Here is a 144,179-nt window from a genome sequence, read left to right as displayed (position 1 = left end):
TTCCTGATGGAGCCTTCATGAGCAATGCTCACTATTGTTTTCCTGATGGAGCCTTTGTGAGCAATGCTCACTATTGTTTTCCTGGTGGAGACTTCATGAGCAATGCTCACTATTGTTTTCCTGATGGAGCCTCCATGAGCAAGGCTCACTATTGTTTTCCTTATGCAGCCTTCATTAGCAATGTTCACTATTGTTTTCCCGCTGCAGCCTTCATGAGCAATGCTCACAATTGTTTTCCTGATGCATCCTTCGTCAGCAATGTTCACTATTGTTTTCCTGATGGAGCATTCATAAGCAATGTTCACCATTGTTTTCCTGATGCAGCCTTCATGAGCAATGCTCACTATTGTTTTCCTGATGCAGCCTTCATGAGCAATGCTCACTATTGTTTTCCTGATGCATCCTTCGTGAGCAATGTTCACTATTGTTTTCTTGATGGAGCCTTCATAAGCAATGTTCACCATTGTTTTTCTGATGTAGCCTTCATAAGCAATGTTCACCATTGTTTTCCTGATGTAGCCTTCATGAGCAATTCTCACTATTGTTTTCCTGATGAGGCCTTCATGAGCAATGCTCACTATTGTTTTCCTGATGGAGCCTTCATGAGCAATTCTCACTATTGTTTTCCTGATGAAGCCTTCATGAGCAATGCTCACTATTATTTTCCTGATGGCGAAGTCATGAACAATGCTCACTATTGTTTTCCTGATGGCGCCGTTGTGAGCAATGCTCACTATTGTTTTCCTGATGGAGGCTTCATGAGCAATGCTCACTATTGTTTTCCTGATGCAGCCTTCGTGAGTAATGTTCACTTTTGTTTTCCTGATGCAGCCTTCATGAGCAATGCTCACTATTGTTTTCCTGATAGGGCCGTCATGAGGAATGCTCACTATTGTTTTCCGAATGGGGCCTTCATGAGCAATGCTCACCATTGTTTTCGTGATGGGGCCTCCATGAACAATGTTCACTATTGTTTTCCTATGCAACCTTTGTGAGTAATGCTCACTATTGTTTTCCTGATGGAGCCATCATGAGCAATGCTCACTATTGTTTTCCTAATGGGGCCTTCATGAGCAATGCTCACCATTGTTTTTGTGATGGGGCCTCCATGAACAATGCTCACTATTGTTTTCCTGATGCAGCCTTCATGAGCAATGCTCACTATTGTTTTCCTGATGGAGCCTTCATGAGCAATGCTCACTATTGGTTTCCTGATGTAGCCTTCATGAGCAATGCTCATTATTGTTTTCCTGATGGGGCCTTCATGAAAAATGCTCACTATTGTTTTCCTGATGCAGCCTTCGTGAGTAATGCTCACTATTGTTTTCCTGATGCAGCCATCATGAGCAATGCTCACTATTGTTTTCCTGATGCGGCCTTCGTGAGTAATGCTCATTATTGATTTCCTGATGCAGCCTTCATGCGCAATTCTCACTATTGTTTTCCTGGTGAGGCCTTCATGAGCAATGCTCACTATTGTTTTCCTGATGGAGCCTTCATGAGCAATGCTCACTATTGTTTTCCTGATGGGGCCTTCATGAGCAGTGCTCACTATTGTTTTCCTGATGCAGCCTTCATGAGCAATGCTCATTATTGTTTTCCTGATGGGGCCTTCATGAGCAATGCTCACTATTGTTTTCCTGATGGGGCCTTCATGAAAAATGCTCACTATTGTTTTCCTGATGCAGCCTTTGTGAGTAATGCTCACTATTGTTTTCCTGATGGAGCCGTCATGAGCAATGTTCACTATTGTTTTCCTGATGCGGCCTTTGTGAGTAATGCTCATTATTGTTTTCCTGATGCATCCTTCATGCACAATTCTCACTACTGTTTTCCTGATGAGGCCTTCATGAGCAATGCTCACTATTGTTTTCCTGATGGAGCCTTCATGAGCAATGCTCACTATTGTTTTCCTGATGGGGCCTTCATAATCAATGCTCACTATTGTTTTCCTGATGGGGCCTTCATGAGCAATGCTTACTATTGTTTTCCTGATGTGGCCTTCATGAGCAATGCACACTATTGTTTTCCTGATGGAGCCGTCATGAGCAATGCTCACTATTGTTTTCCTGATGGGGCCTTCATGAGCAATGCTCACTATTGTTTTCCTGATGGGGCCTTCATGAGCAATGCTTACTATTGTTTTCCTGATGTGGCCTTCATGAGCAATGCACACTATTGTTCTCCTGATGGAGCCGTCATGAGCAATGCTCACTATTGTTTTCCTGATGCAGCCTTCATGAGCAAATGCTCACTATTGTTTTCCTGATGAGGCCTTCATGAGCAAAGCTCACTATTGTTTTCCTTATGGAGCCTTCATGAGCAATGCTCACTATTGTTTTCCTGATGGGGCCTTCATGAACAAAGCTCACTAGTGTTTTCCTGATGCAGCCTTCTTTAGTAATGCTCACTATTGTTTTCCTGATGGCGCTGTCATGAGCAATGCTCACTATTGTTTTCCTGATGTGGCCTTCGTGAACAATGCTCACTATTGTTTTCCTGATGCAGCCTTCGTGATTAATGCTCACTATTGTTTTCTGGATGGTGCCGTCATGAGCAATGCTCACTATTGTTTTCCTGATGGGGCCTTCATGAGCAATGCTCACTATTGTTTTCCTGATAGAGCCTTCATGCACAATGCTCACTATTGTTTTCCTGATGGAGCCTTCATGAGCAATGCTCACTATTGTTTTCCTGATGGGGCCTTCATGAGAAATGCTCACTATTGTTTTCCTGATGCAGCCTTCATGAGCAATGCTCACTATTGTTTTCCTGATGTGGCCTTCATGAGCAATGCTCACTATTGTTTTCCTGATGCGGCCTTCATGAGCAATGCTCAGTATTTTTTCCTGATGGGGCCTTAATGAGCAATACTCACTATTGTTTTCCTGATGAGGCCTTCATGAGCAATGCTCACTATTGTTATCCTGATGGGGCCTTCATGAGCAATGCTCACTATTGTTTTCCTGATGCGCCTTCATGAGAAATGCTCAGTATTTTTTTCCTGATGGGGCCTTAATGAGCAATACTCACTATTGTTTTCCTGATGAGGCCGTCATGAGCAATGCTCACTATTGTTTTCCTGATGAAGCCTCCATGAGCAATGCTCACTATTGTTTTCCTGATGGATGCTTCATGAGCAATTCTCAGTATTGTTTTCTTGATGCAGCCTTCGTGAGTAATGTTCACTTTTGTTTTCCTGATGCGGCCTTCATAAGCAATGATCACTATATTTCATGATGGGTCCGTCATGAGCAATGCTTACTATTGTTTTCCTGCTGGGGCCTTCATGAGCAATGCTCACTATTGGTTTCCTGATGGAGCCTTCATGAGCAATGCTCACTATTGTTTTCCTGATTGGGCCTTTATAAAAAATGTTCACTATTGTTTTCCTGATGCAGCCTTCGTGAGTAATGCTCACTATTGTTTTCCTGATGGAGCCGTCATGAGAAATTCTCACTATTGTTTTCCTGATGCGGCCTTCATGAGTAATGCTCACTATTGTTTTCCTGATGGAGCCGTCATGAGCAATGATCACTATTGTTTTCCTGATGGGGCCTTCATGAGCAATGCTCACTATTTTTTTCCTGATGTAGCCTTCATGAGCAATGCGCACTATTGTTTTCCTGATGGAGCCATCATGAGCAATGCTCACTATTGTTTTCCTGATGGAGCCTTCATGAACAATGCTCACTTTTGTTTTCCTGATGCAGCCTTCGTGATTAATGCTCACTATTGTTTTCTGGATGGAGCCTTCATGAGCAATGCTCACTATTGTTTTCCTGATGGGGCCTTCATGAGAAATGCTCACTATTGTTTTCCTGATGCAGCCTTCATGAGCAATGCTCACTATTGTTTTCCTGATGTGGCCTTCATGAGCAATGCTCACTATTGTTTTCCTGATGAGGCCTTCATGAGCAATGCTCACTATTGTTATCCTGATGGGGCCTTCATGAGCAATGCTCACTATCGTTTTCCTGATGCGCCTTCATGAGCAATGCTCACAATTTTGTTCCTGATGGATCCTTGATGAGCAACTCTCACTATTGTTTTCCTGATGAAGCCTCCATGAGCAATGCTCAATATTGTTTTCCTGATGGATGCTTCATGAGCAATGCTCACTATTCTTTTCCTGATGCAGCCTTCGTGAGCAATGTTCACTTTTGTTTTCCTGATGCGGCCTTCATAAGCAATGATCACTATTTTTCATGATTTTTCCTGATGCAGCTTTCGTGAGTAATGCTCACTATTGTTTTCCTAATGCAGCCTTCATGAGCAATTCTCACTATTGTTTTCCTGATGAGGCCTTCATGAGCAAAGCTCACTATTGTTTTCCTGACGGAGCCTTCATGAGCAATGCTCACAATTGTTTTCCTGATGGGACCTTCATTAAAAATGCTCACTATTGTTTTCTTGATGCAGCCTTTGTGAGTAATGCTCACTATTGTTTTCCTGATGGAGCCATCATGAGCAATTCTCACTATTGTTTTCCTGATGCGGCCTTCATGAGTAATGCTCACTATTGTTTTCCTGATGGAGCCGTCATGAGCAATTCTCACTATTGTTTTCCTGATGGGGCCTTCATGAGAAATGCTCACTATTGTTTTCGTGATGCAGCCTTCGTTAGCAATGCTCACTATTGTTTTCCTGATGTGGCCTTCATGAGCAATGCTCACTATTGTTTTCCTGATGCGGCCTTCATGAGCAATGCTCAGTATTGTTTTCCTGATGGGGCCTTCATGAGCAATGCTCACTATTGTTTTCCTGATGAGGCCTTCATGAGCAATGCTCACTATTGTTATCCTGATGCGGCCTTCATGAGCAATGCTCAGTATTGTTTTCCTGATGGAGCTTTTATGAGCAATGCTCACTATTGTTTTCCTGATGGGGCCTTCATGAGAAATGCTCACTATTGTTTTCATGATGCAGCCTTCGTTAGCAATACTCACTATTGTTTTCCTGATGTGGCCTTCATGAGCAATGCTCACTATTGTTTTCCTGATGCGGCCTTCATGAGCAATGCTCAGTATTGTTTTCCTGATGGGGCCTTCATGAGCAATGCTCACTATTGTTTTCCTGATGAGGCCTTCATGAGCAATGCTCACTATTGTTATCCTGATGCGGCCTTCATGAGCAATGCTCAGTATTGTTTTCCTGATGGAGCCTTCATGAACAATGCTCACTTTTGTTTTCCTGATGCAGCCTTCGTGATTAATGCTCACTATTGTTTTCTGGGTGGAGCCTTCATGAGCAATGCTCACTATTGTTTTCCTGATGGGGCCTTCATGAGAAATGCTCACTATTGTTTTCCTGATGCAGCCTTCATAAGCAATGCTCACTATTGTTTTCCTGATGTGGCCTTCTTTAGTAATGCTCACTATTGTTTTCCTGATGGCGCTGTCATGAGCAATGCTCACTATTGTTTTCCTGATGTGGCCTTCGTGAACAATGCTCACTATTGTTTTCCTGATGCAGCCTTCGTGATTAATGCTCACTATTGTTTTCTGGATGGTGCCGTCATGAGCAATGCTCACTATTGTTTTCCTGATGGGGCCTTCATGAGCAATGCTCACTATTGTTTTCCTGATAGAGCCTTCATGCACAATGCTCACTATTGTTTTCCTGATGGAGCCTTCATGAGCAATGCTCACTATTGTTTTCCTGATGGGGCCTTCATGAGAAATGCTCACTATTGTTTTCCTGATGCAGCCTTCATGAGCAATGCTCACTATTGTTTTCCTGATGTGGCCTTCATGAGCAATGCTCACTATTGTTTTCCTGATGCGGCCTTCATGAGCAATGCTCAGTATTTTTTTCCTGATGGGGCCTTAATGAGCAATACTCACTATTGTTTTCCTGATGAGGCCTTCATGAGCAATGCTCACTATTGTTATCCTGATGGGGCCTTCATGAGCAATGCTCACTATTGTTTTCCTGATGCGCCTTCATGAGAAATGCCCAGTATTTTTTTCCTGATGGGGCCTTAATGAGCAATACTCACTATTGTTTTCCTGATGAGGCCGTCATGAGCAATGCTCACTATTGTTTTCCTGATGAAGCCTCCATGAGCAATGCTCACTATTGTTTTCCTGATGGATGCTTCATGAGCAATTCTCACTATTGTTTTCTTGATGCAGCCTTCGTGAGTAATGTTCACTTTTGTTTTCCTGATGCGGCCTTCATAAGCAATGATCACTATATTTCATGATGGGTCCGTCATGAGCAATGCTTACTATTGTTTTCCTGCTGGGGCCTTCATGAGCAATGCTCACTATTGGTTTCCTGATGGAGCCTTCATGAGCAATGCTCACTATTGTTTTCCTGATTGGGCCTTTATAAAAAATGTTCACTATTGTTTTCCTGATGCAGCCTTCGTGAGTAATGCTCACTATTGTTTTCCTGATGGAGCCGTCATGAGAAATTCTCACTATTGTTTTCCTGATGCGGCCTTCATGAGTAATGCTCACTATTGTTTTCCTGATGGAGCCGTCATGAGCAATGATCACTATTGTTTTCCTGATGGGGCCTTCATGAGCAATGCTCACTATTTTTTTCCTGATGTAGCCTTCATGAGCAATGCGCACTATTGTTTTCCTGATGGAGCCATCATGAGCAATGCTCACTATTGTTTTCCTGATGGAGCCTTCATGAACAATGCTCACTTTTGTTTTCCTGATGCAGCCTTCGTGATTAATGCTCACTATTGTTTTCTGGATGGAGCCTTCATGAGCAATGCTCACTATTGTTTTCCTGATGGGGCCTTCATGAGAAATGCTCACTATTGTTTTCCTGATGCAGCCTTCATGAGCAATGCTCACTATTGTTTTCCTGATGTGGCCTTCATGAGCAATGCTCACTATTGTTTTCCTGATGAGGCCTTCATGAGCAATGCTCACTATTGTTATCCTGATGGGGCCTTCATGAGCAATGCTCACTATCGTTTTCCTGATGCGCCTTCATGAGCAATGCTCACAATTTTGTTCCTGATGGATCCTTGATGAGCAACTCTCACTATTGTTTTCCTGATGAAGCCTCCATGAGCAATGCTCAATATTGTTTTCCTGATGGATGCTTCATGAGCAATGCTCACTATTCTTTTCCTGATGCAGCCTTCGTGAGCAATGTTCACTTTTGTTTTCCTGATGCGGCCTTCATAAGCAATGATCACTATTTTTCATGATTTTTCCTGATGCAGCTTTCGTGAGTAATGCTCACTATTGTTTTCCTAATGCAGCCTTCATGAGCAATTCTCACTATTGTTTTCCTGATGAGGCCTTCATGAGCAAAGCTCACTATTGTTTTCCTGACGGAGCCTTCATGAGCAATGCTCACAATTGTTTTCCTGATGGGACCTTCATTAAAAATGCTCACTATTGTTTTCTTGATGCAGCCTTTGTGAGTAATGCTCACTATTGTTTTCCTGATGGAGCCATCATGAGCAATTCTCACTATTGTTTTCCTGATGCGGCCTTCATGAGTAATGCTCACTATTGTTTTCCTGATGGAGCCGTCATGAGCAATTCTCACTATTGTTTTCCTGATGGGGCCTTCATGAGAAATGCTCACTATTGTTTTCGTGATGCAGCCTTCGTTAGCAATGCTCACTATTGTTTTCCTGATGTGGCCTTCATGAGCAATGCTCACTATTGTTTTCCTGATGCGGCCTTCATGAGCAATGCTCAGTATTGTTTTCCTGATGGGGCCTTCATGAGCAATGCTCACTATTGTTTTCCTGATGAGGCCTTCATGAGCAATGCTCACTATTGTTATCCTGATGCGGCCTTCATGAGCAATGCTCAGTTTTGTTTTCCTGATGGAGCTTTTATGAGCAATGCTCACTATTGTTTTCCTGATGGGGCCTTCATGAGAAATGCTCACTATTGTTTTCGTGATGCAGCCTTCGTTAGCAATACTCACTATTGTTTTCCTGATGTGGCCTTCATGAGCAATGCTCACTATTGTTTTCCTGATGCGGCCTTCATGAGCAATGCTCAGTATTGTTTTCCTGATGGGGCCTTCATGAGCAATGCTCACTATTGTTTTCCTGATGAGGCCTTCATGAGCAATGCTCACTATTGTTATCCTGATGCGGCCTTCATGAGCAATGCTCAGTATTGTTTTCCTGATGGAGCCTTCATGAACAATGCTCACTTTTGTTTTCCTGATGCAGCCTTCGTGATTAATGCTCACTATTGTTTTCTGGGTGGAGCCTTCATGAGCAATGCTCACTATTGTTTTCCTGATGGGGCCTTCATGAGAAATGCTCACTATTGTTTTCCTGATGCAGCCTTCATGAGCAATGCTCACTATTGTTTTCCTGATGTGGCCTTCATGAGGAATGCTCACTATTTTTTTCCTGATGCGGCCTTCATGAGCAATGCTCAGTATTGTTTTCCTGATGGGGCCTTAATGAGCAATACTCACTATTGTTTTCCTGATGAGGCCTTCATGAGCAATGCTCACTATTGTTTTCCTGATGGGGCCTTCATGAGCAATGCTCACTATTGTTTTCCTGATGCGCCTTCATGAGCAATGCTCACAATTATTTTCCTGATGGATCCTTCATGAGCAACTCTCACTATTGTTTTCCTGATGAAGCCTCCATGAGCAATGCTCACTATTGTTTTCCTGATGGATGCTTCATGAGCAATGCTCACTATTCTTTTCCTGATGCAGCCTTCGTGAGCAATGTTCACTTTTGTTTTCCTGATGCGGCCTTCATAAGCAATGATCACTATTTTTCATGATGGGTCCGTCATGAGCAATGCTCACTATTGTTTTCCTGCTGGGGCCTTCATGAGCAATGCTCACTATTGGTTTCCTGATGGAGCCTTCATGAGCAATGCTCACTATTGTTTTCCTGATGGGACCTTCATTAAAAATGCTCACTATTGTTTTCCTGATGCAGCCTTTGTGAGTAATGCTCACTATTGTTTTCCTGATGGAGCCGTCATGAGCAATTCTCACTATTGTTTTCCTGATGCGGCCTTCATGAGTAATGCTCACTATTGTTTTCCTGATGGAGCCGTCATGAGCAATTCTCACTATTGTTTTCCTGATGGGGCCTTCATGAGCAATGCTCACTATTGTTTTCCTGATGGAGCCATCATGAGCAATACTCACTATTGTTTTCCTGATGGAGCCTTCATGAACAATGCTCACTTTTGTTTTCCTGATGCAGCCTTCATGATTAATGCTCACAATTGTTTTCCTGGTGGAGCCGTCATGAGCAATGCTCACTATTGTTTTCCTGATGCGGCCTTCATGAGCAATGCTCAGTATTGTTTTCCTGATGGAGCCTTCATGAACAATGCTCACTTTTGTTTTCCTGATGCAGCCTTCGTGATTAATGCTCACTATTGTTTTCTGGATGGAGCCTTCATGAGCAATGCTCACTATTGTTTTCCTGATGGGGCCTTCATGAGAAATGCTCACTATTGTTTTCCTGATGCAGCCTTCATGAGCAATGCTCACTATTGTTTTCCTGATGTGGCCTTCATGAGGAATGCTCACTATTTTTTTCCTGATGCGGCCTTCATGAGCAATGCTCAGTATTGTTTTCCTGATGAGGCCTTCATGAGCAATGCTCACTATTGTTATCCTGATGGGGCCTTCATGAGCAATGCTCACTATTGTTTTCCTGATGCGCCTTCATGAGCAATGCTCACAATTTTTTTCCTGATGGATCCTTCATGAGCAACTCTCACTTTTGTTTTCCTGATGAAGCCTCCATGAGCAATGCTCACTATTGTTTTCCTGATGGATGCTTCATGAGCAATGCTCACTATTCTTTTCCTCATGCAGCCTTCATGAGCAATGTTCACTTTTGTTTTCCTGATGGAGCCGTCATGAGCAATTCTCACTATTGTTTTCCTGATGCGGCCTTTGTGAGTAATGCTCATTATTGTTTTCCTGATGCAGCCTTCATATGCAATTCTCACTATTGTTTTCCTGGTGAGGCCTTCATGAGCAATGCACACTATTGCTTTCCTGATGGAGCCTTCATGAGCAATGCTCACTATTGTTTTCCTGATGGGGCCTTCATGAGCAATGCTCACTATTGTATTCCTGATGGAGCCTTCATGAACAATGCTCACTTTTGTTTTCCTGATGCAGCCTTTATGAGTAATGCTCACTATTGTTTTCCTGATGGAGCCATCATGAGCAATGCTCACTATTGTTTTCCTGATGCAGCTTTCGTGAGTAATGCTCACTATTGTTTTCCTAATGCAGCCTTCATGAGCAATTCTCACTATTGTTTTCCTGATGAGGCCTTCATGAGCAAAGCTCACTATTGTTTTCCTGACGGAGCCTTCATGAGCAATGCTCACTATTGTTTTCCTGATGGGACCTTCATTAAAAATGCTCACTATTGTTTTCCTGATGCAGCTTTCGTGAGTAATGCTCACTATTGTTTTCCTAATGCAGCCTTCATGAGCAATTCTCACTATTGTTTTCCTGATGAGGCCGTCATGAGCAATTCTCACTATTGTTTTCCTGATGGAGCCGTCATGAGCAATGCTCACTATTGTTTTCCTGATGGGGCCTTCATGAGCAATGCTCACTATTGTTTTCCTGATGGAGCCATCATGAGCAATGCTCACTATTGTTTTCCTGATGGAGCCTTCATGAACAATGCTCACTTTTGTTTTCCTGATGCAGCCTTCATGATTAATGCTCACAATTGTTTTCCTGGTGGAGCCGTCATGAGCAATGCTCACTATTGTTTTCCTGATGCAGCTTTTGTGAGTAACGCTCACTATTGTTTTCCTAATGAAGCCTTCATGAGCAATTCTCACTATTGTTTTCCTGATGAGGCCTTCATGAGCAAAGCTCACTATTGTTTTCCTGATGGAGCCTTCATGAGCAATGCTCACTATTGTTTTCCTGCTGGGGCCTTCATGAACAAAGCTCACTATTGTTTTCCTGATGCAGCCTTCGTCAGTAATGCTCACTATTGTTTTCCTGATGGCGCTGTCATGAGCAATGCTCACTATTGTTTTCCTGATGCGGCCTTCGTGAGCAATTCTCACTATTGTTTTCCTGATGAGGCCTTCATGAGCAATGCTCACTATTGTTTTCCTGATGCAGCCTTCGTGATTAATGCTCACTATTGTTTTCCGGATGGCGCCGTCATGAGCAATGGTCACTATTGTTTTCCTGATGAGGCCTTCATGAGCAATGCTCACTATTGTTTTCCTGATGGAGCCTTTATGAGCAATGCTCACTATTGTTTTCCTGATGGGGCCTTCATGAGAAATGCTCACTATTGTTTTCGTGATGCAGCCTTCGTTAGCAATGCTCACTATTGTTATCCTGATGGGGCCTTCATGAGCAATGCTCACTATTGTTTTCCTGATGCGCCTTCATGAGCAATGCTCACTATTGTTTGCCTGATGGAGCCATCATGAGCAATGCTCACTATTGTTTTCCTGATGGATCCTTCATGAGCAATTCTCACTATTGTTTTCCTGATGAAGCCTACATGAGCAATGCTCACTATTGTTTTCCTGATGGATGCTTCATGAGCAATGCTCACTTTTGTTTTCCTGATGCAGCCTTCATGATTAATGCTCACAATAGTTTTACTGATGGATCCGTCATGAGCACTGCTCACTATTGTTTTCCTGATGCAGCTTTTGTGAGTAATGCTCACTATTGTTTTCCTAATGCAGCCTTCATGAGCAATTCTCACTATTGTTTTCCTGATGAGGCCTTCATGAGCAAAGCTCACTATTGTTTTCCTGATGGAGCCTTCATGAGCAAAGCTCATTATTGTTTTCCTGATGGGGCCTTCATGAACAAAGCTCACTATTGTTTTCCTGATGCAGCCTTCGTTAGTAATGCACACTATTGTTTTCCTGATGGCACCGTCATGAGCAATGCTCACTATTGTTTTCCTGATGCGACCTTCGTGAGCAATTCTCACTATTGTTTTCCCGAGGAGGCCTTCATGAGCAATGCTCACTATTGTTTTCCGGATGCAGCCTTCTTGATTAATGCTCACTATTGTTTTCCGGATGGCGCCGTCATGAGAAATGCTCACTATTGTTTTCCTGATGAGGCCTTCATGAGCAATGCTCACTTTTGTTTTCCTGATGGAGCCTTCATGCGCAATGCTCACTATTATTTTCCTGATGGGGCCTTCATGTTTGTTTTGTTTGTCTGTTTTTATTACTTGTATTGTGCACCAGACCCAGGGGTAACCGGGCGCATTTTATAAGACAACTTACAGCTTAGTTATAGGAAAAACACATGGCAGAAAGAAACAAGAAATATACAAAGAATATAAATACACAATATACACAATATACACAACAGGCAGGAGTGCTGGTGCACGTATTTACAGTTCTACTTAAGCAGGCAGGAACTGCTAGGTAGTAGGAGTGTGCAAAATGCAGAAGTGGAGAGAGACGCAGGATAAGTCCAGGCAAGATGGTAGTCTGTTATTTATCTGCGTCTTTAATCCACCTTGTAAGGTTCTGTCGGAAGGTGAAGTAAGGTTGGTTTGTCTGCAGGGTGGGTGGCAGGGAGTTCCAAAGTTGAGCTGCTTTAACCTGGAAGCTACAGCCACCGACTCTGGACAATTTAAATTGGGTGTTGATATGTTGTTAGAGTTAACGGATCTGGTGAATCTTGTTGGTTTAGTTCTCGTGAATCTCGCAGAGAGGTAGCATGGTGCGGCATTGTTTAGGCATTTGTAAACAAGCGAGGCCACTTTTAGCTGGATTTTCTCCAGAGTAGAAAGCCAGTTGTTGGCCCTTCTGAGTTCGGTGATGTGGGTTCTCCTGGGAATGCCTAATGCTGCTCTAAGCACGTTATTCTGTAAGATTTGAATTCTTTTGATAACTTCCTTGTTGGCACCAATATAGAGCGAGTTGTAATATTCCAACTTTGATAACACGAGCGCTCTCGCCAGTGTGATGCAGCTATTGTTGGACAGGAAGGGTTTGCCTGCTCTTATCAATTTGCAGGTGTAGGCGGTGGCGGAAGCGGCCTTCATGAGCAATGCTCACTATTGTTTTCCTGATGGGGTCTTCATGAGAAATGCACACTATTGTTTTCCTGATGCAGCCTTCATTAGCAATGCTCACTATTGTTTTCCTGATGTGGCCTTCATGAACAGTGCTCACTATTTTTTTCCTGATGCGGCCTTCATGAGCAATGCTCAGTATTGTTTTTCTGATGGGGCCTTCCTGAGCAATGCTCACTATTGTTTTCCTGATGAGGCCTTCATGAGCAATGCTCACTATTGTTTTCCTGATGCGCCTTCATGAGTAATGTTCACTTTTGTTTTCCTGATGCGGCCTTCATAAGCAATGCTCACTATTGTTTTCATGATGGGGCCGTCATGAGCAATGCTCACTATTGTTTTCCTGATGGGGCCTTCATGAGCAATGCTCACTATTGGTTTCCTGATGGAGCCTTCATGAACAATGCTCACTTTTGTTTTCCTTATGCAGCCTTCATGAGTAATGCTCACAATTGTTTTCCTGATGGAGCCCTCATGAGCAATGCTCACTATTGTTTTCCTGATGCAGCTTTCATGAGTAATGCTCATTATTGTTTTCCTAATGCAGCCTTCATGAGCAATTCTCACTATTGTTTTCCTGATGAGGCCTTCATGAACAAAGCTCACTATTGTTTTCCTGATGGAGCCTTCATGAGCAATGCTCACTATTGTTTTCCTGATTGGGCCTTCATTAAAAATTCCCACTATTGTTTTCCTGATGCAGCCTTTGTGAGTAATGCTCACTATTGTTTTCCTGATGGAGCTGTCATGAGCAATTCTCACTATTGTTTTCCTGATGCGGCCTTTGTGAGTAATGCTCACTATTGTTTTTCTGACTGATGGAGCCGTCATGAGCAATGTTCACTATTTTCCTGATGGGGCCTTCATGAGCAATGCTCACTATTGTTTTCCTGATGTGGCCTTCATGAGCAATGCGCACTATTGTTTTCCTGATGGAGCCGTCATGAGCAATGCTCACTATTGTTTTCCTGATGGAGCCTTCCATGAACAATGCTCACTTTTGTTTTCCTGATGCAGCCTTCATGATTAATGCTCACAATTGTTTTCCTGATTGGGCCGTCATGAGCAATGCTCACTATTGTTTTCCTGATGCAGCTTTCGTGAGTAACGCTCACTATTGTTTTCCTAATGCAGCCTTCATGAGCAATTCTCACTATTGTTTTCCTGATGAGGCTTTCATGAGCAAAGCTCACTATTGTTTTCCTGATGGGGCCTTCATGAACAAAGCTCACTATTGTTTTCCTGATGCAGCCTTCGTGAGTAATGCTCACTATTGTTTTCCTGATGGCGCTGTTATGAGCAATGCTCACTATTGTTTTCCTGATGCAGCCTTCGTGAGCAATTCTCACTATTGTTTTCCTGATGAGGCCTTCATGAGCAATGCTCACTATTGTTTTCCTGATGCAACCTTTGTGATTAATGCTCACTATTGTTTTCTGGATGGCACTGTCATGAGCAATGCTCACTATCGTTTTCCTGATGAGGCCTTCATGGGCAATGCTCACTATTGGTTTCCTGATGGAGCCTTCATGCGCAATGCTCACTATTGTTTTCCTGATGGAGCCTTCATGAGCAATGCTCACTATTGTTTTCCTGATGGGGCCTTCATGAGAAATGCTCACTATTGTTTTCCTAATGTGGCCTTCATGAGCAATGCTCACTATTGTTTTCCTGATGCGGCCTTCATGAGCAATTCTCACTATTGTTTTCCTGATGAGGCCTTCATGAGCAAAGCTCACTATTGTTTTCCTGATGGAGCCTTCATGAGCAATGCTCACTATTGTTTTCCTGATTGGGCCTTCATTAAAAATTCTCACTATTGTTTTCCTGATGCAGCCTTCGTGATTAATGCTCACTATTGTTTTACGGATGGCGCCGTCATGAGCAATGCTCACTATTGTTTGCCTGATGAGGCCTTCATGAGCAATGCTCACTATTGTTTTCCTGATGGAGCCTTTATGAGCAATGCTCACTATTGTTTTCCTGATGGGGCCTTCATGAGAAATGCTCACTATTGTTTTCGTGATGCAGCCTTCGTTAGCAATGCTCACTATTGTTTTCCTGATGTGGCCTTCATGAGCAATGCTCACTATTGTTTTCCTGATGCGGCCTTCATGAGCAATGCTCAGTATTGTTTTCCTGATGGGGCCTTCATGAGCAATGCTCACTATTGTTTTCCTGATGAGGCCTTCATGAGCAATGCTCACTATTGTTATCCTGATGGGGCCTTCATGAGCAATGCTCACTATTGTTTTCCTGATGCGCCTTCATGAGCAATGCTCACTATTGTTTTCCTGATGGAGCCATCATGAGCAATGCTCACTATTGTTTTCCTGATGGATCCTTCATGAGCAATTCTCGCTATTGTTTTCCTGATGAAGCCTCCATAAGCAATGCTCACTATTGTTTTCCTGATGGATGCTTCATGAGCAATGCTCACTTTTGTTTTCCTGATGTAGCCTTCATGATTAATGCTCACAATTGTTTTACTGATGGAGCCGCCATGAGCAATGCTCACTATTGTTTTCCTGATGCAGCTTTCGTGAGTAATGCTCACTATTGTTTTCCTAATGCAGCCTTCATGAGCAATTCTCACTATTGTTTTCCTGATGAAGCCTTTATGAGCAAAGCTCACTATTGTTTTCCTGATGGAGCCTTCATGAGCAAAGCTCATTATTGTTTTCCTGATGCGGCCTTCATGAACAAAGCTCACTATTGTTTTCCTGATGCAGCCTTCGTTAGTAATGCTCACTATTGTTTTCCTGATGGCACCGTCATGAGCAATGCTCACTATTGTTTTCCTGATGCGACCTTCGTGAGCAATTCTCACTATTGTTTTCCTGAGGAGGCCTTCATGAGCAATGCTCACTATTGTTTTCCAGATGCAGCCTTCGTGATTAATGCTCATTATTGTTTTCCGGATGGCGCCGTCATGAGCAATGCTCACTATTGTTTTCCTGATGAGGCCTTCATGAGCAATGCTCACTATTGTTTTCCTGATGGAGCCTTCATGCGCAATGCTCACTATTGTTTTCCTGATGGAGCCTTCATGTTTGTTTTGTTTGTTTGTTTGTTTTTATTACTTGTATTGCGCACCAGACCCAGGGGTCACCGGGCGCATTTTATAAGACAACTTACAGCTTAGTTACAGGAAAAACACATGGCAGAAAGAAACAAGAAATATACAAGGAATATAAATACACAATATACACAATATACACAACAGGTAGGAGTGCTGGTGCACGTATTTACAGTTCCACTTAAGCAGGCAGTAACTCTAGGTAGTAGGTGTGTGCAAAATGCAGAAGTGGAGAGAGACGCAGGATAAGTCCAGGCAAGATGGTAGTCTGTTATTTATCTGCGTCTTTAAACCACCTTGTAAGGTTGTGTCGGAAGGTGAAGTAAGGTTGGTTTGTCCGCAGGGTGGGTGGCAGGGAGTTCCAAAGTTGAGCTGCTTTAACCTGGAAGCTACAGCCACCGACTCTGGACAATTTGAATCTGGGTGTTGATATGTTGTTAGAGTTAACGGATCTGGTGAGTCTTGTTGGTTTAGTTCTCATGAATCTCGCAGAGAGGTAGCATGGTGCGGCATTGTTTAGGCATTTGTAAACAGGCGAGGCCACTTTTAGCTGGATTTTCTCCTGAGTAGAAAGCCAGTTGTTGGCCCTTCTGAGTTTGGTGATGTGGGTTCTCCTGGGAATGCCTAATGCTGCTCTAAGCGCGTTATTCTGTAAGATTTGAATTCTTTTGATAACTTCCTTGTTGGCACCAATATAGAGCGAGTTGCAATAGTCCAACTTTGATAACACGAGCGCTCTCGCCAGTGTGATGCAGCTATTGTTGGACAGGAAGGGTTTGCCTGCTCTTATCAATTTGCAGGTGTAGGCGGTGGCAGAAGCGGCCTTCATGAGCAATGCTCACTATTGTTTTCCTGATGGGGTCTTCATGAGAAATGCTCACTATTGTTTTCCTGATGCAGCCTTCATTACCAATGCTCACTATTGTTTTCCTGATGTGGCCTTCATGAGCAGTGCTCACTATTGTTTTCCTGATGCGGCCTTCATGAGCAATGCTCAGTATTGTTTTCCTGATGGGGCCTTCCTGAGCAATGCTCACTATTGTTTTCCTGATGAGGCCTTCATGAGCAATGCTCACTATTGTTTTCCTGATTGGGCCTTCATTAAAAATTCTCACTATTGTTTTCCTGATGCAGGCTTCGTGATTAATGCTCACTATTGTTTTACGGATGGCGCCGTCATGAGCAATGCTCACTATTGTTTGCCTGATGAGGCCTTCATGAGCAATGCTCACTATTGTTTTCCTGATGGAGCCTTTATGAGCAATGCTCACTATTGTTTTCCTGATGGGGCCTTCATGAGAAATGCTCACTATTGTTTTCCTGATGCGGCCTTCATGAGCAATGCTCAGTATTGTTTTCCTGATGGGGCCTTCATGAGCAATGCTCACTATTGTTTTCCTGATGAGGCCTTCATGAGCAATGCTCACTATTGTTATCCTGATGGGGCCTTCATGAGCAATGCTCACTATTGTTTTCCTGATGCGCCTTCATGAGCAATGCTCACTATTGTTTTCCTGATGGAGCCATCATGAGCAATGCTCACTATTGTTTTCCTGATGGATCCTTCATGAGCAATTCTCACTATTGTTTTCCTGATGAAGCCTCCATAAGCAATGCTCACTATTGTTTTCCTGATGGATGCTTCATGAGCAATGCTCACTTTTGTTTTCCTGATGCAGCCTTCATGATTAATGCTCACAATTGTTTTACTGATGGAGCCGCCATGAGCAATGCTCACTATTGTTTTCCTGATGCAGCTTTCGTGAGTAATGCTCACTATTGTTTTCCTAATGCAGCCTTCATGAGCAATTCTCACTATTGTTTTCCTGATGAAGCCTTTATGAGCAAAGCTCACTATTGTTTTCCTGATGGAGCCTTCATGAGCAAAGCTCATTATTGTTTTCCTGATGCGGCCTTCATGAACAAAGCTCACTATTGTTTTCCTGATGCAGCCTTCGTTAGTAATGCTCACTATTGTTTTCCTGATGGCACCGTCATGAGCAATGCTCACTATTGTTTTCCTGATGCGACCTTCGTGAGCAATTCTCACTATTGTTTTCCTGAGGAGGCCTTCATGAGCAATGCTCACTATTGTTTTCCAGATGCAGCCTTCGTGATTAATGCTCATTATTGTTTTCCGGATGGCGCCGTCATGAGCAATGCTCACTATTGTTTTCCTGATGAGGCCTTCATGAGCAATGCTCACTATTGTTTTCCTGATGGAGCCTTCATGCGCAATGCTCACTATTGTTTTCCTGATGGAGCCTTCATGTTTGTTTTGTTTGTTTGTTTGTTTTTATTACTTGTATTGCGCACCAGACCCAGGGGTCACCGGGCGCATTTTATAAGACAACTTACAGATTAGTTACAGGAAAAACACATGGCAGAAAGAAACAAGAAATATACAAGGAATATAAATACACAATATACACAATATACACAACAGGTAGGAGTGCTGGTGCACGTATTTACAGTTCCACTTAAGCAGGCAGTAACTCTAGGTAGTAGGTGTGTGCAAAATGCAGAAGTGGAGAGAGACGCAGGATAAGTCCAGGCAAGATGGTAGTCTGTTATTTATCTGCGTCTTTAATCCACCTTGTAAGGTTGTGTCGGAAGGTGAAGTAAGGTTGGTTTGTCCGCAGGGTGGGTGGCAGGGAGTTCCAAAGTTGAGCTGCTTTAACCTGGAAGCTACAGCCACGACTCTGGACAATTTGAATCTGGGTGTTGATATGTTGTTAGAGTTAACGGATCTGGTGAGTCTTGTTGGTTTAGTTCTCATGAATCTCGCAGAGAGGTAGCATGGTGCGGCATTGTTTAGGCATTTGTAAACAGGCGAGGCCACTTTTAGCTGGATTTTCTCCTGAGTAGAAAGCCAGTTGTTGGCCCTTCTGAGTTTGGTGATGTGGGTTCTCCTGGGAATGCCTAATGCTGCTCTAAGCGCGTTATTCTGTAAGATTTGAATTCTTTTGATAACTTCCTTGTTGGCACCAATATAGAGCGAGTTGCAATAGTCCAACTTTTATAACACGAGCGCTCTCGCCAGTGTGATGCAGCTATTGTTGGACAGGAAGGGTTTGCCTGCTCTTATCAATTTGCAGGTGTAGGCGGTGGCAGAAGCGGCCTTCATGAGCAATGCTCACTATTGTTTTCCTGATGGGGTCTTCATGAGAAATGCTCACTATTGTTTTCCTGATGCAGCCTTCATTACCAATGCTCACTATTGTTTTCCTGATGTGGCCTTCATGAGCAGTGCTCACTATTGTTTTCCTGATGCGGCCTTCATGAGCAATGCTCAGTATTGTTTTCCTGATGGGGCCTTCCTGAGCAATGCTCACTATTGTTTTCCTGATGAGGCCTTCATGAGCAATGCTCACTATTGTTTTCCTGATGCGCCTTCATGAGTAATGTTCACTTTTGTTTTCCTGATGCGGCCTTCATAAGCAATGCTCACTATTGTTTTTATGATGGGGCCATCATGAGCAATGCTCACTATTGTTTTCCTGATGGGGCCTTCATGAGCAATGCTCACTATTGATTTCCTGATGGAGCCTTCATGAACAATGCTCACTTTTGTTTTCCTGATGCAGCCTTCATGAGTAATGCTCTCAATTGTTTTCCTGATGGAGCCATCATGAGCAATGCTCACTATTGTTTTCCTGATGTGGCCTTCATGAGCAATGCGCACTATTGTTTTCCTGATGGAGCCATCATGAGCAATGTTCACTATTATTTTCCTGATGGGGCCTTCATGAGCAATGCTCACTATTGTTTTCTGGATGGCGCCGTCATGAGCAATGCTCACTATTGTTTTCCTGATGAGGCCTTCATGAGCAATGCTCACTATTGGTTTCCTGATGGAGCCTTCATGCGCAATGCTCACTATTGTTTTCCTGATGGAGCCTTCATGAGCAATGCTCACTATTGTTTTCCTGATGGGGCCTTCATGAGAAATGCTCACTATTGTTTTCCTGATGCAGCCTTCGTTAGCAATGCTCACTATTGTTTTCCTAATGTGGCCTTTATGAGCAATGCTCACTATTGTTTTCCTGATGCGGCCTTCATGAGCAATTCTCACTATTGTTTTCCTGATGAGGCCTTCATGAGCAAAGCTCACTATTGTTTTCCTGATGGAGCCTTCATGAGCAATGCTCACTATTGTTTTCCCGATTGGGCCTTCATTAAAAATTCTCACTATTGTTTTCCTGATGCAGCCTTCGTGATTAATGCTCACTATTGTTTTCCGGATGGCGCCGTCATGAGCAATGCTCACTATTGTTTTCCTGATGAGGCCTTCATGAGCAATGCTCACTATTGTTTTCCTGATGGAGCCTTTATGAGCAATGCTCACTATTGTTTTCCTGATGGGGCCTTGATGAGAAATGCTCACTATTGTTTTCGTGATGCAGTCTTCGTTAGCAATGCTCACTATTGTTTTCCTGATGTGGCCTTCATGAGCAATGCTCACTATTGTTTTCCTGATGCGGCCTAAATGAGCAATGCTCAGTATTGTTTTCCTGATGGGGCCTTCATGAGCAATGCTCACTATTGTTTTCCTGATGAGGCCTTCATGAGCAATGCTCACTATTGTTATCCTGATGGGGCCTTCATGAGCAATGCTCACTATTGTTTTCCTGATGCGCCTTCATGAGCAATGCTCACTATTGTTTTCCTGATGGAGCCATCATGAGCAATGCTCACTATTGTTTTCCTGATGGATCCTTCATGAGCAATTCTCACTATTGTTTTCCTGATTAAGCCTCCATGAGCAATGCTCACTATTGTTTTCCTGATGGATGCTTCATGAGCAATGCTCACTTTTGTTTTCCTGATGCAGCCTTCATGATTAATGCTCACAATTGTTTTACTGATGGAGCCGTCATGAGCAATGCTCACTATTGTTTTCCTGATGCAGCTTTCGTGAGTAATGCTCACTATTGTTTTCCTAATGCAGCCTTCATGAGCAATTCTCACTATTGTTTTCCTGATGAGGCCTTCATGAGCAAAGCTCACTATTGTTTTCCTGATGGAGCCTTCATGAGCAAAGCTCATTATTGTTTTCCTGATGGGGCCTTCATGAACAAAGCTCACTATTGTTTTCCTGATGCAGCCTTCGTTAGTAATGCTCACTATTGTTTTCCTGATGGCACCGTCATGAGCAATGCTCACTATTGTTTTCCTGATGTGACCTTCGTGAGCAATTCTCACTATTGTTTTCCTGAGGAGGCCTTCATGAGCAATGCTCACTATTGTTTTCCGGATGCAGCCTTCGTGATTAATGCTCACTATTGTTTTCCGGATGGCGCCGTCATGAGCAATGCTCACTATTGTTTTCCTGATGAGGCCTTCATGAGCAATGCTCACTATTGTTTTCCTGATGGAGCCTTCATGCGCAATGCTCACTATTGTTTTCCTGATGGAGCCTTCATGTTTGTTATGTTTGTTTGTTTGTTTTTATTACTTGTATTGCGCACCAGACCCAGGGGTCACCGGGCGCATTTTATAAGACAACTTACAGCTTAGTTACAGGAAAAACACATGGCAGAAGGAAACAAGAAATATACAAAGAATATAAATACACAATATACACAATATACACAACAGGCAGGAGTGCTGGTGCACGTATTTACAGTTCTACTTAAGCAGGCAGTAACTGCTAGGTAGTAGGTGTGTGCAAAATGCAGAAGTGGAGAGAGACGCAGGATAAGTCCAGGCAAGATGGTAGTCTGTTATTTATCTGCGTCTTTAATCCACCTTTTAAGGTTGTGTCGGAAGGTGAAGTAAGGTTGGTTTGTCTGCAGGGTGGGTGTTAGGGAGTTCCAAAGTTGAGCTGCTTTAACCTGGAAGCTACAGCCACCGACTCTGGACAATTTACATCTGGGTGCTGATATGTTGTTAGAGTTAACGCATCTAGTGAGTCTTGTTGGTTTAGTTCTCGTGAATCTCGCAGAGAGGTAGCATGGTGCGGCATTGTTTAGGCATTTGTAAACAAGCGAGGCCACTTTTAGCTGGATTTTCTCCTGAGTAGAAAGCCAGTTGTTGGCCCTTCTGAGTTCGGTGATGTGGGTTCTCCTGGGAATGCCTAATGCTGCTCTAAGCGCGTTATTCTGTAAGATTTGAATTCTTTTGATAACTTCCTTGTTGGCACCAATACAGAGCGAGTTGCAATAGTCCAACTTTGATAACACGAGCGCTCTCGCCAGTGTGATGCAGCTATTGTTGGACAGGAAGGGTTTGCCTGCTCTTATCAATTTGCAGGTGTAGGCGGTGGCAGAAGCGGCCTTCATGAGCAATGCTCACTATTGTTTTCCTGATGGGGCCGTCATGAGCAATGCTCACTATTGTTTTCCTGATGCAGCTTTCGTGAGTAACGCTCACTATTGTTTTCCTAATGCAGCCTTCATGAGCAATGCTCACTATTGTTATCCTGATGGGGCCTTCATGAGCAATGCTCACTATTGTTTTCCTGATGCGCCTTCATGAGCAATGCTCACTATTGTTTTCCTGATGGAGCCATCATGAGCAATGCTCACTATTGTTTTCCTGATGGATCCTTCATGAGCAATTCTCACTATTGTTTTCCTGATGAAGCCTCCATGAGCAATGCTCACTATTGTTTTCCTGATGGATGCTTCATGAGCAATGCTCACTTTTGTTTTCCTGATGCAGCCTTCATGATTAATGCTCACAATTGTTTTACTGATGGAGCCGTCATGAGCAATTCTCACTATTGTTTTCCTGATGAAGCCTCCATGAGCAATGCTCACTATTGTTTTCCTGATGCAGCTTTCGTGAGTAATGCTCAGTGTTGTTTTCCTAATGCAGCCTTCATGAGCAATTCTCACTATTGTTTTCCTGATGAGGCCTTCATGAGCAAAGCTCACTATTGTTTTCCTGATGGAGCCTTCATGAGCAAAGCTCATTATTGTTTTCCTGATGGGGCCTTCATGAACAAAGCTCACTATTGTTTTCCTGATGCAGCCTTCGTTAGTAATGCTCACTATTGTTTTCCTGATGGCGCCTTCATGAGCAATGCTCACTATTGTTTTCCTGATGGAGCCTTCATGCGCAATGCTCACTGTTGTTTTCCTGATGGAGCCTTCATGTTTGTTTTGTTTGTTTGTTTGTTTTTATTACTTGTATTGCGCACCAGACCCAGGGGTCACCGGGCGCATTTTATAAGACAACTTACAGCTTAGTTACAGGAAAAACACATGGCAGAAAGAAACAAGAAATATACAAAGAATAGAAATACACAATATACACAATATACACAACGGGCAGGAGTGCTGGTGCACGTATTTACAGTTCTACTTAAGCAGGCAGTAACTGCTAGGTAGTAGGTGTGTGCAAAATGCAGAAGTGGAGAGAGACGCAGGATAAGTCCGGGCAAGATGGTAGTCTGCTATTTATCTGCGTCTTTGATCCACCTTTTAAGGTTGTGTCGGAAGGTGAAGTAAGGTTGGTTTGTCTGCAGGGTGGGTGGCAGGGAGTTCCAAAGTTGAGCTGCTTTAACCTGGAAGCTACAGCCACCGACTCTGGACAATTTAAATCTGGGTGTTGATATGTTGTTAGAGTTAACGGATCTGGTGAGTCTTGTTGGTTTAGTTCTCGTGAATCTCGCAGAGAGGTAGCATGGTGTGGCATTGTTTAGGCATTTGTAAACAAGCGAGGCCACGTTTAGCTGGATTTTCTCCTGAGTAGAAAGCCAGTTGTTGGCCCTTCTGAGTTCGGTGATGTGGGTTCTCCTGGGAATGCCTAATGCTGCTCTAAGCGCGTTATTCTGTGAGATTTGAATTCTTTTGATAACTTCCTTGTTGGAACCAATATAGAGCGAGTTGCAATAGTCCAACTTTGATAACACGAGCGCTCTCGCCAGTGTGATGCAGCTATTGTTGGACAGGAAGGGTTTGCCTGCTCTTATCAATTTGCAGCTGTAGGCAGTGTCAGAAGCGGCCTTCATGAGCAATGCTCACTATTGTTTTCCTGATGGGGACTTCATGAGAAATGCTCACTATTGTTTTCCTGATGCAGCCTTCATTAGCAATGCTCACTATTGTTTTCCTGATGTGGCCTTCATGAGCACTGCTCACTATTGTTTTCCTGATGCGGCCTTCATGAGCAATGCTCACTATTGTTTTCCTGATGCGCCTTCATGAGTAATGTTCACTTTTGTTTTCCTGATGCGGCCTTCATAAGCAATGCTCACTATTGTTTTCATTATGGGGCCGTCATGAGCAATGCTCACTATTGGTTTCCTGATGGAGCCTTCATGAACAATGCTCACTTTTGTTTTCCTGATGCAGCCTTCATGAGTAATGCTCACAATTGTTTTCCTTATGGAGCCCTCATGAGCAATGCTCACTATTGTTTTCCTGATGCAGCTTTCGTGAGTAATGCTCACTATTGTTTTCCTGATGAGGCCTTCATGAGCAAAGCTCACTATTGTTTTCCTGATGGAGCCTTCATGAGCAATGGTCACTATTGTTTTCCTGATTGGGCCTTCATTAAAAATTCTCACTATTGTTTTCCTGATGCAGCCTTTGTGAGTAATGCTCACTATTGTTTTCGTGATGGAGCCGTCATGAGCAATTCTCACTATTGTTTTACTGATGCGGCCTTCATGAGTAATGCTCACTATTGTTTTCCTGTTGGAGCCGTCATGAGCAATGCTCACTATTGTTTTCCTGATGTGGCCTTCATGAGCAATGCGCACTATAGTTTTCCTGATGGAGCCATCATGAGCAATGCTCACTATTGTTTTCCTGATGGAGCCTTCATGAACAATGCTCACTTTTGTTTTCCTGATGCAGCCTTCATGATTAATGCTCACAATTGTTTTCCTGATGGGGCCGTCATGAGCAATGCTCACTATTGTTTTCCTGATGCAGCTTTCGTGAGTAACGCGCACTATTGTTTTCCTAATGCAGCCTTCATGAGCAATGCTCACTATTGTTTTCCTGATGGAGCCTTCATGAACAATGCTCACTTTTGTTTTCCTGATGCAGCCTTCATGATTAATGCTCACAATTGTTTTCCTGATGGGGCCGTCATGAGCAATGCTCACTATTGTTTTCCTGATGCAGCTTTCGTGAGTAACGCGCACTATTGTTTTCCTAATGCAGCCTTCATGAGCAATGCTCACTATTGTTTTCCTGATGCAGCCTTCATGAGCAATGCTCACTTTTGTTTTCCTGATGCAGCCTTCATGATTAATGCTCACAATTGTTTTACTGATGGAGCCGTCATGAGCAATGCTCACTATCGTTTTCCTGATGCAGCTTTCGTGAGTAATGCTCACTATTGTTTTCCTAATGCAGCCTTCATGAGCAATTCTCACTATTGTTTTCCTGATGAGGCCTTCATGAGCAAAGCTCACTATTGTTTTCCTGATGGAGCCTTCATGAGCAAAGCTCATTATTGTTTTCCTGATGGGGCCTTCATGAACAAAGCTCACTATTGTTTTCCTGATGCAGCCTTCGTTAGTAATGCTCACTATTGTTTTCCTGATGGCACCGTCATGAGCAATGCTCACTATTGTTTTCCTGATGTGACCTTCGTGAGCAATTCTCACTATTGTTTTCCTGAGGAGGCCTTCATGAGCAATGCTCACTATTGTTTTCCGGATGCAGCCTTCGTGATTAATGCTCACTATTGTTTTCCGGATGGCGCCGTCATGAGCAATGCTCACTATTGTTTTCCTGATGAGGCCTTCATGAGCAATGCTCACTATTGTTTTCCTGATGGAGCCTTCATGCGCAATGCTCACTATTGTTTTCCTGATGGAGCCTTCATGTTTGTTATGTTTGTTTGTTTGTTTTTATTACTTGTATTGCGCACCAGACCCAGGGGTCACCGGGCGCATTTTATAAGACAACTTACAGCTTAGTTACAGGAAAAACACATGGCAGAAGGAAACAAGAAATATACAAAGAATATAAATACACAATATCCACAATATACACAACAGGCAGGAGTGCTGGTGCACGTATTTACAGTTCTACTTAAGCAGGCAGTAACTGCTAGGTAGTAGGTGTGTGCAAAATGCAGAAGTGGAGAGAGACGCAGGATAAGTCCAGGCAAGATGGTAGTCTGTTATTTATCTGCGTCTTTAATCCACCTTTTAAGGTTGTGTCGGAAGGTGAAGTAAGGTTGGTTTGTCTGCAGGGTGGGTGTTAGGGAGTTCCAAAGTTGAGCTGCTTTAACCTGGAAGCTACAGCCACCGACTCTGGACAATTTAAATCTGGGTGCTGATATGTTGTTAGAGTTAACGCATCTAGTGAGTCTTGTTGGTTTAGTTCTCGTGAATCTCGCAGAGAGGTAGCATGGTGCGGCATTGTTTAGGCATTTGTAAACAAGCGAGGCCACTTTTAGCTGGATTTTCTCCTGAGTAGAAAGCCAGTTGTTGGCCCTTCTGAGTTCGGTGATGTGGGTTCTCCTGGGAATGCCTAATGCTGCTCTAAGCGCGTTATTCTGTAAGATTTGAATTCTTTTGATAACTTCCTTGTTGGCACCAATACAGAGCGAGTTGCAATAGTCCAACTTTGATAACACGAGCGCTCTCGCCAGTGTGATGCAGCTATTGTTGGACAGGAAGGGTTTGCCTGCTCTTATCAATTTGCAGGTGTAGGCGGTGGCAGAAGCGGCCTTCATGAGCAATGCTCACTATTGTTTTCCTGATGGGGCCGTCATGAGCAATGCTCACTATTGTTTTCCTGATGCAGCTTTCGTGAGTAACGCTCACTATTGTTTTCCTAATGCAGCCTTCATGAGCAATGCTCACTATTGTTATCCTGATGGGGCCTTCATGAGCAATGCTCACTATTGTTTTCCTGATACGCCTTCATGAGCAATGCTCACTATTGTTTTCCTGATGGAGCCATCATGAGCAATGCTCACTATTGTTTTCCTGATGGATCCTTCATGAGCAATTCTCACTATTGTTTTCCTGATGAAGCCTCCATGAGCAATGCTCACTATTGTTTTCCTGATGGATGCTTCATGAGCAATGCTCACTTTTGTTTTCCTGATGCAGCCTTCATGATTAATGCTCACAATTGTTTTACTGATGGAGCCGTCATGAGCAATTCTCACTATTGTTTTCCTGATGAAGCCTCCATGAGCAATGCTCACTATTGTTTTCCTGATGCAGCTTTCGTGAGTAATGCTCAGTGTTGTTTTCCTAATGCAGCCTTCATGAGCAATTCTCACTATTGTTTTCCTGATGAGGCCTTCATGAGCAAAGCTCACTATTGTTTTCCTGATGGAGCCTTCATGAGCAAAGCTCATTATTGTTTTCCTGATGGGGCCTTCATGAACAAAGCTCACTATTGTTTTCCTGATGCAGCCTTCGTTAGTAATGCTCACTATTGTTTTCCTGATGGCGCCTTCATGAGCAATGCTCACTATTGTTTTCCTGATGGAGCCTTCATGCGCAATGCTCACTGTTGTTTTCCTGATGGAGCCTTCATGTTTGTTTTGTTTGTTTGTTTGTTTTTATTACTTGTATTGCGCACCAGACCCAGGGGTCACCGGGCGCATTTTATAAGACAAATTACAGCTTAGTTACAGGAAAAACACATGGCAGAAAGAAACAAGAAATATACAAAGAATAGAAATACACAATATACACAATATACACAACGGGCAGGAGTGCTGGTGCACGTATTTACAGTTCTACTTAAGCAGGCAGTAACTGCTAGGTAGTAGGTGTGTGCAAAATGCAGAAGTGGAGAGAGACGCAGGATAAGTCCGGGCAAGATGGTAGTCTGCTATTTATCTGCGTCTTTGATCCACCTTTTAAGGTTGTGTCGGAAGGTGAAGTAAGGTTGGTTTGTCTGCAGGGTGGGTGGCAGGGAGTTCCAAAGTTGAGCTGCTTTAACCTGGAAGCTACAGCCACCGACTCTGGACAATTTAAATCTGGGTGTTGATATGTTGTTAGAGTTAACGGATCTGGTGAGTCTTGTTGGTTTAGTTCTCGTGAATCTCGCAGAGAGGTAGCATGGTGTGGCATTGTTTAGGCATTTGTAAACAAGCGAGGCCACGTTTAGCTGGATTTTCTCCTGAGTAGAAAGCCAGTTGTTGGCCCTTCTGAGTTCGGTGATGTGGGTTCTCCTGGGAATGCCTAATGCTGCTCTAAGCGCGTTATTCTGTAAGATTTGAATTCTTTTGATAACTTCCTTGTTGGCACCAATATAGAGCGAGTTGCAATAGTCCAACTTTGATAACACGAGCGCTCTCGCCAGTGTGATGCAGCTATTGTTGGACAGGAAGGGTTTGCCTGCTCTTATCAATTTGCAGCTGTAGGCGGTGTCAGAAGCGGCCTTCATGAGCAATGCTCACTATTGTTTTCCTGATGGGGACTTCATGAGAAATGCTCACTATTGTTTTCCTGATGCAGCCTTCATTAGCAATGCTCACTATTGTTTTCCTGATGTGGCCTTCATGAGCACTGCTCACTATTGTTTTCCTGATGCGGCCTTCATGAGCAATGCTCACTATTGTTTTCCTGATGCGCCTTCATGAGTAATGTTCACTTTTGTTTTCCTGATGCGGCCTTCATAAGCAATGCTCACTATTGTTTTCATTATGGGGCCGTCATGAGCAATGCTCACTATTGGTTTCCTGATGGAGCCTTCATGAACAATGCTCACTTTTGTTTTCCTGATGCAGCCTTCATGAGTAATGCTCACAATTGTTTTCCTTATGGAGCCCTCATGAGCAATGCTCACTATTGTTTTCCTGATGCAGCTTTCGTGAGTAATGCTCACTATTGTTTTCCTGATGAGGCCTTCATGAGCAAAGCTCACTATTGTTTTCCTGATGGAGCCTTCATGAGCAATGGTCACTATTGTTTTCCTGATTGGGCCTTCATTAAAAATTCTCACTATTGTTTTCCTGATGCAGCCTTTGTGAGTAATGCTCACTATTGTTTTCGTGATGGAGCCGTCATGAGCAATTCTCACTATTGTTTTACTGATGCGGCCTTCATGAGTAATGCTCACTATTGTTTTCCTGATGGAGCCGTCATGAGCAATGCTCACTATTGTTTTCCTGATGTGGCCATCATGAGCAATGCGCACTATAGTTTTCCTGATGGAGCCATCATGAGCAATGCTCACTATTGTTTTCCTGATGGAGCCTTCATGAACAATGCTCACTTTTGTTTTCCTGATGCAGCCTTCATGATTAATGCTCACAATTGTTTTCCTGATGGGGCCGTCATGAGCAATGCTCACTATTGTTTTCCTGATGCAGCTTTCGTGAGTAACGCGCACTATTGTTTTCCTAATGCAGCCTTCATGAGCAATGCTCACTATTGTTTTCCTGATGGAGCCTTCATGAACAATGCTCACTTTTGTTTTCCTGATGCAGCCTTCATGATTAATGCTCACAATTGTTTTCCTGATGGGGCCGTCATGAGCAATGCTCACTATTGTTTTCCTGATGCAGCTTTCGTGAGTAACGCGCACTATTGTTTTCCTAATGCAGCCTTCATGAGCAATGCTCACTATTGTTTTCCTGATGCAGCCTTCATGAGCAATGCTCACTTTTGTTTTCCTGATGCAGCCTTCATGATTAATGCTCACAATTGTTTTACTGATGGAGCCGTCATGAGCAATGCTCACTATTGTTTTCCTGATGCAGCTTTCGTGAGTAATGCTCACTATTGTTTTCCTAATGCAGCCTTCATGAGCAATTCTCACTATTGTTTTCCTGATGAGGCCTTCATGAGCAAAGCTCACTATTGTTTTCCTGATGGAGCCTTCATGAGCAAAGCTCATTATTGTTTTCCTGATGGGGCCTTCATGAACAAAGCTCACTATTGTTTTCCTGATGCAGCCTTCGTTAGTAATGCTCACTATTGTTTTCCTGATGGCACCGTCATGAGCAATGCTCACTATTGTTTTCCTGATGTGACCTTCGTGAGCAATTCTCACTATTGTTTTCCTGAGGAGGCCTTCATGAGCAATGCTCACTATTGTTTTCCGGATGCAGCCTTCGTGATTAATGCTCACTATTGTTTTCTGGATGGCGCCGTCATGAGCAATGCTCACTATTGTTTTCCTGATGAGGCCTTCATGAGCAATGCTCACTATTGTTTTCCTGATGGAGCCTTCATGCGCAATGCTCACTATTGTTTTCCTGATGCGCCTTCATGAGTAATGTTCACTTTTGTTTTCCTGATGCGGCCTTCATAAGCAATGCTCACTATTGTTTTCATTATGGGGCCGTCATGAGCAATGCTCACTATTGGTTTCCTGATGGAGCCTTCATGAACAATGCTCACTTTTGTTTTCCTGATGCAGCCTTCATGAGTAATGCTCACAATTGTTTTCCTTATGGAGCCCTCATGAGCAATGCTCACTATTGTTTTCCTGATGCAGCTTTCGTGAGTAATGCTCACTATTGTTTTCCTGATGAGGCCTTCATGAGCAAAGCTCACTATTGTTTTCCTGATGGAGCCTTCATGAGCAATGGTCACTATTGTTTTCCTGATTGGGCCTTCATTAAAAATTCTCACTATTGTTTTCCTGATGCAGCCTTTGTGAGTAATGCTCACTATTGTTTTCGTGATGGAGCCGTCATGAGCAATTCTCACTATTGTTTTACTGATGCGGCCTTCATGAGTAATGCTCACTATTGTTTTCCTGATGGAGCCGTCATGAGCAATGCTCACTATTGTTTTCCTGATGTGGCCATCATGAGCAATGCGCACTATAGTTTTCCTGATGGAGCCATCATGAGCAATGCTCACTATTGTTTTCCTGATGGAGCCTTCATGAACAATGCTCACTTTTGTTTTCCTGATGCAGCCTTCATGATTAATGCTCACAATTGTTTTCCTGATGGGGCCGTCATGAGCAATGCTCACTATTGTTTTCCTGATGCAGCTTTCGTGAGTAACGCGCACTATTGTTTTCCTAATGCAGCCTTCATGAGCAATGCTCACTATTGTTTTCCTGATGGAGCCTTCATGAACAATGCTCACTTTTGTTTTCCTGATGCAGCCTTCATGATTAATGCTCACAATTGTTTTCCTGATGGGGCCGTCATGAGCAATGCTCACTATTGTTTTCCTGATGCAGCTTTCGTGAGTAACGCGCACTATTGTTTTCCTAATGCAGCCTTCATGAGCAATGCTCACTATTGTTTTCCTGATGCAGCCTTCATGAGCAATGCTCACTTTTGTTTTCCTGATGCAGCCTTCATGATTAATGCTCACAATTGTTTTACTGATGGAGCCGTCATGAGCAATGCTCACTATTGTTTTCCTGATGCAGCTTTCGTGAGTAATGCTCACTATTGTTTTCCTAATGCAGCCTTCATGAGCAATTCTCACTATTGTTTTCCTGATGAGGCCTTCATGAGCAAAGCTCACTATTGTTTTCCTGATGGAGCCTTCATGAGCAAAGCTCATTATTGTTTTCCTGATGGGGCCTTCATGAACAAAGCTCACTATTGTTTTCCTGATGCAGCCTTCGTTAGTAATGCTCACTATTGTTTTCCTGATGGCACCGTCATGAGCAATGCTCACTATTGTTTTCCTGATGTGACCTTCGTGAGCAATTCTCACTATTGTTTTCCTGAGGAGGCCATCATGAGCAATGCTCACTATTGTTTTCCGGATGCAGCCTTCGTGATTAATGCTCACTATTGTTTTCCGGATGGCGCCGTCATGAGCAATGCTCACTATTGTTTTCCTGATGAGGCCTTCATGAGCAATGCTCACTATTGTTTTCCTGATGGAGCCTTCATGCGCAATGCTCACTATTGTTTTCCTGATGGAGCCTTCATGTTTGTTATGTTTGTTTGTTTGTTTTTATTACTTGTATTGCGCACCAGACCCAGGGGTCACCGGGCGCATTTTATAAGACAACTTACAGCTTAGTTACAGGAAAAACACATGGCAGAAGGAAACAAGAAATATACAAAGAATATAAATACACAATATACACAATATACACAACAGGCAGGAGTGCTGGTGCACGTATTTACAGTTCTACTTAAGCAGGCAGTAACTGCTAGGTAGTAGGTGTGTGCAAAATGCAGAAGTGGAGAGAGACGCAGGATAAGTCCAGGCAAGATGGTAGTCTGTTATTTATCTGCGTCTTTAATCCACCTTTTAAGGTTGTGTCGGAAGGTGAAGTAAGGTTGGTTTGTCTGCAGGGTGGGTGTTAGGGAGTTCCAAAGTTGAGCTGCTTTAACCTGGAAGCTACAGCCACCGACTCTGGACAATTTAAATCTGGGTGCTGATATGTTGTTAGAGTTAACGCATCTAGTGAGTCTTGTTGGTTTAGTTCTCGTGAATCTCGCAGAGAGGTAGCATGGTGCGGCATTGTTTAGGCATTTGTAAACAAGCGAGGCCACTTTTAGCTGGATTTTCTCCTGAGTAGAAAGCCAGTTGTTGGCCCTTCTGAGTTCGGTGATGTGGGTTCTCCTGGGAATGCCTAATGCTGCTCTAAGCGCGTTATTCTGTAAGATTTGAATTCTTTTGATAACTTCCTTGTTGGCACCAATACAGAGCGAGTTGCAATAGTCCAACTTTGATAACACGAGCGCTCTCGCCAGTGTGATGCAGCTATTGTTGGACAGGAAGGGTTTGCCTGCTCTTATCAATTTGCAGGTGTAGGCGGTGGCAGAAGCGGCCTTCATGAGCAATGCTCACTATTGTTTTCCTGATGGGGCCGTCATGAGCAATGCTCACTATTGTTTTCCTGATGCAGCTTTCGTGAGTAACGCTCACTATTGTTTTCCTAATGCAGCCTTCATGAGCAATGCTCACTATTGTTATCCTGATGGGGCCTTCATGAGCAATGCTCACTATTGTTTTCCTGATGCGCCTTCATGAGCAATGCTCACTATTGTTTTCCTGATGGAGCCATCATGAGCAATGCTCACTATTGTTTTCCTGATGGATCCTTCATGAGCAATTCTCACTATTGTTTTCCTGATGAAGCCTCCATGAGCAATGCTCACTATTGTTTTCCTGATGGATGCTTCATGAGCAATGCTCACTTTTGTTTTCCTGATGCAGCCTTCATGATTAATGCTCACAATTGTTTTACTGATGGAGCCGTCATGAGCAATTCTCACTATTGTTTTCCTGATGAAGCCTCCATGAGCAATGCTCACTATTGTTTTCCTGATGCAGCTTTCGTGAGTAATGCTCAGTGTTGTTTTCCTAATGCAGCCTTCATGAGCAATTCTCACTATTGTTTTCCTGATGAGGCCTTCATGAGCAAAGCTCACTATTGTTTTCCTGATGGAGCCTTCATGAGCAAAGCTCATTATTGTTTTCCTGATGGGGCCTTCATGAACAAAGCTCACTATTGTTTTCCTGATGCAGCCTTCGTTAGTAATGCTCACTATTGTTTTCCTGATGGCGCCTTCATGAGCAATGCTCACTATTGTTTTCCTGATGGAGCCTTCATGCGCAATGCTCACTGTTGTTTTCCTGATGGAGCCTTCATGTTTGTTTTGTTTGTTTGTTTGTTTTTATTACTTGTATTGCGCACCAGACCCAGGGGTCACCGGGCGCATTTTATAAGACAAATTACAGCTTAGTTACAGGAAAAACACATGGCAGAAAGAAACAAGAAATATACAAAGAATAGAAATACACAATATACACAATATACACAACGGGCAGGAGTGCTGGTGCACGTATTTACAGTTCTACTTAAGCAGGCAGTAACTGCTAGGTAGTAGGTGTGTGCAAAATGCAGAAGTGGAGAGAGACGCAGGATAAGTCCGGGCAAGATGGTAGTCTGCTATTTATCTGCGTCTTTGATCCACCTTTTAAGGTTGTGTCGGAAGGTGAAGTAAGGTTGGTTTGTCTGCAGGGTGGGTGGCAGGGAGTTCCAAAGTTGAGCTGCTTTAACCTGGAAGCTACAGCCACCGACTCTGGACAATTTAAATCTGGGTGTTGATATGTTGTTAGAGTTAACGGATCTGGTGAGTCTTGTTGGTTTAGTTCTCGTGAATCTCGCAGAGAGGTAGCATGGTGTGGCATTGTTTAGGCATTTGTAAACAAGCGAGCCCACGTTTAGCTGGATTTTCTCCTGAGTAGAAAGCCAGTTGTTGGCCCTTCTGAGTTCGGTGATGTGGGTTCTCCTGGGAATGCCTAATGCTGCTCTAAGCGCGTTATTCTGTAAGATTTGAATTCTTTTGATAACTTCCTTGTTGGCACCAATATAGAGCGAGTTGCAATAGTCCAACTTTGATAACACGAGCGCTCTCGCCAGTGTGATGCAGCTATTGTTGGACAGGAAGGGTTTGCCTGCTCTTATCAATTTGCAGCTGTAGGCGGTGTCAGAAGCGGCCTTCATGAGCAATGCTCACTATTGTTTTCCTGATGGGGACTTCATGAGAAATGCTCACTATTGTTTTCCTGATGCAGCCTTCATTAGCAATGCTCACTATTGTTTTCCTGATGTGGCCTTCATGAGCACTGCTCACTATTGTTTTCCTGATGCGGCCTTCATGAGCAATGCTCACTATTGTTTTCCTGATGCGCCTTCATGAGTAATGTTCACTTTTGTTTTCCTGATGCGGCCTTCATAAGCAATGCTCACTATTGTTTTCATTATGGGGCCGTCATGAGCAATGCTCACTATTGGTTTCCTGATGGAGCCTTCATGAACAATGCTCACTTTTGTTTTCCTGATGCAGCCTTCATGAGTAATGCTCACAATTGTTTTCCTGATGGAGCCCTCATGAGCAATGCTCACTATTGTTTTCCTGATGCAGCTTTCGTGAGTAATGCTCACTATTGTTTTCCTGATGAGGCCTTCATGAGCAAAGCTCACTATTGTTTTCCTGATGGAGCCTTCATGAGCAATGGTCACTATTGTTTTCCTTATTGGGCCTTCATTAAAAATTCTCACTATTGTTTTCCTGATGCAGCCTTTGTGAGTAATGCTCACTATTGTTTTCGTGATGGAGCCGTCATGAGCAATTCTCACTATTGTTTTACTGATGCGGCCTTCATGAGTAATGCTCACTATTGTTTTCCTGATGGAGCCGTCATGAGCAATGCTCACTATTGTTTTCCTGATGTGGCCTTCATGAGCAATGCGCACTATAGTTTTCCTGATGGAGCCATCATGAGCAATGCTCACTATTGTTTTCCTGATGGAGCCTTCATGAACAATGCTCACTTTTGTTTTCCTGATGCAGCCTTCATGATTAATGCTCACAATTGTTTTCCTGATGGGGCCGTCATGAGCAATGCTCACTATTATTTTCCTGATGCAGCTTTCGTGAGTAACGCGCACTATTGTTTTCCTAATGCAGCCTTCATGAGCAATGCTCACTATTGTTTTCCTGATGGAGCCTTCATGAACAATGCTCACTTTTGTTTTCCTGATGCAGCCTTCATGATTAATGCTCACAATTGTTTTCCTGATGGGGCCGTCATGAGCAATGCTCACTATTGTTTTCCTGATGCAGCTTTCGTGAGTAACGCGCACTATTGTTTTCCTAATGCAGCCTTCATGAGCAATGCTCACTATTGTTTTCCTGATGCAGCCTTCATGAGTAATGCTCACTATTGTTTTCCTGATGGCACTGTCATGAGCAATGCTCACTATTGTTTTCCTGATGAGGCTTTCGTGAGCAATTCTCACTATTGTTTTCCTGATGAGGACTTCATAAGCAATGCTCACTATTGTTTTCCTGATGCAGCCTTCGTGATTAATGCTCACTATTGTTTTCTGGATGGCGCCATCATGAGCAATGCTCACTATTGTTTTCCTGATGAGGCCTTCATGAGCAATGCTCACTATTGGTTTCCTGATGGAGCCTTCATGCGCAATGCTCACTATTGTTTTCCTGATGGAGCCTTCATGAGCAATGCTCACTATTGTTTTCCTGATGGGGCCTTCATGAGAAATGCTCACTATTGTTTTCCTTATGCAGCCTTCGTGAGTAATGCTCATTATTTTTTTCCTGATGGAGCCATTATGAGCAATTCTCACTATTGTTTTCCTGATGCGGCTTTCGTGAGTAATGCTCATTATTGTTTTCCTGATGCAGCCTTCATGTGCAATTCTCACTATTGTTTTCCTGATGAGGCCTTCATGAGCAATGCTCACTATTGTTTTCCTGATGCGGCCTTCATGAGCAATGCTCAGTATTGTTTTTCTGATGGGGCCTTCATGAGCAATGCTCACTATTGTTTTCCTGATGAGGCCTTCATGAGCAATGCTTACTATTGTTATCCTGATGGGGCCTTCATGAGCAATGCTCACTATTGTTTTCCTGATGTGCCTTCGTGAGCAATGCTCACTATTGTTTTCCTGATGGAGCCTTCATGAGAAATGCTCACTATTGTTTTTGTGATGCAGCCTTTGTTAGCAATGCTCACTATTGTTTTCCTGATGTGGCCTTCATGAGCAATGCTCAGTATTGTTTTCCTGATGGGGCCTTCATAAGCAATGCTCACTATTGTTTTCCTGATGCAGCCTTCGTGAGTAATGCTCACTATTGTTTTCCTGATGGAGCCGTCATGAGCAATTCTCACTATTGTTTTCCTGATGCGGCCTTCGTGAGTAATGCTCATTATTGTTTTCCTGATACAGCCTTCAAGTGCAATTCTCACTATTGTTTTCCTGATGAGGCCTTCATGAGCAATGCTCACTATTGTTTTCCTGATGGAGCCTTCATGAGCAATGCTCACTATTGTTTTCCTGATGGATCCTTCATGAGCAATTCTCACTATTGTTTTCCTGATGCAGCCTTCGTGAGTAATGCTCACTATTGTTTTCCTGATGGAGCCGTCATGAGCAATTCTCACTATTGTTTTCCTGATGGGGCCTTCGTGAGTAATGCTCATTATTGTTTTCCTGATACAGCCTTCAAGTGCAATTCTCACTATTGTTTTCCTGATGAGGCCTTCATGAGCAATGCTCACTATTGTTTTCCTGATGGAGCCTTCATGAGCAATGCTCACTATTGATTTCCTGATGCAGCCTTCGTGAGTAATGCTCACTATTGTTTTCCTGATGGAGCCATTATGAGCAATTCTCACTATTGTTTTCCTGATGCGGCCTTTGTGAGTAATGCTCATTGTTGTTTTCCTGATGGAGCCATTATGAGCAATTCTCACTATTGTTTTCCTGATGCGGCTTTCGTGAGTAATGCGCATTATTGTTTTCCTGATGGATCCTTCATGAGCAATTCTCACTATTGTTTTCCTGATGCAGCCTTCGTGAGTAATGCTCACTATTGTTTTCCTGATGGAGCCGTCATGAGCAATTCTCACTATTGTTTTCCTGATGCGGCCTTCATGAGTAATGCTCATTATTGTTTTCCTGATACAGCCTTCAAGTGCAATTCTCACTATTGTTTTCCTGATGAGGCCTTCATGAGCAATGCTCACTATTGTTTTCCTGATGGAGCCTTCATGAGCAATGCTCACTATTGATTTCCTGATGCAGCCTTCGTGAGTAATGCTCACTATTGTTTTCCTGATGGAGCCATTATGAGCAATTCTCACTATTGTTTTCCTGATGCGGCCTTCGTGAGTAATGCTCATTATTGTTTTCCTGATGGAGCCATTATGGCCAATTCTCACTATTGTTTTCCTGATGCGGCTTTCGTGAGTAATGTTCATTATTGTTTTCCTGATGCAGCCTTCATGTGCAATTCTCACTATTGTTTTCCTGATGAGGCCTTCATGAGCAATGCTCACTATTGTTTTCCTGATGCGGCCTTCATGAGCAATGCTCAGTATTGTTTTTCTGATGGGGCCTTCATGAGCAATGCTCACTATTGTTTTCCTGATGAGGCCTTCATGAGCAATGCTTACTATTGTTATCCTGATGGGGCCTTCATAAGCAATGCTCACTATTGTTTTCCTGATGTGCCTTCATGAGCAATGCTCACTATTGTTTTCCTGATGGAGCCTTCATGAGAAATGCTCACTATTATTTTCGTGATGCAGCCTTTGTTAGCAATGCTCACTATTGTTTTCCTGATGTGGCCTTCATGAGCAATGCTCAGTATTGTTTTCCTGATGGGGCCTTCATAAGCAATGCTCACTATTGTTTTCCTGATGCAGCCTTCGTGATTAATGCTCACTATTGTTTTCTGGATGGCGCCGTCATGAGCAATGCTCACTATTGTTTTCCTGATGAGGCCTTCATGAGCAATGCTCACTATTGGTTTCCTGATGGAGCCTTCATGCGCAATGCTCACTATTGTTTTCCTGATGGAGCCTTCATGAGCAATGCTCACTATTGTTTTCCTGATGGGGCCTTCATGAGAAATGCTCACTATTGTTTTCCTGATGCAGCCTTCGTTAGCAATGCTCACTATTGTTTTGCTAATGTGTCCTTCATGATCAATGCTCACTATTGTTTTCCTGATGGAGCCATCATGAGCAATGCTCACTATTGTTTTCCTGATGGATCCTTCATGAGCAATTCTCACTATTGTTTTCCTGATGCAGCCTTCGTGAGTAATGCTCACTATTGTTTTCCTGATGGAGCCGTCATGAGCAATTCTCACTATTGTTTTCCTGATGCGGCCTTTGTGAGTAATGCTCATTATTGTTTTCCTGATACAGCCTTCAAGTGCAATTCTCACTATTGTTTTCCTGATGAGGCCTTCATGAGCAATGCTCACTATTGTTTTCCTGATGGAGCCTTCATGAGCAATGCTCACTATTGTTTTCCTGATGCAGCCTTTGTGAGTAATGCTCACTATTGTTTTCCTGATGGAGCCATTATGAGCAATTCTCACTATTGTTTTCCTGATGAGGCCTTCGTGAGTAATGCTCATTATTGTTTTCCTGATGGAGCCATTATGAGCAATTCTCACTATTGTTTTCCTGATGCGGCCTTCGTGAGTAATGCTCATTATTGTTTTCCTGATGCAGCCTTCATGTGCAATTCTCACTATTGTTTTCCTGATGAGGCCTTCATGAGCAATGCTCACTATTGTTTTCCTGATGCGGCCTTCATGAGCAATGCTCAGTATTGTTTTTCTGATGGGGCCTTCATGAGCAATGCTCACTATTGTTTTCCTGATGGAGCCTTCATGAGCAATGCTCACTATTGTTTTCCTGATGCAGCCTTCGTGAGTAATGCTCACTATTGTTTTCCTGATGGAGCCATTATGAGCAATTCTCACTATTGTTTTCCTGATGAGGCCTTCGTGAGTAATGCTCATTATTGTTTTCCTGATGGAGCCATTATGAGCAATTCTCACTATTGTTTTCCTGATGAGGCCTTCGTGAGTAATGCTCATTATTGTTTTCCTGATGGAGCCATTATGAGCAATTCTCACTATTGTTTTCCTGATGCGGCCTTCGTGAGTAATGCTCATTATTGTTTTCCTGATGCAGCCTTCATGTGCAATTCTCACTATTGTTTTCCTGATGAGGCCTTCATGAGCAATTCTCACTATTGTTTTCCTGATGAGGCCTTCATGAGCAATGCTCACTATTGTTTTCCTGATGGAGCCTTCATGAGCAATGCTCACTATTGTTTTCCTGATGGATCCTTCATGAGCAATTCTCACTATTGTTTTCCTGATGCAGCCTTCGTGAGTAATGCTCACTATTGTTTTCCTGATGGAGCCGTCATGAGCAATTCTCACTATTGTTTTCCTGATGGGGCCTTCGTGAGTAATGCTCATTATTGTTTTCCTGATACAGCCTTCAAGTGCAATTCTCACTATTGTTTTCCTGATGAGGCCTTCATGAGCAATGCTCACTATTGTTTTCCTGATGGAGCCTTCATGAGCAATGCTCACTATTGATTTCCTGATGCAGCCTTCGTGAGTAATGCTCACTATTGTTTTCCTGATGGAGCCATTATGAGCAATTCTCACTATTGTTTTCCTGATGCGGCCTTTGTGAGTAATGCTCATTGTTGTTTTCCTGATGGAGCCATTATGAGCAATTCTCACTATTGTTTTCCTGATGCGGCTTTCGTGAGTAATGCGCATTATTGTTTTCCTGATGGATCCTTCATGAGCAATTCTCACTATTGTTTTCCTGATGCAGTCTTCGTGAGTAATGCTCACTATTGTTTTCCTGATGGAGCCGTCATGAGCAATTCTCACTATTGTTTTCCTGATGCGGCCTTCATGAGTAATGCTCATTATTGTTTTCCTGATACAGCCTTCAAGTGCAATTCTCACTATTGTTTTCCTGATGAGGCCTTCATGAGCAATGCTCACTATTGTTTTCCTGATGGAGCCTTCATGAGCAATGCTCACTATTGATTTCCTGATGCAGCCTTCGTGAGTAATGCTCACTATTGTTTTCCTGATGGAGCCATTATGAGCAATTCTCACTATTGTTTTCCTGATGCGGCCTTCGTGAGTAATGCTCATTATTGTTTTCCTGATGGAGCCATTATGGCCAATTCTCACTATTGTTTTCCTGATGCGGCTTTCGTGAGTAATGTTCATTATTGTTTTCCTGATGCAGCCTTCATGTGCAATTCTCACTATTGTTTTCCTGATGAGGCCTTGATGAGCAATGCTCACTATTGTTTTCCTGATGCGGCCTTCATGAGCAATGCTCAGTATTGTTTTTCTGATGGGGCCTTCATGAGCAATGCTCACTATTGTTTTCCTGATGAGGCCTTCATGAGCAATGCTTACTATTGTTATCCTGATGGGGCCTTCATAAGCAATGCTCACTATTGTTTTCCTGATGTGCCTTCATGAGCAATGCTCACTATTGTTTTCCTGATGGAGCCTTCATGAGAAATGCTCACTATTGTTTTCGTGATGCAGCCTTTGTTAGCAATGCTCACTATTGTTTTCCTGATGTGGCCTTCATGAGCAATGCTCAGTATTGTTTTCCTGATGGGGCCTTCATAAGCAATGCTCACTATTGTTTTCCTGATGCAGCCTTCGTGATTAATGCTCACTATTGTTTTCTGGATGGCGCCGTCATGAGCAATGCTCACTATTGTTTTCCTGATGAGGCCTTCATGAGCAATGCTCACTATTGGTTTCCTGATGGAGCCTTCATGCGCAATGCTCACTATTGTTTTCCTGATGGAGCCTTCATGAGCAATGCTCACTATTGTTTTCCTGATGGGGCCTTCATGAGAAATGCTCACTATTGTTTTCCTGATGCAGCCTTTGTTAGCAATGCTCACTATTGTTTTGCTAATGTGTCCTTCATGAGCAATGCTCACTATTGTTTTCCTGATGGAGCCATCATGAGCAATGCTCACTATTGTTTTCCTGATGGATCCTTCATGAGCAATTCTCACTATTGTTTTCCTGATGCAGCCTTCGTGAGTAATGCTCACTATTGTTTTCCTGATGGAGCCGTCATGAGCAATTCTCACTATTGTTTTCCTGATGCGGCCTTTGTGAGTAATGCTCATTATTGTTTTCCTGATACAGCCTTCAAGTGCAATTCTCACTATTGTTTTCCTGATGAGGCCTTCATGAGCAATGCTCACTATTGTTTTCCTGATGGAGCCTTCATGAGCAATGCTCACTATTGTTTTCCTGATGCAGCCTTCGTGAGTAATGCTCACTATTGTTTTCCTGATGGAGCCATTATGAGCAATTCTCACTATTGTTTTCCTGATGAGGCCTTCGTGAGTAATGCTCATTATTGTTTTCCTGATGGAGCCATTATGAGCAATTCTCACTATTGTTTTCCTGATGCGGCCTTCGTGTGTAATGCTCATTATTGTTTTCCTGATGCAGCCTTCATGTGCAATTCTCACTATTGTTTTCCTGATGAGGCCTTCATGAGCAATGCTCACTATTGTTTTCCTGATGCGGCCTTCATGAGCAATGCTCAGTATTGTTTTTCTGATGGGGCCTTCATGAGCAATGCTCACTATTGTTTACCTGATGAGGCCTTCATGAGCAATGCTCACTATTGTTATCCTGATGGGGCCTTCATGAGCAATGCTCACTATTGTTTTCCTGATGTGCCTTCATGAGCAATGCTCACTATTGTTTTCCTGATGGAGCCTTCATGAGAAATGCTCACTATTGTTTTCGTGATGCAGCCTTTGTTAGCAATGCTCACTATTGTTTTCCTGATGTGGCCTTCATGAGCAATGCTCAGTATTGTTTTCCTGATGGGGCCTTCATGAGCAATGCTCATTTTTTTTTCCTGATGAGGCCTTCATGAGCAATGCTCACTATTGTTATCCTTATGGGGCCTTCATGAGCAATGCTCACAATTGTTTTACTGATGGAGCCGCCATGAGCAATGCTCACTATTGTTTTCCTGATGCAGCTTTCGTGAGTAATGCTCACTATTGTTTTCCTAATGCAGCCTTCATGAGCAATTCTCACTATTGTTTTCCTGATGAAGCCTTTATGAGCAAAGCTCACTATTGTTTTCCTGATGGAGCCTTCATGAGCAAAGCTCATTATTGTTTTCCTGATGCGGCCTTCATGAACAAAGCTCACTATTGTTTTCCTGATGCAGCCTTCGTTAGTAATGCTCACTATTGTTTTCCTGATGGATGCTTCATGAGCAATGCTCACTTTTGTTTTCCTGATGCAGCCTTCATGATTAATGCTCACAATTGTTTTACTGATGGAGCCGCCATGAGCAATGCTCACTATTGTTTTCCTGATGCAGCTTTCGTGAGTAATGCTCACTATTGTTTTCCTAATGCAGCCTTCATGAGCAATTCTCACTATTGTTTTCCTGATGAAGCCTTTATGAGCAAAGCTCACTATTGTTTTCCTGATGGAGCCTTCATGAGCAAAGCTCATTATTGTTTTCCTGATGCGGCCTTCATGAACAAAGCTCACTATTGTTTTCCTGATGCAGCCTTCGTTAGTAATGCTCACTATTGTTTTCCTGATGGCACCGTCATGAGCAATGCTCACTATTGTTTTCCTGATGCGACCTTCGTGAGCAATTCTCACTATTGTTTTCCTGAGGAGGCCTTCATGAGCAATGCTCACTATTGTTTTCCAGATGCAGCCTTCGTGATTAATGCTCATTATTGTTTTCCGGATGGCGCCGTCATGAGCAATGCTCACTATTGTTTTCCTGATGAGGCCTTCATGAGCAATGCTCACTATTGTTTTCCTGATGGAGCCTTCATGCGCAATGCTCACTATTGTTTTCCTGATGGAGCCTTCATGTTTGTTTTGTTTGTTTGTTTGTTTTTATTACTTGTATTGCGCACCAGACCCAGGGGTCACCGGGCGCATTTTATAAGACAACTTACAGCTTAGTTACAGGAAAAACACATGGCAGAAAGAAACAAGAAATATACAAGGAATATAAATACACAATATACACAATATACACAACAGGTAGGAGTGCTGGTGCACGTATTTACAGTTCCACTTAAGCAGGCAGTAACTCTAGGTAGTAGGTGTGTGCAAAATGCAGAAGTGGAGAGAGACGCAGGATAAGTCCAGGCAAGATGGTAGTCTGTTATTTATCTGCGTCTTTAAACCACCTTGTAAGGTTGTGTCGGAAGGTGAAGTAAGGTTGGTTTGTCCGCAGGGTGGGTGGCAGGGAGTTCCAAAGTTGAGCTGCTTTAACCTGGAAGCTACAGCCACCGACTCTGGACAATTTGAATCTGGGTGTTGATATGTTGTTAGAGTTAACGGATCTGGTGAGTCTTGTTGGTTTAGTTCTCATGAATCTCGCAGAGAGGTAGCATGGTGCGGCATTGTTTAGGCATTTGTAAACAGGCGAGGCCACTTTTAGCTGGATTTTCTCCTGAGTAGAAAGCCAGTTGTTGGCCCTTCTGAGTTTGGTGATGTGGGTTCTCCTGGGAATGCCTAATGCTGCTCTAAGCGCGTTATTCTGTAAGATTTGAATTCTTTTGATAACTTCCTTGTTGGCACCAATATAGAGCGAGTTGCAATAGTCCAACTTTGATAACACGAGCGCTCTCGCCAGTGTGATGCAGCTATTGTTGGACAGGAAGGGTTTGCCTGCTCTTATCAATTTGCAGGTGTAGGCGGTGGCAGAAGCGGCCTTCATGAGCAATGCTCACTATTGTTTTCCTGATGGGGTCTTCATGAGAAATGCTCACTATTGTTTTCCTGATGCAGCCTTCATTACCAATGCTCACTATTGTTTTCCTGATGTGGCCTTCATGAGCAGTGCTCACTATTGTTTTCCTGATGTGGCCTTCATGAGCAATGCTCAGTATTGTTTTCCTGATGGGGCCTTCCTGAGCAATGCTCACTATTGTTTTCCTGATGAGGCCTTCATGAGCAATGCTCACTATTGTTTTCCTGATTGGGCCTTCATTAAAAATTCTCACTATTGTTTTCCTGATGCAGGCTTTGTGATTAATGCTCACTATTGTTTTACGGATGGCGCCGTCATGAGCAATGCTCACTATTGTTTGCCTGATGAGGCCTTCATGAGCAATGCTCACTATTGTTTTCCTGATGGAGCCTTTATGAGCAATGCTCACTATTGTTTTCCTGATGGGGCCTTCATGAGAAATGCTCACTATTGTTTTCGTGATGCAGCCTTCGTTAGCAATGCTCACTATTGTTTTCCTGATGTGGCCTTCATGAGCAATGCTCACTATTGTTTTCCTGATGCGGCCTTCATGAGCAATGCTCAGTATTGTTTTCCTGATGGGGCCTTCATGAGCAATGCTCACTATTGTTTTCCTGATGAGGCCTTCATGAGCAATGCTCACTATTGTTATCCTGATGGGGCCTTCATGAGCAATGCTCACTATTGTTTTCCTGATGCGCCTTCATGAGCAATGCTCACTATTGTTTTCCTGATGGAGCCATCATGAGCAATGCTCACTATTGTTTTCCTGATGGATCCTTCATGAGCAATTCTCACTATTGTTTTCCTGATGAAGCCTCCATAAGCAATGCTCACTATTGTTTTCCTGATGGATGCTTCATGAGCAATGCTCACAATTGTTTTACTGATGGAGCCGCCATGAGCAATGCTCACTATTGTTTTCCTGATGCAGCTTTCGTGAGTAATGCTCACTATTGTTTTCCTAATGCAGCCTTCATGAGCAATTCTCACTATTGTTTTCCTGATGAAGCCTTTATGAGCAAAGCTCACTATTGTTTTCCTGATGGAGCCTTCATGAGCAAAGCTCATTATTGTTTTCCTGATGCGGCCTTCATGAACAAAGCTCACTATTGTTTTCCTGATGCAGCCTTCGTTAGTAATGCTCACTATTGTTTTCCTGATGGCACCGTCATGAGCAATGCTCACTATTGTTTTCCTGATGCGACCTTCGTGAGCAATTCTCACTATTGTTTTCCTGAGGAGGCCTTCATGAGCAATGCTCACTATTGTTTTCCAGATGCAGCCTTCGTGATTAATGCTCATTATTGTTTTCCGGATGGCGCCGTCATGAGCAATGCTCACTATTGTTTTCCTGATGAGGCCTTCATGAGCAATGCTCACTATTGTTTTCCTGATGGAGCCTTCATGCGCAATGCTCACTATTGTTTTCCTGATGGAGCCTTCATGTTTGTTTTGTTTGTTTGTTTGTTTTTATTACTTGTATTGCGCACCAGACCCAGGGGTCACCGGGCGCATTTTATAAGACAACTTACAGATTAGTTACAGGAAAAACACATGGCAGAAAGAAACAAGAAATATACAAGGAATATAAATACACAATATACACAATATACACAACAGGTAGGAGTGCTGGTGCACGTATTTACAGTTCCACTTAAGCAGGCAGTAACTCTAGGTAGTAGGTGTGTGCAAAATGCAGAAGTGGAGAGAGACGCAGGATAAGTCCAGGCAAGATGGTAGTCTGTTATTTATCTGAGTCTTTAATCCACCTTGTAAGGTTGTGTCGGAAGGTGAAGTAAGGTTGGTTTGTCCGCAGGGTGGGTGGCAGGGAGTTCCAAAGTTGAGCTGCTTTAACCTGGAAGCTACAGCCACGACTCTGGACAATTTGAATCTGGGTGTTGATATGTTGTTAGAGTTAACGGATCTGGTGAGTCTTGTTGGTTTAGTTCTCATGAATCTCGCAGAGAGGTAGCATGGTGCGGCATTGTTTAGGCATTTGTAAACAGGCGAGGCCACTTTTAGCTGGATTTTCTCCTGAGTAGAAAGCCAGTTGTTGGCCCTTCTGAGTTTGGTGATGTGGGTTCTCCTGGGAATGCCTAATGCTGCTCTAAGCGCGTTATTCTGTAAGATTTGAATTCTTTTGATAACTTCCTTGTTGGCACCAATATAGAGCGAGTTGCAATAGTCCAACTTTTATAACACGAGCGCTCTCGCCAGTGTGATGCAGCTATTGTTGGACAGGAAGGGTTTGCCTGCTCTTATCAATTTGCAGGTGTAGGCGGTGGCAGAAGCGGCCTTCATGAGCAATGCTCACTATTGTTTTCCTGATGGGGTCTTCATGAGAAATGCTCACTATTGTTTTCCTGATGCAGCCTTCATTACCAATGCTCACTATTGTTTTCCTGATGTGGCCTTCATGAGCAGTGCTCACTATTGTTTTCCTGATGCGGCCTTCATGAGCAATGCTCAGTATTGTTTTCCTGATGGGGCCTTCCTGAGCAATGCTCACTATTGTTTTCCTGATGAGGCCTTCATGAGCAATGCTCACTATTGTTTTCCTGATGCGCCTTCATGAGTAATGTTCACTTTTGTTTTCCTGATGCGGCCTTCATAAGCAATGCTCACTATTGTTTTTATGATGGGGCCATCATGAGCAATGCTCACTATTGTTTTCCTGATGGGGCCTTCATGAGCAATGCTCACTATTGATTTCCTGATGGAGCCTTCATGAACAATGCTCACTTTTGTTTTCCTGATGCAGCCTTCATGAGTAATGCTCTCAATTGTTTTCCTGATGGAGCCATCATGAGCAATGCTCACTATTGTTTTCCTGATGTGGCCTTCATGAGCAATGCGCACTATTGTTTTCCTGATGGAGCCATCATGAGCAATGTTCACTATTATTTTCCTGATGGGGCCTTCATGAGCAATGCTCACTATTGTTTTCTGGATGGCGCCGTCATGAGCAATGCTCACTATTGTTTTCCTGATGAGGCCTTCATGAGCAATGCTCACTATTGGTTTCCTGATGGAGCCTTCATGCGCAATGCTCACTATTGTTTTCCTGATGGAGCCTTCATGAGCAATGCTCACTATTGTTTTCCTGATGGGGCCTTCATGAGAAATGCTCACTATTGTTTTCCTGATGCAGCCTTCGTTAGCAATGCTCACTATTGTTTTCCTAATGTGGCCTTTATGAGCAATGCTCACTATTGTTTTCCTGATGCGGCCTTCATGAGCAATTCTCACTATTGTTTTCCTGATGAGGCCTTCATGAGCAAAGCTCACTATTGTTTTCCTGATGGAGCCTTCATGAGCAATGCTCACTATTGTTTTCCCGATTGGGCCTTCATTAAAAATTCTCACTATTGTTTTCCTGATGCAGCCTTCGTGATTAATGCTCACTATTGTTTTCCGGATGGCGCCGTCATGAGCAATGCTCACTATTGTTTTCCTGATGAGGCCTTCATGAGCAATGCTCACTATTGTTTTCCTGATGGAGCCTTTATGAGCAATGCTCACTATTGTTTTCCTGATGGGGCCTTGATGAGAAATGCTCACTATTGTTTTCGTGATGCAGTCTTCGTTAGCAATGCTCACTATTGTTTTCCTGATGTGGCCTTCATGAGCAATGCTCACTATTGTTTTCCTGATGCGGCCTAAATGAGCAATGCTCAGTATTGTTTTCCTGATGGGGCCTTCATGAGCAATGCTCACTATTGTTTTCCTGATGAGGCCTTCATGAGCAATGCTCACTATTGTTATCCTGATGGGGCCTTCATGAGCAATGCTCACTATTGTTTTCCTGATGTGCCTTCATGAGCAATGCTCACTATTGTTTTCCTGATGGAGCCATCATGAGCAATGCTCACTATTGTTTTCCTGATGGATCCTTCATGAGCAATTCTCACTATTGTTTTCCTGATTAAGCCTCCATGAGCAATGCTCACTATTGTTTTCCTGATGGATGCTTCATGAGCAATGCTCACTTTTGTTTTCCTGATGCAGCCTTCATGATTAATGCTCACAATTGTTTTACTGATGGAGCCGTCATGAGCAATGCTCACTATTGTTTTCCTGATGCAGCTTTCGTGAGTAATGCTCACTATTGTTTTCCTAATGCAGCCTTCATGAGCAATTCTCACTATTGTTTTCCTGATGAGGCCTTCATGAGCAAAGCTCACTATTGTTTTCCTGATGGAGCCTTCATGAGCAAAGCTCATTATTGTTTTCCTGATGGGGCCTTCATGAACAAAGCTCACTATTGTTTTCCTGATGCAGCCTTCGTTAGTAATGCTCACTATTGTTTTCCTGATGGCACCGTCATGAGCAATGCTCACTATTGTTTTCCTGATGTGACCTTCGTGAGCAATTCTCACTATTGTTTTCCTGAGGAGGCCTTCATGAGCAATGCTCACTATTGTTTTCCGGATGCAGCCTTCGTGATTAATGCTCACTATTGTTTTCCGGATGGCGCCGTCATGAGCAATGCTCACTATTGTTTTCCTGATGAGGCCTTCATGAGCAATGCTCACTATTGTTTTCCTGATGGAGCCTTCATGCGCAATGCTCACTATTGTTTTCCTGATGGAGCCTTCATGTTTGTTATGTTTGTTTGTTTGTTTTTATTACTTGTATTGCGCACCAGACCCAGGGGTCACCGGGCGCATTTTATAAGACAACTTACAGCTTAGTTACAGGAAAAACACATGGCAGAAGGAAACAAGAAATATACAAAGAATATAAATACACAATATACACAATATACACAACAGGCAGGAGTGCTGGTGCACGTATTTACAGTTCTACTTAAGCAGGCAGTAACTGCTAGGTAGTAGGTGTGTGCAAAATGCAGAAGTGGAGAGAGACGCAGGATAAGTCCAGGCAAGATGGTAGTCTGTTATTTATCTGCGTCTTTAATCCACCTTTTAAGGTTGTGTCGGAAGGTGAAGTAAGGTTGGTTTGTCTGCAGGGTGGGTGTTAGGGAGTTCCAAAGTTGAGCTGCTTTAACCTGGAAGCTACAGCCACCGACTCTGGACAATTTAAATCTGGGTGCTGATATGTTGTTAGAGTTAACGCATCTAGTGAGTCTTGTTGGTTTAGTTCTCGTGAATCTCGCAGAGAGGTAGCATGGTGCGGCATTGTTTAGGCATTTGTAAACAAGCGAGGCCACTTTTAGCTGGATTTTCTCCTGAGTAGAAAGCCAGTTGTTGGCCCTTCTGAGTTCGGTGATGTGGGTTCTCCTGGGAATGCCTAATGCTGCTCTAAGCGCGTTATTCTGTAAGATTTGAATTCTTTTGATAACTTCCTTGTTGGCACCAATACAGAGCGAGTTGCAATAGTCCAACTTTGATAACACGAGCGCTCTCGCCAGTGTGATGCAGCTATTGTTGGACAGGAAGGGTTTGCCTGCTCTTATCAATTTGCAGGTGTAGGCGGTGGCAGAAGCGGCCTTCATGAGCAATGCTCACTATTGTTTTCCTGATGGGGCCGTCATGAGCAATGCTCACTATTGTTTTCCTGATGCAGCTTTCGTGAGTAACGCTCACTATTGTTTTCCTAATGCAGCCTTCATGAGCAATGCTCACTATTGTTATCCTGATGGGGCCTTCATGAGCAATGCTCACTATTGTTTTCCTGATGCGCCTTCATGAGCAATGCTCACTATTGTTTTCCTGATGGAGCCATCATGAGCAATGCTCACTATTGTTTTCCTGATGGATCCTTCATGAGCAATTCTCACTATTGTTTTCCTGATGAAGCCTCCATGAGCAATGCTCACTATTGTTTTCCTGATGGATGCTTCATGAGCAATGCTCACTTTTGTTTTCCTGATGCAGCCTTCATGATTAATGCTCACAATTGTTTTACTGATGGAGCCGTCATGAGCAATTCTCACTATTGTTTTCCTGATGAAGCCTCCATGAGCAATGCTCACTATTGTTTTCCTGATGCAGCTTTCGTGAGTAATGCTCAGTGTTGTTTTCCTAATGCAGCCTTCATGAGCAATTCTCACTATTGTTTTCCTGATGAGGCCTTCATGAGCAAAGCTCACTATTGTTTTCCTGATGGAGCCTTCATGAGCAAAGCTCATTATTGTTTTCCTGATGGGGCCTTCATGAACAAAGCTCACTATTGTTTTCCTGATGCAGCCTTCGTTAGTAATGCTCACTATTGTTTTCCTGATGGCGCCTTCATGAGCAATGCTCACTATTGTTTTCCTGATGGAGCCTTCATGCGCAATGCTCACTGTTGTTTTCCTGATGGAGCCTTCATGTTTGTTTTGTTTGTTTGTTTGTTTTTATTACTTGTATTGCGCACCAGACCCAGGGGTCACCGGGCGCATTTTATAAGACAACTTACAGCTTAGTTACAGGAAAAACACATGGCAGAAAGAAACAAGAAATATACAAAGAATAGAAATACACAATATACACAATATACACAACGGGCAGGAGTGCTGGTGCACGTATTTACAGTTCTACTTAAGCAGGCAGTAACTGCTAGGTAGTAGGTGTGTGCAAAATGCAGAAGTGGAGAGAGACGCAGGATAAGTCCGGGCAAGATGGTAGTCTGCTATTTATCTGTGTCTTTGATCCACCTTTTAAGGTTGTGTCGGAAGGTGAAGTAAGGTTGGTTTGTCTGCAGGGTGGGTGGCAGGGAGTTCCAAAGTTGAGCTGCTTTAACCTGGAAGCTACAGCCACCGACTCTGGACAATTTAAATCTGGGTGTTGATATGTTGTTAGAGTTAACGGATCTGGTGAGTCTTGTTGGTTTAGTTCTCGTGAATCTCGCAGAGAGGTAGCATGGTGTGGCATTGTTTAGGCATTTGTAAACAAGCGAGGCCACGTTTAGCTGGATTTTCTCCTGAGTAGAAAGCCAGTTGTTGGCCCTTCTGAGTTCGGTGATGTGGGTTCTCCTGGGAATGCCTAATGCTGCTCTAAGCGCGTTATTCTGTAAGATTTGAATTCTTTTGATAACTTCCTTGTTGGCACCAATATAGAGCGAGTTGCAATAGTCCAACTTTGATAACACGAGCGCTCTCGCCAGTGTGATGCAGCTATTGTTGGACAGGAAGGGTTTGCCTGCTCTTATCAATTTGCAGCTGTAGGCGGTGTCAGAAGCGGCCTTCATGAGCAATGCTCACTATTGTTTTCCTGATGGGGACTTCATGAGAAATGCTCACTATTGTTTTCCTGATGCAGCCTTCATTAGCAATGCTCACTATTGTTTTCCTGATGTGGCCTTCATGAGCACTGCTCACTATTGTTTTCCTGATGCGGCCTTCATGAGCAATGCTCACTATTGTTTTCCTGATGCGCCTTCATGAGTAATGTTCACTTTTGTTTTCCTGATGCGGCCTTCATAAGCAATGCTCACTATTGTTTTCATTATGGGGCCGTCATGAGCAATGCTCACTATTGGTTTCCTGATGGAGCCTTCATGAACAATGCTCACTTTTGTTTTCCTGATGCAGCCTTCATGAGTAATGCTCACAATTGTTTCCTTATGGAGCCCTCATGAGCAATGCTCACTATTGTTTTCCTGATGCAGCTTTCGTGAGTAATGCTCACTATTGTTTTCCTGATGAGGCCTTCATGAGCAAAGCTCACTATTGTTTTCCTGATGGAGCCTTCATGAGCAATGGTCACTATTGTTTTCCTGATTGGGCCTTCATTAAAAATTCTCACTATTGTTTTCCTGATGCAGCCTTTGTGAGTAATGCTCACTATTGTTTTCGTGATGGAGCCGTCATGAGCAATTCTCACTATTGTTTTACTGATGCGGCCTTCATGAGTAATGCTCACTATTGTTTTCCTGATGGAGCCGTCATGAGCAATGCTCACTATTGTTTTCCTGATGTGGCCTTCATGAGCAATGCGCACTATAGTTTTCCTGATGGAGCCATCATGAGCAATGCTCACTATTGTTTTCCTGATGGAGCCTTCATGAACAATGCTCACTTTTGTTTTCCTGATGCAGCCTTCATGATTAATGCTCACAATTGTTTTCCTGATGGGGCCGTCATGAGCAATGCTCACTATTGTTTTCCTGATGCAGCTTTCGTGAGTAACGCGCACTATTGTTTTCCTAATGCAGCCTTCATGAGCAATGCTCACTATTGTTTTCCTGATGGAGCCTTCATGAACAATGCTCACTTTTGTTTTCCTGATGCAGCCTTCATGATTAATGCTCACAATTGTTTTCCTGATGGGGCCGTCATGAGCAATGCTCACTATTGTTTTCCTGATGCAGCTTTCGTGAGTAACGCGCACTATTGTTTTCCTAATGCAGCCTTCATGAGCAATGCTCACTATTGTTTTCCTGATGCAGCCTTCATGAGCAATGCTCACTTTTGTTTTCCTGATGCAGCCTTCATGATTAATGCTCACAATTGTTTTACTGATGGAGCCGTCATGAGCAATGCTCACTATTGTTTTCCTGATGCAGCTTTCGTGAGTAATGCTCACTATTGTTTTCCTAATGCAGCCTTCATGAGCAATTCTCACTATTGTTTTCCTGATGAGGCCTTCATGAGCAAAGCTCACTATTGTTTTCCTGATGGAGCCTTCATGAGCAAAGCTCATTATTGTTTTCCTGATGGGGCCTTCATGAACAAAGCTCACTATTGTTTTCCTGATGCAGCCTTCGTTAGTAATGCTCACTATTGTTTTCCTGATGGCACCGTCATGAGCAATGCTCACTATTGTTTTCCTGATGTGACCTTCGTGAGCAATTCTCACTATTGTTTTCCTGAGGAGGCCTTCATGAGCAATGCTCACTATTGTTTTCCGGATGCAGCCTTCGTGATTAATGCTCACTATTGTTTTCCGGATGGCGCCGTCATGAGCAATGCTCACTATTGTTTTCCTGATGAGGCCTTCATGAGCAATGCTCACTATTGTTTTCCTGATGGAGCCTTCATGCGCAATGCTCACTATTGTTTTCCTGATGGAGCCTTCATGTTTGTTATGTTTGTTTGTTTGTTTTTATTACTTGTATTGCGCACCAGACCCAGGGGTCACCGGGCGCATTTTATAAGACAACTTACAGCTTAGTTACAGGAAAAACACATGGCAGAAGGAAACAAGAAATATACAAAGAATATAAATACACAATATACACAATATACACAACAGGCAGGAGTGCTGGTGCACGTATTTACAGTTCTACTTAAGCAGGCAGTAACTGCTAGGTAGTAGGTGTGTGCAAAATGCAGAAGTGGAGAGAGACGCAGGATAAGTCCAGGCAAGATGGTAGTCTGTTATTTATCTGCGTCTTTAATCCACCTTTTAAGGTTGTGTCGGAAGGTGAAGTAAGGTTGGTTTGTCTGCAGGGTGGGTGTTAGGGAGTTCCAAAGTTGAGCTGCTTTAACCTGGAAGCTACAGCCACCGACTCTGGACAATTTAAATCTGGGTGCTGATATGTTGTTAGAGTTAACGCATCTAGTGAGTCTTGTTGGTTTAGTTCTCGTGAATCTCGCAGAGAGGTAGCATGGTGCGGCATTGTTTAGGCATTTGTAAACAAGCGAGGCCACTTTTAGCTGGATTTTCTCCTGAGTAGAAAGCCAGTTGTTGGCCCTTCTGAGTTCGGTGATGTGGGTTCTCCTGGGAATGCCTAATGCTGCTCTAAGCGCGTTATTCTGTAAGATTTGAATTCTTTTGATAACTTCCTTGTTGGCACCAATACAGAGCGAGTTGCAATAGTCCAACTTTGATAACACGAGCGCTCTCGCCAGTGTGATGCAGCTATTGTTGGACAGGAAGGGTTTGCCTGCTCTTATCAATTTGCAGGTGTAGGCGGTGGCAGAAGCGGCCTTCATGAGCAATGCTCACTATTGTTTTCCTGATGGGGCCGTCATGAGCAATGCTCACTATTGTTTTCCTGATGCAGCTTTCGTGAGTAACGCTCACTATTGTTTTCCTAATGCAGCCTTCATGAGCAATGCTCACTATTGTTATCCTGATGGGGCCTTCATGAGCAATGCTCACTATTGTTTTCCTGATGCGCCTTCATGAGCAATGCTCACTATTGTTTTCCTGATGGAGCCATCATGAGCAATGCTCACTATTGTTTTCCTGATGGATCCTTCATGAGCAATTCTCACTATTGTTTTCCTGATGAAGCCTCCATGAGCAATGCTCACTATTGTTTTCCTGATGGATGCTTCATGAGCAATGCTCACTTTTGTTTTCCTGATGCAGCCTTCATGATTAATGCTCACAATTGTTTTACTGATGGAGCCGTCATGAGCAATTCTCACTATTGTTTTCCTGATGAAGCCTCCATGAGCAATGCTCACTATTGTTTTCCTGATGCAGCTTTCGTGAGTAATGCTCAGTGTTGTTTTCCTAATGCAGCCTTCATGAGCAATTCTCACTATTGTTTTCCTGATGAGGCCTTCATGAGCAAAGCTCACTATTGTTTTCCTGATGGAGCCTTCATGAGCAAAGCTCATTATTGTTTTCCTGATGGGGCCTTCATGAACAAAGCTCACTATTGTTTTCCTGATGCAGCCTTCGTTAGTAATGCTCACTATTGTTTTCCTGATGGCGCCTTCATGAGCAATGCTCACTATTGTTTTCCTGATGGAGCCTTCATGCGCAATGCTCACTGTTGTTTTCCTGATGGAGCCTTCATGTTTGTTTTGTTTGTTTGTTTGTTTTTATTACTTGTATTGCGCACCAGACCCAGGGGTCACCGGGCGCATTTTATAAGACAACTTACAGCTTAGTTACAGGAAAAACACATGGCAGAAAGAAACAAGAAATATACAAAGAATAGAAATACACAATATACACAATATACACAACGGGCAGGAGTGCTGGTGCACGTATTTACAGTTCTACTTAAGCAGGCAGTAACTGCTAGGTAGTAGGTGTGTGCAAAATGCAGAAGTGGAGAGAGACGCAGGATAAGTCCGGGCAAGATGGTAGTCTGATATTTATCTTCGTCTTTGATCCACCTTTTAAGGTTGTGTCGGAAGGTGAAGTAAGGTTGGTTTGTCTGCAGGGTGGGTGGCAGGGAGTTCCAAAGTTGAGCTGCTTTAACCTGGAAGCTACAGCCACCGACTCTGGACAATTTAAATCTGGGTGTTGATATGTTGTTAGAGTTAACGGATCTGGTGAGTCTTGTTGGTTTAGTTCTCGTGAATCTCGCAGAGAGGTAGCATGGTGTGGCATTGTTTAGGCATTTGTAAACAAGCGAGGCCACGTTTAGCTGGATTTTCTCCTGAGTAGAAAGCCAGTTGTTGGCCCTTCTGAGTTCGGTGATGTGGGTTCTCCTGGGAATGCCTAATGCTGCTCTAAGCGCGTTATTCTGTAAGATTTGAATTCTTTTGATAACTTCCTTGTTGGCACCAATATAGAGTGAGTTGCAATAGTCCAACTTTGATAACACGAGCGCTCTCGCCAGTGTGATGCAGCTATTGTTGGACAGGAAGGGTTTGCCTGCTCTTATCAATTTGCAGCTGTAGGCGGTGTCAGAAGCGGCCTTCATGAGCAATGCTCACTATTGTTTTCCTGATGGGGACTTCATGAGAAATGCTCACTATTGTTTTCCTGATGCAGCCTTCATTAGCAATGCTCACTATTGTTTTCCTGATGTGGCCTTCATGAGCACTGCTCACTATTGTTTTCCTGATGCGGCCTTCATGAGCAATGCTCACTATTGTTTTCCTGATGCGCCTTCATGAGTAATGTTCACTTTTGTTTTCCTGATGCGGCCTTCATAAGCAATGCTCACTATTGTTTTCATTATGGGGCCGTCATGAGCAATGCTCACTATTGGTTTCCTGATGGAGCCTTCATGAACAATGCTCACTTTTGTTTTCCTGATGCAGCCTTCATGAGTAATGCTCACAATTGTTTTCCTTATGGAGCCCTCATGAGCAATGCTCACTATTGTTTTCCTGATGCAGCTTTCGTGAGTAATGCTCACTATTGTTTTCCTGATGAGGCCTTCATGAGCAAAGCTCACTATTGTTTTCCTGATGGAGCCTTCATGAGCAATGGTCACTATTGTTTTCCTGATTGGGCCTTCATTAAAAATTCTCACTATTGTTTTCCTGATGCAGCCTTTGTGAGTAATGCTCACTATTGTTTTCGTGATGGAGCCGTCATGAGCAATTCTCACTATTGTTTTACTGATGCGGCCTTCATGAGTAATGCTCACTATTGTTTTCCTGATGGAGCCGTCATGAGCAATGCTCACTATTGTTTTCCTGATGGAGCCTTCATGAACAATGCTCACTTTTGTTTTCCTGATGCAGCCTTCATGATTAATGCTCACAATTGTTTTCCTGATGGGGCCGTCATGAGCAATGCTCACTATTGTTTTCCTGATGCAGCTTTCGTGAGTAACGCGCACTATTGTTTTCCTAATGCAGCCTTCATGAGCAATGCTCACTATTGTTTTCCTGATGGAGCCTTCATGAACAATGCTCACTTTTGTTTTCCTGATGCAGCCTTCATGATTAATGCTCACAATTGTTTTCCTGATGGGGCCGTCATGAGCAATGCTCACTATTGTTTTCCTGATGCAGCTTTCGTGAGTAACGCGCACTATTGTTTTCCTAATGCAGCCTTCATGAGCAATGCTCACTATTGTTTTCCTGATGCAGCCTTCATGAGCAATGCTCACTTTTGTTTTCCTGATGCAGCCTTCATGATTAATGCTCACAATTGTTTTACTGATGGAGCCGTCATGAGCAATGCTCACTATAGTTTTCCTGATGGAGCCATCATGAGCAATGCTCACTATTGTTTTCCTGATGGAGCCTTCATGAACAATGCTCACTTTTGTTTTCCTGATGCAGCCTTCATGATTAATGCTCACAATTGTTTTCCTGATGGGGCCGTCATGAGCAATGCTCACTATTGTTTTCCTGATGCAGCTTTCGTGAGTAACGCGCACTATTGTTTTCCTAATGCAGCCTTCATGAGCAATGCTCACTATTGTTTTCCTGATGGAGCCTTCATGAACAATGCTCACTTTTGTTTTCCTGATGCAGCCTTCATGATTAATGCTCACAATTGTTTTCCTGATGGGGCCGTCATGAGCAATGCTCACTATTGTTTTCCTGATGCAGCTTTCGTGAGTAACGCGCACTATTGTTTTCCTAATGCAGCCTTCATGAGCAATGCTCACTATTGTTTTCCTGATGCAGCCTTCATGAGCAATGCTCACTTTTGTTTTCCTGATGCAGCCTTCATGATTAATGCTCACAATTGTTTTACTGATGGAGCCGTCATGAGCAATGCTCACTATTGTTTTCCTGATGCAGCTTTCGTGAGTAATGCTCACTATTGTTTTCCTAATGCAGCCTTCATGAGCAATTCTCACTATTGTTTTCCTGATGAGGCCTTCATGAGCAAAGCTCACTATTGTTTTCCTGATGGAGCCTTCATGAGCAAAGCTCATTATTGTTTTCCTGATGGGGCCTTCATGAACAAAGCTCACTATTGTTTTCCTGATGCAGCCTTCGTTAGTAATGCTCACTATTGTTTTCCTGATGGCACCGTCATGAGCAATGCTCACTATTGTTTTCCTGATGTGACCTTCGTGAGCAATTCTCACTATTGTTTTCCTGAGGAGGCCTTCATGAGCAATGCTCACTATTGTTTTCCGGATGCAGCCTTCGTGATTAATGCTCACTATTGTTTTCCGGATGGCGCCGTCATGAGCAATGCTCACTATTGTTTTCCTGATGAGGCCTTCATGAGCAATGCTCACTATTGTTTTCCTGATGGAGCCTTCATGCGCAATGCTCACTATTGTTTTCCTGATGGAGCCTTCATGTTTGTTATGTTTGTTTGTTTGTTTTTATTACTTGTATTGCGCACCAGACCCAGGGGTCACCGGGCGCATTTTATAAGACAACTTACAGCTTAGTTACAGGAAAAACACATGGCAGAAGGAAACAAGAAATATACAAAGAATATAAATACACAATATACACAATATACACAACAGGCAGGAGTGCTGGTGCACGTATTTACAGTTCTACTTAAGCAGGCAGTAACTGCTAGGTAGTAGGTGTGTGCAAAATGCAGAAGTGGAGAGAGACGCAGGATAAGTCCAGGCAAGATGGTAGTCTGTTATTTATCTGCGTCTTTAATCCACCTTTTAAGGTTGTGTCGGAAGGTGAAGTAAGGTTGGTTTGTCTGCAGGGTGGGTGTTAGGGAGTTCCAAAGTTGAGCTGCTTTAACCTGGAAGCTACAGCCACCGACTCTGGACAATTTAAATCTGGGTGCTGATATGTTGTTAGAGTTAACGCATCTAGTGAGTCTTGTTGGTTTAGTTCTCGTGAATCTCGCAGAGAGGTAGCATGGTGCGGCATTGTTTAGGCATTTGTAAACAAGCGAGGCCACTTTTAGCTGGATTTTCTCCTGAGTAGAAAGCCAGTTGTTGGCCCTTCTGAGTTCGGTGATGTGGGTTCTCCTGGGAATGCCTAATGCTGCTCTAAGCGCGTTATTCTGTAAGATTTGAATTCTTTTGATAACTTCCTTGTTGGCACCAATACAGAGCGAGTTGCAATAGTCCAACTTTGATAACACGAGCGCTCTCGCCAGTGTGATGCAGCTATTGTTGGACAGGAAGGGTTTGCCTGCTCTTATCAATTTGCAGGTGTAGGCGGTGGCAGAAGCGGCCTTCATGAGCAATGCTCACTATTGTTTTCCTGATGGGGCCGTCATGAGCAATGCTCACTATTGTTTTCCTGATGCAGCTTTCGTGAGTAACGCTCACTATTGTTTTCCTAATGCAGCCTTCATGAGCAATGCTCACTATTGTTATCCTGATGGGGCCTTCATGAGCAATGCTCACTATTGTTTTCCTGATGCGCCTTCATGAGCAATGCTCACTATTGTTTTCCTGATGGAGCCATCATGAGCAATGCTCACTATTGTTTTCCTGATGGATCCTTCATGAGCAATTCTCACTATTGTTTTCCTGATGAAGCCTCCATGAGCAATGCTCACTATTGTTTTCCTGATGGATGCTTCATGAGCAATGCTCACTTTTGTTTTCCTGATGCAGCCTTCATGATTAATGCTCACAATTGTTTTACTGATGGAGCCGTCATGAGCAATTCTCACTATTGTTTTCCTGATGAAGCCTCCATGAGCAATGCTCACTATTTATTTTCCTGATGCAGCTTTCGTGAGTAATGCTCAGTGTTGTTTTCCTAATGCAGCCTTCATGAGCAATTCTCACTATTGTTTTCCTGATGAGGCCTTCATGAGCAAAGCTCACTATTGTTTTCCTGATGGAGCCTTCATGAGCAAAGCTCATTATTGTTTTCCTGATGGGGCCTTCATGAACAAAGCTCACTATTGTTTTCCTGATGCAGCCTTCGTTAGTAATGCTCACTATTGTTTTCCTGATGGCGCCTTCATGAGCAATGCTCACTATTGTTTTCCTGATGGAGCCTTCATGCGCAATGCTCACTGTTGTTTTCCTGATGGAGCCTTCATGTTTGTTTTGTTTGTTTGTTTGTTTTTATTACTTGTATTGCGCACCAGACCCAGGGGTCACCGGGCGCATTTTATAAGACAAATTACAGCTTAGTTACAGGAAAAACACATGGCAGAAAGAAACAAGAAATATACAAAGAATAGAAATACACAATATACACAATATACACAACGGGCAGGAGTGCTGGTGCACGTATTTACAGTTCTACTTAAGCAGGCAGTAACTGCTAGGTAGTAGGTGTGTGCAAAATGCAGAAGTGGAGAGAGACGCAGGATAAGTCCGGGCAAGATGGTAGTCTGCTATTTATCTGCGTCTTTGATCCACCTTTTAAGGTTGTGTCGGAAGGTGAAGTAAGGTTGGTTTGTCTGCAGGGTGGGTGGCAGGGAGTTCCAAAGTTGAGCTGCTTTAACCTGGAAGCTACAGCCACCGACTCTGGACAATTTAAATCTGGGTGTTGATATGTTGTTAGAGTTAACGGATCTGGTGAGTCTTGTTGGTTTAGTTCTCGTGAATCTCGCAGAGAGGTAGCATGGTGTGGCATTGTTTAGGCATTTGTAAACAAGCGAGGCCACGTTTAGCTGGATTTTTTCCTGAGTAGAAAGCCAGTTGTTGGCCCTTCTGAGTTCGGTGATGTGGGTTCTCCTGGGAATGCCTAATGCTGCTCTAAGCGCGTTATTCTGTAAGATTTGAATTCTTTTGATAACTTCCTTGTTGCACCAATATAGAGCGAGTTGCAATAGTCCAACTTTGATAACACGAGCGCTCTCGCCAGTGTGATGCAGCTATTGTTGGACAGGAAGGGTTTGCCTGCTCTTATCAATTTGCAGCTGTAGGCGGTGTCAGAAGCGGCCTTCATGAGCAATGCTCACTATTGTTTTCCTGATGGGGACTTCATGAGAAATGCTCACTATTGTTTTCCTGATGCAGCCTTCATTAGCAATGCTCACTATTGTTTTCCTGATGTGGCCTTCATGAGCACTGCTCACTATTGTTTTCCTGATGCGGCCTTCATGAGCAATGCTCACTATTGTTTTCCTGATGCGCCTTCATGAGTAATGTTCACTTTTGTTTTCCTGATGCGGCCTTCATAAGCAATGCTCACTATTGTTTTCATTATGGGGCCGTCATGAGCAATGCTCACTATTGGTTTCCTGATGGAGCCTTCATGAACAATGCTCACTTTTGTTTTCCTGATGCAGCCTTCATGAGTAATGCTCACAATTGTTTTCCTTATGGAGCCCTCATGAGCAATGCTCACTATTGTTTTCCTGATGCAGCTTTCGTGAGTAATGCTCACTATTGTTTTCCTGATGAGGCCTTCATGAGCAAAGCTCACTATTGTTTTCCTGATGGAGCCTTCATGAGCAATGGTCACTATTGTTTTCCTGATTGGGCCTTCATTAAAAATTCTCACTATTGTTTTCCTGATGCAGCCTTTGTGAGTAATGCTCACTATTGTTTTCGTGATGGAGCCGTCATGAGCAATTCTCACTATTGTTTTACTGATGCGGCCTTCATGAGTAATGCTCACTATTGTTTTCCTGATGGAGCCGTCATGAGCAATGCTCACTATTGTTTTCCTGATGTGGCCTTCATGAGCAATGCGCACTATAGTTTTCCTGATGGAGCCATCATGAGCAATGCTCACTATTGTTTTCCTGATGGAGCCTTCATGAACAATGCTCACTTTTGTTTTCCTGATGCAGCCTTCATGATTAATGCTCACAATTGTTTTCCTTATGGGGCCGTCATGAGCAATGCTCACTATTGTTTTCCTGATGCAGCTTTCGTGAGTAACGCGCACTATTGTTTTCCTAATGCAGCCTTCATGAGCAATGCTCACTATTGTTTTCCTGATGGAGCCTTCATGAACAATGCTCACTTTTGTTTTCCTGATGCAGCCTTCATGATTAATGCTCACAATTGTTTTCCTGATGGGGCCGTCATGAGCAATGCTCACTATTGTTTTCCTGATGCAGCTTTCGTGAGTAACGCGCACTATTGTTTTCCTAATGCAGCCTTCATGAGCAATGCTCACTATTGTTTTCCTGATGCAGCCTTCATGAGCAATGCTCACTTTTGTTTTCCTGATGCAGCCTTCATGATTAATGCTCACAATTGTTTTACTGATGGAGCCGTCATGAGCAATGCTCACTATTGTTTTCCTGATGCAGCTTTCGTGAGTAATGCTCACTATTGTTTTCCTAATGCAGCCTTCATGAGCAATTCTCACTATTGTTTTCCTGATGAGGCCTTCATGAGCAAAGCTCACTATTGTTTTCCTGATGGAGCCTTCATGAGCAAAGCTCATTATTGTTTTCCTGATGGGGCCTTCATGAACAAAGCTCACTATTGTTTTCCTGATGCAGCCTTCGTTAGTAATGCTCACTATTGTTTTCCTGATGGCACCGTCATGAGCAATGCTCACTATTGTTTTCCTGATGTGACCTTCGTGAGCAATTCTCACTATTGTTTTCCTGAGGAGGCCTTCATGAGCAATGCTCACTATTGTTTTCCGGATGCAGCCTTCGTGATTAATGCTCACTATTGTTTTCCTGATGAGGCCTTCATGAGCAATGCTCACTATTGTTTTCCTGATGGAGCCTTCATGCGCAATGCTCACTATTGTTTTCCTGATGGAGCCTTCATGTTTGTTATGTTTGTTTGTTTGTTTTTATTACTTGTATTGCGCACCAGACCCAGGGGTCACCGGGCGCATTTTATAAGACAACTTACAGCTTAGTTACAGGAAAAACACATGGCAGAAGGAAACAAGAAATATACAAAGAATATAAATACACAATATACACAATATACACAACAGGCAGGAGTGCTGGTGCACGTATTTACAGTTCTACTTAAGCAGGCAGTAACTGCTAGGTAGTAGGTGTGTGCAAAATGCAGAAGTGGAGAGAGACGCAGGATAAGTCCAGGCAAGATGGTAGTCTGTTATTTATCTGCGTCTTTAATCCACCTTTTAAGGTTGTGTCGGAAGGTGAAGTAAGGTTGGTTTGTCTGCAGGGTGGGTGTTAGGGAGTTCCAAAGTTGAGCTGCTTTAACCTGGAAGCTACAGCCACCGACTCTGGACAATTTAAATCTGGGTGCTGATATGTTGTTAGAGTTAACGCATCTAGTGAGTCTTGTTGGTTTAGTTCTCGTGAATCTCGCAGAGAGGTAGCATGGTGCGGCATTGTTTAGGCATTTGTAAACAAGCGAGGCCACTTTTAGCTGGATTTTCTCCTGAGTAGAAAGCCAGTTGTTGGCCCTTCTGAGTTCGGTGATGTGGGTTCTCCTGGGAATGCCTAATGCTGCTCTAAGCGCGTTATTCTGTAAGATTTGAATTCTTTTGATAACTTCCTTGTTGGCACCAATACAGAGCGAGTTGCAATAGTCCAACTTTGATAACACGAGCGCTCTCGCCAGTGTGATGCAGCTATTGTTGGACAGGAAGGGTTTGCCTGCTCTTATCAATTTGCAGGTGTAGGCGGTGGCAGAAGCGGCCTTCATGAGCAATGCTCACTATTGTTTTCCTGATGGGGCCGTCATGAGCAATGCTCACTATTGTTTTCCTGATGCAGCTTTCGTGAGTAACGCTCACTATTGTTTTCCTAATGCAGCCTTCATGAGCAATGCTCACTATTGTTATCCTGATGGGGCCTTCATGAGCAATGCTCACTATTGTTTTCCTGATGCGCCTTCATGAGCAATGCTCACTATTGTTTTCCTGATGGAGCCATCATGAGCAATGCTCACTATTGTTTTCCTGATGGATCCTTCATGAGCAATTCTCACTATTGTTTTCCTGATGAAGCCTCCATGAGCAATGCTCACTATTGTTTTCCTGATGGATGCTTCATGAGCAATGCTCACTTTTGTTTTCCTGATGCAGCCTTCATGATTAATGCTCACAATTGTTTTACTGATGGAGCCGTCATGAGCAATTCTCACTATTGTTTTCCTGATGAAGCCTCCATGAGCAATGCTCACTATTGTTTTCCTGATGCAGCTTTCGTGAGTAATGCTCAGTGTTGTTTTCCTAATGCAGCCTTCATGAGCAATTCTCACTATTGTTTTCCTGATGAGGCCTTCATGAGCAAAGCTCACTATTGTTTTCCTGATGGAGCCTTCATGAGCAAAGCTCATTATTGTTTTCCTGATGGGGCCTCCATGAACAAAGCTCACTATTGTTTTCCTGATGCAGCCTTCGTTAGTAATGCTCACTATTGTTTTCCTGATGGCGCCTTCATGAGCAATGCTCACTATTGTTTTCCTGATGGAGCCTTCATGCGCAATGCTCACTGTTGTTTTCCTGATGGAGCCTTCATGTTTGTTTTGTTTGTTTGTTTGTTTTTATTACTTGTATTGCGCACCAGACCCAGGGGTCACCGGGCGCATTTTATAAGACAAATTACAGCTTAGTTACAGGAAAAACACATGGCAGAAAGAAACAAGAAATATACAAAGAATAGAAATACACAATATACACAATATACACAACGGGCAGGAGTGCTGGTGCACGTATTTACAGTTCTACTTAAGCAGGCAGTAACTGCTAGGTAGTAGGTGTGTGCAAAATGCAGAAGTGGAGAGAGACGCAGGATAAGTCCGGGCAAGATGGTAGTCTGCTATTTATCTGCGTCTTTGATCCACCTTTTAAGGTTGTGTCGGAAGGTGAAGTAAGGTTGGTTTGTCTGCAGGGTGGGTGGCAGGGAGTTCCAAAGTTGAGCTGCTTTAACCTGGAAGCTACAGCCACCGACTCTGGACAATTTAAATCTGGGTGTTGATATGTTGTTAGAGTTAACGGATCTGGTGAGTCTTGTTGGTTTAGTTCTCGTGAATCTCGCAGAGAGGTAGCATGGTGTGGCATTGTTTAGGCATTTGTAAACAAGCGAGGCCACGTTTAGCTGGATTTTCTCCTGAGTAGAAAGCCAGTTGTTGGCCCTTCTGAGTTCGGTGATGTGGGTTCTCCTGGGAATGCCTAATGCTGCTCTAAGCGTGTTATTCTGTAAGATTTGAATTCTTTTGATAACTTCCTTGTTGGCACCAATATAGAGCGAGTTGCAATAGTCCAACTTTGATAACACGAGCGCTCTCGCCAGTGTGATGCAGCTATTGTTGGACAGGAAGGGTTTGCCTGCTCTTATCAATTTGCAGCTGTAGGCGGTGTCAGAAGCGGCCTTCATGAGCAATGCTCACTATTGTTTTCCTGATGGGGACTTCATGAGAAATGCTCACTATTGTTTTCCTGATGCAGCCTTCATTAGCAATGCTCACTATTGTTTTCCTGATGTGGCCTTCATGAGCACTGCTCACTATTGTTTTCCTGATGCGGCCTTCATGAGCAATGCTCACTATTGTTTTCCTGATGCGCCTTCATGAGTAATGTTCACTTTTGTTTTCCTGATGCGGCCTTCATAAGCAATGCTCACTATTGTTTTCATTATGGGGCCGTCATGAGCAATGCTCACTATTGGTTTCCTGATGGAGCCTTCATGAACAATGCTCACTTTTGTTTTCCTGATGCAGCCTTCATGAGTAATGCTCACAATTGTTTTCCTGATGGAGCCCTCATGAGCAATGCTCACTATTGTTTTCCTGATGCAGCTTTCGTGAGTAATGCTCACTATTGTTTTCCTGATGAGGCCTTCATGAGCAAAGCTCACTATTGTTTTCCTGATGGAGCCTTCATGAGCAATGGTCACTATTGTTTTCCTGATTGGGCCTTCATTAAAAATTCTCACTATTGTTTTCCTGATGCAGCCTTTGTGAGTAATGCTCACTATTGTTTTCGTGATGGAGCCGTCATGAGCAATTCTCACTATTGTTTTACTGATGCGGCCTTCATGAGTAATGCTCACTATTGTTTTCCTGATGGAGCCGTCATGAGCAATGCTCACTATTGTTTTCCTGATGTGGCCTTCATGAGCAATGCGCACTATAGTTTTCCTGATGGAGCCATCATGAGCAATGCTCACTATTGTTTTCCTGATGGAGCCTTCATGAACAATGCTCACTTTTGTTTTCCTGATGCAGCCTTCATGATTAATGCTCACAATTGTTTTCCTGATGGGGCCGTCATGAGCAATGCTCACTATTATTTTCCTGATGCAGCTTTCGTGAGTAACGCGCACTATTGTTTTCCTAATGCAGCCTTCATGAGCAATGCTCACTATTGTTTTCCTGATGGAGCCTTCATGAACAATGCTCACTTTTGTTTTCCTGATGCAGCCTTCATGATTAATGCTCACAATTGTTTTCCTGATGGGGCCGTCATGAGCAATGCTCACTATTGTTTTCCTGATGCAGCTTTTGTGAGTAACGCGCACTATTGTTTTCCTAATGCAGCCTTCATGAGCAATGCTCACTATTGTTTTCCTGATGCAGCCTTCATGAGTAATGCTCACTATTGTTTTCCTGATGGCGCTGTCATGAGCAATGCTCACTATTGTTTTCCTGATGAGGCTTTCGTGAGCAATTCTCACTATTGTTTTCCTGATGAGGACTTCATAAGCAATGCTCACTATTGTTTTCCTGATGCAGCCTTCGTGATTAATGCTCACTATTGTTTTCTGGATGGCGCCATCATGAGCAATGCTCACTATTGTTTTCCTGATGAGGCCTTCATGAGCAATGCTCACTATTGGTTTCCTTATGCAGCCTTCGTGAGTAATGCTCATTATTTTTTTCCTGATGGAGCCATTATGAGCAATTCTCACTATTGTTTTCCTGATGCGGCTTTCGTGAGTAATGCTCATTATTGTTTTCCTGATGGAGCCTTCATGAGCAATGCTCACTATTGTTTTCCTGATGGGGCCTTCATGAGAAATGCTCACTATTGTTTTCCTTATGCAGCCTTCGTGAGTAATGCTCATTATTTTTTTCCTGATGGAGCCATTATGAGCAATTCTCACTATTGTTTTCCTGATGCGGCTTTCGTGAGTAATGCTCATTATTGTTTTCCTGATGCAGCCTTCATGTGCAATTCTCACTATTGTTTTCCTGATGAGGCCTTCATGAGCAATGCTCACTATTGTTTTCCTGATGCGGCCTTCATGAGCAATGCTCAGTATTGTTTTTCTGATGGGGCCTTCATGAGCAATGCTCACTATTGTTTTCCTGATGAGGCCTTCATGAGCAATGCTTACTATTGTTATCCTGATGGGGCCTTCATGAGCAATGCTCACTATTGTTTTCCTGATGTGCCTTCATGAGCAATGCTCACTATTGTTTTCCTGATGGAGCCTTCATGAGAAATGCTCACTATTGTTTTTGTGATGCAGCCTTTGTTAGCAATGCTCACTATTGTTTTCCTGATGTGGCCTTCATGAGCAATGCTCAGTATTGTTTTCCTGATGGGGCCTTCATAAGCAATGCTCACTATTGTTTTCCTGATGGATCCTTCATGAGCAATTCTCACTATTGTTTTCCTGATTAAGCCTCCATGAGCAATGCTCACTATTGTTTTCCTGATGGATGCTTCATGAGCAATGCTCACTTTTGTTTTCCTGATGCAGCCTTCATGATTAATGCTCACAATTGTTTTACTGATGGAGCCGTCATGAGCAATGCTCACTATTGTTTTCCTGATGCAGCTTTCGTGAGTAATGCTCACTATTGTTTTCCTAATGCAGCCTTCATGAGCAATTCTCACTATTGTTTTCCTGATGAGGCCTTCATGAGCAAAGCTCACTATTGTTTTCCTGATGGAGCCTTCATGAGCAAAGCTCATTATTGTTTTCCTGATGGGGCCTTCATGAACAAAGCTCACTATTGTTTTCCTGATGCAGCCTTCGTTAGTAATGCTCACTATTGTTTTCCTGATGGCGCCTTCATGAGCAATGCTCACTATTGTTTTCCTGATGGAGCCTTCATGCGCAATGCTCACTGTTGTTTTCCTGATGGAGCCTTCATGTTTGTTTTGTTTGTTTGTTTGTTTTTATTACTTGTATTGCGCACCAGACCCAGGGGTCACCGGGCGCATTTTATAAGACAAATTACAGCTTAGTTACAGGAAAAACACATGGCAGAAAGAAACAAGAAATATACAAAGAATAGAAATACACAATATACACAATATACACAACGGGCAGGAGTGCTGGTGCACGTATTTACAGTTCTACTTAAGCAGGCAGTAACTGCTAGGTAGTAGGTGTGTGCAAAATGCAGAAGTGGAGAGAGACGCAGGATAAGTCCGGGCAAGATGGTAGTCTGCTATTTATCTGCGTCTTTGATCCACCTTTTAAGGTTGTGTCGGAAGGTGAAGTAAGGTTGGTTTGTCTGCAGGGTGGGTGGCAGGGAGTTCCAAAGTTGAGCTGCTTTAACCTGGAAGCTACAGCCACCGACTCTGGACAATTTAAATCTGGGTGTTGATATGTTGTTAGAGTTAACGGATCTGGTGAGTCTTGTTGGTTTAGTTCTCGTGAATCTCGCAGAGAGGTAGCATGGTGTGGCATTGTTTAGGCATTTGTAAACAAGCGAGGCCACGTTTAGCTGGATTTTCTCCTGAGTAGAAAGCCAGTTGTTGGCCCTTCTGAGTTCGGTGATGTGGGTTCTCCTGGGAATGCCTAATGCTGCTCTAAGCGCGTTATTCTGTAAGATTTGAATTCTTTTGATAACTTCCTTGTTGGCACCAATATAGAGCGAGTTGCAATAGTCCAACTTTGATAACACGAGCGCTCTCGCCAGTGTGATGCAGTTATTGTTGGACAGGAAGGGTTTGCCTGCTCTTATCAATTTGCAGCTGTAGGCGGTGTCAGAAGCGGCCTTCATGAGCAATGCTCACTATTGTTTTCCTGATGGGGACTTCATGAGAAATGCTCACTATTGTTTTCCTGATGCAGCCTTCATTAGCAATGCTCACTATTGTTTTCCTGATGTGGCCTTCATGAGCACTGCTCACTATTGTTTTCCTGATGCGGCCTTCATGAGCAATGCTCACTATTGTTTTCCTGATGCGCCTTCATGAGTAATGTTCACTTTTGTTTTCCTGATGCGGCCTTCATAAGCAATGCTCACTATTGTTTTCATTATGGGGCCGTCATGAGCAATGCTCACTATTGGTTTCCTGATGGAGCCTTCATGAACAATGCTCACTTTTGTTTTCCTGATGCAGCCTTCATGAGTAATGCTCACAATTGTTTTCCTGATGGAGCCCTCATGAGCAATGCTCACTATTGTTTTCCTGATGCAGCTTTCGTGAGTAATGCTCACTATTGTTTTCCTGATGAGGCCTTCATGAGCAAAGCTCACTATTGTTTTCCTGATGGAGCCTTCATGAGCAATGGTCACTATTGTTTTCCTGATTGGGCCTTCATTAAAAATTCTCACTATTGTTTTCCTGATGCAGCCTTTGTGAGTAATGCTCACTATTGTTTTCGTGATGGAGCCGTCATGAGCAATTCTCACTATTGTTTTACTGATGCGGCCTTCATGAGTAATGCTCACTATTGTTTTCCTGATGGAGCCGTCATGAGCAATGCTCACTATTGTTTTCCTGATGTGGCCTTCATGAGCAATGCGCACTATAGTTTTCCTGATGGAGCCATCATGAGCAATGCTCACTATTGTTTTCCTGATGGAGCCTTCATGAACAATGCTCACTTTTGTTTTCCTGATGCAGCCTTCATGATTAATGCTCACAATTGTTTTCCTGATGGGGCCGTCATGAGCAATGCTCACTATTATTTTCCTGATGCAGCTTTCGTGAGTAACGCGCACTATTGTTTTCCTAATGCAGCCTTCATGAGCAATGCTCACTATTGTTTTCCTGATGGAGCCTTCATGAACAATGCTCACTTTTGTTTTCCTGATGCAGCCTTCATGATTAATGCTCACAATTGTTTTCCTGATGGGGCCGTCATGAGCAATGCTCACTATTGTTTTCCTGATGCAGCTTTCGTGAGTAACGCGCACTATTGTTTTCCTAATGCAGCCTTCATGAGCAATGCTCACTATTGTTTTCCTGATGCAGCCTTCATGAGTAATGCTCACTATTGTTTTCCTGATGGCGCTGTCATGAGCAATGCTCACTATTGTTTTCCTGAGGAGGCTTTCGTGAGCAATTCTCACTATTGTTTTCCTGATGAGGACTTCATAAGCAATGCTCACTATTGTTTTCCTGATGCAGCCTTCGTGATTAATGCTCACTATTGTTTTCTGGATGGCGCCATCATGAGCAATGCTCACTATTGTTTTCCTGATGAGGCCTTCATGAGCAATGCTCACTATTGGTTTCCTGATGGAGCCTTCATGCGCAATGCTCACTATTGTTTTCCTGATGGAGCCTTCATGAGCAATGCTCACTATTGTTTTCCTGATGGGGCCTTCATGAGAAATGCTCACTATTGTTTTCCTTATGCAGCCTTCGTGAGTAATGCTCATTATTTTTTTCCTGATGGAGCCATTATGAGCAATTCTCACTATTGTTTTCCTGATGCGGCTTTCGTGAGTAATGCTCATTATTGTTTTCCTGATGCAGCCTTCATGTGCAATTCTCACTATTGTTTTCCTGATGAGGCCTTCATGAGCAATGCTCACTATTGTTTTCCTGATGCGGCCTTCATGAGCAATGCTCAGTATTGTTTTTCTGATGGGGCCTTCATGAGCAATGCTCACTATTGTTTTCCTGATGAGGCCTTCATGAGCAATGCTTACTATTGTTATCCTGATGGGGCCTTCATGAGCAATGCTCACTATTGTTTTCCTGATGTGCCTTCATGAGCAATGCTCACTATTGTTTTCCTGATGGAGCCTTCATGAGAAATGCTCACTATTGTTTTTGTGATGCAGCCTTTGTTAGCAATGCTCACTATTGTTTTCCTGATGTGGCCTTCATGAGCAATGCTCAGTATTGTTTTCCTGATGGGGCCTTCATAAGCAATGCTCACTATTGTTTTCCTGATGGATCCTTCATGAGCAATTCTCACTATTATTTTCCTGATTAAGCCTCCATGAGCAATGCTCACTATTGTTTTCCTGATGGATGCTTCATGAGCAATGCTCACTTTTGTTTTCCTGATGCAGCCTTCATGATTAATGCTCACAATTGTTTTACTGATGGAGCCGTCATGAGCAATGCTCACTATTGTTTTCCTGATGCAGCTTTCGTGAGTAATGCTCACTATTGTTTTCCTAATGCAGCCTTCATGAGCAATTCTCACTATTGTTTTCCTGATGAGGCCTTCATGAGCAAAGCTCACTATTGTTTTCCTGATGGAGCCTTCATGAGCAAAGCTCATTATTGTTTTCCTGATGGGGCCTTCATGAACAAAGCTCACTATTGTTTTCCTGATGCAGCCTTCGTTAGTAATGCTCACTATTGTTTTCCTGATGGCACCGTCATGAGCAATGCTCACTATTGTTTTCCTGATGTGACCTTCGTGAGCAATTCTCACTATTGTTTTCCTGAGGAGGCCTTCATGAGCAATGCTCACTATTGTTTTCCGGATGCAGCCTTCGTGATTAATGCTCACTATTGTTTTCCGGATGGCGCCGTCATGAGCAATGCTCACTATTGTTTTCCTGATGAGGCCTTCATGAGCAATGCTCACTATTGTTTTCCTGATGGAGCCTTCATGCGCAATGCTCCCTATTGTTTTCCTGATGGAGCCTTCATGTTTGTTATGTTTGTTTGTTTGTTTTTATTACTTGTATTGCGCACCAGACCCAGGGGTCACCGGGCGCATTTTATAAGACAACTTACAGCTTAGTTACAGGAAAAACACATGGCAGAAGGAAACAAGAAATATACAAAGAATATAAATACACAATATACACAATATACACAACAGGCAGGAGTGCTGGTGCACGTATTTACAGTTCTACTTAAGCAGGCAGTAACTGCTAGGTAGTAGGTGTGTGCAAAATGCAGAAGTGGAGAGAGACGCAGGATAAGTCCAGGCAAGATGGTAGTCTGTTATTTATCTGCGTCTTTAATCCACCTTTTAAGGTTGTGTCGGAAGGTGAAGTAAGGTTGGTTTGTCTGCAGGGTGGGTGTTAGGGAGTTCCAAAGTTGAGCTGCTTTAACCTGGAAGCTACAGCCACCGACTCTGGACAATTTAAATCTGGGTGCTGATATGTTGTTAGAGTTAACGCATCTAGTGAGTCTTGTTGGTTTAGTTCTCGTGAATCTCGCAGAGAGGTAGCATGGTGCGGCATTGTTTAGGCATTTGTAAACAAGCGAGGCCACTTTTAGCTGGATTTTCTCCTGAGTAGAAAGCCAGTTGTTGGCCCTTCTGAGTTCGGTGATGTGGGTTCTCCTGGGAATGCCTAATGCTGCTCTAAGCGCGTTATTCTGTAAGATTTGAATTCTTTTGATAACTTCCTTGTTGGCACCAATACAGAGCGAGTTGCAATAGTCCAACTTTGATAACACGAGCGCTCTCGCCAGTGTGATGCAGCTATTGTTGGACAGGAAGGGTTTGCCTGCTCTTATCAATTTGCAGGTGTAGGCGGTGGCAGAAGCGGCCTTCATGAGCAATGCTCACTATTGTTTTCCTGATGGGGCCGTCATGAGCAATGCTCACTATTGTTTTCCTGATGCAGCTTTCGTGAGTAACGCTCACTATTGTTTTCCTAATGCAGCCTTCATGAGCAATGCTCACTATTGTTATCCTGATGGGGCCTTCATGAGCAATGCTCACTATTGTTTTCCTGATGCGCCTTCATGAGCAATGCTCACTATTGTTTTCCTGATGGAGCCATCATGAGCAATGCTCACTATTGTTTTCCTGATGGATCCTTCATGAGCAATTCTCACTATTGTTTTCCTGATGAAGCCTCCATGAGCAATGCTCACTATTGTTTTCCTGATGGATGCTTCATGAGCAATGCTCACTTTTGTTTTCCTGATGCAGCCTTCATGATTAATGCTCACAATTGTTTTACTGATGGAGCCGTCATGAGCAATTCTCACTATTGTTTTCCTGATGAAGCCTCCATGAGCAATGCTCACTATTGTTTTCCTGATGAAGCCTCCATGAGCAATGCTCACTATTGTTTTCCTGATGCAGCTTTCGTGAGTAACGCTCACTATTGTTTTCCTAATGCAGCCTTCATGAGCAATGCTCACTATTGTTATCCTGATGGGGCCTTCATGAGCAATTCTCACTATTGTTTTCCTGATGAAGCCTCCATGAGCAATGCTCACTATTGTTTTCCTGATGCAGCTTTCGTGAGTAATGCTCAGTGTTGTTTTCCTAATGCAGCCTTCATGAGCAATTCTCACTATTGTTTTCCTGATGAGGCCTTCATGAGCAAAGCTCACTATTGTTTTCCTGATGGAGCCTTCATGAGCAAAGCTCATTATTGTTTTCCTGATGGGGCCTTCATGAACAAAGCTCACTATTGTTTTCCTGATGCAGCCTTCGTTAGTAATGCTCACTATTGTTTTCCTGATGGCGCCTTCATGAGCAATGCTCACTATTGTTTTCCTGATGGAGCCTTCATGCGCAATGCTCACTGTTGTTTTCCTGATGGAGCCTTCATGTTTGTTTTGTTTGTTTGTTTGTTTTTATTACTTGTATTGCGCACCAGACCCAGGGGTCACCGGGCGCATTTTATAAGACAACTTACAGCTTAGTTACAGGAAAAACACATGGCAGAAAGAAACAAGAAATATACAAAGAATAGAAATACACAATATACACAATATACACAACGGGCAGGAGTGCTGGTGCACGTATTTACAGTTCTACTTAAGCAGGCAGTAACTGCTAGGTAGTAGGTGTGTGCAAAATGCAGAAGTGGAGAGAGACGCAGGATAAGTCCGGGCAAGATGGTAGTCTGCTATTTATCTGCGTCTTTGATCCACCTTTTAAGGTTGTGTCGGAAGGTGAAGTAAGGTTGGTTTGTCTGCAGGGTGGGTGGCAGGGAGTTCCAAAGTTGAGCTGCTTTAACCTGGAAGCTACAGCCACCGACTCTGGACAATTTAAATCTGGGTGTTGATATGTTGTTAGAGTTAACGGATCTGGTGAGTCTTGTTGGTTTAGTTCTCGTGAATCTCGCAGAGAGGTAGCATGGTGTGGCATTGTTTAGGCATTTGTAAACAAGCGAGGCCACGTTTAGCTGGATTTTCTCCTGAGTAGAAAGCCAGTTGTTGGCCCTTCTGAGTTCGGTGATATGGGTTCTCCTGGGAATGCCTAATGCTGCTCTAAGCGCGTTATTCTGTAAGATTTGAATTCTTTTGATAACTTCCTTGTTGGCACCAATATAGAGCGAGTTGCAATAGTCCAACTTTGATAACACGAGCGCTCTCGCCAGTGTGATGCAGCTATTGTTGGACAGGAAGGGTTTGCCTGCTCTTATCAATTTGCAGCTGTAGGCGGTGTCAGAAGCGGCCTTCATGAGCAATGCTCACTATTGTTTTCCTGATGGGGACTTCATGAGAAATGCTCACTATTGTTTTCCTGATGCAGCCTTCATTAGCAATGCTCACTATTGTTTTCCTGATGTGGCCTTCATGAGCACTGCTCACTATTGTTTTCCTGATGCGGCCTTCATGAGCAATGCTCACTATTGTTTTCCTGATGCGCCTTCATGAGTAATGTTCACTTTTGTTTTCCTGATGCGGCCTTCATAAGCAATGCTCACTATTGTTTTCATTATGGGGCCGTCATGAGCAATGCTCACTATTGGTTTCCTGATGGAGCCTTCATGAACAATGCTCACTTTTGTTTTCCTGATGCAGCCTTCATGAGTAATGCTCACAATTGTTTTCCTTATGGAGCCCTCATGAGCAATGCTCACTATTGTTTTCCTGATGCAGCTTTCGTGAGTAATGCTCACTATTGTTTTCCTGATGAGGCCTTCATGAGCAAAGCTCACTATTGTTTTCCTGATGGAGCCTTCATGAGCAATGGTCACTATTGTTTTCCTGATTGGGCCTTCATTAAAAATTCTCACTATTGTTTTCCTGATGCAGCCTTTGTGAGTAATGCTCACTATTGTTTTCGTGATGGAGCCGTCATGAGCAATTCTCACTATTGTTTTACTGATGCGGCCTTCATGAGTAATGCTCACTATTGTTTTCCTGATGGAGCCGTCATGAGCAATGCTCACTATTGTTTTCCTGATGTGGCCTTCATGAGCAATGCGCACTATAGTTTTCCTGATGGAGCCATCATGAGCAATGCTCACTATTGTTTTCCTGATGGAGCCTTCATGAACAATGCTCACTTTTGTTTTCCTGATGCAGCCTTCATGATTAATGCTCACAATTGTTTTCCTGATGGGGCCGTCATGAGCAATGCTCACTATTGTTTTCCTGATGCAGCTTTCGTGAGTAACGCGCACTATTGTTTTCCTAATGCAGCCTTCATGAGCAATGCTCACTATTGTTTTCCTGATGGAGCCTTCATGAACAATGCTCACTTTTGTTTTCCTGATGCAGCCTTCATGATTAATGCTCACAATTGTTTTCCTGATGGGGCCGTCATGAGCAATGCTCACTATTGTTTTCCTGATGCAGCTTTCGTGAGTAACGCGCACTATTGTTTTCCTAATGCAGCCTTCATGAGCAATGCTCACTATTGTTTTCCTGATGCAGCCTTCATGAGCAATGCTCACTTTTGTTTTCCTGATGCAGCCTTCATGATTAATGCTCACAATTGTTTTACTGATGGAGCCGTCATGAGCAATGCTCACTATTGTTTTCCTGATGCAGCTTTCGTGAGTAATGCTCACTATTGTTTTCCTAATGCAGCCTTCATGAGCAATTCTCACTATTGTTTTCCTGATGAGGCCTTCATGAGCAAAGCTCACTATTGTTTTCCTGATGGAGCCTTCATGAGCAAAGCTCATTATTGTTTTCCTGATGGGGCCTTCATGAACAAAGCTCACTATTGTTTTCCTGATGCAGCCTTCGTTAGTAATGCTCACTATTGTTTTCCTGATGGCACCGTCATGAGCAATGCTCACTATTGTTTTCCTGATGTGACCTTCGTGAGCAATTCTCACTATTGTTTTCCTGAGGAGGCCTTCATGAGCAATGCTCACTATTGTTTTCCGGATGCAGCCTTCGTGATTAATGCTCACTATTGTTTTCCGGATGGCGCCGTCATGAGCAATGCTCACTATTGTTTTCCTGATGAGGCCTTCATGAGCAATGCTCACTATTGTTTTCCTGATGGAGCCTTCATGCGCAATGCTCACTATTGTTTTCCTGATGGAGCCTTCATGTTTGTTATGTTTGTTTGTTTGTTTTTATTACTTGTATTGCGCACCAGACCCAGGGGTCACCGGGCGCATTTTATAAGACAACTTACAGCTTAGTTACAGGAAAAACACATGGCAGAAGGAAACAAGAAATATACAAAGAATATAAATACACAATATACACAATATACACAACAGGCAGGAGTGCTGGTGCACGTATTTACAGTTCTACTTAAGCAGGCAGTAACTGCTAGGTAGTAGGTGTGTGCAAAATGCAGAAGTGGAGAGAGACGCAGGATAAGTCCAGGCAAGATGGTAGTCTGTTATTTATCTGCGTCTTTAATCCACCTTTTAAGGTTGTGTCGGAAGGTGAAGTAAGGTTGGTTTGTCTGCAGGGTGGGTGTTAGGGAGTTCCAAAGTTGAGCTGCTTTAACCTGGAAGCTACAGCCACCGACTCTGGACAATTTAAATCTGGGTGCTGATATGTTGTTAGAGTTAACGCATCTAGTGAGTCTTGTTGGTTTAATTCTCGTGAATCTCGCAGAGAGGTAGCATGGTGCGGCATTGTTTAGGCAGTTGTAAACAAGCGAGGCCACTTTTAGCTGGATTTTCTCCTGAGTAGAAAGCCAGTTGTTGGCCCTTCTGAGTTCGGTGATGTGGGTTCTCCTGGGAATGCCTAATGCTGCTCTAAGCGCGTTATTCTGTAAGATTTGAATTCTTTTGATAACTTCCTTGTTGGCACCAATACAGAGCGAGTTGCAATAGTCCAACTTTGATAACACGAGCGCTCTCGCCAGTGTGATGCAGCTATTGTTGGACAGGAAGGGTTTGCCTGCTCTTATCAATTTGCAGGTGTAGGCGGTGGCAGAAGCGGCCTTCATGAGCAATGCTCACTATTGTTTTCCTGATGGGGCCGTCATGAGCAATGCTCACTATTGTTTTCCTGATGCAGCTTTCGTGAGTAACGCTCACTATTGTTTTCCTAATGCAGCCTTCATGAGCAATGCTCACTATTGTTATCCTGATGGGGCCTTCATGAGCAATGCTCACTATTGTTTTCCTGATGCGCCTTCATGAGCAATGCTCACTATTGTTTTCCTGATGGAGCCATCATGAGCAATGCTCACTATTGTTTTCCTGATGGATCCTTCATGAGCAATTCTCACTATTGTTTTCCTGATGAAGCCTCCATGAGCAATGCTCACTATTGTTTTCCTGATGGATGCTTCATGAGCAATGCTCACTTTTGTTTTCCTGATGCAGCCTTCATGATTAATGCTCACAATTGTTTTACTGATGGAGCCGTCATGAGCAATTCTCACTATTGTTTTCCTGATGAAGCCTCCATGAGCAATGCTCACTATTGTTTTCCTGATGCAGCTTTCGTGAGTAATGCTCAGTGTTGTTTTCCTAATGCAGCCTTCATGAGCAATTCTCACTATTGTTTTCCTGATGAGGCCTTCATGAGCAAAGCTCACTATTGTTTTCCTGATGGAGCCTTCATGAGCAAAGCTCATTATTGTTTTCCTGATGGGGCCTTCATGAACAAAGCTCACTATTGTTTTCCTGATGCAGCCTTCGTTAGTAATGCTCACTATTGTTTTCCTGATGGCGCCTTCATGAGCAATGCTCACTATTGTTTTCCTGATGGAGCCTTCATGCGCAATGCTCACTGTTGTTTTCCTGATGGAGCCTTCATGTTTGTTTTGTTTGTTTGTTTGTTTTTATTACTTGTATTGCGCACCAGACCCAGGGGTCACCGGGCGCATTTTATAAGACAAATTACAGCTTAGTTACAGGAAAAACACATGGCAGAAAGAAACAAGAAATATACAAAGAATAGAAATACACAATATACACAATATACACAACGGGCAGGAGTGCTGGTGCACGTATTTACAGTTCTACTTAAGCAGGCAGTAACTGCTAGGTAGTAGGTGTGTGCAAAATGCAGAAGTGGAGAGAGACGCAGGATAAGTCCGGGCAAGATGGTAGTCTGCTATTTATCTGCGTCTTTGATCCACCTTTTAAGGTTGTGTCGGAAGGTGAAGTAAGGTTGGTTTGTCTGCAGGGTGGGTGGCAGGGAGTTCCAAAGTTGAGCTGCTTTAACCTGGAAGCTACAGCCACCGACTCTGGACAATTTAAATCTGGGTGTTGATATGTTGTTAGAGTTAACGGATCTGGTGAGTCTTGTTGGTTTAGTTCTCGTGAATCTCGCAGAGAGGTAGCATGGTGTGGCATTGTTTAGGCATTTGTAAACAAGCGAGGCCACGTTTAGCTGGATTTTCTCCTGAGTAGAAAGCCAGTTGTTGGCCCTTCTGAGTTCGGTGATGTGGGTTCTCCTGGGAATGCCTAATGCTGCTCTAAGCGCGTTATTCTGTAAGATTTGAATTCTTTTGATAACTTCCTTGTTGGCACCAATATAGAGCGAGTTGCAATAGTCCAACTTTGATAACACGAGCGCTCTCGCCAGTGTGATGCAGCTATTGTTGGACAGGAAGGGTTTGCCTGCTCTTATCAATTTGCAGCTGTAGGCGGTGTCAGAAGCGGCCTTCATGAGCAATGCTCACTATTGTTTTCCTGATGGGGACTTCATGAGAAATGCTCACTATTGTTTTCCTGATGCAGCCTTCATTAGCAATGCTCACTATTGTTTTCCTGATGTGGCCTTCATGAGCACTGCTCACTATTGTTTTCCTGATGCGGCCTTCATGAGCAATGCTCACTATTGTTTTCCTGATGTGCCTTCATGAGTAATGTTCACTTTTGTTTTCCTGATGCGGCCTTCATAAGCAATGCTCACTATTGTTTTCATTATGGGGCCGTCATGAGCAATGCTCACTATTGGTTTCCTGATGGAGCCTTCATGAACAATGCTCACTTTTGTTTTCCTGATGCAGCCTTCATGAGTAATGCTCACAATTGTTTTCCTTATGGAGCCCTCATGAGCAATGCTCACTATTGTTTTCCTGATGCAGCTTTCGTGAGTAATGCTCACTATTGTTTTCCTGATGAGGCCTTCATGAGCAAAGCTCACTATTGTTTTCCTGATGGAGCCTTCAATAGCAATGGTCACTATTGTTTTCCTGATTGGGCCTTCATTAAAAATTCTCACTATTGTTTTCCTGATGCAGCCTTTGTGAGTAATGCTCACTATTGTTTTCGTGATGGAGCCGTCATGAGCAATTCTCACTATTGTTTTACTGATGCGGCCTTCATGAGTAATGCTCACTATTGTTTTCCTGATGGAGCCGTCATGAGCAATGCTCACTATTGTTTTCCTGATGTGGCCTTCATGAGCAATGCGCACTATAGTTTTCCTGATGGAGCCATCATGAGCAATGCTCACTATTGTTTTCCTGATGGAGCCTTCATGAACAATGCTCACTTTTGTTTTCCTGATGCAGCCTTCATGATTAATGCTCACAATTGTTTTCCTGATGGGGCCGTCATGAGCAATGCTCACTATTGTTTTCCTGATGCAGCTTTCGTGAGTAACGCGCACTATTGTTTTCCTAATGCAGCCTTCATGAGCAATGCTCACTATTGTTTTCCTGATGGAGCCTTCATGAACAATGCTCACTTTTGTTTTCCTGATGCAGCCTTCATGATTAATGCTCACAATTGTTTTCCTGATGGGGCCGTCATGAGCAATGCTCACGATTGTTTTCCTGATGCAGCTTTCGTGAGTAACGCGCACTATTGTTTTCCTAATGCAGCCTTCATGAGCAATGCTCACTATTGTTTTCCTGATGCAGCCTTCATGAGCAATGCTCACTTTTGTTTTCCTGATGCAGCCTTCATGATTAATGCTCACAATTGTTTTACTGATGGAGCCGTCATGAGCAATGCTCACTATTGTTTTCCTGATGCAGCTTTCGTGAGTAATGCTCACTATTGTTTTCCTAATGCAGCCTTCATGAGCAATTCTCACTATTGTTTTCCTGATGAGGCCTTCATGAGCAAAGCTCACTATTGTTTTCCTGATGGAGCCTTCATGAGCAAAGCTCATTATTGTTTTCCTGATGGGGCCTTCATGAACAAAGCTCACTATTGTTTTCCTGATGCAGCCTTCGTTAGTAATGCTCACTATTGTTTTCCTGATGGCACCGTCATGAGCAATGCTCACTATTGTTTTCCTGATGTGACCTTCGTGAGCAATTCTCACTATTGTTTTCCTGAGGAGGCCTTCATGAGCAATGCTCACTATTGTTTTCCGGATGCAGCCTTCGTGATTAATGCTCACTATTGTTTTCCGGATGGCGCCGTCATGAGCAATGCTCACTATTGTTTTCCTGATGAGGCCTTCATGAGCAATGCTCACTATTGTTTTCCTGATGGAGCCTTCATGCGCAATGCTCACTATTGTTTTCCTGATGGAGCCTTCATGTTTGTTATGTTTGTTTGTTTGTTTTTATTACTTGTATTGCGCACCAGACCCAGGGGTCACCGGGCGCATTTTATAAGACAACTTACAGCTTAGTTACAGGAAAAACACATGGCAGAAGGAAACAAGAAATATACAAAGAATATAAATACACAATATACACAATATACACAACAGGCAGGAGTGCTGGTGCACGTATTTACAGTTCTACTTAAGCAGGCAGTAACTGCTAGGTAGTAGGTGTGTGCAAAATGCAGAAGTGGAGAGAGACGCAGGATAAGTCCAGGCAAGATGGTAGTCTGTTATTTATCTGCGTCTTTAATCCACCTTTTAAGGTTGTGTCGGAAGGTGAAGTAAGGTTGGTTTGTCTGCAGGGTGGGTGTTAGGGAGTTCCAAAGTTGAGCTGCTTTAACCTGGAAGCTACAGCCACCGACTCTGGACAATTTAAATCTGGGTGCTGATATGTTGTTAGAGTTAACGCATCTAGTGAGTCTTGTTGGTTTAGTTCTCGTGAATCTCGCAGAGAGGTAGCATGGTGCGGCATTGTTTAGGCATTTGTAAACAAGCGAGGCCACTTTTAGCTGGATTTTCTCCTGAGTAGAAAGCCAGTTGTTGGCCCTTCTGAGTTCGGTGATGTGGGTTCTCCTGGGAATGCCTAATGCTGCTCTAAGCGCGTTATTCTGTAAGATTTGAATTCTTTTGATAACTTCCTTGTTGGCACCAATACAGAGCGAGTTGCAATAGTCCAACTTTGATAACACGAGCGCTCTCGCCAGTGTGATGCAGCTATTGTTGGACAGGAAGGGTTTGCCTGCTCTTATCAATTTGCAGGTGTAGGCGGTGGCAGAAGCGGCCTTCATGAGCAATGCTCACTATTGTTTTCCTGATGGGGCCGTCATGAGCAATGCTCACTATTGTTTTCCTGATGCAGCTTTCGTGAGTAACGCTCACTATTGTTTTCCTAATGCAGCCTTCATGAGCAATGCTCACTATTGTTATCCTGATGGGGCCTTCATGAGCAATGCTCACTATTGTTTTCCTGATGCGCCTTCATGAGCAATGCTCACTATTGTTTTCCTGATGGAGCCATCATGAGCAATGCTCACTATTGTTTTCCTGATGGATCCTTCATGAGCAATTCTCACTATTGTTTTCCTGATGAAGCCTCCATGAGCAATGCTCACTATTGTTTTCCTGATGGATGCTTCATGAGCAATGCTCACTTTTGTTTTCCTGATGCAGCCTTCATGATTAATGCTCACAATTGTTTTACTGATGGAGCCGTCATGAGCAATTCTCACTATTGTTTTCCTGATGAAGCCTCCATGAGCAATGCTCACTATTGTTTTCCTGATGCAGCTTTCGTGAGTAATGCTCAGTGTTGTTTTCCTAATGCAGCCTTCATGAGCAATTCTCACTATTGTTTTCCTGATGAGGCCTTCATGAGCAAAGCTCACTATTGTTTTCCTGATGGAGCCTTCATGAGCAAAGCTCATTATTGTTTTCCTGATGGGGCCTTCATGAACAAAGCTCACTATTGTTTTCCTGATGCAGCCTTCGTTAGTAATGCTCACTATTGTTTTCCTGATGGCGCCTTCATGAGCAATGCTCACTATTGTTTTCCTGATGGAGCCTTCATGCGCAATGCTCACTGTTGTTTTCCTGATGGAGCCTTCATGTTTGTTTTGTTTGTTTGTTTGTTTTTATTACTTGTATTGCGCACCAGACCCAGGGGTCACCGGGCGCATTTTATAAGACAAATTACAGCTTAGTTACAGGAAAAACACATGGCAGAAAGAAACAAGAAATATACAAAGAATAGAAATACACAATATACACAATATACACAACGGGCAGGAGTGCTGGTGCACGTATTTACAGTTCTACTTAAGCAGGCAGTAACTGCTAGGTAGTAGGTGTGTGCAAAATGCAGAAGTGGAGAGAGACGCAGGATAAGTCCGGGCAAGATGGTAGTCTGCTATTTATCTGCGTCTTTGATCCACCTTTTAAGGTTGTGTCGGAAGGTGAAGTAAGGTTGGTTTGTCTGCAGGGTGGGTGGCAGGGAGTTCCAAAGTTGAGCTGCTTTAACCTGGAAGCTACAGCCACCGACTCTGGACAATTTAAATCTGGGTGTTGATATGTTGTTAGAGTTAACGGATCTGGTGAGTCTTGTTGGTTTAGTTCTCGTGAATCTCGCAGAGAGGTAGCATGGTGTGGCATTGTTTAGGCATTTGTAAACAAGCGAGGCCACGTTTAGCTGGATTTTCTCCTGAGTAGAAAGCCAGTTGTTGGCCCTTCTGAGTTCGGTGATGTGGGTTCTCCTGGGAATGCCTAATGCTGCTCTAAGCACGTTATTCTGTAAGATTTGAATTCTTTTGATAACTTCCTTGTTGGCACCAATATAGAGCGAGTTGCAATAGTCCAACTTTGATAACACGAGCGCTCTCGCCAGTGTGATGCAGCTATTGTTGGACAGGAAGGGTTTGCCTGCTCTTATCAATTTGCAGCTGTAGGCGGTGTCAGAAGCGGCCTTCATGAGCAATGCTCACTATTGTTTTCCTGATGGGGACTTCATGAGAAATGCTCACTATTGTTTTCCTGATGCAGCCTTCATTAGCAATGCTCACTATTGTTTTCCTGATGTGGCCTTCATGAGCACTGCTCACTATTGTTTTCCTGATGCGGCCTTCATGAGCAATGCTCACTATTGTTTTCCTGATGCGCCTTCATGAGTAATGTTCACTTTTGTTTTCCTGATGCGGCCTTCATAAGCAATGCTCACTATTGTTTTCATTATGGGGCCGTCATGAGCAATGCTCACTATTGGTTTCCTGATGGAGCCTTCATGAACAATGCTCACTTTTGTTTTCCTGATGCAGCCTTCATGAGTAATGCTCACAATTGTTTTCCTGATGGAGCCCTCATGAGCAATGCTCACTATTGTTTTCCTGATGCAGCTTTCGTGAGTAATGCTCACTATTGTTTTCCTGATGAGGCCTTCATGAGCAAAGCTCACTATTGTTTTCCTGATGGAGCCTTCATGAGCAATGGTCACTATTGTTTTCCTGATTGGGCCTTCATTAAAAATTCTCACTATTGTTTTCCTGATGCAGCCTTTGTGAGTAATGCTCACTATTGTTTTCGTGATGGAGCCGTCATGAGCAATTCTCACTATTGTTTTACTGATGCGGCCTTCATGAGTAATGCTCACTATTGTTTTCCTGATGGAGCCGTCATGAGCAATGCTCACTATTGTTTTCCTGATGTGGCCTTCATGAGCAATGCGCACTATAGTTTTCCTGATGGAGCCATCATGAGCAATGCTCACTATTGTTTTCCTGATGGAGCCTTCATGAACAATGCTCACTTTTGTTTTCCTGATGCAGCCTTCATGATTAATGCTCACAATTGTTTTCCTGATGGGGCCGTCATGAGCAATGCTCACTATTATTTTCCTGATGCAGCTTTCGTGAGTAACGCGCACTATTGTTTTCCTAATGCAGCCTTCATGAGCAATGCTCACTATTGTTTTCCTGATGGAGCCTTCATGAACAATGCTCACTTTTGTTTTCCTGATGCAGCCTTCATGATTAATGCTCACAATTGTTTTCCTGATGGGGCCGTCATGAGCAATGCTCACTATTGTTTTCCTGATGCAGCTTTCGTGAGTAACGCGCACTATTGTTTTCCTAATGCAGCCTTCATGAGCAATGCTCACTATTGTTTTCCTGATGCAGCCTTCATGAGTAATGCTCACTATTGTTTTCCTGATGGCGCTGTCATGAGCAATGCTCACTATTGTTTTCCTGATGAGGCTTTCGTGAGCAATTCTCACTATTGTTTTCCTGATGAGGACTTCATAAGCAATGCTCACTATTGTTTTCCTGATGCAGCCTTCGTGATTAATGCTCACTATTGTTTTCTGGATGGCGCCATCATGAGCAATGCTCACTATTGTTTTCCTGATGAGGCCTTCATGAGCAATGCTCACTATTGGTTTCCTGATGGAGCCTTCATGCGCAATGCTCACTATTGTTTTCCTGATGGAGCCTTCATGAGCAATGCTCACTATTGTTTTCCTGATGGGGCCTTCATGAGAAATGCTCACTATTGTTTTCCTTATGCAGCCTTCGTGAGTAATGCTCATTATTTTTTTCCTGATGGAGCCATTATGAGCAATTCTCACTATTGTTTTCCTGATGCGGCTTTCGTGAGTAATGCTCATTATTGTTTTCCTGATGCAGCCTTCATGTGCAATTCTCACTATTGTTTTCCTGATGAGGCCTTCATGAGCAATGCTCACTATTGTTTTCCTGATGCGGCCTTCATGAGCAATGCTCAGTATTGTTTTTCTGATGGGGCCTTCATGAGCAATGCTCACTATTGTTTTCCTGATGAGGCCTTCATGAGCAATGCTTACTATTGTTATCCTGATGGGGCCTTCATGAGCAATGCTCACTATTGTTTTCCTGATGTGCCTTCATGAGCAATGCTCACTATTGTTTTCCTGATGGAGCCTTCATGAGAAATGCTCACTATTGTTTTTGTGATGCAGCCTTTGTTAGCAATGCTCACTATTGTTTTCCTGATGTGGCCTTCATGAGCAATGCTCAGTATTGTTTTCCTGATGGGGCCTTCATAAGCAATGCTCACTATTGTTTTCCTGATGCAGCCTTCGTGAGTAATGCTCACTATTGTTTTCCTGATGGAGCCGTCATGAGCAATTCTCACTATTGTTTTCCTGATGCGGCCTTCGTGAGTAATGCTCATTATTGTTTTCCTGATACAGCCTTCAAGTGCAATTCTCACTATTGTTTTCCTGATGAGGCCTTCATGAGCAATGCTCACTATTGTTTTCCTGATGGAGCCTTCATGAGCAATGCTCACTATTGTTTTCCTGATGGATCCTTCATGAGCAATTCTCACTATTGTTTTCCTGATGCAGCCTTCGTGAGTAATGCTCACTATTGTTTTCCTGATGGAGCCGTCATGAGCAATTCTCACTATTGTTTTCCTGATGGGGCCTTCGTGAGTAATGCTCATTATTGTTTTCCTGATACAGCCTTCAAGTGCAATTCTCACTATTGTTTTCCTGATGAGGCCTTCATGAGCAATGCTCACTATTGTTTTCCTGATGGAGCCTTCATGAGCAATGCTCACTATTGATTTCATGATGCAGCCTTCGTGAGTAATGCTCACTATTGTTTTCCTGATGGAGCCATTATGAGCAATTCTCACTATTGTTTTCCTGATGCGGCCTTTGTGAGTAATGCTCATTGTTGTTTTCCTGATGGAGCCATTATGAGCAATTCTCACTATTGTTTTCCTGATGCGGCTTTCGTGAGTAATGCGCATTATTGTTTTCCTGATGGATCCTTCATGAGCAATTCTCACTATTGTTTTCCTGATGCAGCCTTCGTGAGTAATGCTCACTATTGTTTTCCTGATGGAGCCGTCATGAGCAATTCTCACTATTGTTTTCCTGATGCGGCCTTCATGAGTAATGCTCATTATTGTTTTCCTGATACAGCCTTCAAGTGCAATTCTCACTATTGTTTTCCTGATGAGGCCTTCATGAGCAATGCTCACTATTGTTTTCCTGATGGAGCCTTCATGAGCAATGCTCACTATTGATTTCCTGATGCAGCCTTCGTGAGTAATGCTCACTATTGTTTTCCTGATGGAGCCATTATGAGCAATTCTCACTATTGTTTTCCTGATGCGGCCTTCGTGAGTAATGCTCATTATTGTTTTCCTGATGGAGCCATTATGGCCAATTCTCACTATTGTTTTCCTGATGCGGCTTTCGTGAGTAATGTTCATTATTGTTTTCCTGATGCAGCCTTCATGTGCAATTCTCACTATTGTTTTCCTGATGAGGCCTTCATGAGCAATGCTCACTATTGTTTTCCTGATGCGGCCTTCATGAGCAATGCTCAGTATTGTTTTTCTGATGGGGCCTTCATGAGCAATGCTCACTATTGTTTTCCTGATGAGGCCTTCATGAGCAATGCTTACTATTGTTATCCTGATGGGGCCTTCATAAGCAATGCTCACTATTGTTTTCCTGATGTGCCTTCATGAGCAATGCTCACTATTGTTTTCCTGATGGAGCCTTCATGAGAAATGCTCACTATTATTTTCGTGATGCAGCCTTTGTTAGCAATGCTCACTATTGTTTTCCTGATGTGGCCTTCATGAGCAATGCTCAGTATTGTTTTCCTGATGGGGCCTTCATAAGCAATGCTCACTATTGTTTTCCTGATGCAGCCTTCGTGATTAATGCTCACTATTGTTTTCTGGATGGCGCCGTCATGAGCAATGCTCACTATTGTTTTCCTGATGAGGCCTTCATGAGCAATGCTCACTATTGGTTTCCTGATGGAGCCTTCATGCGCAATGCTCACTATTGTTTTCCTGATGGAGCCTTCATGAGCAATGCTCACTATTGTTTTCCTGATGGGGCCTTCATGAGAAATGCTCACTATTGTTTTCCTGATGCAGCCTTCGTTAGCAATGCTCACTATTGTTTTGCTAATGTGTCCTTCATGATCAATGCTCACTATTGTTTTCCTGATGGAGCCATCATGAGCAATGCTCACTATTGTTTTCCTGATGGATCCTTCATGAGCAATTCTCACTATTGTTTTCCTGATGCAGCCTTCGTGAGTAATGCTCACTATTGTTTTCCTGATGGAGCCGTCATGAGCAATTCTCACTATTGTTTTCCTGATGCGGCCTTTGTGAGTAATGCTCATTATTGTTTTCCTGATACAGCCTTCAAGTGCAATTCTCACTATTGTTTTCCTGATGAGGCCTTCATGAGCAATGCTCACTATTGTTTTCCTGATGGAGCCTTCATGAGCAATGCTCACTATTGTTTTCCTGATGCAGCCTTTGTGAGTAATGCTCACTATTGTTTTCCTGATGGAGCCATTATGAGCAATTCTCACTATTGTTTTCCTGATGAGGCCTTCGTGAGTAATGCTCATTATTGTTTTCCTGATGGAGCCATTATGAGCAATTCTCACTATTGTTTTCCTGATGCGGCCTTCGTGAGTAATGCTCATTATTGTTTTCCTGATGCAGCCTTCATGTGCAATTCTCACTATTGTTTTCCTGATGAGGCCTTCATGAGCAATGCTCACTATTGTTTTCCTGATGCGGCCTTCATGAGCAATGCTCAGTATTGTTTTTCTGATGGGGCCTTCATGAGCAATGCTCACTATTGTTTTCCTGATGGAGCCTTCATGAGCAATGCTCACTATTGTTTTCCTGATGCAGCCTTCGTGAGTAATGCTCACTATTGTTTTCCTGATGGAGCCATTATGAGCAATTCTCACTATTGTTTTCCTGATGAGGCCTTCGTGAGTAATGCTCATTATTGTTTTCCTGATGGAGCCATTATGAGCAATTCTCACTATTGTTTTCCTGATGAGGCCTTCGTGAGTAATGCTCATTATTGTTTTCCTGATGGAGCCATTATGAGCAATTCTCACTATTGTTTTCCTGATGCGGCCTTCGTGAGTAATGCTCATTATTGTTTTCCTGATGCAGCCTTCATGTGCAATTCTCACTATTGTTTTCCTGATGAGGCCTTCATGAGCAATTCTCACTATTGTTTTCCTGATGAGGCCTTCATGAGCAATGCTCACTATTGTTTTCCTGATGGAGCCTTCATGAGCAATGCTCACTATTGTTTTCCTGATGGATCCTTCATGAGCAATTCTCACTATTGTTTTCCTGATGCAGCCTTCGTGAGTAATGCTCATTATTGTTTTCCTGATGGAGCCATTATGAGCAATTCTCACTATTGTTTTCCTGATGCGGCTTTCGTGAGTAATGCGCATTATTGTTTTCCTGATGGATCCTTCATGAGCAATTCTCACTATTGTTTTCCTGATGCAGCCTTCGTGAGTAATGCTCACTATTGTTTTCCTGATGGAGCCGTCATGAGCAATTCTCACTATTGTTTTCCTGATGCGGCCTTCATGAGTAATGCTCATTATTGTTTTCCTGATACAGCCTTCAAGTGCAATTCTCACTATTGTTTTCCTGATGAGGCCTTCATGAGCAATGCTCACTATTGTTTTCCTGATGGAGCCTTCATGAGCAATGCTCACTATTGATTTCCTGATGCAGCCTTCGTGAGTAATGCTCACTATTGTTTTCCTGATGGAGCCATTATGAGCAATTCTCACTATTGTTTTCCTGATGCGGCCTTCGTGAGTAATGCTCATTATTGTTTTCCTGATGGAGCCATTATGGCCAATTCTCACTATTGTTTTCCTGATGCGGCTTTCGTGAGTAATGTTCATTATTGTTTTCCTGATGCAGCCTTCATGTGCAATTCTCACTATTGTTTTCCTGATGAGGCCTTCATGAGCAATGCTCACTATTGTTTTCCTGATGCGGCCTTCATGAGCAATGCTCAGTATTGTTTTTCTGATGGGGCCTTCATGAGCAATGCTCACTATTGTTTTCCTGATGAGGCCTTCATGAGCAATGCTTACTATTGTTATCCTGATGGGGCCTTCATAAGCAATGCTCACTATTGTTTTCCTGATGTGCCTTCATGAGCAATGCTCACTATTGTTTTCCTGATGGAGCCTTCATGAGAAATGCTCACTATTGTTTTCGTGATGCAGCCTTTGTTAGCAATGCTCACTATTGTTTTCCTGATGTGGCCTTCATGAGCAATGCTCAGTATTGTTTTCCTGATGGGGCCTTCATAAGCAATGCTCACTATTGTTTTCCTGATGCAGCCTTCGTGATTAATGCTCACTATTGTTTTCTGGATGGCGCCGTCATGAGCAATGCTCACTATTGTTTTCCTGATGAGGCCTTCATGAGCAATGCTCACTATTGGTTTCCTGATGGAGCCTTCATGCGCAATGCTCACTATTGTTTTCCTGATGGAGCCTTCATGAGCAATGCTCACTATTGTTTTCCTGATGGGGCCTTCATGAGAAATGCTCACTATTGTTTTCCTGATGCAGCCTTCGTTAGCAATGCTCACTATTGTTTTGCTAATGTGTCCTTCATGAGCAATGCTCACTATTGTTTTCCTGATGGAGCCATCATGAGCAATGCTCACTATTGTTTTCCTGATGGATCCTTCATGAGCAATTCTCACTATTGTTTTCCTGATGCAGCCTTCGTGAGTAATGCTCACTATTGTTTTCCTGATGGAGCCGTCATGAGCAATTCTCACTATTGTTTTCCTGATGCGGCCTTTGTGAGTAATGCTCATTATTGTTTTCCTGATACAGCCTTCAAGTGCAATTCTCACTATTGTTTTCCTGATGAGGCCTTCATGAGCAATGCTCACTATTGTTTTCCTGATGGAGCCTTCATGAGCAATGCTCACTATTGTTTTCCTGATGCAGCCTTCGTGAGTAATGCTCACTATTGTTTTCCTGATGGAGCCATTATGAGCAATTCTCACTATTATTTTCCTGATGCGGCCTTCGTGAGTAATGCTCATTATTGTTTTCCTGATGGAGCCATTATGAGCAATTCTCACTATTGTTTTCCTGATGCGGCCTTCGTGAGTAATGCTCATTATTGTTTTCCTGATGCAGCCTTCATGTGCAATTCTCACTATTGTTTTCCTGATGAGGCCTTCATGAGCAATGCTCACTATTGTTTTCCTGATGCGGCCTTCATGAGCAATGCTCAGTATTGTTTTTCTGATGGGGCCTTCATGAGCAATGCTCACTATTGTTTACCTGATGAGGCCTTCATGAGCAATGCTCACTATTGTTATCCTGATGGGGCCTTCATGAGCAATGCTCACTATTGTTTTCCTGATGTGCCTTCATGAGCAATGCTCACTATTGTTTTCCTGATGGAGCCTTCATGAGAAATGCTCACTATTGTTTTCGTGATGCAGCCTTTGTTAGCAATGCTCACTATTGTTTTCCTGATGTGGCCTTCATGAGCAATGCTCAGTATTGTTTTCCTGATGGGGCCTTCATGAGCAATGCTCATTTTTTTTTCCTGATGAGGCCTTCATGAGCAATGCTCACTATTGTTATCCTTATGGGGCCTTCATGAGCAATGCTCACTATTGTTTTCCTGATGCGCCTTCATTAGCAATGCTCACTATTGTTTTCCTGATGGAGCCACCATGAGCAATGCTCACTATTGTTTTCCTGATTTATCCTTCATGAGCAATTCTCACTATTGTTTTCCTGATGCAGCCTTCATGAGTAATGTTCACTTTTGTTTTCCTGATGCAGCCTTCATAAGCAATGCTCACTATTGTTTTCCTGATGCAGCCTTCGTGATTAATGCTCACTATTGTTTTCTGGATGGCGCCGTCATGAGCAATGCTCACTATTGTTTTCCTGATGAGGCCTTCATGAGCAATGCTCACTATTGGTTTCCTGATGGAGCCTTCATGCGCAATGCTCACTATTGTTTTCCTGATGGAGCCTTCATGAGCAATGCTCACTATTGTTTTCCTGATGGGGCCTTCATGAGTAATGCTCACTATTGTTTTCCTGATGCAGCCTTCGTTAGCAATGCTCACTATTGTTTTGCTAATGTGTCCTTCATGAGCAATGCTCACTATTGTTTTCCTGATGGAGCCATCATGAGCAATGCTCACTATTGTTTTCCTGATGGATCCTTCATGAGCAATTTTCACTATTGTTTTCCTGATGCAGCCTTCATGAGTAATGCTCACTATTGTTTTCCTGATGGAGCCGTCATGAGCAATTCTCACTATTGTTTTCCTGATGCGGCCTTTGTGAGTAATGCTCATTATTGTTTTCCTGATACAGCCTTCAAGTGCAATTCTCAGTATTGTTTTCCTGATGAGGCCTTCATGAGCAATGCTCACTATTGTTTTCCTGAAGGAGCCTTCATGAGCAATGATCACTATTGTTTTCCTGATGCAGCCTTCGTGAGTAATGCTCACTATTGTTTTCCTGATGGAGCCATTATGAGCAATTCTCACTATTGTTTTCCTGATGCGGCCTTCGTGAGTAATGCTCATTATTGTTTTCCTGATGGAGCCATTATAAGCAATTCTCACTATTGTTTTCCTGATGCGGCCTTCGTGAGTAATGCTCATTATTGTTTTCCTGATGCAGCCTTCATGTGCAATTCTCACTATTGTTTTCCTGATGAGGCCTTCATGAGCAATGCTCACTATTGTTTTCCTGATGCGGCCTTCATGAGCAATGCTCAGTATTGTTTTTCTGATGGGGCCTTCATGAGCAATGCTCACTATTGTTTTCCTGATGAGGCCTTCATGAGCAATGCTTACTATTGTTATCCTGATGGGGCCTTCATGAGCAATGCTCACTATTGTTTTCCTGATGTGCCTTCATGAGCAATGCTCACTATTGTTTTCCTGATGGAGCCTTCATGAGAAATGCTCACTATTGTTTTCGTGATGCAGCCTTTGTTAGCAATGCTCACTATTGTTTTCCTGATGTGGCCTTCATGAGCAATGCTCAGTATTGTTTTCCTGATGGGGCCTTCATAAGCAATGCTCGCTATTGTTTTCCTGATGCAGCCTTCGTGATTAATGCTCACTATTGTTTTCTGGATGGCGCCGTCATGAGCAATGCTCACTATTGTTTTCCTGATGAGGCCTTCATGAGCAATGCTCACTATTGGTTTCCTGATGGAGCCTTCATGCGCAATGCTCACTATTGTTTTCCTGATGGAGCCTTCATGAGCAATGCTCACTATTGTTTTCCTGATGGGGCCTTCATGAGAAATGCTCACTATTGTTTTCCTGATGCAGCCTTCGTTAGCAATGCTCACTATTGTTTTGCTAATGTGTCCTTCATGAGCAATGCTCACTATTGTTTTCCTGATGGAGCCATCATGAGCAATGCTCACTATTGTTTTCCTGATGGATCCTTCATGAGCAATTCTCACTATTGTTTTCCTGATTCAGTCTTCGTGAGTAATGCTCACTATTGTTTTCCTGATGGAGCCGTCATGAGCAATTCTCACTATTGTTTTCCTGATGCGGCCTTCGTGAGTAATGCTCATTATTGTTTTCCTGATACAGCCTTCAAGTGCAATTCTCACTATTGTTTTCCTGATGAGGCCTTCATGAGCAATGCTCACTATTGTTTTCCTGATGGAGCCTTCATGAGCAATGCTCACTATTGTTTTCCTGATGCAGCCTTCGTGAGTAATGCTCACTATTGTTTTCCTGATGGAGCCATTATGAGCAATTCTCACTATTGTTTTCCTGATGCGGCCTTCGTGAGTAATGCTCATTATTGTTTTCCTGATGGAGCCATTATGAGCAATTCTCACTATTGTTTTCCTGATGCGGCCTTCGTGAGTAATGCTCATTATTGTTTTCCTGATGCAGCCTTCATGTGCAATTCTCACTATTGTTTTCCTGATGAGGCCTTCATGAGCAATGCTCACTATTGTTTTCCTGATGCGGCCTTCATGAGCAATGCTCACTATTGTTTTCCTGATGTGCCTTCATGAGCAATGCTCACTATTGTTTTCCTGATGGAGCCTTCATTAGAAATGCTCACTATTGTTTTCGTGATGCAGCCTTTGTTAGCAATGCTCACTATTGTTTTCCTGATGTGGCCTTCATGAGCAATGCTCAGTATTGTTATCCTTATGGGGCCTTCATGAGCAATGCTCACTATTGTTTTCCTGATGCGCCTTCATTAGCAATGCTCACTATTGTTTTCCTGATGGAGCCATCATGAGCAATGCTCACTATTGTTTTCCTGATGGAGCCTTCATGAACAATGCTCACTTTTGTTTTCCTGATGCAGCCTTCATGATTAATGCTCACAATTGTTTTCCTGATGGGGCCGTCATGAGCAATGCTCACGATTGTTTTCCTGATGCAGCTTTCGTGAGTAACGCGCACTATTGTTTTCCTAATGCAGCCTTCATGAGCAATGCTCACTATTGTTTTCCTGATGCAGCCTTCATGAGCAATGCTCACTTTTGTTTTCCTGATGCAGCCTTCATGATTAATGCTCACAATTGTTTTACTGATGGAGCCGTCATGAGCAATGCTCACTATTGTTTTCCTGATGCAGCTTTCGTGAGTAATGCTCACTATTGTTTTCCTAATGCAGCCTTCATGAGCAATTCTCACTATTGTTTTCCTGATGAGGCCTTCATGAGCAAAGCTCACTATTGTTTTCCTGATGGAGCCTTCATGAGCAAAGCTCATTATTGTTTTCCTGATGGGGCCTTCATGAACAAAGCTCACTATTGTTTTCCTGATGCAGCCTTCGTTAGTAATGCTCACTATTGTTTTCCTGATGGCACCGTCATGAGCAATGCTCACTATTGTTTTCCTGATGTGACCTTCGTGAGAAATTCTCACTATTGTTTTCCTGAGGAGGCCTTCATGAGCAATGCTCACTATTGTTTTCCGGATGCAGCCTTCGTGATTAATGCTCACTATTGTTTTCCGGATGGCGCCGTCATGAGCAATGCTCACTATTGTTTTCCTGATGAGGCCTTCATGAGCAATGCTCACTATTGTTTTCCTGATGGAGCCTTCATGCGCAATGCTCACTATTGTTTTCCTGATGGAGCCTTCATGTTTGTTATGTTTGTTTGTTTGTTTTTATTACTTGTATTGCGCACCAGACCCAGGGGTCACCGGGCGCATTTTATAAGACAACTTACAGCTTAGTTACAGGAAAAACACATGGCAGAAGGAAACAAGAAATATACAAAGAATATAAATACACAATATACACAATATACACAACAGGCAGGAGTGCTGGTGCACGTATTTACAGTTCTACTTAAGCAGGCAGTAACTGCTAGGTAGTAGGTGTGTGCAAAATGCAGAAGTGGAGAGAGACGCAGGATAAGTCCAGGCAAGATGGTAGTCTGTTATTTATCTGCGTCTTTAATCCACCTTTTAAGGTTGTGTCGGAAGGTGAAGTAAGGTTGGTTTGTCTGCAGGGTGGGTGTTAGGGAGTTCCAAAGTTGAGCTGCTTTAACCTGGAAGCTACAGCCACCGACTCTGGACAATTTAAATCTGGGTGCTGATATGTTGTTAGAGTTAACGCATCTAGTGAGTCTTGTTGGTTTAGTTCTCGTGAATCTCGCAGAGAGGTAGCATGGTGCGGCATTGTTTAGGCATTTGTAAACAAGCGAGGCCACTTTTAGCTGGATTTTCTCCTGAGTAGAAAGCCAGTTGTTGGCCCTTCTGAGTTCGGTGATGTGGGTTCTCCTGGGAATGCCTAATGCTGCTCTAAGCGCGTTATTCTGTAAGATTTGAATTCTTTTGATAACTTCCTTGTTGGCACCAATACAGAGCGAGTTGCAATAGTCCAACTTTGATAACACGAGCGCTCTCGCCAGTGTGATGCAGCTATTGTTGGACAGGAAGGGTTTGCCTGCTCTTATCAATTTGCAGGTGTAGGCGGTGGCAGAAGCGGCCTTCATGAGCAATGCTCACTATTGTTTTCCTGATGGGGCCGTCATGAGCAATGCTCACTATTGTTTTCCTGATGCAGCTTTCGTGAGTAACGCTCACTATTGTTTTCCTAATGCAGCCTTCATGAGCAATGCTCACTATTGTTATCCTGATGGGGCCTTCATGAGCAATGCTCACTATTGTTTTCCTGATGCGCCTTCATGAGCAATGCTCACTATTGTTTTCCTGATGGAGCCATCATGAGCAATGCTCACTATTGTTTTCCTGATGGATCCTTCATGAGCAATTCTCACTATTGTTTTCCTGATGAAGCCTCCATGAGCAATGCTCACTATTGTTTTCCTGATGGATGCTTCATGAGCAATGCTCACTTTTGTTTTCCTGATGCAGCCTTCATGATTAATGCTCACAATTGTTTTACTGATGGAGCCGTCATGAGCAATTCTCACTATTGTTTTCCTGATGAAGCCTCCATGAGCAATGCTCACTATTGTTTTCCTGATGCAGCTTTCGTGAGTAATGCTCAGTGTTGTTTTCCTAATGCAGCCTTCATGAGCAATTCTCACTATTGTTTTCCTGATGAGGCCTTCATGAGCAAAGCTCACTATTGTTTTCCTGATGGAGCCTTCATGAGCAAAGCTCATTATTGTTTTCCTGATGGGGCCTTCATGAACAAAGCTCACTATTGTTTTCCTGATGCAGCCTTCGTTAGTAATGCTCACTATTGTTTTCCTGATGGCGCCTTCATGAGCAATGCTCACTATTGTTTTCCTGATGGAGCCTTCATGCGCAATGCTCACTGTTGTTTTCCTGATGGAGCCTTCATGTTTGTTTTGTTTGTTTGTTTGTTTTTATTACTTGTATTGCGCACCAGACCCAGGGGTCACCGGGCGCATTTTATAAGACAAATTACAGCTTAGTTACAGGAAAAACACATGGCAGAAAGAAACAAGAAATATACAAAGAATAGAAATACACAATATACACAATATACACAACGGGCAGGAGTGCTGGTGCACGTATTTACAGTTCTACTTAAGCAGGCAGTAACTGCTAGGTAGTAGGTGTGTGCAAAATGCAGAAGTGGAGAGAGACGCAGGATAAGTCCGGGCAAGATGGTAGTCTGCTATTTATCTGCGTCTTTGATCCACCTTTTAAGGTTGTGTCGGAAGGTGAAGTAAGGTTGGTTTGTCTGCAGGGTGGGTGGCAGGGAGTTCCAAAGTTGAGCTGCTTTAACCTGGAAGCTACAGCCACCGACTCTGGACAATTTAAATCTGGGTGTTGATATGTTGTTAGAGTTAACGGATCTGGTGAGTCTTGTTGGTTTAGTTCTCGTGAATCTCGCAGAGAGGTAGCATGGTGTGGCATTGTTTAGGCATTTGTAAACAAGCGAGGCCACGTTTAGCTGGATTTTCTCCTGAGTAGAAAGCCAGTTGTTGGCCCTTCTGAGTTCGGTGATGTGGGTTCTCCTGGGAATGCCTAATGCTGCTCTAAGCACGTTATTCTGTAAGATTTGAATTCTTTTGATAACTTCCTTGTTGGCACCAATATAGAGCGAGTTGCAATAGTCCAACTTTGATAACACGAGCGCTCTCGCCAGTGTGATGCAGCTATTGTTGGACAGGAAGGGTTTGCCTGCTCTTATCAATTTGCAGCTGTAGGCGGTGTCAGAAGCGGCCTTCATGAGCAATGCTCACTATTGTTTTCCTGATGGGGACTTCATGAGAAATGCTCACTATTGTTTTCCTGATGCAGCCTTCATTGGCAATGCTCACTATTGTTTTCCTGATGTGGCCTTCATGAGCACTGCTCACTATTGTTTTCCTGATGCGGCCTTCATGAGCAATGCTAACTATTGTTTTCCTGATGCGCCTTCATGAGTAATGTTCACTTTTGTTTTCCTGATGCGGCCTTCATAAGCAATGCTCACTATTGTTTTCATTATGGGGCCGTCATGAGCAATGCTCACTATTGGTTTCCTGATGGAGCCTTCATGAACAATGCTCACTTTTGTTTTCCTGATGCAGCCTTCATGAGTAATGCTCACAATTGTTTTCCTGATGGAGCCCTCATGAGCAATGCTCACTATTGTTTTCCTGATGCAGCTTTCGTGAGTAATGCTCACTATTGTTTTCCTGATGAGGCCTTCATGAGCAAAGCTCACTATTGTTTTCCTGATGGAGCCTTCATGAGCAATGGTCACTATTGTTTTCCTGATTGGGCCTTCATTAAAAATTCTCACTATTGTTTTCCTGATGCAGCCTTTGTGAGTAATGCTCACTATTGTTTTCGTGATGGAGCCGTCATGAGCAATTCTCACTATTGTTTTACTGATGCGGCCTTCATGAGTAATGCTCACTATTGTTTTCCTGATGGAGCCGTCATGAGCAATGCTCACTATTGTTTTCCTGATGTGGCCTTCATGAGCAATGTGCACTATAGTTTTCCTGATGGAGCCATCATGAGCAATGCTCACTATTGTTTTCCTGATGGAGCCTTCATGAACAATGCTCACTTTTGTTTTCCTGATGCAGCCTTCATGATTAATGCTCACAATTGTTTTCCTGATGGGGCCGTCATGAGCAATGCTCACTATTATTTTCCTGATGCAGCTTTCGTGAGTAACGCGCACTATTGTTTTCCTAATGCAGCCTTCATGAGCAATGCTCACTATTGTTTTCCTGATGGAGCCTTCATGAACAATGCTCACTTTTGTTTTCCTGATGCAGCCTTCATGATTAATGCTCACAATTGTTTTCCTGATGGGGCCGTCATGAGCAATGCTCACTATTGTTTTCCTGATGCAGCTTTCGTGAGTAACGCGCACTATTGTTTTCCTAATGCAGCCTTCATGAGCAATGCTCACTATTGTTTTCCTGATGCAGCCTTCATGAGTAATGCTCACTATTGTTTTCCTGATGGCGCTGTCATGAGCAATGCTCACTATTGTTTTCCTGATGAGGCTTTCGTGAGCAATTCTCACTATTGTTTTCCTGATGAGGACTTCATAAGCAATGCTCACTATTGTTTTCCTGATGCAGCCTTCGTGATTAATGCTCACTATTGTTTTCTGGATGGCGCCATCATGAGCAATGCTCACTATTGTTTTCCTGATGAGGCCTTCATGAGCAATGCTCACTATTGGTTTCCTGATGGAGCCTTCATGCGCAATGCTCACTATTGTTTTCCTGATGGAGCCTTCAGGAGCAATGCTCACTATTGTTTTCCTGATGGGGCCTTCATGAGAAATGCTCACTATTGTTTTCCTTATGCAGCCTTCGTGAGTAATGCTCATTATTTTTTTCCTGATGGAGCCATTATGAGCAATTCTCACTATTGTTTTCCTGATGCGGCTTTCGTGAGTAATGCTCATTATTGTTTTCCTGATGCAGCCTTCATGTGCAATTCTCACTATTGTTTTCCTGATGAGGCCTTCATGAGCAATGCTCACTATTGTTTTCCTGATGCGGCCTTCATGAGCAATGCTCAGTATTGTTTTTCTGATGGGGCCTTCATGAGCAATGCTCACTATTGTTTTCCTGATGAGGCCTTCATGAGCAATGCTTACTATTGTTATCCTGATGGGGCCTTCATGAGCAATGCTCACTATTGTTTTCCTGATGTGCCTTCATGAGCAATGCTCACTATTGTTTTCCTGATGGAGCCTTCATGAGAAATGCTCACTATTGTTTTTGTGATGCAGCCTTTGTTAGCAATGCTCACTATTGTTTTCCTGATGTGGCCTTCATGAGCAATGCTCAGTATTGTTTTCCTGATGGGGCCTTCATAAGCAATGCTCACTATTGTTTTCCTGATGCAGCCTTCGTGAGTAATGCTCACTATTGTTTTCCTGATGGAGCCGTCAAGAGCAATTCTCACTATTGTTTTCCTGATGCGGCCTTCGTGAGTAATGCTCATTATTGTTTTCCTGATACAGCCTTCAAGTGCAATTCTCACTATTGTTTTCCTGATGAGGCCTTCATGAGCAATGCTCACTATTGTTTTCCTGATGGAGCCTTCATGAGCAATGCTCACTATTGTTTTCCTGATGGATCCTTCATGAGCAATTCTCACTATTGTTTTCCTGATGCAGCCTTCGTGAGTAATGCTCACTATTGTTTTCCTGATGGAGCCGTCATGAGCAATTCTCACTATTGTTTTCCTGATGGGGCCTTCGTGAGTAATGCTCATTATTGTTTTCCTGATACAGCCTTCAAGTGCAATTCTCACTATTGTTTTCCTGATGAGGCCTTCATGGGCAATGCTCACTATTGTTTTCCTGATGGAGCCTTCATGAGCAATGCTCACTATTGATTTCATGATGCAGCCTTCGTGAGTAATGCTCACTATTGTTTTCCTGATGGAGCCATTATGAGCAATTCTCACTATTGTTTTCCTGATGCGGCCTTTGTGAGTAATGCTCATTGTTGTTTTCCTGATGGAGCCATTATGAGCAATTCTCACTATTGTTTTCCTGATGCGGCTTTCGTGAGTAATGCGCATTATTGTTTTCCTGATGGATCCTTCATGAGCAATTCTCACTATTGTTTTCCTGATGCAGCCTTCGTGAGTAATGCTCACTATTGTTTTCCTGATGGAGCCGTCATGAGCAATTCTCACTATTGTTTTCCTGATGCGGCCTTCATGAGTAATGCTCATTATTGTTTTCCTGATACAGCCTTCAAGTGCAATTCTCACTATTGTTTTCCTGATGAGGCCTTCATGAGCAATGCTCACTATTGTTTTCCTGATGGAGCCTTCATGAGCAATGCTCACTATTGATTTCCTGATGCAGCCTTCGTGAGTAATGCTCACTATTGTTTTCCTGATGGAGCCATTATGAGCAATTCTCACTATTGTTTTCCTGATGCGGCCTTCGTGAGTAATGCTCATTATTGTTTTCCTGATGGAGCCATTATGGCCAATTCTCACTATTGTTTTCCTGATGCGGCTTTCGTGAGTAATGTTCATTATTGTTTTCCTGATGCAGCCTTCATGTGCAATTCTCACTATTGTTTTCCTGATGAGGCCTTCATGAGCAATGCTCACTATTGTTTTCCTGATGCGGCCTTCATGAGCAATGCTCAGTATTGTTTTTCTGATGGGGCCTTCATGAGCAATGCTCACTATTGTTTTCCTGATGAGGCCTTCATGAGCAATGCTTACTATTGTTATCCTGATGGGGCCTTCATAAGCAATGCTCACTATTGTTTTCCTGATGTGCCTTCATGAGCAATGCTCACTATTGTTTTCCTGATGGAGCCTTCATGAGAAATGCTCACTATTATTTTCGTGATGCAGCCTTTGTTAGCAATGCTCACTATTGTTTTCCTGATGTGGCCTTCATGAGCAATGCTCAGTATTGTTTTCCTGATGGGGCCTTCATAAGCAATGCTCACTATTGTTTTCCTGATGCAGCCTTCGTGATTAATGCTCACTATTGTTTTCTGGATGGCGCCGTCATGAGCAATGCTCACTATTGTTTTCCTGATGAGGCCTTCATGAGCAATGCTCACTATTGGTTTCCTGATGGAGCCTTCATGCGCAATGCTCACTATTGTTTTCCTGATGGAGCCTTCATGAGCAATGCTCACTATTGTTTTCCTGATGGGGCCTTCATGAGAAATGCTCACTATTGTTTTCCTGATGCAGCCTTCGTTAGCAATGCTCACTATTGTTTTGCTAATGTGTCCTTCATGATCAATGCTCACTATTGTTTTCCTGATGGAGCCATCATGAGCAATGCTCACTATTGTTTTCCTGATGGATCCTTCATGAGCAATTCTCACTATTGTTTTCCTGATGCAGCCTTCGTGAGTAATGCTCACTATTGTTTTCCTGATGGAGCCGTCATGAGCAATTCTCACTATTGTTTTCCTGATGCGGCCTTTGTGAGTAATGCTCATTATTGTTTTCCTGATACAGCCTTCAAGTGCAATTCTCACTATTGTTTTCCTGATGAGGCCTTCATGAGCAATGCTCACTATTGTTTTCCTGATGGAGCCTTCATGAGCAATGCTCACTATTGTTTTCCTGATGCAGCCTTTGTGAGTAATGCTCACTATTGTTTTCCTGATGGAGCCATTATGAGCAATTCTCACTATTGTTTTCCTGATGAGGCCTTCGTGAGTAATGCTCATTATTGTTTTCCTGATGGAGCCATTATGAGCAATTCTCACTATTGTTTTCCTGATGCGGCCTTCGTGAGTAATGCTCATTATTGTTTTCCTGATGCAGCCTTCATGTGCAATTCTCACTATTGTTTTCCTGATGAGGCCTTCATGAGCAATGCTCACTATTGTTTTCCTGATGCGGCCTTCATGAGCAATGCTCAGTATTGTTTTTCTGATGGGGCCTTCATGAGCAATGCTCACTATTGTTTTCCTGATGGAGCCTTCATGAGCAATGCTCACTATTGTTTTCCTGATGCAGCCTTCGTGAGTAATGCTCACTATTGTTTTCCTGATGGAGCCATTATGAGCAATTCTCACTATTGTTTTCCTGATGAGGCCTTCGTGAGTAATGCTCATTATTGTTTTCCTGATGGAGCCATTATGAGCAATTCTCACTATTGTTTTCCTGATGAGGCCTTCGTGAGTAATGCTCATTATTGTTTTCCTGATGGAGCCATTATGAGCAATTCTCACTATTGTTTTCCTGATGCGGCCTTCGTGAGTAATGCTCATTATTGTTTTCCTGATGCAGCCTTCATGTGCAATTCTCACTATTGTTTTCCTGATGAGGCCTTCATGAGCAATTCTCACTATTGTTTTCCTGATGAGGCCTTCATGAGCAATGCTCACTATTGTTTTCCTGATGGAGCCTTCATGAGCAATGCTCACTATTGTTTTCCTGATGGATCCTTCATGAGCAATTCTCACTATTGTTTTCCTGATGCAGCCTTCGTGAGTAATGCTCATTATTGTTTTCCTGATGGAGCCATTATGAGCAATTCTCACTATTGTTTTCCTGATGCGGCTTTCGTGAGTAATGCGCATTATTGTTTTCCTGATGGATCCTTCATGAGCAATTCTCACTATTGTTTTCCTGATGCAGCCTTCGTGAGTAATGCTCACTATTGTTTTCCTGATGGAGCCGTCATGAGCAATTCTCACTATTGTTTTCCTGATGCGGCCTTCATGAGTAATGCTCATTATTGTTTTCCTGATACAGCCTTCAAGTGCAATTCTCACTATTGTTTTCCTGATGAGGCCTTCATGAGCAATGCTCACTATTGTTTTCCTGATGGAGCCTTCATGAGCAATGCTCACTATTGATTTCCTGATGCAGCCTTCGTGAGTAATGCTCACTATTGTTTTCCTGATGGAGCCATTATGAGCAATTCTCACTATTGTTTTCCTGATGCGGCCTTCGTGAGTAATGCTCATTATTGTTTTCCTGATGGAGCCATTATGGCCAATTCTCACTATTGTTTTCCTGATGCGGCTTTCGTGAGTAATGTTCATTATTGTTTTCCTGATGCAGCCTTCATGTGCAATTCTCACTATTGTTTTCCTGATGAGGCCTTCATGAGCAATGCTCACTATTGTTTTCCTGATGCGGCCTTCATGAGCAATGCTCAGTATTGTTTTTCTGATGGGGCCTTCATGAGCAATGCTCACTATTGTTTTCCTGATGAGGCCTTCATGAGCAATGCTTACTATTGTTATCCTGATGGGGCCTTCATAAGCAATGCTCACTATTGTTTTCCTGATGTGCCTTCATGAGCAATGCTCACTATTGTTTTCCTGATGGAGCCTTCATGAGAAATGCTCACTATTGTTTTCGTGATGCAGCCTTTGTTAGCAATGCTCACTATTGTTTTCCTGATGTGGCCTTCATGAGCAATGCTCAGTATTGTTTTCCTGATGGGGCCTTCATAAGCAATGCTCACTATTGTTTTCCTGATGCAGCCTTCGTGATTAATGCTCACTATTGTTTTCTGGATGGCGCCGTCATGAGCAATGCTCACTATTTTTTTTCCTGATGAGGCCTTCATGAGCAATGCTCACTATTGGTTTCCTGATGGAGCCTTCATGCGCAATGCTCACTATTGTTTTCCTGATGGAGCCTTCATGAGCAATGCTCACTATTGTTTTCCTGATGGGGCCTTCATAAGAAATGCTCACTATTGTTTTCCTGATGCAGCCTTCGTTAGCAATGCTCACTATTGTTTTGCTAATGTGTCCTTCATGAGCAATGCTCACTATTGTTTTCCTGATGGATCCTTCATGAGCAATTCTAACTATTGTTTTCCTGATGCAGCCTTCGTGAGTAATGCTCACTATTGTTTTCCTGATGGAGCCGTCATGAGCAATTCTCACTATTGTTTTCCTGATGCGGCCTTTGTGAGTAATGCTCATTATTGTTTTCCTGATACAGCCTTCAAGTGCAATTCTCACTATTGTTTTCCTGATGAGGCCTTCATGAGCAATGCTCACTATTGTTTTCCTGATGGAGCCTTCATGAGCAATGCTCACTATTGTTTTCCTGATGCAGCCTTCGTGAGTAATGCTCACTATTGTTTTCCTGATGGAGCCATTATGAGCAATTCTCACTATTGTTTTCCTGATGCGGCCTTCGTGAGTAATGCTCATTATTGTTTTCCTGATGGAGCCATTATGAGCAATTCTCACTATTGTTTTCCTGATGCGGCCTTCGTGAGTAATGCTCATTATTGTTTTCCGGATGCAGCCTTCATGTGCAATTCTCACTATTGTTTTCCTGATGAGGCCTTCATGAGCAATGCTCACTATTGTTTTCCTGATGCGGCCTTCATGAGCAATGCTCAGTATTGTTTTTCTGATGGGGCCTTCATGAGCAATGCTCACTATTGTTTACCTGATGAGGCCTTCATGAGCAATGCTCACTATTGTTATCCTGATGGGGCCTTCATGAGCAATGCTCACTATTGTTTTCCTGATGTGCCTTCATGAGCAATGCTCACTATTGTTTTCCTGATGGAGCCTTCATGAGAAATGCTCACTATTGTTTTCGTGATGCAGCCTTTGTTAGCAATGCTCACTATTGTTTTCCTGATGTGGCCTTCATGAGCAATGCTCAGTATTGTTTTCCTGATGGGGCCTTCATGAGCAATGCTCATTTTTTTTTCCTGATGAGGCCTTCATGAGCAATGCTCACTATTGTTATCCTTATGGGGCCTTCATGAGCAATGCTCACTATTGTTTTCCTGATGCGCCTTCATTAGCAATGCTCACTATTGTTTTCCTGATGGAGCCACCATGAGCAATGCTCACTATTGTTTTCCTGATTTATCCTTCATGAGCAATTCTCACTATTGTTTTCCTGATGCAGCCTTCATGAGTAATGTTCACTTTTGTTTTCCTGATGCAGCCTTCATAAGCAATGCTCACTATTGTTTTCCTGATGCAGCCTTCGTGATTAATGCTCACTATTGTTTTCTGGATGGCGCCGTCATGAGCAATGCTCACTATTGTTTTCCTGATGAGGCCTTCATGAGCAATGCTCACTATTGGTTTCCTGATGGAGCCTTCATGCGCAATGCTCACTATTGTTTTCCTGATGGAGCCTTCATGAGCAATGCTCACTATTGTTTTCCTGATGGGGCCTTCATGAGTAATGCTCACTATTGTTTTCCTGATGCAGCCTTCGTTAGCAATGCTCACTATTGTTTTGCTAATGTGTCCTTCATGAGCAATGCTCACTATTGTTTTCCTGATGGAGCCATCATGAGCAATGCTCACTATTGTTTTCCTGATGGATCCTTCATGAGCAATTTTCACTATTGTTTTCCTGATGCAGCCTTCATGAGTAATGCTCACTATTGTTTTCCTGATGGAGCCGTCATGAGCAATTCTCACTATTGTTTTCCTGATGCGGCCTTTGTGAGTAATGCTCATTATTGTTTTCCTGATACAGCCTTCAAGTGCAATTCTCACTATTGTTTTCCTGATGAGGCCTTCATGAGCAATGCTCACTATTGTTTTCCTGAAGGAGCCTTCATGAGCAATGATCACTATTGTTTTCCTGATGCAGCCTTCGTGAGTAATGCTCACTATTGTTTTCCTGATGGAGCCATTATGAGCAATTCTCACTATTGTTTTCCTGATGCGGCCTTCGTGAGTAATGCTCATTATTGTTTTCCTGATGGAGCCATTATAAGCAATTCTCACTATTGTTTTCCTGATGCGGCCTTCGTGAGTAATGCTCATTATTGTTTTCCTGATGCAGCCTTCATGTGCAATTCTCACTATTGTTTTCCTGATGAGGCCTTCATGAGCAATGCTCACTATTGTTTTCCTGATGCGGCCTTCATGAGCAATGCTCAGTATTGTTTTTCTGATGAGGCCTTCATGAGCAATGCTTACTATTGTTATCCTGATGGGGCCTTCATGAGCAATGCTCACTATTGTTTTCCTGATGTGCCTTCATGAGCAATGCTCACTATTGTTTTCCTGATGGAGCCTTCATGAGAAATGCTCACTATTGTTTTCGTGATGCAGCCTTTGTTAGCAATGCTCACTATTGTTTTCCTGATGTGGCCTTCATGAGCAATGCTCAGTATTGTTTTCCTGATGGGGCCTTCATAAGCAATGCTCGCTATTGTTTTCCTGATGCAGCCTTCGTGATTAATGCTCACTATTGTTTTCTGGATGGCGCCGTCATGAGCAATGCTCACTATTGTTTTCCTGATGAGGCCTTCATGAGCAATGCTCACTATTGGTTTCCTGATGGAGCCTTCATGCGCAATGCTCACTATTGTTTTCCTGATGGAGCCTTCATGAGCAATGCTCACTATTGTTTTCCTGATGGGGCCTTCATGAGAAATGCTCACTATTGTTTTCCTGATGCAGCCTTCGTTAGCAATGCTCACTATTGTTTTGCTAATGTGTCCTTCATGAGCAATGCTCACTATTGTTTTCCTGATGGAGCCATCATGAGCAATGCTCACTATTGTTTTCCTGATGGATCCTTCATGAGCAATTCTCACTATTGTTTTCCTGATTCAGTCTTCGTGAGTAATGCTCACTATTGTTTTCCTGATGGAGCCGTCATGAGCAATTCTCACTATTGTTTTCCTGATGCGGCCTTCGTGAGTAATGCTCATTATTGTTTTCCTGATACAGCCTTCAAGTGCAATTCTCACTATTGTTTTCCTGATGAGGCCTTCATGAGCAATGCTCACTATTGTTTTCCTGATGGAGCCTTCATGAGCAATGCTCACTATTGTTTTCCTGATGCAGCCTTCGTGAGTAATGCTCACTATTGTTTTCCTGATGGAGCCATTATGAGCAATTCTCACTATTGTTTTCCTGATGCGGCCTTCGTGAGTAATGCTCATTATTGTTTTCCTGATGGAGCCATTATGAGCAATTCTCACTATTGTTTTCCTGATGCGGCCTTCGTGAGTAATGCTCATTATTGTTTTCCTGATGCAGCCTTCATGTGCAATTCTCACTATTGTTTTCCTGATGAGGCCTTCATGAGCAATGCTCACTATTGTTTTCCTGATGCGGCCTTCATGAGCAATGTTCACTATTGTTTTCCTGATGTGCCTTCATGAGCAATGCTCACTATTGTTTTCCTGATGGAGCCTTCATTAGAAATGCTCACTATTGTTTTCGTGATGCAGCCTTTGTTAGCAATGCTCACTATTGTTTTCCTGATGTGGCCTTCATGAGCAATGCTCAGTATTGTTTTCCTGATGGGGCCTTCATGAGCAATGCTCATTTTTTTTTTCCTGATGAGGCCTTCATGAGCAATGCTCACTATTGTTATCCTTATGGGGCCTTCATGAGCAATGCTCACTATTGTTTTCCTGATGCGCCTTCATTAGCAATGCTCACTATTGTTTTCCTGATGGAGCCATCATGAGCAATGCTCACTATTGTTTTCCTGATTTATCCTTCATGAGCAATTCTCACTATTGTTTTCCTGATGCAGCCTTCATGAGTAATGTTCACTTTTGTTTTCCTGATGCAGCCTTCATAAGCAATGCTAACTATTGTTTTCCTGATGAGGCCTTCATGAGCAATGCTCACTATTGGTTTCCTGATGGAGCCTTCATGCGCAATGCTCACTATTGTTTTCCTGATGAAGCCTTCATGAGCAATGCTCACTATTGTTTTCCTGATGAGGCCTTCATGAGCAATGCTCACTATTGGTTTCCTGATGGAGCCTTCATGCGCAATGCTCACTATTGTTTTCCTGATGGAGCCTTCATGAGCAATGCTCACTATTGTTTTCCTGATGGGGCCTTCATGAGAAAGGCTCACTATTGTTTTCCTGATGCAGCCTCCGTTAGCAATGCTCACTATTGTTTTCCTAATGTGGCCTTCATGAGCAATGCTCACTATTGTTTTCCTGATGAGGCCTTCATGAGCACTGCTCACTATTGGTTTCCTGATGGAGCCTTCATGCGCAATGCTCACTATTGTTTTCCTGATGGAGCCTTCATGAGCAATGCTCACTATTGTTTTCCTGATGGGGCCTTCATGAGAAATGCTCACTATTGTTTTCCTGATGCAGCCTTCGTTAGCAATGCTCACTATTGTTTTCCTAATGTGGCCTTCATGAGCAATGCTCACTATTGTTTTCCTGATGCAGCCTTCATGAGCAATGCTCAGTATTGTTTTCCTGATGGGGCCTTCATGAGCAATGCTCACTATTGTTTTCCTGATGAGGCCTTCATGAGCAATGCTCACTATTGTTATCCTGATGGGGCCTTCATGAGCAATGCGCACTATAGTTTTCCTGATGGAGCCGTCATGAGCAATGCTCACTATTGTTTTCCTGATGGAGCCTTCATGAACAATGCTCACTTTTGTTTTCCTGATGCAGCCTTCATGATTAATGCTCACAATTGTTTTCCTGATGGGGCCGTCATGAGCAATGCTCACTATTGTTTTCCTGATGCAGCCTTCATGAGTAATGCTCACTATTGTTTTCCTGATGGCGCTGTCATGAGCAATGCTCACTATTGTTTTCCTGATGCGGCCTTCGTGAGCAATTCTCACTATTGTTTTCCTGATGAGGCCTTCATGAGCAATGCTCACTATTGTTTTCCTGATGCAGCCTTCGTGATTAATGCTCACTATTGTTTTCTGGATGGCGCCGTCATGAGCAATGCTCACTATTGTTTTCCTGATGAGGCCTTCATGCGCAATGCTCACTATTGTTTTCCTGATGGAGCCTTCATGAGCAATGCTCACTATTGTTTTCCTGATGGGGCCTTCATGAGAAATGCTCACTATTGTTTTCCTGATGAGGCCTTCATTAGCAATGCTCACTATTGTTTTCCTAATGTGGCCTTCATGAGCAATGCTCACTATTGTTTTCCTGAAGCGGCCTTCATGAGCAATTCTCACTATTGTTTTCCTGATGAGGCCTTCATGAGCAAAGCTCACTATTGTTTTCCTGATGGAGCCTTCATGAGCAATGCTCACTATTGTTTTCCTGATTGGGCCTTCATTAAACATTCTCACTATTGTTTTCCTGATGCAGCCTTTGTGAGTAATGCTCACTATTGTTTTCCTGATGGAGCCGTCATGAGCAATTCTCACTATTGTTTTCCTGATGCGGCCTTCGTGAGTAATGCTCACTATTGTTTTCCTGATGGAGCCGTCATGAGCAATGTTCACTATTGTTTTCCTGATGGGGCCTTCATGAGCAATGCTCACTATTGTTTTCCTGATGTGGCCTTCATGAGCAATGCGCACTATTGTTTTCCTGATGCAGCTTTCGTGAGTAACGCTCACTATTGGTTTCCTAATGCAGCCTTCATGAGCAATTCTCACTATTGTTTTCCTGATGAGGCCTTCATGAGCAAAGCTCACTATTGTTTTCCTAATGGAGCCTTCATGAACAATGCTCACTATTGTTTTCCTGATGGGGCCTTCATGAACAAAGCTCACTATTGTTTTCCTGGTGCAGCATTCGTGAGTAATGCTCACTATTGTTTTCCTGATGGCGCTGTCATGAGCAATGCTCACTATTGTTTTCTGTAACGCTCACCTGATTCCCGTAGAGGCGCCGGTCTTGACTGGGCGTATACCGTATCTTCAAAGGTGATGTGTAACACACGGCTGGCTCTTTGGGCTGGACATCTGTGCACTGTATGTCTGGCTCGAAGGGTAAGATGTCTTAGTTAAGTGAACGCCGTGCTCTCCATCTGCCTCGAGGCAGGGTGCTGTAACCAGTTTCTTCACTGGATAAGGGGAGCAGGCCTCTTGACTTCAGAGGACTGCTGTCCGTCGTTTACTGCACGAACGGTAAGTTTCGAGTAATTCTAATGTCTTTAAAGTCTTTAGTAATGATGTCTCTTGTTTTGCAGGGTTACGGCGATGGCGGATGGCGGGCTGAAGTGAGTTGAAGATGGAGCCCGTGTGATGAATAGAAGCGCCTGGAAGCACGTAAGTAAGCGCTTGTTGCCTGCTTCACGATGCGCTCTAACTGTCTTTTTATTTTGCAGGTACAAGTTTGGGGCGGCTGCAGGGTGCCGGAATACCCACTGGGTTAGATGTGGAAAGGAGTAATGGCACGTGAGTATTAAAGTTCCCCAATGTCTTTAAACGCACCTTGTTTTGTCTTTCAGATGCGGGATGCAGCGCCGAAGGCCTCCGGAGCGTGCGAAGAGTTGGTAAGCTTTCGTTTTTTAGATGCCGGAATGCAGTGTGAAGACCTCCGGAGCGCACGAAGAGTAGGTAAGCCTTTGTCTTTCAGATGCCGGAATGCAGCGCGAGGCGTTGGTGACAGCCGATGGACCAGGTAAGTGAAGAGCTGTCACTGAAGACCGTAATGCTAACCTGTTCTTTCTTGTCTTTATAGGTGTTGCTGAAGACTGGATTCAGAATGGTAAGCCTTTTTCCTTAGGCCCAGGATCAGATGCAGAAGACACGATGAGCGTTCTGCTACTGAGGATGCAGAATAACGCAAAGCAAGATTCATCCATCGGGTGTGGTTTAAATAGCCTCCTGTAGTGCTTAGGTGTCTCCTTCCACAGCCACGCCTAGGTAAGAAAAGAGTTCCTGCTTTCCAGAAGAGTTCCAGTGTTCTGAATCTAGGGAGTGGCTCCTGCCCCACCCAACAGGAAAAGTAGTTCCAAACAGAAGAGGATCAGAGACTCAACTGGCAGGCAAGTAAGCAGCATGGTCTGCTGCAGGTAAGTCCACCCAAGCATTATGAGCCCAGCGCTTCCAGCGCTGGGACTGGGCATATTTATGAGCCTGGTGTCACTGGCGCCAGGACTGGGTCCAAAAGGTCCCAATTGGGACTGGTTGGCACTCGGAACCTGGGTTATGGATCTGCTTCCAAGGGAGTTGGGAAAACCCTGACCTTTTGGAAGCAGAGATCATGACAGTACCCCCCCTCAAGGCCCCTCCCAAACCTGGCTTCTCCGGGGGTTTTGGCTTGTCAGGAAATGTTCGGTGAAATCTTTTGATTAGGCGAGGAGCGTGGACATATTCAGCAGGTTCCCAGGATCTCTCTTGGGGGCCGTAGCCTTTCCAGTCAATTAGGTAGAATAGTTTAGATTTGGAGATCTTGGAGTCCAGAATGCTTTTGACTTCAAACTCGAGTTCTCCATCAACTAGGATAGGTTTTGGAGATTTGGTTAGTCGGGTTTGAGGTTGCACGGGTTTTAATAGAGAGACGTGGAAGACCGGATGTATCTTCATGTGCGGGGGCAAGTCCAATTTGACCGCTACTGGGTTTACTATGGTAGTAATGGAATAGGGACCAAGGTATCTTGGGTTGAATGTGCGTGGCCCTTTTAGAGGTAGATATTTGGTGGATAACCAGACTTGATCCCCTACTTGATATTGAGGGGCTTCCTTCCGATGTTGATCTGCTCCTTTCTTGTATTGTTCTTTAGCCCTTTGAAGGTGAGAAACAGCTTCCTTAAAGGCTTGGGTGATTGTAGAATGCAGGTAGTCTACTGCTGGTGTTTCAAGATCTTGGAGGGGATCCAACTCCGAGGTTCGAGGGTGACTGCCGTACAAAAGAAAAAACGGGGTTTTCCCAGTTCCCGAATGGACAGAGTTATTGTAGGCATATTCGGCTATCCAAAGGATGTCTTTCCAAGTTTTTTCAGTTTGTTGCAGCATGCAGCGTAAATACTGTTCCAGAGTTTGATTGGTCCTCTCGGTTTGTCCGTCGGTCTGAGGGTGGTGACTGGTCAATAGTCTCACATCAATTTGAGCCGACCGACAGCAACTTCGCCAAAAATGAGAAATAAATTGACTACCTCGATCCGAAATTAGAACCGAAGGAAAACCGTGCAGTCGGACGATGTTTTCGAGAAATTCTCGGGCCAGAGTTGCTGCTGTTGGCAAGCCTTTGAGCGGAATGAAATGCGCCATCTTGGAGAATAAGTCCACGATTACTAGAATCGTATTGTATCCGGAGCATGGAGGTAGATCGGTGATGAAGTCCATAGAAAGCGTATGCCAAGGGCGAGGTGGGATGTCAATAGGGCGTAAGAGGCCTGCTGGTCTTTCCTTTTGACTCTTGTTTTGGGCGCATACTCCACAGGACATTATAAAGTCTCTGATATCTTTTTTCCAAGACGGCCACCAGAAGTAGCGCTTGATCTTTTCTGAGGTCTTGGCCATACCGGGATGTCCTTCCATTAAAGAATCGTGATAACAAGAGATTACTTTTTTCTCTAAATCTGTGCTGGGTAGGTATAATCGTTCTTGGAAATACAATAAGTTGTCCTTTACTGCAAAGTCCTTTCCCTGCAGATGCCAATTCTGTATGTCTGCTGGAGTTACAAGTTGCCTGGCTTTATCCTTAACTTCCTCTATGGATTCTGTGGCGATTACACCCAGAATTCTTTGTTCGGGAATGATTGGTACAGGTTTAGGGTTGATCAAGTGTTCTTCCACTGCCATCCGAGAAAGGGCATCAGCTTTACCGTTTTTTGTACCAGGTCGAAAGGTAATTATGAAGTCAAACTCGGCAAAGAATAATGCCCAACGGAGTTGTCTAGAGGATTGGGCTTTTGCGGTTTTCAAATATTGCAGGTTTCGGTGATCCGTAATCACAGTAACGGTGTGTCGGGCCCCCAGCAGATAATGCCGCCAAGCCTTAAAGGCAGACTTGATAGCCAGAAGTTCGTTGTCAGTAATCGTGTAATTGATTTCAGGAGGCGAGAATTTGCGGGACCAAAATGCCACGGGATGCAACTGATTGGGTACCGGGTCCTTTTGTGATAGAACTGCCCCCATGGCAAGGCTTGAAGCATCAGTTTCCACGATGTAGGGGAGTTCGGGGCGAGGGTGTTTTAAGATTGGTGCAGAGATAAATTTAGTCTTCAAATCCTGGAAAGCTTGTTCCGCCTCGGTAGACCATTCAAAACGTTTGTTTTTCTTTAACAAGGCAGTGATGGGCTGGACTATTCGAGAGAATTCGGGGATAAACCTGCGGTAAAAGTTAGCGAAGCCTAACATGCTTTGCACACCTTTTACGGAGGATGGTGATGGCCATTTGAGAACTGCATAGACCTTCTTTGAATCCATACGCACTCCGCCAGGTGATAATATGAATCCCAAGAATTCAACTTCAGTCACGTTGAAAACACATTTTTCCAACTTAGCGAAAAGTTTGTGTTGACGCAATCTTTCGAGGACCATTTTCACGTGTTTCCGATGTTCAGATTCCGATAAAGAATAAACGAGGATGTTGTCAATATAAACAACAACACACACATCTATGAGCTCTCTGAGGACATCGTTCATAAAATATTGAAAGGCGGCCGGGGCATTACAAAGTCCGAAGGGCATGACCTGACATTCAAATAGCCCATACTTGGTGCGGAAGGCCGTCTTCCATTCATCGCCCTCTTTTACTCGTACCAAGTGGTAAGCTCCTCTAAGATCCAGCTTTGTATATATGCATGCTTTTCTGACTTGGTCCAGGAGTTCAGGGATCAAAGGTAACAGATATCTATTCTTAACGGTGATCTGGTTCAGGGCGAGATAATCTATACACGTTCTAAGGTCTCCTTCCTTTTTTGGAACGAAGAACAAAGCTGAAGAAGCAGGGGACTTGGAAGGACAAATAAACCCATTTGCCAGGTATTGATCCAGGTATTGTCGAAGGTGAAGGTTCTCAGGCTCGGTGAGGGCATAAATTCTACTACAAGGAGGAGTAGATCCAGGTATCAGGTCGATCTGGCAGTCATAAGACCTATGAGGAGGTAGAGAGTTAGCCTGATCCTTCCGGAAAACATCTTGGTATTCTAGGTATTCGGGAGGTAACTGGGGTGTCTCTGAAGAAATTGCTGCCAGTGCAACACCAGGTGGAGGGTGACAAGTAGAGACACATTCTGGAAACTGGACCGTTCTTGCTCGCCAATCGATCAGAGGATTTTGTTTCTCTAACCAAGGTATTCCTAGAATAATCTGAAACTGAGGGGCCTTGATCACATCGAACACGATCTTCTCATGGTGTCCATCTTGACTTACTAGCGTCACTTCTTGAGTGGTATGCGTTACTGGCCCGGAGGCTATCTCCGTACCATCCACCGTAGTAATGACGTCCTTTACAGCCTTGGGACAAAGAGTTAGATTCATCCTCAAAACCATTTCATGATCCACATAATTGCCGATGGCACCGCTGTCGACATAAGCTTCAATTGCATGTAATCGATCCGGATTATCAGGGCTGATGAGGACCATAGGTATCACGAAATGCGAGGTCACGGAACTGGTTTTCACGCTCGGCAAGAGGGCCTCTATTCTTGTCGGGCGAGGTCGTTTCCCTGCTCAGAGTTTGTAACTTTGGTAACTGCAGCTCCTACTGCCTTCTTGGCAGGTTTCACCGGACAGTCTCGAAGAAAGTGCCCTGAGTTTCCGCAATAGAGGCATAATTGCAACTGTTTTCTCCTTTCCCGCTCCTTTTCTGTTAGAGGACCTTTCAGACCCCCTATTTGCATGGGTTCCCCGGAGTCTACTCCTTTGGAAGGAGTTGGCGGTTTGGAAAATACTCGAGCATCAAACTTGGAACGATCGGCCTTCCTGTTCTGCAGTCTGTGATCTATTTGAACGACTAAGTCTATATAGTCCGAACAATCTTGTGGGGGATTCACTACTTGGGCTAACACATCTTTGAGCTCTCCGCGTAGACCTCTATAAAACAGCGTAATCCTTTTGTCCTCAGGCCAGTGAGTTTCCACTATCAGTCTGTTGAAAGACGCAATATAAGCCAAAAGGTCTTGATTACCTTGTCGCAACGAAAGAAGCTCATTGTCCAAGGCCTGCCCCTGTGAATGTCTTGCGAACAGTTTTTCCATACTGAGCTGAAAAGCTTGAAAATCATGGAGAACCGGATCATCTTGATTTACTAGAGGGATCGACCAGTCTGCCGCATTGCCACTAAGGTACGAAAGCACGAAAGCTACTTTAGCTTGATCAGTTGGAAAGGCTGCTGGCCGGCATAAGAAATGCAACCGGCACTGATTGATAAATACTGCAAACCTCTTTGGGTCACCAGAAAATCGTTCGGGCGGAGCCAGAGGTACATTCCCAGGTAGGTTAATCTGCACTGGATTCATAGAGGATGTAGAAGGAAGATTTCCCCCAGATGCGGGTAACGGGGTCTGTCCGGCTTGTGACTGTAGCAATTGTCTAGCGAGATCATCTGTTCGCTCCTTGGAAATAATCAGTTCCCTTCTTAGAGCGTTCGTTTCCTGACGGGCTGCATGCACTTCTGCCCTTAGTTTCCCAAGTAACTGGGCTAGCTGGTCGGTATCCGAGGTTTCCATAGCGCCTGGACGGGAGTTTTGTGGTAGGCTTTGCGTTCTGTAACGCTCACCTGATTCCTGTAGAGGCGCCGGTCTTGACTGGGCGTATACCGTATCTTCAAAGGTGATGTGTAACACACGGCTGGCTCTTTGGGCTGGACATCTGTGCACTGTATGTCTGGCTCGAAGGGTAAGATGTCTTAGGTAAGTGAACGCCGTGCTCTCCATCTGCCTCGAGGCAGGGTGCTGTAACCAGTTTCTTCACTGGATAAGGGGAGCAGGCCTCTTGACTTCAGAGGACTGCTGTCCGTCGTTTACTGCACGAACGGTAAGTTTCAAGTAATTCTAATGTCTTTAAAGTCTTTAGTAATGATGTCTCTTGTTTTGCAGGGTTCCGGCGATGGCGGATGGCGGGCTGAAGTGAGTTGAAGATGGAGCCCGTGTGATGAATAGAAGCGCCTGGAAGCACGTAAGTAAGCGCTTGTTGCCTGCTTCACGATGCACTCTAACTGTCTTTTTATTTTGCGGGTACAAGTTCGGGGCGGCTGCAGGGTGCCGGAATACCCACTGGGTTAGATGTGGAAAGGAGTAATGGCACGTGAGTATTAAAGTTCCCCAATGTCTTTAAACGCACCTTGTTTTGTCTTTCAGATGCGGGATGCAGCGCCGAAGGCCTCCGGAGCGTGCGAAGAGTTGGTAAGCTTTTGTTTTTCAGATGCCGGAATGCAGTGTGAAGACCTCCGGAGCGCACGAAGAGTAGGTAAGCCTTTGTCTTTCAGATGCCGGAATGCAGCGCGAGGCGTTGGTGACAGCCGATGGACCAGGTAAGTGAAGAGCTGTCACTGAAGACCGTAATGCTAACCTGTTCTTTCTTGTCTTTATAGGTGTTGCTGAAGACTGGATTCAGAATGGTAAGCCTTTTTCCTTAGGCCCAGGATCAGATGCAGAAGACACGATGAGCGTTCTGCTGCTGAGGATGCAGAATAACGCAAAGCAAGATTCATCCATCGGGTGTGGTTTAAATAGCCTCCTGTAGTGCTTAGGTGTCTCCTTCCACAGCCACGCCTAGGTAAGAAAAGAGTTCCTGCTTTCCAGAAGAGTTCCAGTGTTCTGAATCTAGGGAGTGGCTCCTGCCCCACCCAACAGGAAAAGTAGTTCCAAACAGAAGAGGATCAGAGACTCAACTGGCAGGCAAGTAAGCAGCATGGTCTGCTGCAGGTAAGTCCACCCAAGCATTATGAGCCCGGCGCTTCCAGCGCTGGGACTGGGCATATTTATGAGCCTGGTGCCACTGGCGCCAGGACTGGGTCCAAAAGGTCCCAATTGGGACTGGTTGGCACTCGGAACCTGGGTTATGGATCTGCTTCCAAGGGAGTTGGGAAAACCCTGACCTTTTGGAAGCAGAGATCATGACATTTTCCTGATGTGGCCTTCGTGAGCAATTCTCACTATTGTTTTCCTGATGAGGCCTTCATGAGCAATGCTCTCTATTGTTTTCCTGATGCAGCCTTCGTGATTAATGCTCACTATTGTTTTCTGGATGGCGCCGTCATGACCAATGCTCACTATTGTTTTCCTGATGAGGCCTTCATGAGCAATGCTCACTATTGGTTTCCTGATGGAGCCTTCATGCGCAATGCTCACTATTGTTTTCCTGATGGAGCCTTCATGAGCAATGCTCACTATTGTTTTCGTGATGGGGCCTTCATGAGAAATGCTCACTATTGTTTTCCTGATGCAGCCTTCGTTAGCAATGCTCACTATTGTTTTCCTAATGTGGCCTTCATGAGCAATGCTCACTATTGTTTTCCTGATGCAGCCTTCATGAGCAATGCTCAGTATTGTTTTCCTGATGGGGCCTTCATGAACAATGCTCACTATTGTTTTCCTGATGAGGCCTTCATGAGCAATGCTCACTATTGTTATCCTGATGGGGCCTTCATGAGCAATGCTCACTATTGTTTTCCTGAAGCGCCTTCCCAAGCAATGCTCACTATTGTTTTCCTGATGGAGCCATCATGATCAATGCTCACTATTGTTTTCCTTATGGATCCGTCATGAGCAATTCTCACTATTGTTTTCCTGATGAATCCTCCATGAGCAATGCTCACTATTGTTTTCCTGATGGATCCTTCATGAGCAATTCTCACTTTTCTTTTCCTGATGCAGCCTTCATGATTAATGCTCACAATTGTTTTCCTGATGCAGCTTTTGTGAGTAATGTTCACTATTGTTTTCCTAATACAGCCTTCATGAGCAATTCTCACTATTGTTTTCCTGATGAGGCCTTCATGAGCAAAGCTCACTATTGTTTCCTGATGGAGCCTTCATGAGCAATGCTCACTATTGTTTTCCTGATGGGGCCTTCGTGAGTAATGCTCATTATTGTTTCCTGATGGCACCATCATGAGCAATGCTCACTATTGTTTTCCTGATGCGGCCTTCGTGAGCAATTCTCACTATTGTTTTCCTGATGAGGCCTTCATGAGCAATGCTCACTATTGTTTTCCTGATGGAGCCTGCATGCGCAATGCTCACTATTGTTTTCCTGATGCAGCGATCGTGAGTAATGCTCATTATTGTTTTCCTAATGCAGCCTTCATGAGCAAAGCTCACTATTGTTTTCCTGATGGAGCCTTCATGAGCAATGCTCACTATTGTTTTCCTGATTGGGCCTTCATTAAAAATTCTCACTATTGTTTTCCTGATGCAGCCTTTGTGAGTAATGCTCACTATTGTTTTCGTGATGGAGCCGTCATGAGCAATTCTCACTATTGTTTTACTGATGCGGCCTTCATGAGTAATGCTCACTATTGTTTTCCTGATGGAGCCGTCATGAGCAATGCTCACTATTGTTTTCCTGATGTGGCCTTCATGAGCAATGCGCACTATAGTTTTCCTGCTGGAGCCGTCATGAGCAATGCTCACTATTGTTTTCCTGATGGAGCCTTCATGAACAATGCTCACTATTGTTTTCCTGATGAGGCCTTTATGAGCAATGCTCACTATTGTTATCCTGATGGGGCATTCATGAGCAATGCTCACTATTGTTTTCCTGATGGCGCTGTCATGAGCAATGCTCACTATTGTTTTCCTGATGCGGCCTTCGTGAGCAATTCTCACTATTGTTTTCCTGATGAGGCCTTTATGAGCAATGCTCACTATTGTTTTCCTGATGCAGCCTTTGTGATTAATGCTCACTATTGTTTTCTGGATGGCGCCGTCATGAGCAATGCTCACTATTGTTTTCCTGATGAGGCCTTCATGAGCAATGCTCAATATTGGTTTCCTGATGGAGCCTTCATGCGCAATGCTCACTATTGTTTTCCTGATGGAGCCTTCATGAGCAATGCTCACTATTGTTTTCCTGATGGGGCCTTCATGAGAAATGCTCACTATTGTTTTCCTGATGCAGCCTTCGTTAGCAATGCTCACTATTGTTTTGCTAATGTGTCCCTCATGAGCAATGCTCACTATTGTTTTCCTGATGGAGCCATCATGAGCAATGCTCACTATTGTTTTCCTGATGGATCCTTCATGAGCAATTCTCACTATTGTTTTCCTGATGCAGCCTTCGTGAGTAATGCTCACTATTGTTTTCCTGATGGAGCCGTCATGAGCAATTCTCACTATTGTTTTCCTGATGCGGCCATCGTGAGTAATGCTCATTATTGTTTTCCTGATACAGCCTTCAAGTGCAATTCTCACTATTGTTTTCCTGATGAGGCCTTCATGAGCAATGCTCACTATTGTTTTCCTGATGGAGCCTTCATGAGCAATGCTCACTATTGTTTTCCTGATGCAGCCTTCGTGAGCAATTCTCACTATTGTTTTCCTGATGCGGCCTTCGTGAGTAATGCTCATTATTGTTTTCCTGATGGAGCCATTATGAGCAATTCTCACTATTGTTTTCCTGATGCGGCCTTCGTGAGTAATGCTCATTATTGTTTTCCTGATGCAGCCTTCATGTGCAATTCTCACTATTGCTTTCCTGATGAGGCCTTCATGAGCAATGCTCACTATTGTTTTCCTGATGCGGCCTTCATGAGCAATGCTCAGTATTGTTTTTCTGATGGGGCCTTCATGAGCAATGCTCACTATTGTTTTCCTGATGAGGCCTTCATGAGCAATGCTCACTATTGTTATCCTGATGGGGCCTTCATGAGCAATGCTCACTATTGTTTTCCTGATGCGCCTTCATGAGCAATGCTCACTATTGTTTTCCTGATGGAGCCTTCATGAGAAATGCTCACTATTGTTTTCGTGATGCAGCCTTTGTTAGCAATGCTCACTATTGTTTTCCTGATGTGGCCTTCATGAGCAATGCTCAGTTTTGTTTTCCTGGTGGGGCCTTCATGAGCAATGCTCATTTTTTTTTTCCTGATGAGGCCTTCATGAGCAATGCTCACTATTGTTATCCTTATGGGGCCTTCATGAGCAATGCTCACTATTGTTTTCCTGATGCGCCTTCATTAGCAATGCTCACTATTGTTTTCCTGATGGAGCCATCATGAGCAATGCTCACTATTGTTTTCCTGATTTATCCTTCATGAGCAATTCTCACTATTGTTTTCCTGATGCAGCCTTCATGAGTAATGTTCACTTTTGTTTTCCTGATGCGGCCTTCATAAGCAATGCTCACTATTGTTTTCCTGATGCAGCCTTCGTTAGCAATGCTCACTATTGTTTTCCTAATGTGGCCTTCATGAGCAATGCTCACTATTATTTTCCTGATGAGGCCTTCATGAGCAATGCTCACTATTGGTTTCCTGATGGAGCCTTCATGCGCAATGCTCACTATTGTTTTCCTGATGCAGCCTTCGTTAGCAATGCTCACTATTGTTTTCCTAATGTGGCCTTCATGAGCAATGCTCACTATTGTTTTCCTGATGCAGCCTTCATGAGCAATGCTCACTATTGTTTTCCTGATGAGGCCTTCATGAGCAATGCTCACTATTGTTATCCTGATGGGGCCTTCATGAGCAATGCGCACTATAGTTTTCCATGATGGAGCCGTCATGAGCAATGCTTACTATTGTTTTCCTGATGGAGCCTTCATGAACAATGCTCACTTTTGTTTTCCTGATGCAGCCTTCATGATTAATGCTCACAATTGTTTTCCTGATGGGGCCGTCATGAGCAATGCTCACTATTGTTTTCATGATGCAGCCTTCGTGAGTAATGCTCACTATTGTTTTCCTGATGGCGCTGTCATGAGCAATGCTCACTATTGTTTTCCTGATGCGGCCTTCGTGAGCAATTCTCACTATTGTTTTGCTGATGAGGCCTTCATGAGAAATGCTCACTATTGTTTTCCTGATGCTGCCTTCGTGATTAATGCTCACTATTGTTTTCTGGATGGCACCGTCATGAGCAATGCTCACTATTGTTTTCCTGATGAGGCCTTCATGAGCAATGCTCACTATTGTTTTCCTGATGGAGCCTTCATGAGCAATGCTCACTATTGTTTTCCTGATGGGGCCTTCATGAGAAATGCTCACTATTGTTTTCCTGATGCAGCCTTCATGAGCAATGCTCACTATTGTTTTCCTGATGAGGCCTTCATGAGCAATGCTCACTATTGTTATCCTGATGGGGCCTTCATGAGCAATGCGCACTATAGTTTTCCATGATGGAGCCGTCATGAGCAATGCTCACTATTGTTTTCCTGATGGAGCCTTCATGAACAATGCTCACTTTTGTTTTCCTGATGCAGCCTTCATGATTAATGCTCACAATTGTTTTCCTGATGGGGCCGTCATGAGCAATGCTCACTATTGTTTTCATGATGCAGCCTTCGTGAGTAATGCTCACTATTGTTATCCTGATGGCGCTGTCATGAGCAATGCTCACTATTGTTTTCCTGATGCGGCCTTCGTGAGCAATTCTCACTATTGTTTTCCTGATGAGGCCTTCATGAGCAATGCTCACTATTTTTTTCCTGATGCTGCCTTCGTGATTAATGCTCACTATTGTTTTCTGGATGGCGCCGTCATGAGCAATGCTCACTATTGTTTTCCTGATGAGGCCTTCATGAGCAATGCTCACTATTGTTTTCCTGATGAGGCCTTCATGAGCAATGCTCACTATTGTTTTCCTGATGGAGCCTTCATGCGCAATGCTCACTATTGTTTTCCTGATGGAGCCTTCATGTTTGTTTTGTTTGTTTGTTTGTTTTCATTACTTGTATTGCGCAGCAGACCCAGGGGTAACCGGGCGCATTTTATAAGACAACTTACAGCTTAGTTACAGGTAAAACACATGGCAGAAAGAAACAAGAAATATACAAAGAATATAAATACACAATATACACAACGGGCAGGAGTGCTGGTGGACGTATTTACAGCTCTACTGGAAGCTACAGCCAACAACTCTGGACAATTTAAATCTGGGTGTTGATATGTTGTTAGAGTTAACAGATCTGGGGAGTCTTGTTGGTTTAGTTCTCGTGAATCTCGCAGAGAGGTAGCATGGTGCGGCATTGTTTAGGCATTTGTAAACAAGTGAGGCCAGTTTTAGCTGGATTTTCTCCTGAGTAGAAAGCCAGTTGTTGGCCCTTCTGAGTTCAGTGATGTGGGTTCTCCTGGGAATGCCTAATGCTGCTCTAAGTGAGTTATTCTGTAAGATTTGAATTCTTTTGATAACTTCCTTGTTGGCCCCAATATAGAGCGAGTTGCTGTAACGCTCACCTGATTCCCGTAGAGGCGCCGGTCTTGACTGGGCGTATACCACATCTTCAAAGGTGATGTGTAACACACGGCTGGCTCTTTGGGCTGGACCTCTGTGCACTGTATGTCTGACTCGAAGGGTAAGATGTCTGCAGATAGAAAATATGGGATTAATGAACTGGGTTCTTGAATGTCTCTCTCTTCTTCCCTTTATCTTCTCCTGTAGAACCCCAAAGGTTAACGCTCTCACCTTAGGTAAGTGAACGCCGTGCTCTCCATCTGCCTCGGGGCAGGGTGCTGTAACCAGTTTCTTCACTGGATAAGGGGAGCAGGCCTCTTGACTTCAGAGGACTGCTGTCCGTCGTTTACTGCACGAACGGTAAGTTTCGAGTAATTCTAATGTCTTTAAAAGTCTTTAGTAATGATGTCTCTTGTTTTTGCAGGGTTCCGGCGATGGCGGATGACGGGCTGAAGTGAGTTGAAGATGGAGCCCGTGTGATGAATGGAAGCGCCTGGAAGCACGTAAGTAAGCGCTTGTTGCCTGCTTCACGATGCGCTCTAACTGTCTTTTTATTTTGCAGGTACAAGTTCGGAGTGGCTGCAGGGTGGCGGAATACCCACTGGGTTAGATGTGGAAAGGAGTAATGGCACGTGAGTATTAAAGTTCTCCAATGTCTTTAAACGCACCTTGTTTTGTCTTTCAGATGCGGGATGCAGCGCTGAAGGCCTCCGGAGCGTGCGAAGAGCTGGTAAGCTTTTGTCTTTCAGATGCCAGAATGCAGTGCGAAGACCTCCGGAGCGCACGAAGAGTAGGTAAGCCTTTGTCTTTCAGATGCCGGAATGCAGCGCGAGGCGTTGGTGACAGCCGATGGACCAGGTAAGTGAAGCGCTGTCACTGAAGACCGTAATGCTAACCTGTTCTTTCTTGTCTTTATAGGTGTTGCTGAAGACTGGATTCAGGATGGTAAGCCTTTTTCCTTAGGCCCAGGATCAGATGCAGAAGACACGATGAGCGTTCTGCTGCAGAGGATGCAGAATAACGCAAAGCAAGATTCATCCATCGGGTGTGGTTTAAATAGCCTCCTGTAGTGCTTAGGTGTCACCTTCCACAGCCACGCCTAGGTAAGAAAAGAGTTCCTGCTTTCCAGAAGAGTTCCATTGTTCTGAACCTAGGGAGTGGCTCCTGCCCCACCCAACAGGAAAAGTAGTTCCAAACAGAAGAGGATCAAAGGCTCAACTGGCAGGCAAGTAAGCAGCATGGTCTGCTGCAGGTAAGTCCACCCAAGCATTATGAGCCCGACGCTTCCAGCGCTGGGACTGGGCATATTTATGAGCCTGGTGCCACTGGCGCCAGGACTGGGTCCAAAAGGTCCCAATTGGGACTGGTTGGCACTCGGAACCTGGGTTATGGATCTGCTTCCAAGGGAGTTGGGAAAACCCTGACCTTTTGGAAGCAGAGATCATGACAGTACCCCCCCTCAAGGCCCCTCCCAAACCGGGCTTCTCCGGGGGTTTTGGCTTGTCAGGAAATGTTCGGTGAAATCTTTTGATTAGGCGAGGAGCGTGGACATATTCAGCAGGTTCCCAGGATCTCTCTTGGGGCCGTAGCCTTTCCAGTCAATTAGGTAAAATAGTTTAGATTTGGAGATCTTGGAGTCCAGAATGCTTTTGACTTCAAACTCGAGTTCTCCATCAACTAGGATGGGTTTTGGAGATTTAGTTAGTCGGGTTTGAGGTTGCACGGGTTTTAATAGAGAGACGTGGAAGACCGGATGTATCTTCATGTGCGGGGGCAAGTCCAACTTGACCGCTACTGGGTTTACTATGGTAGTGATGGAATAGGGACCAAGGTACCTTGGGTTGAATGTGCGTGGCCCTTTTAGAGGTAGATATTTGGTGGATAACCAGACTTGATCCCCTACTTGATATTGAGGGGCTTCCTTCCGATGTTGATCTGCTCCTTTCTTGTATTGTTCTTTAGCCCTTTGAAGGTGAGAAACAGCTTCCTTAAAGGCTTGGGTGATTGTAGAATGCTGGTAGTCTACTGCTGGTGTTTCAAGATCTTGGAGGGGATCCAACTCCGAGGTTCGAGGGTGACTGCCGTACAAAAGAAAAAACGGGGTTTTCCCAGTTCCCGAATGGACAGAGTTATTGAAGGCATATTCGGCTATCCAAAGGATGTCTTTCCAAGTTTTTTCAGTTTGTTGCAGCATGCAGCGTAAATACTGTTCCAGAGTTTGATTGGTCCTCTCGGTTTGTCCGTCGGTCTGAGGGTGGTGACTGGTCGATAGTCTCACATCAATTTGAGCCGACCGACAGCAACTTCGCCAAAAATGAGAAATAAATTGACTACCTCGATCCGAAATTAGAACCGAAGGAAAACCGTGCAGTCGGACGATGTTTTCGAGAAATTCTCGGGCCAGAGTTGCTGCTGTTGGCAAGCCTTTGAGCGGAATGAAATGCGCCATCTTGGAGAATAAGTCCACGATTACTAGAATCGTATTATATCCGGAGCATGGAGGTAGATCGGTGATGAAGTCCATAGAAAGCGTATGCCAAGGGCGAGGTGGGATGTCAATAAGGCGTAACAGGCCTGCTGGTCTTTCCTTTTGACTCTTGTTTTGGGCGCATACTCCACAGGACATTATAAAGTCTCTGATATCTTTTTTCCAAGACGGCCACCAGAAGTAGCGCTTGATCTTTTCTGAGGTCTTGGCCGTACCGGGATGTCCTTCCATTAAAGAATCGTGATAACAAGAGATTACTTTTTTCTGTAAATCTGTGCTGGGCAGGTATAATCGTTCTTGGAAATACAATAAGTTGTCCTTTACTGCAAAGTCCTTTCCCTGCAGATGCCAATTCTGTATGTCTGCTGGAGTTACAAGTTGCCTGGCTTTATCCTTAACTTCCTCTATGGATTCTGTGGCGATTACACCCAGAATTCTTTGTTCGGGAATGATTGGTACAGGTTTAGGGTTGATCAAGTGTTCTTCCACTCCCATCCGAGAAAGGGCATCAGCTTTACCGTTTTTTGTACCAGGTCGATAGGTAATTATGAAGTCAAACTCGGCAAAGAATAATGCCCAACGGAGTTGTCTAGAGGATTGGGCTTTTGCGGTTTTCAAATATTGCAGGTTTCGGTGATCCGTAATCACAGTAACGGTGTGTCGGGCCCCCAGCAGATAATGCCGCCAAGCCTTAAAGGCAGACTTGATAGCCAGAAGTTCCTTGTCAGTAATCGTGTAATTGATTTCAGGAGGCGAGAATTTGCGGGACCAAAATGCCACGGGATGCAACTGATTGGTTACCGGGTCCTTTTGTGATAGAACTGCTCCCATGGCAAGGCTTGAAGCATCAGTTTCCACGATGTAGGGGAGTTCGGGGCGAGGGTGTTTTAAGATTGGTGCAGAGATAAATTTAGTCTTCAAATCCTGGAAAGCTTGTTCCGCCTCGGTAGACCATTCAAAACGTTTGTTTTTCTTTAACAAGGCAGTGATGGGCTGGACTATTCGAGAAAATTCGGGGATAAACCTGCGGTAAAAGTTAGCGAAGCCTAACATGCTTTGCACACCTTTTACGGAGGATGGTGATGGCCATTTGAGAACTGCATCGACCTTCTTTGAATCCATACGCACTCCGCCAGGTGATAATATGAATCCCAAGAATTCAACTTCAGTCACGTTGAAAACACATTTTTCCAACTTAGCGAAAAGTTTGTGTTGACGCAATCTTTCGAGGACCATTTTCACGTGTTTCCGATGTTCAGATTCCGATGAAGAATAAACGAGGATGTCGTCAATGTAAACAACAACACACACATCTATGAGCTCTCTGAGGACATCGTTCATAAAATATTGAAAGGCGGCCGGGGCATTGCAAAGTCCGAAGGGCATGACCTGATATTCAAATAGCCCATATTTGGTGCGGAAGGCCGTCTTCCATTCATCGCCCTCTTTTACTCGTACCAAGTGGTAGGCTCCTCTAAGATCCAGCTTTGTATATATGCATGCTTTTCTGACTTGGTCCAGGAGTTCAGGGATCAAAGGTAACGGATATCTATTCTTGACGGTGATCTGGTTCAGGGAGCGATAATCTATACACGTTCTAAGGTCTCCTTCCTTTTTTGGAACGAAGAACAAAGCTGAAGAAGCAGGGGACTTGGAAGGACGAATAAACCCATTTGCCAGGTATTGATCCAGGTATTGTCTAAGGTGAAGGTTCTCAGGCTCGGTGAGGGCATAAATTCTACTACAAGGAGGAGTAGATCCAGGTATCAGGTCTATCTGGCAGTCATAAGACCTATGAGGAGGTAGAGAGTTAGCCTGGTCCTTCCGGAAAACATCTTGGTATTCTAGGTATTCTGGAGGTAACTGGGGAGTCTCTGAAGAAATTGCTGCCAGTGCAACACCAGGTGGAGGGTGACAAGTAGAGACACATTCTGGAAACTGGACCGTTCTTGCTCGCCAATCGATCAGAGGATTGTGTTTCTCTAACCAAGGTATTCTTAGAATAATCTGAAACTGAGGAGCCTTGATCACATCGAACACGATCTTCTCATGGTGTCCATCTTGACTTACTAGCGTCACTTCTTGAGTGGTATGCGTTACTGGTCCGGAGGCTATCTCCGTTCCATCCACCGTAGTAATGACGTCCTTTACAGCCTTGGGACAAAGAGTTAGATTCATCCTCAAAACCATTTCATGATCCACATAATTGCCGATGGCACCGCTGTCGACGTAAGCTTCAATTGCATGTAATCGATCCGGATTATCAGGGCTAATGAGGACCATAGGTATCACGAAATGCGAGGTCACGGAACTGGTTTTCACGCTCAGCAAGAGGACCTCTATTCTTGTCGGGCGAGGTCGTTTCCCTGCTCAGAGTTTGTAACTTTGGTAACTGCAGCTCCTACTGCCTTCTTGGCAGGTTTCACCGGACAGTCTCGAAGAAAGTGCCCTGAGTTTCCGCAATAGAGGCATAATTGCAACTGTTTTCTCCTTTCCCGCTCCTTTTGTGTTAGAGGACCTTTCAGGCCCCCTATTTGCATGGGTTCCCCGGAGTCTACTCCTTTGGAAGGAGTTGGCGGTTTGGAAAATACTCGAGCATCAAACTTGGAACGATCGGCCTTCCTGTTCTGCAGTCTGTGATCTATTTGAACGACTAAGTCTATATAGTCCGAACAATCTTGTGGGGGATTCACTACTTGGGCTAACACATCTTTGAGCTCTCCACGTAGACCTCTATAAAACAGCGTAATCCTTTTGTCCTCAGGCCATTGAGTTTCCACTATCAGTCTGTTGAAAGACGCAATATAAGCCAAAAGGTCTTGATTACCTTGTCGCAACGAAAGAAGCTCATTGTCCAAGGCCTGCCCCTGTGAATGTCTTGCGAACAGTTTTTCCATACTGAGCTGAAAAGCTTGAAAATCATGGAGGACCGGATCATCTTGATTTACTAGAGGGATCGACCAGTCTGCCGCATTGCCACTAAGGTACGAAAGCACGAAAGCTACTTTAGCTTGATCAGTTGGAAAGGCTGCTGGCCGGCATAAGAAATGCAACCCGCACTGATTGATAAATACTGCAAACCTCTTTGGGTCACCAGAAAATCGTTCGGGCGGAGCCAGAGGTACATTCCCAGGTAGGTTGATCTGCACTGGATTCATAGAGGATGTAGAAGGAAGATTTCCCCCAGATGCGGGTAACGGGGTCTGTCTGGCTTGTGACTGTAGCAATTGTCTAGCGAGATCATCTGTTCGCTCCTTGGAAATAATCAGTTCCCTTCTTAGAGCGTTCGTTTCCTGACGGGCTGCATGCACTTCTGCCCTTAGTTCCCCAAGTAACTGGGCTAGCTGGTCGGTATCCGAGGTTTCCATAGCGCCTGGACGGGAGTTTTGCGGTAGGCTTTGCGTTCTGTAACGCTCACCTGATTCCCGTAGAGGCGCCGGTCTTGACTGGGCGTATACCGTATCTTCAAAGGTGATGTGTAACACACGGCTGGCTCTTTGGGCTGGACCTCTGTGCACTGTATGTCTGACTCGAAGGGTAAGATGTCTGCAGATAGAAAATATGGGATTAATGAACTGGGTTCTTGAATGTCTCTCTCTTCTTCCCTTTCTCTTCTCCTGTAGAACCCCAAAGGTTAACGCTCTCACCTTAGGTAAGTGAACGCTGTGCTCTCCATCTGCCTCGGGGCAGGGTGCTGTAACCAGTTTCTTCACTGGATAAGGGGAGCAGGCCTCTTGACTTCAGAGGACTGCTGTCCGTCGTTTACTGCACGAACGGTAAGTTTTGAGTAATTCTAATGTCTTTAAAAGTCTTCAGTAATGATGTCTCTTGTTTTTGCAGGGTTCCGGCGATGGCGGATGACGGGCTGAAGTGAGTTGAAGATGGAGCCCGTGTGATGAATGGAAGCGCCTGGAAGCACGTAAGTAAGCGCTTGTTGCCTGCTTCACGATGCGCTCTAACTGTCTTTTTATTTTGCAGGTTCAAGTTCGGAGCGGCTGCAGGGTGCCGGAATACCCGCTGGGTTAGATGTGGAAAGGAGTAATGGCACGTGAGTATTAAAGTTCTCCAATGTCTTTAAACGCACCTTGTTTTGTCTTTCAGATGCGGGATGCAGCGCCGAAGGCCTCCGGAGCGTGCAAAGAGCTGGTAAGCTTTTGTCTTTCAGATGCCGGAATGCAGTGCGAAGACCTCCGGAGCGCACGAAGAGTAGGTAAGCCTTTGTCTTTCAGATGCCGGAATGCAGCGCGAGGCGTTGGTGACAGCCGATGGACCAGGTAAGTGAAGCGCTGTCACTGAAGACCGTAATGCTAACCTGTTCTTTCTTGTCTTTATAGGTGTTGCTGAAGACTGGATTCAGGATGGTAAGCCTTTTTCCTTAGGCCCAGGATCAGATGCAGAAGACACGATGAGCGTTCTGCTGCAGAGGATGCAGAATAACGCAAAGCAAGATTCATCCATCGGGTGTGGTTTAAATAGCCTCCTGTAGTGCTTAGGTGTCTCCTTCCACAGCCACGCCTAGGTAAGAAAAGAGTTCCTGCTTTCCAGAAGAGTTCCAGTGTTCTGAACCTAGGGAGTGGCTCCTGCCCCACCCAACGGGAAAAGTAGTTCCAAACAGAAGAGGATCAGAGGCTCAACTGGCAGGCAAGTAAGCAGCATGGTCTGCTGCAGGTAAGTCCACCAAAGCATTATGAGCCCGGCGCTTCCAGCGCTGGGACTGGGCATATTTATGAGCCTTGTGCCACTGGCACCAAGACTGGGTCCAAAAGGTCCCAATTGGGACTGGTTGGCACTCGGAACCTGGGTTATGGATCTGCTTCCAAGGGAGTTGGGAAAACCCTGACCTTTTGGAAGCAGAGATCATGACAGTTGCAATAGTCCAACTTTGATAACACGAGCGCTCTCGCCAGTGTGAAGCAGCTATTGTTGGACAGGAAGGGTTTGCCTGCTCTTATCAATTTGCAGGTGTAGGCGGTGGCAGAAGTGGCCTTCATGAGCAATGCTCAGTATTGTTTTCCTGATGGGGTCTTCATGAGCAATGCTCACTATTGTTTTCCTGATGTGGCCTTCATGAGCAGTGCTCACTATTGTTTTCCTGATGCGGCCTTCATGAGCAATGCTCAGCATTGTTTTCCTGATGGGGCCTTCCTGAGCAATGCTCACTATTGTTTTCCTGATGAAGCCTTCATGAGCAATGCTCACTATTGTTTTCCTGATGCGCCTTCATGAGTAATGTTCACTTTTGTTTTCCTGATGCGGCCTTCATAAGCAATGCTCACTATTGTTTTCATGATGGGGCCGTCATGAGCAATGCTCACTATTGTTTCCCTGATGGGGCCTTCATGAGCAATGCTCACTATTGATTTCCTGATGGAGCCTTCATGAACAATGCTCACTTTTGTTTTCCTGATGCAGCCTACATGAGTAATGCTCACAATTGTTTTCCTGATGGAGCCCTCATGAGCAATGCTCACTATTGTTTTCCTGATGCAGCTTTCGTGAGCAATTCTCATTATTGTTTTCCTGATGAGGCCTTCATGAGCAAAGCTCACTATTGTTTTCCTGATGGAGCCTTCATGAGCAATGCTCACTATTGTTTTCCTGATTGGGCCTTCATTAAAAATTCTCACTATTGTTTTCCTGATGCAGCCTTTGTGAGTAATGCTCTCTATTGTTTTCCTGATGGAGCCGTCATGAGCAATTCTCACTATTGTTTTCCTGATGCGGCCTTCATGAGTAATGCTCGCTATTGTTTTCCTGATGGGGCCTTCATGAGAAATTCTCACTATTGTTTTCCTGATTCAGCCTTCGTTAGCAATGCTCACTATTGTTTTCCTAATGTGGCCTTCATGAGCAATGCTCACTATTGTTTTCCTGATGCGGCCTTCATGAGCAATTCTCACTATTGTTTTCCTGATGAGGCCATCATGAGCAAAGCTCACTATTGTTTTCCTGATGGAGCCTTCATGAGCAATGCTCACTATTGTTTTCCTGATTGGGCCTTCATTAAAAATTCTCACTATTGTTTTCCTGATGCAGCCTTCGTGATTAATGCTCACTATTGTTTTCCGGATGGCGCCGTCATGAGCAATGCTCACTATTGTTTTCCTGATGAGGCCTTCATGAGCAATGCTCACTATTGTTTTCCTGATGGAGCCTTTATGAGCAATGCTCACTATTGTTTTCCTGATGGGGCCTTCATGAGAAATGCTCACTATTGTTTTCGTGATGCAGCCTTCGTTAGCAATGCTTACTATTGTTTTCCTGATGCGGCCTTCATGAGCAATTCTCACTATTGTTTTCCTGATGAGGCCATCATGAGCAAAGCTCACTATTGTTTTCCTGATGGAGCCTTCATGAGCAATGCTCACTATTGTTTTCCTGATTGGGCCTTCATTAAAAATTCTCACTATTGTTTTCCTGATGCAGCCTTCGTGATTAATGCTCACTATTGTTTTCCGGATGGCGCCGTCATGAGCAATGCTCACTATTGTTTTCCTGATGAGGCCTTCATGAGCAATGCTCACTATTGTTTTCCTGATGGAGCCTTTATGAGCAATGCTCACTATTGTTTTCCTGATGGGGCCTTCATGAGAAATGCTCACTATTGTTTTCGTGATGCAGCCTTCGTTAGCAATGCTTACTATTGTTTTCCTGATGCGGCCTTCATGAGCAATGCTCAGTATTGTTTTCCTGATGGGGCCTTCATGAGCAATGCTCACTATTGTTTTCCTGATGAGGCCTTCATGAGCAATGCTCACTATTGTTATCCTGATGGGGCCTTCATGAGCAATGCTCACTATTGTTTTCCTGATGCGCCTTCATGGGCAATGCTCACTATTGTTTTCCTGATGGAGCCATCATGAGCAATGCTCACTATTGTTTTCCTGATGGATCCTTCATGAGCAATTCTGACTATTGTTTTCCTGATGAAGCCTCCATGAGCAATGCTCACTTTTGTTTTCCTGATGCAGCCTTCATGATTAATGCTCGCAATTGTTTTACTGATGGAGCAGTCATGAGCAATGCTCACTATTGTTTTCCTGATGCAGCTTTCGTGAGTAATGCTCACTATTGTTTTCCTAATGCAGCCTTCATGAGCAATTCTCACTATTGTTTTCCTGATGAGGCCTTCATGAGCAAAGCTCACTATTGTTTTCCTGATGGAGCCTTCATGAGCAAAGCTCATTATTGTTTTCCTGATTGGGCCTTCATGAACAAAGCTCACTATTGTTTTCCTGATGCAGCCTTCCTTAGTAATGCTCACTATTGTTTTCCTGATGGCACCGTCATGAGCAATGCTCACTATTGTTTTCCTGATGTGACCTTCGTGAGCAATTCTCACTATTGTTTTCCTGAGGAGGCCTTCATGAGCAATGCTCACTATTGTTTTCCGGATGCAGCCTTCGTGATTAATGCTCACTATTGTTTTCCGGATGGCGCCGTCATGAGCAATGCTCACTATTGTTTTCCTGATGAGGCCTTCATGAGCAATGCTCACTATTGTTTTCCTGATGGAGCCTTCATGCGCAATGCTCACTATTGTTTTCCTGATGGAGCCTTCATGTTTGTTTTGTTTGTTTGTTTGTTTTTATTACTTGTATTGCGCACCAGACCCAGGGTTCACCGGGCGCATTTTATAAGACAACTTACAGCTTAGTTACTGGAAAAACACATGGCAGAAAGAAACAAGAAATATACAAAGAATATAAATACACAATATACACAATATACACAACAGGCAGGAGTGCTGGTGCACGTATTTACAGTTCTACTTAAGCAGGCAGGAACTGCTAGGTAGTAGGTGTGTGCAAAATGCAGAAGTGGAGAGAGACGCAGGATAAGTCCAGGCAAGATGGTAGTCTGTTATTTATCTGCATCTTTAATCCACCTTTTAAGGTTGTGTCGGAAGGTGAAGTAAGGTTGGTTTGTCTGCAGGGTGGGTGGCAGGGAGTTCCAAAGTTGAGCTGCTTTAACCTGGAAGCTTCAGCCACCGACTCTGGACAATTTAAATCTGGGTGTTGATATGTTGTTAGAGTTAACGGATCTGGTGAGTCTTGTTGGTTTAGTTCTCGTGAATCTCGCAGAGAGGTAGCATGGTGCGGCATTGTTTAGGCATTTGTAAACAAGCGAGGCCACTTTTAGCTGGATTTTCTCCTGAGTAGAAAGCCAGTTGTTGGCCCTTCTGAGTTCGGTGATGTGGGTTCTCCTGGGAATGCCTAATGCTGCTCTAAGCGCGTTATTCTGTAAGATTTGAATTCTTTTGATAACTTCCTTGTTGGCACCAATATAGAGCGAGTTGCAATAGTCCAACTTTGATAACACGAGCGCTCTCGCCAGTGTGATGCAGCTATTGTTGGACAGGAAGGGTTTGCCTGCTCTTATCAATTTGCAGGTGTAGGCAGTGGCAGAAGTGGCCTTCATGAGCAATGCTCACTATTGTTTTCCTGATGGGGTATTCATGAGCAATGCTCACTATTGTTGTCCTGATGGAGCCTTTATGAGCAATGCTCACTATTGTTTTCCTGATGGGGCCTTCATGAGAAATGCTCACTATTGTTTTCGTGATGCAGCCTTCGTTAGCAATGCTCACTATTGTTTTCCTGATGCAGCTTTCATGAGTAATGCTCATTATTGTTTTCCTAATGCAGCCTTCATGAGCAATTCTCACTATTGTTTTCCGGATGAGGCCTTTATGAGCAAAGCTCACTATTGTTTTCCTGATGGAGCCTTTATGAGCAATGCTCACTATTGTTTTCCTGATTGGGCCTTCATTAAAAATTCTCACTTTTGTTTTCCTGATGCAGCCTTTGTGAGTAATGCTCAGTATTGTTTTCCTGATGGAGACGTCATGAGCAATTCTCACTATTGGTTTCCTGATGCGGCCTTCATGAGTAATGCTCACTATTGTTTTCCTGATGGAGCCGTCATGAGCAATGTTCACTATTGTTTTCCTGATGGGGCCTTCATGAGCAATGCTCACTATTGTTTTCCTGATGTGGCCTTCATGAGCAATGCGCACTATAGTTTTCCTGATGGAGCCGTCATGAGCAATGCTCACTATTGTTTTCCTGATGGAGCCTTCATGAACAATGCTCACTTTTGTTTTCCTGATGCAGCCTTCATGATTAATTCTCACAATTGTTTTCCTGATGGGGCCGTCATGAGCAATGCTCACTATTGTTTTCCTGATGCAGCTTTCGTGAGTAACGCTCACTATTGTTTTCCTAATGCAGCCTTCATGAGCAATGCTCACTATGGGTTTCCTGATGGGGTCTTCATGAACAAAGCTCACTATTGTTTTCCTGATGCAGCCTCTGTGAGTAATGCTCACTATTGTTTTCCTGATGGCGCTGTCATGAGCAATGCTCACTACTGTTTTCCTGATGCGGCCTTCGTGAGCAATTCTCACTATTGTTTTCCTGATGAGGCCTTCATGAGCAATGCTCACTATTGGTTTCCTGATGGAGCCTTCATGCGCAATGCTCACTATTGTTTTCCTGATGGAGCCTTCATGAGCAATGCTCACTATTGTTTTCCTGATGGGGCCTTCATGAGCAATGCTCACTATTGTTTTCCTAATGCGGCCTTCGTGAGCAATTCTCACTATTGTTTTCCTGATGAGGCCTTCATGAGCAATGCTCACTATGGGTTTCCTGATGGGGTCTTCATGAACAAAGCTCACTATTGTTTTCCTGATGCAGCCTCTGTGAGTAATGCTCACTATTGTTTTCCTGATGGCGCTGTCATGAGCAATGCTCACTACTGTTTTCCTGATGCGGCCTTCGTGAGCAATTCTCACTATTGTTTTCCTGATGAGGCCTTCATGAGCAATGCTCACTATTGTTTTCCTGATGGGGCCTTCATGAGAAATGCTCACTATTGTTTTCCTGATGCAGCCTTCGTTAGCAATGCTCACTATTGTTTTCCTAATGTGGCCTTCATGAGCAATGCTCACTATTGTTTTCCTGATGCGGCCTTCATGAGCAATTCTCACTATTGTTTTCCTGATGAGGCCTTCATGAGCAATTCTCACTATTGTTTTCCTGATGGAGCCTTCATGAGCAATGCTCACTATTGTTTTCCTGATGGATGCTTCATGAGCAATGCTCACTTTTGTTTTCCTGATGCAGCCTTCATGATTAATGCTCACAATTGTTTTACTGATGGAGCCGTCATGAGCAATGCTCACTATTGTTTTCCTGATGCAGCTTTCGTGAGTAATGCTCACTGTTGTTTTCCTAATGCAGCCTTCATGAGCAATTCTCACTATTGGTTTCCTGATGAGGCCTTCATGAGCAAAGCTCACTATTGTTTTCCTGATGGAGCCTTCATGAGCAAAGCTCATTATTGTTTTCCTGATGGGGCCTTCATGAACAAAGCTCACTATTGTTTTCCTGATGCAGCCTTCGTTAGTAATGCTCACTATTGTTTTCCTGATGGCACCGTCATGAGCAATGCTCACTATTGTTTTCCTGATGTGACCTTCGTGAGCAATTCTCACTGTTGTTTTCCTGAGGAGGCCTTCATGAGCAATGCTCACTATTGTTTTCCGGATGCAGCCTCGTGATTAATGCTCACTATTGTTTTCCGGATGGCGCCGTCATGAGCAATGCTCACTATTGTTTTCCTGATGAGGCCTTCATGAGCAATGCTCACTATTGTTTTCCTGATGGAGCCTTCATGCGCAATGCTCACTATTGTTTTCCTGATGGAGCCCTCATGTTTGTTTTGTTTGTTTGTTTGTTTGTTTTTATTACTTGTATTGCGCACCAGACCCAGGGGTCACCGGGCGCATTTTATAAGACAACTTACAGCTTAGTTACAGGAAAAACACATGGCAGAAAGAAACAAGAAATATACAAAGAATATAAATACACAATATACACAATATACACAACTGGCAGGAGTGCTGGTGCACGTATTTACAGTTCTACTTAAGCAGGCAGTAACTGCTAGGTAGTAGGCGTGTGCAAAATGCAGAAGTGGAGAGAGACGCAGGATAAGTCCGGGCAAGATGGTAGTCTGTTATTTATCTGCGTCTTTAATCCACCTTTTAAGGTTGTGTCGGAAGGTGAAGTAAGGTTGGTTTGTCTGCAGGGTGGGTGGCAGGGAGTTCCAAAGTTGAGCTGCTTTAACCTGGAAGCTACAGCCACTGACTCTGGACAATTTAAATCTGGGTGTTGATATGTTGTTAGAGTTAACGGATCTGGTGAGTCTTGTTGGTTTAGTTCTCGTGAATCTCGCAGAGAGGTAGCATGGTGTGGCATTGTTTAGGCATTTGTAAACAAGCGAGGCCACGTTTAGCTGGATTTTCTCCTGAGTAGAAAGCCAGTTGTTGGCCCTTCTGAGTTCGGTGATGTGGGTTCTCCTGGGAATGCCTAATGCTGCTCTAAGCGCGTTATTCTGTAAGATTTGAATTCTTTTGATAACTTCCTTGTTGGCACCAATATAGAGCGAGTTGCAATAGTCCAACTTTGATAACACGAGCGCTCTTGCCAGTGTGATGCAGCTATTGTTGGACAGGAAGGGTTTGCCTGCTCTTATCAATTTGCAGGTGTAGGCGGTGTCAGAAGCGGCCTTCATGAGCAATGCTCACTATTGTTTTCCTGATGGGGTCTTCATGAGAAATGCACACTATTGTTTTCCTGATGCAGCCTTCATTAGCAATGCTCACTATTGTTTTCCTGATGTGGCCTTCATGAGCACTGCTCACTATTGTTTTCCTGATGCGGCCTTCATGAGCAATGTTCACTATTGTTTTCCTGATGAGGCCTTCATGAGCAATGCTCACTATTGTTTTCCTGATGCGCCTTCATGAGTAATGTTCACTTTTGTTTTCCTGATGCGCCCTTCATAAGCAATGCTCACTATTGTTTTCATGATGGGGCCGTCATGAGCAATGCTCACTATTGGTTTCCTGATGGAGCCTTCATGAACAATGCTCACTTTTGTTTTCCTGATGCAGCCTTCATGAGTAATGCTCACAATTGTTTTCCTCATGGAGCCCTCATGAGCAATGCTCACTATTGTTTTCCTGATGCAGCTTTCGTGAGTAATGTTCATCATTGTTTTCCTAATGCAGCCTTCATGAGCAATTCGCACTATTGTTTTCCTGATGAGGCCTTCATGAGCAAAGCTCACTATTGTTTTCCTGATGGAGCCTTCATGAGCAATGCTCACTATTGTTTTCCTGATTGGGCCTTCATTAAAAATTCTCACTATAGTTTTCCTGATGCAGCCTTTGTGAGTAATGCTCACTATTGTTTTCCTGATGGAGCCGTCATGAGCAATTCTCACTATTGTTTTACTGATGCGGCCTTCATGAGTAATGCTCACTATTGTTTTCCTGATGGAGCCGTCATGAGCAATGCTCACTATTGTTTTCCTGATGTGGCCTTCATGAGCAATGCGCACTATAGTTTTCCTGATGGGGCCGTCATGAGCAATGCTCACTATTGTTTTCCTGATGCAGCTTTCGTGAGTAACGCTCACTATTGTTTTCCTAATGCAGCCTTCATGAGCAATGCTCACTATTGTTTTCCTGATGGGGCCTTCATGAACAAAGCTCACTATTGTTTTCCTGATGCAGCCTTCATGAGTAATGCTCACTATTGTTTTCCTGATGGCGCTGTCATGAGCAATGCTCACTATTGTTTTCCTGATGCGGCCTTCGTGGGCAATGCTCACTATTGTTTTCCTGATGCAGCCTTCGTGATTAATGCTCACTTTTGTTTTCTGGATGGCGCCGTCATGAGCAATGCTCACTATTGTTTTCCTGATGAGGCCTTCATGAGCAATGCTCACTATTGGTTTCCTGATGGAGCCTTCATGCGCAATGCTCACTATTGTTTTCCTGATGGAGCCTTCATGAGCAATGCTCACTATTGTATTCCTGATGGGGCCTTCATGAGAAATGCTCACTATTGTTTTCCTGATGCAGCCTTCGTTAACAATGCTCACTATTGTTTTGCTAATGTGTCCTTCATAAGCAATGCTCACTATTGTTTTCCTGATGGAGCCATCATGAGCAATGCTCACCATTGTTTTCCTGATGGATCCTTCATGAGCAATTCTCACTATTGTTTTCCTGATGCAGCCTTCGTGAGTAATGCTCACTATTGTTTTCCTGATGGAGCCGTCATGAGCAATTCTCACTATTGTTTTCCTGATGCGGACTTCGTGAGTAATGCTCATTATTGTTTTCCTGATACAGCCTTCAAGTGCAATTCTCACTATTGTTTTCCTGATGAGGCCTTCATGAGCAATGCTCACTATTGTTTTCCTGATGGAGCCTTCATGAGCAATGCTCACTATTGTTTTCCTGATGCAGCCTTCGTGAGTAATGCTCACTATTGTTTTCCTGATGGAGCCATTATGAGCAATTCTCACTATTGTTTTCCTGATGCGGCCTTCGTGAGTAATGCTCATTATTGTTTTCCTGATGGAGCCATTATGAGCAATTCTCACTATTGTTTTCCTTGTGCGGCCTTCGTGAGTAATGCTCATTATTGTTTTCCTGATGCAGCCTTCATGTGCAATTCTCACTATTGTTTTCCTGATGAGGCCTTCATGAGCAATGCTCACTGCTGTTTTCCTGATGCGGCCTTCATGAGAAATGCTCAGTATTGTTTTTCTGATGGGGCCTTCATGAGCAATGCTCACTATTGTTTTCCTGATGAGGCCTTCATGAGCAATGCTCACTATTGTTATCCTGATGGGGCCTTCCTGAGCAATGCTCACTATTATTTTCCTGATGCGCCTTCATGAGCAATGCTCACTACAGTTTTCCTGATGGAGCCTTCATGAGAAATGCTCACTATTGTTTTCGTGATGCAGCCTTTGTTAGCAATGCTCACTATTGTTTTCCTGATGTGGCCTTCATGAGCAATGCTCAGTATTGTTTTCCTGATGGGGCCTTCATGAGCATGAGCAATGCTCATTTTTTTTTTCCTGATGAGGCCTTCATGAGCAATGCTCACTATTGTTATCCTTATGGGGCCTTCATGAGCAATGCTCACTATTGTTTTCCTGATGCGCCTTCATTAGCAATGCTCACTATTGTTTTCCTGATGCAGCCTCTGTGAGTAATGCTCACTATTGTTTTCCTGATGGCGCTGTCATGAGCAATGCTCACTACTGTTTTCCTGATGCGGCCTTCGTGAGCAATTCTCACTATTGTTTTCCTGATGAGGCCTTCATGAGCAATGCTCACTATTGGTTTCCTGATGGAGCCTTCATGCGCAATTCTCACTATTGTTTTCCTGATGGAGCCTTCATGAGCAATGCTCACTATTGTTTTCCTGATGGGGCCTTCATGAGAAATGCTCACTATTGTTTTCCTGATGCAGCCTTCGTTAGCAATGCTCACTATTGTTTTCCTAATGTGGCCTTCATGAGCAATGCTCACTATTGTTTTCCTGATGCGGCCTTCATGAGCAATTCTCACTATTGTTTTCCTGATGAGGCCTTCATGAGCAATTCTCACTATTGTTTTCCTGATGGAGCCTTCATGAGCAATGCTCACTATTGTTTTCCTGATGGATGCTTCATGAGCAATGCTCACTTTTGTTTTCCTGATGCAGCCTTCATGATTAACGCTCACAATTGTTTTACTGATGGAGCCGTCATGAGCAATGCTCACTATTGTTTTCCTGATGCAGCTTTCGTGAGTAATGCTCACTGTTGTTTTCCTAATGCAGCCTTCATGAGCAATTCTCACTATTGGTTTCCTGATGAGGCCTTCATGAGCAAAGCTCACTATTGTTTTCCTGATGGAGCCTTCATGAGCAAAGCTCATTATTGTTTTCCTGATGGGGCCTTCATGAACAAAGCTCACTATTGTTTTCCTGATGCAGCCTTCGTTAGTAATGCTCACTATTGTTTTCCTGATGGCACCGTCATGAGCAATGCTCACTATTGTTTTCCTGATGTGACCTTCGTGAGCAATTCTCACTGTTGTTTTCCTGAGGAGGCCTTCATGAGCAATGCTCACTATTGTTTTCCGGATGCAGCCTCGTGATTAATGCTCACTATTGTTTTCCGGATGGCGCCGTCATGAGCAATGCTCACTATTGTTTTCCTGATGAGGCCTTCATGAGCAATGCTCACTATTGTTTTCCTGATGGAGCCTTCATGCGCAATGCTCACTATTGTTTTCCTGATGGAGCCTTCATGTTTGTTTTGTTTGTTTGTTTGTTTGTTTTTATTACTTGTATTGCGCACCAGACCCAGGGGTCACCGGGCGCATTTTATAAGACAACTTACAGCTTAGTTACAGGAAAAACACATGGCAGAAAGAAACAAGAAATATACAAAGAATATAAATACACAATATACACAATATACACAACTGGCAGGAGTGCTGGTGCACGTATTTACAGTTCTACTTAAGCAGGCAGTAACTGCTAGGTAGTAGGCGTGTGCAAAATGCAGAAGTGGAGAGAGACGCAGGATAAGTCCGGGCAAGATGGTAGTCTGTTATTTATCTGCGTCTTTAATCCACCTTTTAAGGTTGTGTCGGAAGGTGAAGTAAGGTTGGTTTGTCTGCAGGGTGGGTGGCAGGGAGTTCCAAAGTTGAGCTGCTTTAACCTGGAAGCTACAGCCACCGACTCTGGACAATTTAAATCTGGGTGTTGATATGTTGTTAGAGTTAACGGATCTGGTGAGTCTTGTTGGTTTAGTTCTCGTGAATCTCGCAGAGAGGTAGCATGGTGCGGCATTGTTTAGGCATTTGTAAACAAGCGAGGCCACTTTTAGCTGGATTTTCTCCTGAGTAGAAAGCCAGTTGTTGGCCCTTCTGAGTTCGGTGATGTGGGTTCTCCTGGGAATGCCTAATGCTGCTCTAAGCGCGTTATTCTGTAAGATTTGAATTCTTTTGATAACTTCCTTGTTGGCACCAATATAGAGCGAGTTGCAATAGTCCAACTTTGATAACACGAGCGCTCTCGCCAGTGTGATGCAGCTATTGTTGGACAGGAAGGGTTTGCCTGCTCTTATCAATTTGCAGGTGTAGGCAGTGGCAGAAGTGGCCTTCATGAGCAATGCTCACTATTGTTTTCCTGATGGGGTATTCATGAGCAATGCTCACTATTGTTGTCCTGATGGAGCCTTTATGAGCAATGCTCACTATTGTTTTCCTGATGGGGCCTTCATGAGAAATGCTCACTATTGTTTTCGTGATGCAGCCTTCGTTAGCAATGCTTACTATTGTTTTCCTGATGCGGCCTTCATGAGCAATGCTCAGTATTGTTTTCCTGATGGGGCCTTCATGAGCAATGCTCACTATTGTTTTCCTGATGCGCCTTCATGAGTAATGTTCACTTTTGTTTTCCTGATGCGGCCTTCATAAGCAATGCTCACTATTGTTTTCATGATGGGGCCGTCATGAGCAATGCTCACTATAGTTTTCCTGATGGGGCCTTCATGAGCAATGCTCACTCTTGGTTTCCTGATGGAGCCTTCATGAACAATGCTCACTTTTGTTTTCCTGATGCAGCCTTCATGAGTAATGTTCACAATTGTTTTCCTGATGGAGCCCTCATGAGCAATGCTCACTATTGTTTTCCTGATGCAGCTTTCATGAGTAATGCTCATTATTGTTTTCCTAATGCAGCCTTCATGAGCAATTCTCACTATTGTTTTCCTGATGAGGCCTTTATGAGCAAAGCTCACTATTGTTTTCCTGATGGAGCCTTTATGAGCAATGCTCACTATTGTTTTCCTGATTGGGCCTTCATTAAAAATTCTCACTTTTGTTTTCCTGATGCAGCCTTTGTGAGTAATGCTCAGTATTGTTTTCCTGATGGAGACGTCATGAGCAATTCTCACTATTGGTTTCCTGATGCGGCCTTCATGAGTAATGCTCACTATTGTTTTCCTGATGGAGCCGTCATGAGCAATGTTCACTATTGTTTTCCTGATGTGGCCTTCATGAGCAATGCTCACTATAGTTTTCCTGATGGAGCCGTCATGAGCAATGCTCACTATTGTTTTCCTGATGGAGCCTTCATGAACAATGCTCACTTTTGTTTTCCTGATGCAGCCTTCATGATTAATTCTCACAATTGTTTTCCTGATGGGGCCGTCATGAGCAATGCTCACTATTGTTTTCCTGATGCAGCTTTCGTGAGTAACGCTCACTATTGTTTTCCTAATGCAGCCTTCATGAGCAATGCTCACTATGGGTTTCCTGATGGGGTCTTCATGAACAAAGCTCACTATTGTTTTCCTGATGCAGCCTCTGTGAGTAATGCTCACTATTGTTTTCCTGATGGCGCTGTCATGAGCAATGCTCACTACTGTTTTCCTGATGCGGCCTTCGTGAGCAATTCTCACTATTGTTTTCCTGATGAGGCCTTCATGAGCAATGCTCACTATTGGTTTCCTGATGGAGCCTTCATGCGCAATGCTCACTATTGTTTTCCTGATGGAGCCTTCATGAGCAATGCTCACTATTGTTTTCCTGATGGGGCCTTCATGAGCAATGCTCACTATTGTTTTCCTGATGCGGCCTTCGTGAGCAATTCTCACTATTGTTTTCCTGATGAGGCCTTCATGAGCAATGCTCACTATGGGTTTCCTGATGGGGTCTTCATGAACAAAGCTCACTATTGTTTTCCTGATGCAGCCTCTGTGAGTAATGCTCACTATTGTTTTCCTGATGGCGCTGTCATGAGCAATGCTCACTACTGTTTTCCTGATGCGGCCTTCGTGAGCAATTCTCACTATTGTTTTCCTGATGAGGCCTTCATGAGCAATGCTCACTATTGTTTTCCTGATGGGGCCTTCATGAGAAATGCTCACTATTGTTTTCCTGATGCAGCCTTCGTTAGCAATGCTCACTATTGTTTTCCTAATGTAGCCTTCATGAGCAATGCTCACTATTGTTTTCCTGATGCGGCCTTCATGAGCAATTCTCACTATTGTTTTCCTGATGAGGCCTTCATGAGCAATTCTCACTATTGTTTTCCTGATGGAGCCTTCATGAGGAATGCTCACTATTGTTTTCCTGATGGATGCTTCATGAGCAATGCTCACTTTTGTTTTCCTGATGCAGCCTTCATGATTAATGCTCACAATTGTTTTACTGATGGAGCCGTCATGAGCAATGCTCACTATTGTTTTCCTGATGCAGCTTTCGTGAGTAATGCTCACTGTTGTTTTCCTAATGCAGCCTTCATGAGCAATTCTCACTATTGGTTTCCTGATGAGGCCTTCATGAGCAAAGCTCACTATTGTTTTCCTGATGGAGCCTTCATGAGCAAAGCTCATTATTGTTTTCCTGATGGGGCCTTCATGAACAAAGCTCACTATTGTTTTCCTGATGCAGCCTTCGTTAGTAATGCTCACTATTGTTTTCCTGATGGCACCGTCATGAGCAATGCTCACTATTGTTTTCCTGATGTGACCTTCGTGAGCAATTCTCACTGTTGTTTTCCTGAGGAGGCCTTCATGAGCAATGCTCACTATTGTTTTCCGGATGCAGCCTCGTGATTAATGCTCACTATTGTTTTCCGGATGGCGCCGTCATGAGCAATGCTCACTATTGTTTTCCTGATGAGGCCTTCATGAGCAATGCTCACTATTGTTTTCCTGATGGAGCCTTCATGCGCAATGCTCACTATTGTTTTCCTGATGGAGCCCTCATGTTTGTTTTGTTTGTTTGTTTGTTTGTTTTTATTACTTGTATTGCGCACCAGACCCAGGGGTCACCGGGCGCATTTTATAAGACAACTTACAGCTTAGTTACAGGAAAAACACATGGCAGAAAGAAACAAGAAATATACAAAGAATATAAATACACAATATACACAATATACACAACTGGCAGGAGTGCTGGTGCACGTATTTACAGTTCTACTTAAGCAGGCAGTAACTGCTAGGTAGTAGGCGTGTGCAAAATGCAGAAGTGGAGAGAGACGCAGGATAAGTCCGGGCAAGATGGTAGTCTGTTATTTATCTGCGTCTTTAATCCACCTTTTAAGGTTGTGTCGGAAGGTGAAGTAAGGTTGGTTTGTCTGCAGGGTGGGTGGCAGGGAGTTCCAAAGTTGAGCTGCTTTAACCTGGAAGCTACAGCCACCGACTCTGGACAATTTAAATCTGGGTGTTGATATGTTGTTAGAGTTAACGGATCTGGTGAGTCTTGTTGGTTTAGTTCTCGTGAATCTCGCAGAGAGGTAGCATGGTGCGGCATTGTTTAGGCATTTGTAAACAAGCGAGGCCACTTTTAGCTGGATTTTCTCCTGAGTAGAAAGCCAGTTGTTGGCCCTTCTGAGTTCGGTGATGTGGGTTCTCCTGGGAATGCCTAATGCTGCTCTAAGCGCGTTATTCTGTAAGATTTGAATTCTTTTGATAACTTCCTTGTTGGCACCAATATAGAGCGAGTTGCAATAGTCCAACTTTGATAACACGAGCGCTCTTGCCAGTGTGATGCAGCTATTGTTGGACAGGAAGGGTTTGCCTGCTCTTATCAATTTGCAGGTGTAGGCGGTGTCAGAAGCGGCCTTCATGAGCAATGCTCACTATTGTTTTCCTGATGGGGTCTTCATGAGAAATGCTCACTATTGTTTTCCTGATGCAGCCTTCATTAGCAATGCTCACTATTGTTTTCCTGATGTGGCCTTCATGAGCACTGCTCACTATTGTTTTCCTGATGCGGCCTTCATGAGCAATGTTCACTATTGTTTTCCTGATGAGGCCTTCATGAGCAATGCTCACTATTGTTTTCCTGATGCGCCTTCATGAGTAATGTTCACTTTTGTTTTCCTGATGCGGCCTTCATAAGCAATGCTCACTATTGTTTTCATGATGGGGCCGTCATGAGCAATGCTCACTATTGGTTTCCTGATGGAGCCTTCATGAACAATGCTCACTTTTGTTTTCCTGATGCAGCCTTCATGAGTAATGCTCACAATTGTTTTCCTCATGGAGCCCTCATGAGCAATGCTCACTATTGTTTTCCTGATGCAGCTTTCGTGAGTAATGTTCATCATTGTTTTCCTAATGCAGCCTTCTTGAGCAATTCGCACTATTGTTTTCCTGATGAGGCCTTCATGAGCAAAGCTCACTATTGTTTTCCTGATGGAGCCTTCATGAGCAATGCTCACTATTGTTTTCCTGATTGGGCCTTCATTAAAAATTCTCACTATAGTTTTCCTGATGCAGCCTTTGTGAGTAATGCTCACTATTGTTTTCCTGATGGAGCCGTCATGAGCAATTCTCACTATTGTTTTACTGATGCGGCCTTCATGAGTAATGCTCACTATTGTTTTCCTGATGGAGCCGTCATGAGCAATGCTCACTATTGTTTTCCTGATGTGGCCTTCATGAGCAATGCGCACTATAGTTTTCCTGATGGGGCCGTCATGAGCAATGCTCACTATTGTTTTCCTGATGCAGCTTTCGTGAGTAACGCTCACTATTGTTTTCCTAATGCAGCCTTCATGAGCAATGCTCACTATTGTTTTCCTGATGGGGCCTTCATGAACAAAGCTCACTATTGTTTTCCTGATGCAGCCTTCATGAGTAATGCTCACTATTGTTTTCCTGATGGCGCTGTCATGAGCAATGCTCACTATTGTTTTCCTGATGCGGCCTTCGTGAGCAATGCTCACTATTGTTTTCCTGATGCAGCCTTCGTGATTAATGCTCACTTTTGTTTTCTGGATGGCGCCGTCATGAGCAATGCTCACTATTGTTTTCCTGATGAGGCCTTCATGAGCAATGCTCACTATTGGTTTCCTGATGG

Source organism: Ambystoma mexicanum, chromosome 8, assembly GCF_040938575.1.
Source record: "Ambystoma mexicanum isolate Mex_15411 chromosome 8, UKY_AmexF1_1, whole genome shotgun sequence".
Taxonomy (NCBI): Eukaryota; Metazoa; Chordata; class Amphibia; order Caudata; family Ambystomatidae; genus Ambystoma; species Ambystoma mexicanum.
This window is presented reverse-complemented; position numbering follows the sequence as displayed.